Below are 144,179 nucleotides of genomic sequence, written 5' to 3' on the forward strand. Positions count from 1 at the left end.
AACTGTTTACTGAGAACCTCTGTAAGATTCACAATAGAAGTGCAATTCTTTTCATTTTATAGATGGGGAAACTAAAACGAAAATTTAAGTAACTTTCCCAAGGTCTCTCCGCTATTTGATGGTGATTCTGCCCAATAACCTCACACAGCCTGATGCCTGAAGGTTATTTTCCTGGGATGTTTAATAAGAGTAGAGAGGAAGAAAGGAACATTTAAAAAAAGGACAAACAAAAAAAAAAACAGAGAAAAACTTTCAAAAAGAAAAGAAAATGTGAAGAAGAAGTTGCAAAATCTGAGGGACTCTCACACTCTGGTACATGGAAATGCGAGCAGATTTGTTTCAAGAAACCGGGAGTTGCTTATAGTGTGGCCATCTCAGCTAATGGTGCCAGACAAGGAGGACAGGTAAGGACATACTTGAGTTCTGACACCCATAAACACACACACACACACACACACACACACACACACACACACACACACTGCTGAGCTGAGGATTCCAGTCACCTGTGACCACGTTCCCATCCTCAGAGTAGAATATGAAGTCAATATGTGGTTCAGCTCAAAAATACTTGTCTACACACATGCAAATCATAAGTAACACACTAAGTGAGACAAACACAACACACAATGATGGGACACTCACCCACAAAAATACTAACACACCTGACTTATGGACTCATCTTGTAACACTCAACTCACCACATATACATAACTCAAGCACTATACACACATCACCGAAAGTACACAAGACCACAAACAATTAGAAAATCTTACAAGAGCCCGGCTGGTGTTGCTCAGTGGTTGAGTATTGACCTATCAAGCAGAAGGTCACAGTTTGATTCTGATCAGGGTGCATGTCTGGTCTGTGGGTTCAATCCCTAGTGGGGGGTGTGCAGGAGGCAGCTGATCAATGATTCTGTCTCATCAAACATAGAGACATATGTCTATGTCTCTCTTCTCTCCCTTCCTCTCTGAAATCAATAAAAAATATTTTTGTAAAAAATCTCACAAGGAACACACGCCACAGGCACATATGCACACCCAGCCACACAGTCACTACAACAAGTAGCACACACCCTGCTATTACTGAGAGGTAGGCTTCCACCCTTCTGACCATCCCCTTCCAGGGGATGGGTGTCTACTTGGTGCAGTTAAGCCTATTCAGTCACAGGCAGTCATTAAACCAGCAGCAACATCCCATGCACCTGGTCACATACACATGATAACATGCACACAGAGAAAATCAAACAACACCCCTTCCAGCTCTCACACACAAGTGTGTCACCCACAGCACAGCTCCCATGTGCACCAGGACATGCTGCTGAGTAGAGGTCTGAGCTCTCTCTGAGCTGACCTTGGTTCCTGGTGAGTTTGGGCATCTTCTTGTCCAGAAGCAGAGACCGCAGTCTCACTCCTGATGCTCAGCTGTGATGCCAGTGTTTATGATGACAGGCATGAATCAGAAGTCCTTGCCACACACCAAGAAGTGATAACTTGTTCTACATGCATTAACACAGGACTTTGAGTCAGATACATAGCGCACACAGACACACATACTTACACATGCAACTATTAAATACCAGGTACACAAGCATATACAATACATGCAGACACACACACAGATTCATGGACACAGAGTCTCACACATGAACCCACTAGCGCACAGGCAGATCCATCGCCAAGTGCAGATTTCCAGCTCCTCTCACCAGGGCTCGTCATTGGCGAGTTCAGACACCTTCTGCTCCAGACTGTTGTCCATTTCCTTCGATTTTCTTCAGGAGACCTATTACCCAGACACATAGAAGAAATATATGGAGACTTGGCACTTCTACAGACTTTCCTTTTTCTTAACCAGCTCTAGAGAAATGAGTCCAATGATAACAATTATTAATTATTAAACATAACATTTCCTTTACTAAAATTTCAACTCATTTTATTTGACATCCATTGGTGATTCTTATATTAGAAAATTATTGCAAATGTTGTTGCCAAATTGTGATATTATAATTCCACTAGTGGCCCAGTGCATGAAATAAGTGCACTGCTAGGAACCCTAGCAGCTGCCGGCTGCTGGCTGCTGGCTGGGGCCTTCCTCCCTTTACCCAGCTCCCTGCTGGGGCCTCCATCCCTTCCCCTGGTCACCTGGCCATAGCCACTGGCCAGGGCCTCCTCCCTTCCCCTGGCCGGCCCTGCCCCTTGGCTGAACTCCCAGACAAACTCTCAGTTGAGGGGACAATTTGCATACTACGCTTTTATTATATAGGATTATTTCTTCTAGATTTATTACCTCTATTCACTTATAAGAAGAAAATTACTCTTTTTCCCTCTCATTAATTTTTTATTTATTCATTTATGTCATTACTAGAGGCCCGGTGCACGAAATTCATGCACGGAGGAGGGGGCCTCAGCCTGACCTGCACCCTCTCCAGGCCTCAGCTCGGCCTGCACCTTCTCCTGCCTCGGGGAGGTCCAACCGCCTCTCGCAATCCAGGACCGTTGGCTCCTACCATTCTTCTGCCTGCCTGCCTAATCACCCCTAACCCCTCTGCCTGCCTGCCTATTCGCCCCTAACTGCTCCCCTACTGGACTGATCACCCCTAACTGCTCCCCTGCTGGCCTAATCACCCCTAACCACCTCTGCCTCGCTCCGCACCCAGGACCCAGGATTCCTTCCTCTGGCTGGTTTCAGGCACCTGGGACCTGGGCTTCCCTCCCTCTCGCCGGCCGCAGGCACCCAGGACCCAGGCTGGCTGCACCACAGCTGCAGGGGATTGTGGGCAGGCAGCTTTGCCCAGGCCACAACCACTGGCACCCGGGACCGCAGGGTGAGGGCTTGTCCCTCTCCCGGTCCATAGCCTGGCTGGTCCTCATTCCTCTCTCATGAGCTCATTTTTGCCTGGCTGGTCCCCATTCCTCTCCTGCAGTGTTGAGTGTCTTAGTCGTTAGGTGTGATGGCATGAGGGCATAATGACCATTTGCATATTAGCTCTTTATTATATAGGATGGACTCATAGATTCTTATTCTCTGAGTTATAATCTTTTATCATTTATTATTCATTTTGAAACTTTAGTTGTGCTTATTGTCTACGAGGATTCTAAATGATCTCAGGGAAGCCAATTGGGAAATATATATAGAAGAAACACAAGAAGCAGAAACTAGAAACTGAGAAGTTAAAGGAATGTTTACCCACAGCAGGTGGGTCAGGAGTGGGACAGGAAGAATGGGAGATGGAAACAGCATAGATGTTGATATATGACCTATAAATTGCAATCTATTTATACATTTTAAAGCCCCTGATTTATAATTGATATCTCCAATTCTAGATTGACACCATATAGTTCTTTCCACCCTCTCCTTTTCCTTGTACATAGCTTGAGAGAGAGAGAGAGAGAGAGAGAGAGAGAGAGAGAGAGAGAGAGAGAGGAGAGAGAGAGACTCCCTTTTCCTCAATGTTTACTTATTTTCTGAGTCTTTGGATACATGGTGAGTTGTTTCAGAATCTTGACACACACCACTGTCAGTGACACACTAAGTACAGCTTAAAACGTTGTTGGCAGGTTTATTTTTTACTGTGAGAGGATGTAGTCAGAATTCTGGGTTCAGGAATTACTTAGGGTACTTACTTTATTTTCCTCTTTGGTGTAATTACAGAGTATAATAGGATTATAATAGGTTCCATTATATTTTTATATCCTATTTTGCTTTATTCACCACCTCTTCTATTTATTTTAGTGGCAAAAGACAACATAGTCAAAAGGGTACAAATAATTCTAACCCCTCCCCTCTGACAGCAGTCAGTCTGCTCTAGATTGCAATGCCATTTATTGACATTATTTAATAAAACCATACAGATGTCAAGTGTACAGCTAAATAAAACATATGCATACTGCATTGTGTACTTACCACCCAAAGTTATCTCTCTTTTCCTCTCCTTTGATCCTCCCTTTGTTCACTTCCATCTCCTCCCCAAAACTGCTTTTCCTCTGGCACTCACCATACTGTTTTCCATGTCTATATGTGATATATATTTTTTCTTGCTTTATTCCTTCACCATTTTTTCGCCCAGCCCTCCTTAACCCCTCCCTTCTGACAGCTGTCAGTCTACTCTATGTATCTATGCTTCTATTTCTATTTTGTTTTTTCATGATTGACCATTAGAATACACACATAGTGAGATCTTATGGTATTTGTCTCTCTCTGACTAGCTTTTTTCACTTGGCATAATAACTTCCAGGTCCATCCATGCTGTCTCAAAAGGAAGATTTTCCTTTTTTTCAGCCAAGTAGTAGTCCATTGTGTAAATGTACCATGGGTTTATTTATTCACTCATCTACTGATGGGCACTTGGGCTGTTTCCAGATCTTAACTACTTCCTCTGTTTCTTTATATTTAAATGGGCATATATATGAATATTTTACTTCCCCTTCATTTTTGCATGACATGTAGCATGCTATAAATGCTCTTTTACACATTGCTTTTTAAAATTTAACAATATGTCCTATGCCTCAATATTGATTCATAAATATCTCTGTTCTTACATTTTCCCAGTTGCAAAATACTAAATTTCATTGATGTTCTATAGAGTTTTCTTTACTGGTCCTAGTATGAGATATTGGTGTTGAGTGTCCTAAATACCACCCAACTGTATATCTCCAATGGCTAACATGATAAATTTTATGGTTTGTACGTTAAAGTATAATTAAAAATTAAAGAGTAGGTAAGAGGTAATCTTTATGTACTGGTATAGCACATAAAAGAATTACAATATAGTAATAATAATAATAATTAGTGATCAATATGTAAATATGGGGGAATGGAATAAAAATATATATTTGATTAATCAAAAGGGAGGAAGGTAAAAGACAATAAATGTGAGCAGGTGTATCAAATAAAAATCAGTAATATGCAAAATACAAATTTAGATATGTTATGATTATATTAGACAAGAGGCCCGGTGCATGAAATTAATGCATGGGTTGGGGATCCCTCAGCCCTGCCTGCTCCCTCTCCTAGTCTGGACCCCTCAGGAGATGTCTGCCTGCCAGCTTAGGCCCAATCCCCCCAGGTAGGCCTGATCCTCCCAGGTATTGGGTATAAGCCAGAAGTCAGACATCCCTCTCGCAATCCTGGCTCTCACAGTCCAGGACCCCTCACTCCTTACTGCCTGCCTGCAGCAAAGGCAGGAGAGACTCCTTCCACTGCTGCTGCACTCACCAGCCATGAGCTTGGCTTCTGGCTGAGCAGTGCTCGCCATGTGGGAGCGCACTGACCACCAGGGGGCAGCTCCTGGGTTGAGCATCAGGCCCCTGCTGGTCAGTGCGCGTTATAGGGACTTGGTTCTGCAGGTTTTTCCACTATTCGATCGATTTGCATAGGATATCAATAGATAAAATTCTCCACAAATATAATTGTTGCTTTACATAAAAAGAGCAAATCAAACTTTACACTGTTAGTGATGGACACCTCACAGATATAAAGACGTAGCAAACCTTAAAGTGATAGAAATAATACCATGTAAACATTAACCACGAGTAAGGGGCATCTTTACTACCACTGCTGTACTAGTATCTATATATCTACCTGTATCTTCATCTATAAATGTATATGTATCTGTATCTATAGATTTATTTATAATATATCTGTACTAATATCAGCAGTAGACAAGGTGTTAAGGTAGGACCCATTGGTAGATGTGTGCTGTTAAATTCATTTTAAAAATGCATTTATAAAGTCTTGCTTTGTAGCACATGCTAATTTTCATCGTGTAATTTTTCTTATTATGGGTGATTGAAGTCTACCAACATGATGTCATTGAATGAGACTTGGGAGAGATGTGCCACAATCAGTTTGAAGCCAATGTGAGACAGCAAACAATACAGTTTTTTAAAAAAGTTCATCAGGAATGAATCATGATGGTGAATCAGTGAGTCCTCAATAACATAGTCTATAAACACAAACTCACAATTATAATTGTGTAACATATTTTACAAAAAAAATTGCAAATGTCTTATAAGAGATTATGAACAAGGGAATAAAGAATTATTAAGAACCCAAGTAGCAAATTTGACCAAGTTGAATATTAACAGCACTTGTACATAACAAGAGAATGCACATTCTAAGATTGTATGGTGATGTGGACCGTATAATAATTATAAAAGATCTGTCTCATTGTGCTCCTGATTGCAACAAGAGGATTTGGTGATTACCAGTTAAAGAACTTAACCCTATTGACACACATCTCTAAGGCCTGTTTTATATCTCTGTTCCTCAGGCTGTAGATGAAGGGGTTCAGCATGGGGGTAACTACCGTATACATGACTGAAGCGATTATGTCTTTGGAACCCCATGATGAGGAGAAAAAGTAAACACCTGCAGCTGTCCCGTAGTATAAAAACACCACAGAGAGATGGGAGCCACAGGTCGAAAAGGCTTTAGAGAGTCTCTTAGTGGAGGGCACCCTCAGGAAGATGGTCCCTATACGGATATAGGAGCCCAAAATTACACAAAAAGGCAGGAAGAAAAGCATTCCTCCCTCAGTGAATATGACCAGCTCATTGAAGGAGGTGTCTGAGCAGCTCAGCTTCAGGAGTACAGTTAGGTCACAGAAGAAGTGGGTGATGATATTATCGGCACTGAAGGACAGTCGGACCAATAGGAGAGTGTGCAACAAATCATGGACACAGGAGAGAATCCAGGAGCCAGCCACCAGCAGTACACACAGCCCCTCCCTCATGATGGTGGTGTAGTGCAGAGGCTGACAGATGGCTACATACCTGTCATATGCCATCACAGCCAGAAGAAAATTGTCAAGACCAACAAAAAGTATGAAGAAATACACCTGAGAAATGCATCCCACATAGGAGATGGTTTGTTGCTGGTTCTGCATGTTCATGAGCATCCTTGGGACAATAGCAGATGAAAGAGAAATGTCAGAGAAGGCCAAGTGGCTGAGGAAGAAGTACATGGGTGTGTGCAGGCGAGAGTCCAGCCTGATGAGCAGGATGATGAGCAGGTTGCCCAGCACCGTGGTCAGGTACATGCCCAGGAACAGGGTGAAGAACACGCTCTGCTGCCCTGGTGGGATGGGGAGCCCCAGGAGGAGGAACTGGGACACACTGCTCTGGTTCTCAGGCCTCATGCTGCTCTGTCTGCTGGGGATGAAGAAGGTGTGGGAATCTCAGGAACCTAGAAAGAACGACCAGAACTATCATATCTCATACTGTCATTCTCTGGGAAAGCCATTCATTTTTAAAAACTTTCATATTAATTTCTCACACCTGTGGATGTATGCATCTTCCCTCTCTCCCAATCTGTCTCCAGGAAAACATTGAGCCCCAAAATGGTCAACAAGACCTCATCACACAGTAGCAAGAAATGGTTTTCTCTTTTATTCAACCATTACTTTGAACATCACGTTTGTGTCGGGACCTCTTCTAAGGACTGAGATAAATTCTGTATTAAGCCAGAGCCAAACCCTAATAATTCACTGTGGTAGAAACAGAAGATGAGCCCCATAAACTGGTGTCAGTTGTTAATGTCTTAAAATAACGTGAGACTCCCGGGCTGAGTTGGCTTTTTGGAGCATTTTCACACTCCTCCTGTGAATCTGCCGGGTTTCACTGACCCTCAGCTGTAAACTCAGGGACCCTCTCAAATGGGTGGACATTTAAAACCACTTGATGCCAGAACACCTTCAAAACCTAAATAGTACACAAACTATCTTTCATACTATGGTTAAACATTTAGTGCAACATTTGCATATTGGCCTAAGGATCTACCTACATTTCCTAATTAAATCCACACATCAAACTTACATTCCAGATTTTAAAAACTTGTCACAGCTGCTTTAAGAATTTGTGTTCTGTCATGTTTTTTAGTTTTTAGAAATAGAAACATAAATGATACAAATTCTCTAGGCACACAGCAATGCAGTAGGGAATAGAAGGACACACACACGTGTGTTTGTCTGTATGTATAATGTATGTAATATGTAATGTATAAAACTTGTATAATCATATATATAAAAAGCTAAGTGACCATCCAACCATCCGAACGGCCGGTATATATGATGCATACAGATGACCAGGGGGCAGACGCTCTATGCAGGAGCTGCTGAGCTGCAGTGACTTGGCAGCAGCAGTTGTGGGTGATGCACCCCAGAACCAGAGAGGAGGGAGCCCGATTACTCATGGGGCCGCGTGATTCCACCTTTGGCCATGGGTGCACAATCTGTGCACCAGGCTACTAGTTTTTATATAATAAAAATCACCAAGTATTAACTACTTCATGGGGTTCAGTCTAATATATATTTGTGATCAAAACCTGTTCTCTTAACCATTAAAGAGGGAAACTTTCTTTTTCTTGTTTAGGGGAGCAAAGCACTATGTATTATATTAGAGCTGTGAGGACTCAAAGTTGTCCAAAATTCTGAAACCTCTTACTAGATAATTTCATTCCTTTATATTTATATACCTTCCAACTGACAATAAATTCTCAAATATATTAACTTCATTTTGCACAGTAACTGTTTACTGAGAGCCTCTGTAAGATTCACAATAGAAGTGTAATTCTTATCATTTTATAGATGGGGAAACTAAAACCAAAATTTAAGTAACTTTCCCAAGGTCTTTCCGCTATTTGATGGTGATTCTACCCAATAACCTTACACAGCCTGATGCCTGAAGGTTATTTTCCTGGGATGTTTAATAAAAGTACAGAGGAGGAATGGAAAATTAAAAATATAACCAAAAAATCCCAGAGAAAATCATTTAAAAAAGAAAAGAAAATGTGAAGAAGAAGTTGCAAAATCTGAGGGACTCTCACACTCTGGTACATGGAAATGCGAGCAGATTTGTTTCAAGAAACTAGGAGTTGCTTATAGTGTGGCCATCTCAGCTAATGGTGCCAGAGAAGGAGGACAGGTAAGGACATACTTGAGTTCTGACACCCATAAACACACACACACACATACACACACACACACACACACACACACACACACACACTGCTGAGCTGAGGATTCCAGTCACCTGTGACCACGTTCTTGTTCTCAGGGAAGAATAGCCAATATGTGGTTCAGCTCAAAAACACTTCTCTACACACATACAAATCATAAGTAACACACTAAGTGAGACATACACAACACACAATGATGGAACACTCACCCACAAAAATACTAACACATCTGACTTGTGGACTCATCTGATAATACTCAACTCACCACATATACATAACTCAAGTGCTGTACACACATCACCAAAAGCACACAAGACCACAAACAATTAGAAAATCTTACAAGAGACCAGCTGGTGTTGCTCAGTGGTTAAGTGTCGACCTATCAACCAGAAGTTCACAGTTTGATTCTGATCAGGGTACATGACTGGTCTGTGGGTTCAATCCCTAGTGGGGGGTGTGCAGGAGGCAGCTGATCAATGATTCTGTCTCATCAAAAATAGAGACATATGTCTATGTCTCTCTTCTCTCCCTTCCTCTCTGAAATCAATAAATATTTTTGTAAAAAAATCTCACAAGGAACACACACCACAACTCATATACACACCCAGCCATACACTCACTACAACAAGTAACACACACCCTGCTATTTCTGAGAGGCAGGCTTCCACCCTTCTGACCATTCCCTTCCAGGGGATGGGTGTCTACTTGGTGCAGTTAAGCCTATTCAGTCACAGGCAGTCATTAAACCAGCAACAACATGCAATGCACCTGGTCACATACACATGATAACATGCACACAGAGAAAATCAAACAACACCCCTTCCAGCTCTCACAGACAAGTGTGTCACCCACAGCACAGCTCCCATGTGCACCAGTACACGCTGCTGAGCAGAGGTCTGAGCTCTCTCTGAGCTGACCTTGGTTCCTGGTGAGGTCCAGAACCTTCTTGTCCAGAAGCAGAGACAACAGTCTCACTGCCGATGCTCAGCTGTGATGCCAGTGTTTATGACGACAGGCATGAATCAGGAGTCCCTCACCACACGCCAAGAAGTGATAACTTGTTCTACATGAATGAAAAGAGGACTTTGAGTCAGATACATAACGCATACAGACACACACACACACACACATGCAACTATTAAATACCATGTACACAAGTACACAAGCATGCACAATACATGTGAACACAGAATCATGGGCACCGAATCTCACGCATGAACCCACTAGCACACAGCAGATCCATCGCCAAGTGCAGATTTCCAGCTCCTCTCACCTGAGCTCGTCATTGGTGAGTTCAGAGACCAGACTGTTGCCCAGCTCATCAGGTTTTCTTCAGGAGACCTAACATCCAGACACACAGAAGCAATATGTGGGGCCTTGGCACTTCTACAAACCTTTTTTCTTTAACCAACTCCAGAGAAATGAATCCAATGATAACACTTAACTGCTAATGAGAGACTGCAACCAAGCTTCTGGTTAATTTCTGATTGCCCTTCGGGGAGCCGTGTGTCCAAGAGCCAGAGGGACTGGAGTCCTAGGGGACATGGTCCCTGATTTCCGTCATGCCCTGATGCCTTTCTTCTTGGGCATTATTTCAGCTGGGAAAAAGGATTTTCACCCTAACATTATAAATTATTTTAAACATAGAGAAAAACTGTAAAATGCCATATATGGTTGGAAAAAAGCACGCTTCCAGTTGTGAGTACACAAAACACAGAGTTTATTCACATATTATTATTTATTATTATTGTATTACTAGGGGCCCAGTGCACAAATTTGTGCACCTTGAAAGGAACTGTGGGCCACGAGGCTGTGGTGGGCACAGGGGCGGGTCTCGGCCCATCCTCTGTGCCCCTGCTCAGCCCCGCCTGCCGTGGCCCAGGGTACCCTCTGTGCCTGCTCCAGGTGCTGACTGCACTGAGCAATTGGGGCCAGGTGCAAACAGGGTCAGCGCCGTCAGGGGTGCAAGTGGTGGCTCTTGCCCCAACCACCCCTCTGGAGCAGGGAGAGGTGGAGGAGCACTCAGGGAGGATCAGGGCTGGCAGCTGCCACTCGCACCCACTGATGGCTCCAAGTGATTGGGGCCGGCGCCGGGTGCTGGCAGCAGGTGTGAGCGGCTGTTCCGGTGCTGGCAGTGGGTGTAAGAGGGGCCGGCACCAGCAGCAGGTGCAAGTGCTGGGCAGGACCGTAGTGTACAGGAGCAAAGAATTTTCAGTAACCACCAGAGGCTCGCCCCAATGACAGCGACCAGCGCCCTGCCTTGGTCTGGCGCCCCCACTCATCTGCTCCACCATCCTGCCACAGCCTGCCAGCCATGTTCTGCGTTCTGCCACCTGTTGCCGATGCCCGCCATGTTTCGCGTGTGCCCACTGGTGGTCAGTGCATGTCATAGCGACCGGTTGTTCAATTGTTAGGTTGCTCCACCTTTTGGTCTATTTGCATATTAGGGTTTTACATATATAGATTTTTCATGATAACATATGCCCAGAGAAAACCAAACAACACACTTTCCAGCTTTCTAAGCATACTTTCGCCCTAACCTATAATTGGCTAATGTAGTGTCTGCCAGGTTATTTACTGGAAAGTTACTATTTTTTTAAGTTACTATTCTAACCTTGTAATTAATAGATATCATTTGGGTAGATATTTTGATACTATACAAGCATAACATTTTCTTTACTAAAATTTCAACTCACTATATTTGATATCCATTGGTGATTCATATATGAGAAATTTATTGCAAATGTTGTTGCCAAATTGTGATATTTATAATTCCATTATTCTAGATTTATTACTTGTATTGTCTTATAAGAAGAAAATTATTCTTTCCCCCTCTCATTCGTTTTTTATTTATTCATTTATGTCATTATGGACTCATACATTCTTATTCTCTGAGTTATAATCTTTTATCATTATTATTCATTTTGAAACTTTAGTTGTTCTTATTACCTACGAGGATTCTAAATTATCTCAGACAAGCTTACTGGGGAAATATATATAAAAGAAACACAACAAGCAGAAACTAGAAACTGAGAAGCTAAAGGAATGTTTGCCCAGAGTAGGTGGGTCAGGAGTGAGACAGGAAGAATGGGAGATGGAAACAGCATGGATATTGATATATGACCTATAAATTACAATCTATTTATACATTTTAAAGCCCCTGATTTCTAACTTATATCTCCAATTCTAGTTTGACACCAGAGAGTTCTTTCCAGCCTTTCCTTTTCCGTGTACATAGCTCCCTAGAGAGAGGGACCCCCTTTTCCTCAATGTTTACTTATTTGCTGAGTCTTTGGATACATGGTGAGTTGTTTCAGAATCTTGACTCACACCACTGTCAGTGACACACTAAGTACAGCTTAAAACTTTGTTTCCAGGGGTTTTTTTTTGTGTGTTTTTTAATTGATTTCAGAAAGGAAGGGAGAGGGAGAGAGAGAATCATTGTTTGGCTGCCTCCTGCATACCCCACATTGGGGGTGGGTCCCACAACCTGGGCATGTGCCCTGATGGGGAATCAAACATATGACCTCCTGGTTCATAGTTCAACACTCAACCACTGAGTTACGCCAGCTGGGCACAGGTTTTTTGTTTGTTTGTTTTTTATTGTGAGACTATATAGTCAAATTCTAGGTTCAAGTATTACTTAAGGTACTTATTTTATTTTCCTCTTTGGTATAATTACAGTGTGTATTAGGATTATAAAACAACACCTGCATACTGCATCGTGCACTTACCACCCAAAGTCATATCTCTATCCCTCTCCTTTGATCCCCCCTTTGTTCACTTCCACCTCTTCCCAACCCTTTTCCTCTGGCACTCACCATACTGTTGTTTTGTGTCTATATGTGATATATATTTTATCTTGCTTTATTCTTTAATCATTTTTTCCATCAGCCCTCCTTAACCCCTCCCACTCACAGCTGTCAGTCTACTCTATGTATCTATGCTTTTGTTCCTATTTTGTGTGTGTTTTTATTACTTTGAACATTAGATTACACACATAAGTGAGATCATATGGTATTTGTCTTTCTCTGACTAGCTTATTTCACTTAGCATAATAGTTTCCAGGTCCATCCATGATGTCATAAAATATTTTCTTTTTTTTTTTCTGCCGAGTAGTATTCCATAATGTAAATCTATTATGGGTTTTTTATACACTCATCTACTGATGGGCACTTGAGCTGTTTTCAGGTCTTAACTACTTCCTGTGTTTCTCTATGTTTAAAAAGGCAGATATATGAATATGTTACTTCTATTTCATTTTTACATAACATGTTAGTGTGCTATAAATGCTCTCTTACACATTGCTTTTTAAAATTTAACAATATAACCTATTTATCCATATTGATTTATAAATATCTCTGTTCTTATATTTCTCCCTGTTGCAAAATACTATATAGCATTGATGTCCTATAGAGGTTTCTTTACTGGTCCTAGTATGAGATATTGGTGTGGAGTGTCCTAAATACCACCTAATTGTATACCTCGGATGACTAATATGATACCTTTTATGTTTTGTATATTAAACTACAATTAAAAATTAAAGAGAAAGTAAGAGGTAATCTTTACGTACAGCACATAAAAGAATTATAACATAATGATAATAATAATATATGACCAATAAGTAAATAAAGAGGAATGAAATAAGAATATATATTTAATTAATCAGAAGGGAAGAAGATAAGAGACAATACAGAAACACCAATCAGAAAGGGTATATGCATCCCTATGTTCATAGCAGCACAATTTACAATAGCTAAGGTTTGGAAACAGCCTAAGTGCCCATCAGCAGATGAGTTGATTAGAAAACTGTGGTACATCTACACAATGGAATACTATGCTGCTATAAAAAAGAAGGAATTCTTACTATTTGCAACAGCATGGATGGAATTGGAGAGCATTATGCTAAGTGAAATAAGCCAGTCAGAGAAAGATACATATCACATGGTCTCACTCATTTGTGGAATATAATGATCAACATTAACTGATGAACAAAAATAGAACCAGAGTCGTAGAAGCATCAAACAGACTGTCCAACCTATGAGGGAAGGCAGGGGGGTGGGGTGGGGGTAAGAGATCAACCAAAGGACTTGTATGCATGCATATGAGCATAACCAATGGACACAGACGGGGGAGTGGGGAGGTGAGGGCATGTGCTGGGGAGTGGGGGCAGTCAAGGAGAGGTCAATGTGGAATAAAGGAGACTTACGTAATACTTTAAACCATAAAGAATTTAAATAAAAACAAAAACAAATAAATAAATGTGAAGCAGGTGTCTCAAATAAAAATCAGTAATATGAAAAATATAAATTTAGATATATTATTATTAAACTAGCGGCCCGGTGCACAAAATTTGTGCATGGAGGGGAGGGTTCCCCCAGCCCAGCCTGCACCCTCTCCAATCGGGGACCCCTTGGGGGATGTCTGACTTCTGGTTTAGGCCGTGGGATCGGGCCTAAACCAGCAGTCAGACATCCTTCTCACAATCTGGGACCACTGGCTCCTAACTGCTCACCTGCCTGCCTGCCTGATCACCCCTAAATGCCTCTGCCTGCCTGTCTCATCGCCCCTAACTGCCTCTGCCTCCATGATCACCTCTAACTGCCCTCCCCTGCTGGTTTGATCTCGCCTTCAACTGCCGTCCCCTGCTGGCCTGATCTCGCCCCCAATGGCCCTCCTCTGCCAGCCTGGTTGACCCCAACTGTCCTCCCCTGCCGGCCTGATCTAGCCCCCAACGGCCCTCCCCTGCTAGCCTGGTTGCCCCCCAACTGCCCTCCCCTGCCTACCTGATCACTCCTAACTGCCTCTGCCTCGGCCCCCACCACCATGGCTTTGTCCAGAAAGAAGTTGGACGTCTTGAAGATGGCCGGTCTAATTAGCATATTACCATTTTATTAGTATAGATTATATAGGATAGGATTGCTTAAATGGGGGGGAAAGCCTTTTTCTGCAGGAGGAGATGCTCTTGGCAGACAAAAATACATAACCCCTCCTCAGCCCCCACCTTAGGTTCTGCCTTCGCAGTTCACCCAGATTAGGTTCTGATTGGTCAGTTTCTATGCCATTCAGCATCAAAAGCTCCGCCTCCTAGGCAGCCATTGGCTCCTCGCAGTTCACCCAGATTTGGTTCTAATTGGTTGGTTTCTATGCCAGTCAGCATCTCCAGGCCTATCTCTGGGCCTGATCAGAGAGGTGGGGCTGATCAGTAGCCCCCGCAGCTGCTGAAGAAGCCCAGAGAGAAAGAGAGGCGTGGCTGCTGACGAGGCTTGGAGAGAAAGAGAGAGGCAAGGGCTGATCAACAGCTGCCATGGAGGCTGCAGATCAGACCCTGCTTCTCTCTCCAGGCCTGATCTGCAGCCACCTCAGCAGTCAGTTCTGGGTCGCCGTGGTGCCTGCAGCCTTGGTGACCCAGCACTGATTGCAGGACTGACTTCTGGTGTTTGGTCGAGCCTTCGGTCGTTTTGGACGTTACGGACCCTGGCTCTTTATATATATAGATTAGATATCAATAGGTAAAATTCTCCACAAATATCATAATTGTTGCTTTACATAAAAAGAGCTAATCCAACTTTACACTGTTAGTCATGGATACCTCACAGATATAAAGACATAGCAAAGTTTAGAGTGATTGAAATATTACCATGTAAACACTAACCACGAGTAAGGGGCATCTTTACTACCAATGCTATACTAGTATCTATATCTCTACCTGTATCTTTATCTATACTTAGGTATCTACTAGAGACCCAGTACATGAAATTTGTGCACAGCGTGTGTGTGGGGGGGTGGGGGGGCGGAGTCCCCTCAGCCCAGCCTGCACCCTCTCCAATCCAGGGTCTAAACCGGCAGTCGGATGTCCCTCTCACAATCCCGGACTGCTGGCTCCTAATCGCTCACCTGCCTGCCTGCCTGATTGCCCCTAACTGCCCCCCTGCCGGCCTGATTGCCCCCAACTGCCCCCCTCTGCTGGCCTGGTCACCCCTAACTGCCCTCCCCTGCAGGCCTGGTCACCCCTAACTGCTCCCCCCACCATCCTAGTCACCCCTCACTCCCCCCCACCAGCCTAGTCACCCCTCACCATCCCCCCTGTTGGCCTGGTTGCCCCCAACTGCCCCCCCCCCCCGCGCTGTCCTGGTCATCCCCAACTGCCCCCTCCCCGCCAGCCTGGTCGCCCCTAACTGCCCTCTCTGCCAGCCTGGTTGCCCCTAACTGCCCCCCCCCCCCGCTGGCCTGGTCACCCCCAACTGCCCCCCTGCTGGCCTGGTTGCCCCCAACTGCACCCCCCACCCCACTGGCCTGGTTGTCCCCAACTGCCTTCCCCACCAGTCTGGTCGCCGCCCAACTGCCCCCCCTGCTGGCCTGGTTGCCCCCAACTGCCTTCCCCACTGGCCTGGTCACCCCATGCAGCCTGCTTGTTCAGTTGTTTGGTCATCCTTCACTAACCCCCCTGCTGGCCTGGTCTCCCTACACAGACTTCTTGTTCAGTCGTTTGGTTGTCCCTCACTAACCCCCCTGCCGGCCTGGTCACCCTACACAGCCTGTTTGTACAATCATTTGGTCATCCCTCACTAACCCCTTTGGCGGCCTGGTTGTAGGCAGCCATCTTGTGAGGGCATGATGGTTAATTTGCATATTACCTTTTATTATATAGGATATCTGTATATGTATCTATATGTATAGATTTAGCTATAATATACCTATACTAATATCAGAAGTAGACGAGGTGTTAAGGACCCATTGTTAGTTGTTTGCTATTAAATTCATCCTTTTTTAATTTAAGTTCTTTATTGTTGAATATATATATATATCTCCTTTTTTCCCCCACTTACATCTCCCCGGCGACTTCCACCCCCCAGCACATGCCCTCACTCCCCTACTGTCTGTGTCCATTGGGCATGCTTATATACTACTACATGCATACAATTCCTTTGGTTGATCTCTTACGCTACCCCCTCCCCTACCTTCCCTCTGAGGTTGGACAGTCTGTTTGATGCTTCTATGTCTCTGGATCTATTTTTGTTCATCAGTTTATGTTGATCATTATATTCCACAAATGAGTGAGATCATGTGATATGTATCTTTCTCTGACTGGCTTATTTCACTTAGAATAATGCTCTCCAATTCCATCCATGCTGTTGCAAATGGTAAGAGTTCCTTCTTTTGTATAGCAGCATAGTATTCCATTGTGTAGATTTACCACGGGTTTTTTTTTAATACACTCATCTGCTGGATGGACACTTAGGCTGTTTCCAAATCTTAGCTATTGTAAGTGTGCTCCTATGAAGATAGGGGTGCATATATCCTTTCTAATTGGTGTTTCTGATTTCTTGGGATATATTCCTAGAAGTGGGACTACTGAGTCAAATGGGAATTCCATTTTTAATTTTTTGAGGAAACACCATACTGTTTTCCACAGTGGCTGCACTAGTCTGCATTCCCTCCAGCAGTGCACAAGGGTTCCTTTTTCTCCGCATCCTCATCAGCACTTGTCATTTGTTGATTTGTTGATGATTGCCATTCTGACAGGTGTGAGATAGTACCTCATTGTTGTTTTGATTTGCATCCCTTGGATGATTAGTGACTTTGAGCATGCTTTCATATATCTCTTGGCCTTCTGTATGCCCACTCTCACAAAGTGTCTATTTAGGTTCTTTGACCATTTTTTTTTATTGGATTGTTTATCTTCCTTTTAAGTTGTATGAGTTCCCTATAAATTTTGGAGGTTAAATCCTTATTGGATATAACATTGGCAAATATGTTCTCCCATGCAGTGGGTTCTCTTCTTGTTTTGTTGATCCTTTCTTTTGCTGTGCAGAAGCTTTTTATTTTGATGTAGTCCCATTTGTTTATTTTCTCCTTAGCTTCTATTGGCCTAGGACAGTGGTCGGCAAACTCATTAGTCAACAGAGCCAAATATCAACAGTACAAAAATTGAAATTTCTTTTGAGAGCCAAATTTTTTAAACTTAAACTTCTTCTAATGCCACTTCTTCAAAATAGACTTGCCCAGGCCGTGGTATTTTGTGGAAGAGCCACACTCAAGGGGCCAAAGAGCCGCATGTGGCTCGCGAGCCGCAGTTTGCCAACCACTGTCCTAGGAGATGTGTCGGTAAACATATTGCTATGAGATATGACTGATATTTTGCTGCCTATGGATTCTTCTAAGATTTTTATCGTTATCATCTTATATTTAAGTCTTTTATCAATTTTGCATTTATTTTTTTGTGTATGGCGTAAGTTGGTGGTCTAGTTTCTTTTTTTGCATGTGTCTGTCCAATTTTCCCAACACCATTTATTGAAGAGACTGTCTTGACTCCACTGTATGCTATTGTCAAATATTAATAGAGCATAATCGGTTGGGTCTATTTCTGGGTTCTCTGTTCTGTTCCATTGGTCTAAATGTCTGTTCTTGTGCCAGTACTAGGCTGTTTTGAGAATAGTGACTTTGAAATATAGCTTGATATCTGGCATTTAAATGCATTTTAGAAATATTTCCAAGTTCTTCTTTGTAGCACATGCTAATTTTCATAGTGTAATTATTCTTATCATGGGTGATTGGAGTCTACCAACATGATGTCATTGAATGTAAGTTGGAAGAGATGTGTACAATCAGCTTGAAGCCAATGTGAGCCAGCAAACAATAATCAGTTTAAACAGAAAAAACAAAAAGTTCACCAGGAATGGATCATGATGGTAAATCAGTGAACCCTCAATAACATAGTATAAAAACACAAACTCACAATTATAATTGTGTAACATGTTTTACAAAAGATTTTGCATAGATCTTATAAGAGACTATGAATAAGGGAATAAACAATTATTAACAACCTAATAGCAAATTCGACCAAGTTGAATATTAACAGCACTTGTACATGACAACAGAATGCATATTCTATTAAGGTTATATGGAGATGTCAACCGTACAATAATTTTAGGAGATCTATCTCCCTATGCTCCTGACTGCAACAGGAGGATTTAGTGATTACCAGTTAAAGAACTTAACCCTATTGACACACATCTCTAAGGCCTGTTTCATATCTCTGTTCCTCAGGCTGTAGATGAAGGGGTTCAGCATGGGGGTAACTACCGTATACATGACCGAAGCAATTATGTCTTTGGAACCCCATGATGAGGAAAGAAAGTAAACACCTGCAGCTGTCCCGTAGTATAAAAACACCACAGAGAGATGGGAGCCACAGGTCGAAAAGGCTTTAAAGAGTCTCTTAGTGGAGGGCACCCTCAGCATGAGGGTCCCTATATGGATATAGGAGCCCAAAATAACACCAAAACACAAAAAGAAAATCATTCCTCCCTCAGTGAATATGACCAGCTCATTGAGGGAGATGTCTGAACAGCTCAGCTTCAGGAGCGCAGCGAGGTCACAGAAGAAGTGGGTGATGGTATTGTTGGCACAGAAAGATAATCTTACCAAGAGGAGGGTGTGCAGCAGGGCACTGCCACAGGAAATCATCCAGGAGCCACCCACCAGCAGCGCGCACAGCCCCTCCCTCATAATGGTGGTGTAGTACAGAGGTTGACAGATGGCCACATACCTGTCACATGCCATCACAGCCAGAAGAAAATTGTCAAAACCACCAAAAAGTATAAAAACATACAACTGAGAAATGCATCCCACATAGGTGATGGATTGTTGCTGATTCTGCATGTTCATGAGCATCTTAGGCACAGTGACAGATGAAAGAGAAATGTCAGAGAAGGCCAAGTGTCTGAGGAAGAAGTACATGGGCGTGTGCAGGCGAGAGTCCAGCCTGATGAGCAGGATGATGAGCAGGTTGCCCAGCACCGTGGTCAGGTACATGCCCAGGAACAGGGTGAAGAACACGCCCTGCTGCCCTGGTGGGATGGGGAGCCCCAGGAGGAGGAACTGGGACACGCTGCTCTGGTTCTCAGGCCTCATGCTCCTCTGTCTGCTGGGGATGAAGAAGGGTTGTGAATCTCAGGAACCTAGAAAGGATGACCAGAACCATCACATCTCATACTGTCATTCTCTAGGAAACCCATTCATTTTTAAATAGTTTTATATTTCCCACACCTATGGATGTATACATCTTCCCTCTCTCCCAGTCTGGATCCAGGAAAACATTGAGCCTTAAAGTAGTCCACAAGACCTCATCATACAGTAGCAAGAAGGGGTTCTCTGTTTTATTCAACCATTACTTTTAACATCACGTCTGTGTTAGGATCTCTACTAAAAACTGAGATGCAGCAGTGAACAAGAAAAGCAAGGTCCCACTTCTATGAGATTAGATCCTGATGAGCATGGAGGGATAATTTCTACACCAGCCCAGAGCCAAACTATAATAATTCACTGTGGCAGAAACAGAAAATGAGCCCCAGAAACTGGTATCAATTGTTGATGCATTGAAGTAATGTGAGACTCCAAGGGTGAGTTGGAGTTCTCAAAGCATTTTCACACTCCTCCTGTCAACCCCCCGGAGGGTCCCTTTGGCTTACAGCTGTAAACTCAGACACTCTCACATGGGTGGCCATTTCAAACCAATTGGTGCCCGAATAGCTCTGAAACCAAAATAGTCCACAAACTAACTTTCATAATGTGGTTGAACATTAAGGAGAACATTTGGGTACTGGCCTAAGGACCTCACCTGCGTTTCCTAATTAAATCCACACATCAACCTGACATTCCCAGATTTTAAAACCTCCTCACAGCTGCACTAAGAAAAGGTGTTCTTTCACCTATTTTAGTTTTTAAGAAATAAAAACATTTTGTAGGCCCATATCAATGTGTCGGGAATAGAAGGGCAGATGTGTATGTATCTATATGTATAATGTATGTAATATGTACGTATATAACTTGCTATATATATTATCATTTTCTATATAATAAAAATCACCAAGTATTAGCTACTTCATAGGGTTCAGTATAATATGTCTGTGTGATCAGAACCTATGCTTTTAACCATTACACATGGAAACTTCCCTTCTCTTGCTTAGGGGAACCATGCACAATGTATTACTTTGGCGCTCTGAAGACTCAAAGTTGTCCAAAATTCTGAAACCTCTTACTAAATAATTTTATTCCTTTAAATTTATATACCTTCCAACTGACAATAAATCCTCAAATATATTAACTTTATATACACACAATAACTTTTACTGAGAACCTCAGTACCATTCACAAAACAAGTGAAATTTTTTCCATTTTATAAATGTGGAAACTAAGACCAAAAGTTTAAGTAACTTTCCCAAGGTCTCTCTGCTATTTGATGGTGATTCTGTCCAATAACTTCATACAACATGATGTCCTGACATATTTTTTTTTTCCTGGGATATTTCATAAAAGTAAAGAAGAGGTTGCAAAAACTCAGGGACTCAGTCTCACTCAAATACATGGAAATAAGAACAGATTTGTTTCAAGAAACCAGGAGTTGCTTAGAGTGGGGCTATCTCAGCTAATGGTGCCCCAGAAGGAGGACAGGTAAGGACATACATGATTTCTGACACCCATAAGCACATGTGTGCACGCGCACACATACACACACACACACACACACACACACACACTGCTGATGTGAGGATTCTAGTCACCTCTGGCCACGTTCCCATCCTAAGGGAAGAATAACCAATATGTGGTTCAGCTCAAAAACACTTGTCTACATACATACAAATCATAACTAACACACTCAGTGAGACATATATAACACACAATGGATCACTCACTCAAAACCATACTAACACAACCTGACTCAGGACTCATCTCATAAACACTCAACTCACTGCATATACATAACTTAAGCACGGTACACACATCACCAAAAGCATACAAGACCACAACAATTAGAAAATGTCACAAGAGTTTGGCCAGTATAGCTCAGTGATTGAGCATTGACCTATGAACCAGAAGGTCACGGCTCTATTCTCAGTCAGGGCACATGCTAAGGTTGTTGGCTCGATACCCAGTGAGGGGTGTTCAGGAGACAGCTGATGAATGATTCTCTCTCATCATTTGTTTCTACCGTATGTCTCTCTCCCTTTCCCTTCTTCTCTGAAATCAATAAAAAATATATATGTATTTTTTAAATCTCACCAGAAACACTCACCACAACACATATGCACACCCAGCCACACACTCACTACTACAAGTAGCACACACCCTCCTATTACTAAGAGGCAGGCTTCCACCCTTCTGGCCATCCCCTTCCAGGGGCCAGGTGTCTACTTGGTGCAGTTATGCCTGTTCAATCAGAGGCAGTCATTAAACCAGCAACAACATCCCATGCACCTGGTCACATACACATGGTCACATACACACAGAGAAAACCAAACAATATACCTTCCAGCCCTCACACATGAATGTGTCACCCACAGACACAGCTCCCATGTGTACCAGCACACACTGCTGCTGAGCAGAGGTCTGAGCTCTCTCTGAGCTGACCTGGGTTCCTGGTGAGGTCGGGCATCTTCTTGTCCTGCAGCAGAAACAACAGTCTCACTCTTGATGCTTGGCTGTGATGCGAGTGTTTTTGATGACAGGCATTAATCAGGAGTCCCTAATCAAACACCAGGAGACTGATAACTTGTTCTACATGCATTAAAACCAGGCTGTGAGTCAGTTATATAGCACACTCATACACACACACACACATGCAACTATTAAATAGCATGTACACAACCATATACAATACATGCATACATACACAGTCGTGGACATAAGAGTCTCACACATGAACCCACTAGCACACAGGCAGATCCATCGCCAAATGCAGATTTCCAGCTCCTCTCACCTGGGCTCGTCAATGGCGAGTTCAGACACCTTCTGCTCCAGACTGTTGTCCATCTCCTCAGGTTTTCTTCAGGAGACCTAACATCCAGACACACAGAAGCAATATCTGGGGCCTTGGCACTTCTACAGACTTTCCTTTTCCTTAACCAGCTCCAGAGAAATGAGTCCAAAGATAACACTTAACTGCTAATGAGAGACTGCAAGCAAGTCCCCAAGCTTGGGGCTAATTTCTGACTGCCCTTTGGGAGCTGTGTGTCCAAGAGCCAGAGGACTGGAGTCCTAGGGGACAGTGTCCCTGATTCCATTCATGCCCTGGTCTTCTTTGTCATTGGGCATTGCTCCGACTAGGAAAAACTTTTTTCAACTTTTTATTTTGAAATGATTTCAAAGATATGCAAAAGTTGTGAAAATGATATCAAGAATTCCTGGATAGGCTTCTTCCAGATTCCCTAATGGTTTACATTTTTCACACACACACACACACACACACACACACTGAGTGGCCAGATTATTATGATCTCTGAATGTATAATAATCTGGCCACTCAGTGTATATCCTATATAATAAAAGGCTAATATGCAAATTGTCCCCTTGACCAGGAGTTCAAACAGCAGGCAGGCCGGCCAACCGCCCATGTCCCCTTCCCCTGGCCAGGCTGGCCGGACCCCACCCATGCATGAATTCATGCACCAGGCCTCTAATATATACAGTATATATACACACTGAGTGGCCAGATTATTATGCATTCAGAGATCATAATAATCTGGCCACTCTGTGTGTGTGTATGTGTGAATGTATGTGTGTGTGTGTGTATATATATATATATATATATATATATATATATCTCAGAGAAATATATATATATAAATATATATATATTTCTCTGAATTATAATCCATTACTAATATATATATATATATATATATATATATATATATATATATATAGTGTTTTGGGCTTTGATTTTCAGCATATATACCACAGTGCATATTATTAGAAGGCTTATGATATTAATTTTTCTAATTACTAGTGTTTTTATCCTTGATCAATTGGCTAAGGTGGTATCTGCCAGGTTCTGTACTATATATTACCATTTTTTAAAGATACTCTTTTAAGTTTGTAATTAACAGGTACCATTTGGTAATTGTTTTGATACTATAAACATAACATTTTTCTTATTAAAATCTCACCCACTATATTTCACATCTACTCCTGATGCTTATATGACAAATATGGTGGCATATTGGTGATTTTTCTAATTCTATAATTTTTTCTTTATTAGTTGTATTCTTTTCTTTTTATGAAAAAAAATTAATGTTGACATTATTGCAGATTCCTCCTTGTCTCCCTCTTTGTCCACCTCTACTATCCTCTCCTCCCCTCTTTTTTGCCTTCATTACACTATTGTACATGTCCATGAGGTATGTAAATGTGTTCTTTAGCTAATACTTCTTTATCTAGTCACCCCAAGCCTTCTCCCCTCTGGTTTCTGCCTTTCTATTCTATGTATCCATGCTTCTGATTCCATTTTGTTCATCAGTTTATTTCTTCATTAGATTCCACATATTAGTGAGATCATGTGATATTCATCTTTCTCTGACTTGCTTATTTTGTTTAGCATAATACTCTCCAGGTCCATCTATGCTGTTGCAAAGGGTAAGAGTTCCTCCTTTTATACAGCCATGTAGTATTCCATTGTGTAAATGTACCACAGCTTTTTTATCCACTCTTCTGCTGATGGGCACGTGGGCTGTTTTCAGTTCTTAACAAATATAAGTGGTGTTGTCTTGAACATAGGGGTGCATATATTCTTACTGATTGGTGTTTTGGGATTCTTAGTATATACTTCCAGAAGAGGGATCACGGGGTCGAAAGGCAGTTCCATTTTTAATTTTTTGAGGAAATTCCACACTGTTGTCCATAGTAGCTGCACCAGTCTTCATTCCCAGCAGCAGTGCACGAGGGTTCCTTGTCTCCACATCCTTGCCAGCAGTTGTTTTTTGTTGAGTTATTGATATGAATCATTCTGACAGGTGTATGTCGATATTCATTTATAAGAAGGAACTAATACTTATTTCATACTCATTTCCTTATTTTTTATTTATTTTTTTATTAAGGTATTATATGTGTACATATCTTACCATTGCCCCCCCCACCCCACTCCCATACATGCCCTCACTCCCCAATGTTTTGCATCCGTTGGATACTCTTATATGCATTCATATAAGTCCTTCAGTTAATCTCTAATTTCCCCCACCTCTCGCTAACCTTCCCGCTGTAATATGACAGTCTGTTTGATGCTTTACTGCCTCTGTATCTATCTTTTGGTTCATCAGTTTATAATGTTTTTCATTATCCACAAATGAGTGAGATCATGTGGTATTTTTCTTTCATTGACTGGCTTATTTCACTTAGCATAATGTTCTCTAATTCCATCCAGGTGCCTACAAATGGTAGTAATTCCTTCTTTTTTATGGCAGCATAGTATTCCATTGTATAGATGTACCATAGTTTTCTGATCCAGTCATCTGCTGACGGGCACTTAGGCTGTTTCCAAATCTTAGCTATGGTAAATTGTGCTGCTATGAACATAGGGGTGCATATATCCTTTCTGATTGGTGTTTCTAGTTTCTTAGGATATATTCCTAGGAGTGGGATTACTGGGTCAAATGGGAGTTCCATTTTCAGTTTTTTGAGGAAACTCCATACTGTTCTCCACAGTGGCTGCACCAGTCTGCATTCCCACCAGCAGTGCACGAGGGTTCCTTTTTCTCCGCATCCTCGCCAACACTTGTCATTTGTTGATTTGTTGATGATAGCCATTCTGACAGGTGTGAGATGGTATTGCATTGTCGTTTTGATTTGCATCTCTCGGATAATAAGTGACTTTGAGCATGTTTTCATGTGTCTCTTGGCCTTCCTTCTGTCTTCTTTTGAAAAGATTCTATTTAGGTCCATTGCCCATTTTTTTATTGGATCATTTATCTTCCTTTTACTAAGTTGTATAAGCTGCCTGAAGATGTTGGAGATTAAACCTTTATCAGTGATAACATTTGCAAATATGTTCTCCCATACAGTGGGGTTTCTTGTTGTTTTGTTGATGGTTTCTTTTGCTGTGCAAAAGCTTTTTATTTTGATGTAGTCCCATTTGTTTATTTTCTCATTGGCTTCCATTGCCCTAGGGGCAGTATCAGTGAAAAAGTTCTTTCGGCCGAAACCGGATTGGCTCAATGGATAGTGTGTCAGCCTGCGGACTGAAAGGTCCCAGGTTCGATTCCGGTCAAGGGCATGTACCTTGGTTGCGGGCATGTCCCCAGCAGGGGGTGAGCAGGAGGCAGCTGATCGATGTTTCTCTCTCATCGATGTTTCTAACTCTCTATCCCTCTCCCGTGCTCTCTGCAAAAAATCAATAAAATATATTAAAAAAAAAGAAAAAGTTCTTTCGGCATATGTCTGAGATTTTGCTGCCTGTGGATTCCTCTAGTATTTTTATGGTTTCCCGTCTTATATTTAAGTCCTGTATCCATTTTGAGTTTATTTTTGTGTATGGTGTAAGTTGGTGATCTAGTTTCATTTTTTTGCATGTATCTGTCCAATTTTTCCAACACCATTTATTAAAGAGACTGTCTTGACTCCATTGTATGTTCATGCCTCCTTTGTCAAATATTGATTGTGCACAGTGGTTTGGGTCGATATCTGGATTCTCTATTCTATTCCATTGATCTATATGTCTGTTCTTGTGCCAGTGCCAGGCTGTTTTGAAGACAGTGGCTTTGTAATACAGCTTGAAATCTGGTATTGAGATCTCTCCTACTTTATTCTTCTTTCTCAGGATTGCTGTGGCTATTCGGGGTCTTTTTTTATTCCAGATGAATTTTTGGAGAGTTCTTTCTAGGTCTGTGAAATATGCAGTTGGTATTTTAATGGGGAGTGCATTGAATCTATAGATTGCTTTGGGTAGTATGGACATTTTAATGATGTTGATTCTACTAATCCATGAACATGGTATGTTCTTCCATCTGTTTACATCTTCCTCTATCTCTTTTTTCAGTGTCCTGTAGTTTTCCGCATATAGGTCTTTTACCTCCTTGGTTAGGTTTATTCCTAAGTATCTTAATTTTTTTTGTGCAATGGAAAATGGGATTGCTTTTTTAGTCTCTCTTTCTGTAAGTTCACTGTTGGTGTATAGAAATGCCATAGATTTCTTGGTGTTAATTTTGTATCCTGCTACATTGCCGAATTCATTTATTAAGTCTGTTAGTTTTTTGATGGAGTCTTTCGGGTTTTTTATGTACAATATCATGTCATCTGCAAATAAGGACAGCTTTACTTCTTCTTTTCCAATTTGGATGCCTTTTATTTCGTCTTCTTGTCTAATTGCAGTGGCTAATACTTCCAGTACTATGTCAAACAGGAGTGGTGAGAGTGGGCATCCCTGTCTTGTTCCTGTTCTTAGAGGAAATGGTTTTAGTTTTTGCCCATTGAGTATGATGTTAGCTGTGGGTTTATCATATATAGCTTTTATTATGTTGAGGTATGATCCTTCTATTCCCACCCTGTTGAGAGTTTTTATCAAGAAAGGGTGTTGGATTTTGTCAAATGCTTTTGCTGCATCAATTGATATGACTATGTGATTTTTATCTCTCAATTTGTTTATGTGATGTATCACATTTATTGATTTGCGGATATTGTACCATCCTTGCATTCCTGGGATAAACCCTACTTGGTCATGGTGTATGATCTTTCTGATGTACTGCCGGATCTGATTTGCTAGAATTCTGTTGAAGATTTTGGCATCTACATTCATGAGGGATATTGGCCTGTAATTCTCCTTCATTGTGTTGTCTTTATCTGGTTTTGGTATTAGGGTGATGCTGGCTTCATAGAAGGAGCTTGGAAGTGTTCCTTCCTCTTGAATTTTTTTGAATAGTCTGAGGAGGATAGGTTTTAGTTCTTCCTTGAATGTTTGGTAAACCTCTCCTGTGAAGCCGTCTGGCCCCGGGCTTTTGTTTACCGGAAGCTTTTGATGACTGCTTCAATTTCTTCCATAGTTACTGGCATATTGAGCTGTTTAGATTCTTCCTGATTGAGTTTTGGAAGGTTATATTTTTCTAGGAATATGTCCATTTCTTCCAGGTTGTCTAGTTTGTTAGAATAGAGTTGTTCGTAGTATTTTTTAACAATTCTTTGTGTTTTGGTGGGGTCTGTTGTTATTTCACCTCTTTCATTTCTGATTTTATTTGGGTCCTCTCTCTTTGCTTCTTGGTGAGCCTGGCTAGAGGTTCATCAATCTTGTTTATCCTTTCAAAGAACCAGCTCTTGGTTTTGTTGATCTTTTGTATTGTTTCTTTGGTCTCTATGTCGTTTATCTCTGCCCTGATCTTTATCATTTCCTTCCTTCTGCTTACACTGGGCTTTTCTTCTTGCTCTCTTTCTAACTCTTTGAGTTGTAGGTTTAGGTAATTTATTACCATTGTTTCTTGTTTTTTGCAGTAGGCTTGTAGAGCTATGAACTTCCCTCTCAAGACTGCTTTCGCTGTGTCCCATAGATTTTGGATTGTTGTGTTTTCATTGTCATTTGTTGCCATGATGTTTTTTATTTCTTCCTTGATCTCTCTGGTAACCCAGTCATTGTTTAATAGCATGCTGTTTAGTCTCCATGTGTTTGATTTCTTTGGGTTGTTTTTATTGTAGTTTATTTCTAGTTTTATGCCACTGTGGTCTGAGAAGATGCTTGATATGATTTCTATCTTCTTGAATTTGAAGAGACTTTGCCTATGTTCCAACATATGGTCTATCTTTGAAAAAGACCCATGTGCACTTGAGAAGAATGTATATTCTGTGGCTTTGGGGTGAAATGTTCTGAAGATGTCAATTAATTCCATCTGGTCTAGTGAGTCATTTAGGATTGCTGTTTCTTTGCTGATTTTTTGTTTAGAGGATTTGTCCAATGGTGATAGTGGGGTATTAAAGTCTCCTACTATGATTGTATGGCTGTCAATCTCTCCCTTGATATCCTCCAGGAGTTTTTTTATGTATTTGGGTGCTCCTGTATTGGGTGCATATATGTTTACCAGAGTTATTTCTTCTTGTTGGATTGCTTCCTTTAGTATTATGAAGTGGCCTTCCTTATCTCTTGTTATGTCCTTCACTTTGAGATCTAATTTGTCAGATATAAGTATTGCTACCCCAGCTTTTTTTTCAGTTCCATTTGCCTCGAAAACCTTTTTCCATCCCTTCACCCTCAGTCTGTGTGCATCTTTTTTTCTGAGGTGGGTTTCTTGTAGATAGCAGATATATGGGACTTGTTTTCTTATTCAATCCATTACCCTATGTCTTTTGATTGGGGCATTTAATCCATGTACATTTAAAGTTATTATTGAAAGGTACTTATTTGTCCCCATTTTTATTCTTTACCCCTGTGTTCCTGCTTCGCTTCCTATTTCTTTTTTTTTTTTTTACAGCAGACCCTTTAGCATTACTTGCATTGCTGGTTTGGTGGTAATAAATTCCCTCAGTCCTTTTTTGTCTGTGAAGTTCCTGATTTCACCTTCAATTTTGATTGATAACCTTGCTAGGTACAGTATTCTTGGATTCAGACCCTTCCTTTGCATGACTTTGTATATTTCATTCCATTCCCTTCTGGCCTGATGAGTTTCTGTTGAGAAATCAGTTGCTAGTCTGATGGGGGTTCCTTTGTATGTAACTTTCTGTCTCTCTCTTGCCACTTTTAAGATTCTTACTTTGTCGTTGGTGTTTGCCAGTTTAATTATAATGTGCCTTGGCGTCGGTCTTTTGGGGTTCATTTTGCTTGGGACTCTGTGAGCTTCTTGGATTTGTGTGGGGTTTTTCTTCCCTATATCAGGGAAATTTTCTGTCATTATTTCTTCAAACAGGTTTTCTATTCCTTCCTCAGCTTCCTTTCCTTCTGGAACCCCTATTATGCGGATGTTGTTTTGTTTCGTGTTGTCCCAAAGTTCCCTTAGGCTCTCCTCCTGCCTTTTAATTTTTTTTTCTAGAAGTTGCTCTACTTGGGTATTTTTTCCCATGTTGTCTTCTAGCTCACTGATGTGGTCCTCTGCTTCTTCTAGTCTACTCTTGATGCTTTCTATTGAGTTCTTTACAGCAACGATGTCATTTTTCATTTCTTCTTGGTTCTTCTTCATTTCCTCTTGGTTCTTGCTCATATTGTCAAATTTGTCTTCCATTCTTTTCAGCCACCTTATGACCATTTCTCTGAATTCTTTCTCTGGAAGGTTGCTTGCCTCCATTTCGTTTACTTCCTTTTCTGGTGATGCCTGCTTTTCTTTCATATGCGGGCTGTGTCTTTGTCTCCCCATGGTCTCTCTTCTCTGGATGTCTGGTTATGTAGTTCTCTCTCTCCTGCGTTGATTTAAAGGCACAAAATACAGCACTACCAGGTACAACACACAAGGCACTGAACAGAAATGTATTCACAATATTAATTACCTCCAATAAAGGTGACCACCCGAGAAAGGCAAATTAGGGGATAGGAGAGAAAGAGCAAGAGGACAAAGAAAGAAAGGAAAAAAAAAAAAGGAGTGTCAAAATGAAATTGGGAAAAGGAAAAAAAAGTAAGAGAGACAAGAAAGAGACTAAGAGAGAAAGGGGAACAAACTATATATATGGGGATAAAACTCCAATAGAACAATCACTAATCCCAGCAAAAGCCAGCAACAAGTACCTCGGCATTAATACAAACTACAACACCAACTAATATTGAGTGAGGCAAGGGAAAACAGAAGCACAAAACAAACAAATAAACAAACAAAAGAAGAATAAGCAAAACAATCTCACAAAAAAAGCATAAAATTTCAATATAATCAACATTCAAGTGAACAGCAACAAAAGGACAGAGAGAAAAACAATTTTTTGGATAGTTAAGACAGCGAAGAGAGAGGTGTGTATGGACTTGGAGCAGGGGATTGGAGATTAGATATGTAAGTAGGGTGAAATTTTAACAGGGGGTAAACAGAAAGAATAGGGAAAATCTAAAGCAGGAAAGGGGTAAGATAAATAGGACACCGAAAAGGGGAAGGTTAGGAAGAGAGTGATGGCATAAAGGTAGAGTTGAGATAGAGTAAAATGATGCTAAAGGAAAGATGAAAATAGAATGTAGAACACTAATCCCAAAATAAAATGAAGAGAAAATAAAATGACACTTAAAAAAAAAAAGATCAAATAGCAGTATTAATAATACAGATTGAAAATAAAAATGTAATGATTAAAAAGGTAAAATCAAGTGAGGAAAAAAGGAAAAAAAATAGTTTCTTGAGTAAAAGATGCAAAAAATGAAAATACAAAAATAAAAAATAAAAATAAAATGTGGAGTAGTGAAGGTCATTCACTTCCTCTGTTGTTCTGTTTGGCACGCCTGTTTCTCAGTCCTGACATTATTGCAGTTCCATGTGTTCCACTGCTCTTCAGTGTTGTAATCCAGTCCTGATTTTAAGCAGGCAGTGTGTCTTAATTTCTTGTATTCCTTTATTTTTGATTACACAAGAGTCAATTTGTGATTCAGCCCCTGGGTGGCAGTGTTTCTGGATTGACTTCTGGGTCTATATATGGCCTCTCTAGGCAGTGTTAGAGCCTTCTTTCCCTGTGGCACTCACTACCGGTTTGTGGGAGTGGGCTGCCTCAGAACTGGCTCTCCGATGGTCACTCCCCGCTCCGATCCCCAGGATCCAGAAAAACAACTTTCCCCTGCAGTCTCCCAGGGTGTCCCCAACTGGGTGATCCTATGTATTGGGCTTAGTAATCAGAAGCAAGGATTTGAAGAGGAAAAAGCCCAAGTGTGCGAACTCTGGGGCTGCACGCAATTCTAGGCAGTCGGCACACCTTTGAAATTCTTAGGGTGTCCCTGCACCTCAGATCAAAATGGGTTGCTTTTTAGAGAGCCCTTCTGTTAGCAGCTCTGAGGACCCCCTTCCACATTCACGGATCACGCCAGCCCCAACAACCACGGATTTTTCTAGGCACAGACTTCCCTGGTCCTCCAGCTCCCGCAAAATGCGCGTTCCTCTCTCCCGCCGGGACCAGAGACCTCACCTTATCCCAGGCGAAATCTGACCTTTCCATGGTGGAGTGTAGCGCTCCTCTGAATCCGTGTGTTTGCACCAATTGGGGACTGGTTCTGGGGCTCGCAGCTGTTCCGTGGGTGCTGCAGTTGTGGATTCTCAGGCTTCTGATAAGCTCCACTTTACCGTTCAAGATGGCGCAGTCTCCACGTCCGAGTCCGTAGCTCCGGGAGAGGACCCAGCCACAGTGGGGGCTGCCAGGTCAGGGGAACCCTGTCTAGCAGTCCCCCACCTCCTTCTGGAGTTTAGCTGTCCCTTAACTTGCCAACAAACACTCCTCGTGCGACCCTCAGCTGTTCTTTCTTTCTGCTCCGGGACAAGGCTTGGAACACATCTGTCTATTTTGCCGCCATTTTTCCTCCTATCCTCATTTCCTTATTTATTCATTTATATCATTACAGATACATGGATTATTACTCTCTGAGTTATAATCCATTACTAATCTTATTTATTTTGAAGCTTTCGGTATCTTCATTGCTTACAAGGATTCTAAATGATGTCAGAGATGCCAACTAGAAAATATGTATAAAAGCAACACCAGGAAAAAACCTAGAAACTAAGAAACTAAAGAAAAGTTTACCCACAGGAGGTGGGTCAGGAGTGGGGCCGAAAGAATGGGGAAAGGGAACAGTATAGGTGTTCATATATAATCTATGCATTGCAATCTATATATACATTTTAAAACCCGTGAGTTCGAATTGGTATCTCCAATTCTAGTTTGACACCATAGAGACCTTTCCAGCCTCTCCTTTTCCATGTACAGAGCTCCTTTCCCTGAGAGTGAGAGCCACTCCCTTTTCCTCCGTGTTTATTTACTTGTTGAGTCTTTGGATATATGGTGAGCTGTTTCAGAATCTTGAACACATACCACAGTTAATGGCATTCTACAGCTTAAAACTTTGTTTAGAGGTGTGTATTTTTAGTTATGAGACTAAATTCTGAGAAAATATAGACAAAATTTTGGTTTTAAGAATTGCTTAGGTTACTTATTTTATTTTTCCCTTAGGAGTAATTATGATGTTAATTCAAAATATAATTTAGATTCATTTGTATTGTTTTAATATATTTTGCTTTATTCACCACCTCTCCTATTTATTTTTTTTAGTGGCAAAATACAGCATAGTCAAAACTATACATATAATTCTACTCATCTCCCCGTTTCTTCTATCCTACCTCCTGTAGGTAAACAAAGATTCTAAATTATTTCAGAGAAGCCACCTGGAGAATACATATCAGTTTCTGATTAATTCTTCCTGTGCTTCTTTCTGTTCAGATGGGCAGACACATGTATATTCCATTTCCCTTCATCTTATATAATAAAAGAGTAATATGCAAATTAACCATCACTCCACTACACCCACAAGCCTCGCCCATCAGCCAGTCAGGAGCAAATATGCAAATAAACCCAACCAAGATGGCTACGGCCACAGAGAGCAGGAGAGAGGCTTGGGTTTCCCCGGCAATGGAGGAAGCCAAGCTTTCCACCTGCCCTGGCCTGTGTTGGCCTCCGCTTAAGGCTACAAAGTTTCAATGATAGAACATACATAAACCCAAATGGAAATGGCGGCAGCCACGGAGCTGGAAAGAGCAGGAGGCTAGAGTTGCCCGTGGCGATGGAGGAAGCCAAGCTTTCCGCACACCCTGGCCGGCCCAGGCCTCTGCTTAAGGCTATAAAGTTTCAATTATAGAAGATACATACGTCCCAACAGAAATGGCTGCCGCCAGGAAGCAAGTAGAAGGCTTGGCTCTGCTCCAGGCTACAAAGTTTCAATTGTAGAAGATAAAAAAAACCCAGATTCCCCTGTTCAGGGCCTCCGCTTGGGTTGCCAGGGGGCGTGGCCGGCCTGCAAACCACCACAGGCCCCTTGCCCAGGCCGCCCCATGCCCCAAGGCAACCCCCACCCTGATCCAGGACACCCTTCAGGGCAAACCAGCTGGCCCCCACCCATGCACCAGGCCTCTATCCTATCTAATAAAAGAGTAATATGCAAACTGAACATCACTCCAACACACAAGGTGGCTGCCCCAATGTGGTCAAAGATCCTGCCCCCATGTGGACACAAGATGGCCACCACAAGATGGCCAGCAAGGGAGGGCAGTTGGGAGGGACCAGGCCTGCAAGGGAGGGCAGTTGTGGGCAATCAGGACAGCAGGGGAGGGCAGTTGGGAGGAACCAAGCCTGCAAGGGAGGGCAGTTAGGGGTGACCAAGACAGCAGAGGAGGGAAGTTGGGGGTGACTGGGTCTGCAGGGAAGGGCAGTTGGGGGGGGGAGGACTCAGGCCTGCAGGGGAGAGCAGTTGGGGGGTACCAGGCCTGCAGGGGAGGGCAGTTAGGGGTGACCAAGCCTGCAGGGGAGGGCAGTTAGGGGTGACCAGGCCTGCAGGAGAAGGCAGTTAGGGGAAAACAGGCTGGCAGGGGAGCAGTTAGGTATCAATCAGGCTGGCAGGGGAGTGGTTAGGGGATGATCAGGCTGGCAGGCAGAAGCGGTTAGGGGCAATCAGGAAGGCAGGCAGGCGAGCAGTTGGGAGCCAGCAGTCCTGGATTGTGAGAGGGATGTCCGACTGCCCATTTAGGCCCGATCCCGGTGGGCAGTCGCACATCCCTCGAGGGGTCCCAGATTGGAGAGGGTGCAGGCTGGGCTGAAGGACACATACCCCTGTTCAAGAATTCCGTGCACTGGACCTGTAGTTTTTACATAAAAAGAAGCATGCTATAAATGTTCTTTTATACATTGCTTTTTTTCATTTAGCAATGTATTCTAATATTTCTCCATGTTGGTTCATAGATATCTTTGTTCTTATTTTTCTCACAGTTGAAAAATATTTAGTTGATGTTTTGTAGAGTGTTTTTTCGAGTCATAAAATGAGATTGATGATATGTGTCCTAAATGCCACTGAATTGCATACCTCAAATGGCTAAAAAGAAAGTAAGAAGCGATCTCTGCATATAGCACAGAAAAGAATAATAATAAAACAATAATAATAATGTATGATTAATAAGGTAATGGAGGGATAATTGAATTTTAAAATATGTATTTAATTGAAGTGGGAAATGACAAGAGAGAATATATGTAAAACAGATGTATCAAATAAAAAACAGTAATATGGAAAATATAAATTCAAATGTATTATGATTACATTAGATGAAAATAGACAAAATTCTCCAGAAATATAATTGTTGCTTTGCATAAAATGAATAAAAGCCAGCATTATATTTTTAACAATACACACCTCTCAAAAGAACAAATAAAAGTTTAAAATGATAGAAAAGAAATACAATTTAGGGGGAGAAAAATGGCGGCGGAATAGACAGACGTGTTCCGAGCCTTGTCCCGGAGCAGAAAGAAAGAACAGCTGAGGGTCGCACTAGGAGTGTTTGTTGGCAAGTTGGGGGACAGCTGAACTCCAGAAGAAGGTGGGAGACTGCTAGACGGGGTTCCCTTGACCTGGCAGCTCCCACTGCGGCTGGGTCCCCTCCCGGAGCTGCGGGCTTGGACGCGGAGTCGCCGCCATCTGGAACCGGAAAGTGGAGCTTATCAGAAGCCTGAGAATCCACAACTGCAGCACCCACGGAACAGCTGCGAGCCCCAGAACAACGCTCCCCAATTGGCGCAAACACACGGGTTCAGAGGAGCTCTACACTCCACCACGGAAAGGTCAGATTTCGCCTGGGATAAGGTGAGGTCTCTGGTCCCAGCGCGAGAGAGGAACGCGCATTTTGCGGGAGCTGGAGGACCAGGGAAGTCTGTGCTAGAAAAATCGGTGGCTGCTGGGGCTGGCGTGATCTGTGAATGTGGAAGGGGGTCCTCAGAGCTGCTAACAGAAGGGCTCTCTAAAAAGCAACCCATTTTGATCTGAGGTGCAGGGACACCCTAAGAATTTCAGGGGTGTGCTAGACTTACGCGCAGCCAAGGAGTGCGCACACTTGGGCTTTTTCCTCTTGAAATTCTTGCTTCTGATTACTAAGCCCAATTCATAGGTTCACCCAGTTGGGGACACCCTGGGAGACTGCAGGGGAAAGTTGTTTTTCTGTAACCTGGGGATCAGAGCGGGGAGTGACCATCCGAGAGCCAGCTCTGAGGCAGCCCACTCCCACAAACCGGTAGTGAGTGCCACAGGGAAAGAAGGCTCTAACACTCCCTAGAGAGGCCATAGATAAACCCGAAAGTCAATCCAGAAACACTGCCACCCAGGGGCTGAATCACAAATTGACTCTTGTGTAATCAAAAATAAAGGAATACGAATTAAGACACACCGCCTGCTTAAAATCAGGACTGGCTTACATCACTGAAGAGCAGTGGAATGCAGGGAACTGCAATACTGTCCGGACTGAGAAACAGGCATGCCAAACAGAACAACAGAGGAAGTGAATGACCTTCACTACTCCACATTTTATTTTTATTTTTTATTTTTTTTATTTTCATTTTTTGCATCTTTTACTCAAGAAACTAATTTTTTTCCTCACTTGATTTTGCCTTTTTAATTATTACATTTTTATTTTCAATCCGTATTATTACTACTGCTATTTTATCTTTTTTTTTTTAAGTGTCATTTTATTTTCTCTTCATTTTGTTTTGGGATTAATGTTCTACATTCTATTTTTATCTTTCCTTTAGCATCATTTTACTCTATCTCAAATCTACCTTTATGCCATCACTCTCTTCCTCACTTTTCCCTTTTCAGTGTCCTGTTTATCTTACCCCTTTCCTGCTTTAGATTTTCCCTATTCTTTCTGTTTACCCCCTTTTAAAATTTCACCCTACTTATATATCTAATCTCCAATCCCCTGCTCCAAGTCCATACACACCTCTCTCTTCGCTGTCTTAACTATCCAAAAAATTGTTCTTCTCTCTGTCCTTTTGTTGTTGTTCGTTTGAATGTAGATTATATCGAATTTTTATGCTTTGTTGTGAGATTGTTTTGCTTATTCTTCTTTTGTTTATTTTTTTGTTTGTTTAGTGCTTCTGTTTTTCCTTGCCTCACTCAATATTAGTTGGTGTTGTAGTTTGTATTAATCCCCAGGTACTTGTTGCTGGCATTTGCTGGGATAAGTGATTGTTCTATTGGAGTTTTATCCCCAATATATATAGTCTGTTTCCCTTTCTCTCTTAGTCTCTTTCTTGTCTCTCTTACTTTTTTTTCTGCTTTTTTTCCCTTTTCCCAATTTCATTTTGACACCCCCATTTTTTTTTCTTCTTCTTTCTTTCTTTTTCCTCTTCTTCTTTCTCTACTATCCCCTGATTTGCCTTTCTCTGGTGGTCACCTTTATTGGAGGTTGTTAATATCGTGAATACATTTCTGTTCAGTGCCTTGTGTGTTGTACCTGGTAGTGCTGTATTTTGTGCCTTTATATCGACGCAGGAGAGAGAGAACTACATAACCAGACACCCAGAGAAGAGAGACCATGGGGAGACAAAGACACAGCCCGCATATGAAAGAAAAGCAGGCATCACCAGAAAAGGAAGTAAACGAAATGGAAGCAAGCAACCTTCCAGAAAAAGAATTCAGAGAAATGGTCATAAGGTGGCTGAAAAGAATGGAAGACAAATTCGACAATATGACCAAGAACCAAGAGGAAATGAAGAAGAACCAAGAAGAAATGAAAAATGACATCGCTGCTGTAAAGAACTCAATAGAAAGCATCAAGAGTAGACTAGAAGAAGCAGAGGACCGCATCAGTGAGCTAGAAGACAACATGGGAAAAAATACCCAAGTAGAGCAACTTCTAGAAAAAAAAATTAAAAGGCAGGAGGAGAGCCTAAGGGAACTTTGGGACAACACGAAACAAAACAACATCCGCATAATAGGGGTTCCAGAAGGAAAGGAAGCTGAGCAAAGAATAGAAAACCTATTTGAAGAAATAAGGACAGAAAATTTCCCTGATATAGGAAAGAAAAAACCCACACAAATCCAAGAAGCTCACAGAGTCCCAAGCAAAATGAACCCCAAAAGAACGACGCCAAGGCACATTATAATTAAATTGGCAAACACCAACAACAAAGTAAGAATCTTAAAAGCGGCCAGAGAGAGACAGAAAGTTACATACAAAGGAACCCCCATCAGACTAGCAACTGATTTCTCAACAGAAACTCATCAGGCCAGAAGGGAATGGAATGAAATATACAAAGTCATGCAAAGGAAGGGTCTGAATCCAAGAATACTGTACCCAGCAAGGCTGTCAATCAAAATTGAAGGTGAAATCAGGAGCTTCACAGACAAAAAAGGACTGAGGGAATTTATTACCACCAAACCAGCAATGCAAGAAATGCTAAAGGGTCTGCTGTAAAAAAAAAAAAAAAGAAAAGAAATAGGAAGCGAAGAAGGAACACAGGTGTAAAGAATAGGAATGGCGACAAATAAGTACCTATCAATAATAACCTTAAATGTAAACGGATTAAATGCCCCAATCAAAAGACATAGGGTAATGGATTGGATAAGAAAACATGACCCATATATCTGCTGTCTACAAGAAAACCACCTCAGAAAAAAAGACGCACACAGACTGAGGGTGAAGGGATGGAAAAAGGTTTTCCAGGCAAATGGAACTGAAAAAAAAGCTGGGGTAGCAATACTTATATCTGACAAATTAGATCTCAAAGTGAAGGACATAACAAGAGATAAGGAAGGCCACTTCATAATACTAAAGGGAGCAATCCAACAAGAAGAAATAACTCTGGTAAACGTATATGCACCCAATACAGGAGCACCCAAATACATAAAAAAACTCCTGGAGGATATCAAGGGAGAGATTGACAGCCATACAATCATAGTAGGAGACTTTAATACCCCACTATCACCATTGGACAAATCCTCTAAACAAAAAATCAGCAAAGAAACAGCAATCCTAAATGACTCACTAGACCAGATGGAATTAATTGACATCTTCAGAACATTTCACCCCAAAGCCACAGAATATACATTCTTCTCAAGTGCACATGGGTCATTTTCAAAGATAGACCATATGTTGGGACATAGGCAAAGTCTCTTCAAATTCAAGAAGATAGAAATCATATCAAGCATCTTCTCAGACCACAGTGGCATAAAACTGGAAATCAACTACAATAAAAACAACCCAAAGAAATCAAACACATGGAGACTAAACAGCATGCTATTAAACCATGACTGGGTTACCAGAGAGATCAAAGAAGAAATAAAAAACATCATGACAACAAATGACAATGAAAACACTACAATCCAAAATCTATGGGACACAGCGAAAGCAGTCTTGAGAGGGAAGTTCATAGCTCTACAAGCCTACTGCAAAAAACAAGAAACAGGGGTAATAAATTACCTAACCCAACAACTCAAAGAGTTAGAAAAAGAGCAACAAGAAAAACCCAGTGTAAGCAGAAGGAAGGAAATGATAAAGATCAGAGCACAGATAAACGACATAGAGACCAAAGAAACAATACAAAAGATCAACAAAACCAAGAGCTGGTTCTTTGAAAGGATAAACAAGATTGATGAACCTCTAGCCAGGCTCACCAAGAAGCAAAGAGAGAGGACCCAAATAAACAAAATCAGAAATGAAAGAGGTGAAATAACAACAGATCCCGCCGAAATACAAAGGATTGTTAAAAAAATACTACGAACAACTCTATTCCAACAAACTGGACAACCTGGAGGAAATGGACATATTCCTAGAAAAATATAACCTTCCAAAACTCAATCAGGAAGAATCTAAACAGCTCAATATGCCAGTAACTATGGAAGAAATTGAAGCAGTCATCAAAGAGCTTCCGGCAAACAAAAGCCCGGGGCCAGACGGCTTCACAGGAGAGTTTTACCAAACATTCAAGGAAGAACTAAAACCTATCCTCCTCAGACTATTCAAAAAAATTCAAGAGGAAGGAACACTTCCAAGCTCCTTCTATGAAGCCAGCATCACCCTAATACCAAAACCAGATAAAGACAACACAATGAAAGAGAATTACAGGCCAATATCCCTCATGAATGTAGATGCCAAAATCCTCAACAAAATTCTAGCAAATCGGATCCAGCAGTACATCAGAAAGATCATACACCATGACCAAGTAGGGTTTATCCCAGGAATGCAAGGATGGTTCAATATCTGAAAATCAATAAATGTGATACATCACATAAACAAATTGAGAGATAAAAATCACATAGTCATATCAATTGATGCAGAAAAAGCATTTGACAAAATCCAACACCCTTTCTTGATAAAAACTCTCAACAAGGTGGGAATAGAAGGATCATACCTCAACATAATAAAAGCTATATATGATAAACCCACAGCTAACATCATACTCAATGGGCAAAAACTAAAACCATTTCCCCTAAGAACAGGAACAAGACAAGGATGCCCACTCTCACCACTCCTGTTTGACATAATACTGGAAGTATTAGCCATTGCAATTAGACAAGAAGAAGAAATAAAAGGCATCCAAATTGGAAAAAAAGAAGTAAAGCTGTCCTTATTTGCAGATGACATGATATTGTACATAAAAAACCCGAAAGACTCTATCAAAAAACTAACAGACTTAATAAACGAATTCGGCAAGGTAGCAGGATACAAAATTAATGCCAAGAAATCTATGGCATTTCTATACACCAACAGTGAACTTACAGAAAGAGAGACTAAAAAAGCAATCCCATTTTCCATCGCACCAAAAAAATTAAGATACTTAGGAATAAACCTAACCAAGGAGGTAAAAGACCTATATGCGGAAAACTACAGGACACTGAAAAAAGAGATAGAGGAAGATGTAAACAGATGGAAGAACATACCATGTTCATGGATTGGTAGAATCAACATCATCAAAATGTCCATACTACCCAAAGCAATCTATAGATTCAATGCACTCCCCATTAAAATACCAACAGCATATTTCACTGACCTAGAAAGAACTCTCCAAAAATTCATCTGGAATAAAAAAAGACCCCGAATAGCCACAGCAATCCTGAGAAAGAAGAATAAAGTAGGAGGGATCTCAATACCAGATTTCAAGCTGTATTACAAAGCCACTGTCCTCAAAACAGCCTGGTACTGGCACAAGAACAGACATATAGATCAATGGAACAGAATAGAGAATCCAGATATCGACCCAAACCAATATGCGCAATTAATATTTGACAAAGGAGGCATGAGCATACAATGGAGTCAAGACAGTCTCTTCAATAAATGGTGTTGGGAAAATTGGACAGATACATGCAAAAAAATGAAACTAGATCACCAACTTACACCATACACAAAAATAAACTCAAAATGGATACAGGACTTAAATATAAGACGGGAAACCATAAAAATGCTAGAGGAATCCTCAGGCAGCAAAATCTCAGACATATGCCAAAAGAACTTTTTCAGTGATACTGCCCCTAGGGCAATGGAAGCCAAAGAGAAAATAAACAAATGGGACTACATCAAAATAAAAAGCTTTTGCACAGCAAAAGAAACCATCAACAAAACAACAAGAAACCCCACTGTATGGGAGAACATATTTGCAAATGGTATCACTGATAAAGGTTTAATTTCCAACATCTACAGGCAGCTTATACAACTTAATAAAAGGAAGATAAATGATCCAATAAAAAAATGGGCAACAGACCTAAATAGAATCTTTTCAAAAGAAGACAGAAGGAAGGCCAAGAGACACATGAAAACATGCTCAAAGTCACTTATTATCCGAGAGATGCAAATCAAAACAACAATGCGATACCATCTCACACCTGTCAGAATGGCTATCATCAACAAATCAACAAATGACAAGTGTTGGCGAGGATGCGGAGAAAAAGGAACCCTCGTGCACTGCTGGTGGGAATGCAGACTGGTGCAGCCACTGTGGAGAACAGTATGGAGTTTCCTCAAAAAACTGAAAATGGAACTCCCATTTGACCCAGTAATCCCACTCCTAGGAATATATCCTAAGAAACCAGAAACACCAATCAGAAAGGATATATGCACCCCTATGTTCATAGCAGCACAATTTACAATAGCTAAGATTTGGAAACAGCCTAGGTGCCCGTCAGCAGATGACTGGATCAGAAAACTATGGTACATCTACACAATGGAATACTATGCTGCCATAAAAAAGAAGGAATTACTACCATTTGTAGGCACCTGGATGGAATTAGAGAACATTATGCTAAGTGAAATAAGCCAGTCAATGAAAGAAAAATACCACATGATCTCACTCATTTGTGGATAATGAAAAACATTATAAACTGATGAACCAAAAGATAGTTACAGAGGCAGTAAAGCATCAAACAGAGTGTCTAATTACAGCGGTAAGGTTAGGGAGAGGTGGGGGAAATAAGAGATCAACTGAAGGACTTGTATGCATGCATATAAGAGTAACCAATGGATGCAAAACATTGGGGGGTGAGGGCAGGTATGGGAGTGGGGTGGGGGGGGCAATGGTAAGATATGCACACATATAATAACTTAATGAAAAATTTGAAAAAAACAAACAAACAAAAAAAAACTCACAGGACTGTACACTAAAATGGGCGAATCTCACTGTATGTAAATTATACCGTAATCTACAAAATTAAAAAATATATATTAACAGTAAAAAAAAAAAAAAAAAAAAAAAAGAAATACAATTTAATCACTCACCACGAGAAAGCTGCATCTTGACCAGCTATACTATACAGGAACCTATATCTCTACCCATATCTATATCTGTATATCTATCTATAGCTATAGATATAAAGTATCTATACTACTATCAGAAATAAATGAGGTATTAAGGTAGGACCTATTACTAGAAAAGTTTTCCTAATTATAAACGAAAGTGGTATGATCTTAAGTGCATTTTTTAAAAGTCTCTTTCTCTCTTTTTCTAACAGCCTGGCTTTGTAGCACATAACAATTTTCAGACTGTAATTATTCTTATCATGGCTGATTGCAGTCAGATAAAATGATGTCATTGATTGTGAGTTAAGAAGAGCTGCACAACAAGCAGCTTGAAGCCAACAAAAGCCAGCATAAAAAAAATCTGGTTATGCCCTAACTGGTTTGGTTCAGTAGATAGAGCATTGGCCTGTGGACTGAAGGGTCCCAGGTTCAATTCCGGTTAAGGGCATGTACCTTGATTGCGGGTACATCCCCAATGGGGGTGTGCAGGAGGCAGCTGATCAATGTTTCTAACTCTCTATCCCCCTCCCTTCCTCTATGTAAAAAAATCAATAAAATATACTTTTAAAAACTCAGGTTATAAAAAAGAAAGAGCACCAGGAGAAAATGATGATGCTAAATAAGTGGCTCTTCAATAACAAAATTTTTAAAATTGCAATAGCAAAAAAATGACATTACAAAACAGAAAGAGACAAAAGCACAATTATGATTGTGCAACATGTTTTGCAGAGCATTTTGTATCCCTATATAATAAAAGCCCAGGGACCGAATGGCAGAACGACCAGAACGACTGGTCGACCAGTTGCTATGACGCACACTGACCACCAGGGGGCAGACACTCAATGCAGGAGCTGCCTCCTGGTGGTCAGTGCACTGACCGGGATGAGCAGTGTTCCCACAGAAGGAGCAGCTGCTCAGAGGGCGGGTCCACAGCCGCTTGGCTGACCAGGATGAAAAGCACTCCCACAGCGACCGATCTCCACAGGCCACGCCCCCCACCAGTGCATGAATCTGTGCACGGGGCCTCTAGTCTCTATATAAAAGCCTAAGCAACCGTTATGACCAGATGACCAGCTGGTAGCTATGATGCTCACTGTAGAAGCTGCCACCTGGTGGTCAGTGCACTCACATAGCCTCCCATGGCTGGCCAACCTCCCACAGTCCCTCACCCTGGCCAGCCGGCCCCCATCAGGATTGGGCAAGATGGCCCCAATTGGCCCTGATTGCCGGTCAGGCTGAGGGGCCCCACCCGTGCATGAATTCGTGCACCGGGCCTCTAGTATATGATAAGAGATGATGTACAAGCAAAGACTATCAATTAGGAATAAAAAAATTACTAACAGTCCTAGAAGCAAATGTGACCTAGTGCACATATAACAACACTTATAAATGATAGAAATGGATATTCTGTGAAAGTTATATGGAGGTGTCAACCATACAGTAATTTTAGGAGATATATCTCCCTGTGCTCCTGATTGCAGCAGGAGAATTTAGTGATTGCTGCTTAAAGAACTTAACCCTATTGACACACATCTCTAAGGCCTGTTTTATATCTCTGTTCCTCAGGCTGTAGATGAAGGGGTTCAGCATGGGGGTAACTACCGTATACATGACTGAAGCAATTATGTCTTTGGAATCCCATGTTGAGGAGGAAAAGTAAATACCTGCCACTGTCCCGTAGTATAAAAACACCACAGAGAGATGGGAGCCACAGGTAGAAAAGGCTTTAAAGAGTCCCTTAGTGGAGGGCACCCTCAGGATGATGGTCCCTATTTGGATATATGAGCCCACAATAATACCAAAAGGCAGAAAGAAAAGCATTCCACCTTCAGTGAATATGACTAGCTTATTGAGGGAGGTGTCTGGACAGCTCAGCTTCAGAAGTGCAGCGAGGTCACAGAAGAAGTGGGTGATGGTATGGTCTGCACAGAAGGACAGTTGGGCCAATAGGAAGGTGTGCAACAGGGCACTGCCACAGGAGAGAATCCAGGAGCCAGCCACCAGCAGTACACACAGTCCTTCCCTCATGATGGTGGTGTAGTGCAGAGGGTGACAGATGGCCACATACCTGTCATATGCCATCACAGCCAGAAGAAAATTGTCAATACCAGCAAAATGTATGAAAAAATACAACTGAGAAATGCACCCCATATAGGAGATGGATTGTTGCTGAGTCTGCATGTTCATGAGCATCTTTGGCACAGTGACAGATGAGAGAGAAATGTCAGAGAAGGCCAAGTGGCTGAGGAAGAAGTACATGGGCGTGTGCAGGCGGGAGTCCAGCCTGATGAGCAGGATGATGAGCAGGTTGCCCAGCACCGTGGTCAGGTACATGCCCAGGAACAGGGTGAAGAACATGCCCTGCTGCCCTGGAGGGATGGGGAGCCCCAGGAGGAGGAACTGAGACACTCTGCTCTGGTTCTGAGGCCTCATGCTGCTCTTCTGTCTGCTGGGGATGAAAGGACAATGAAAAACGATAAAATACTTCCAAAGTGTGATTATGGCCACCACTGTAGGGTCTTCTGCTTTCTCCTGGAGAAAAAGACTATCCTTGCATACACATAATCAGCTAGAGCTGCCATAGCAAGCAACACACCCTCAATGCCCAACATTGTTTTTTTCAAATGAAACTAGAACAAATTCATTCTTCTTAATTTTTTAATTAGACAGGTTACTGGCACTGTGCTACTAATTGGAAATGCATGAATTAATGGGACACATAGGACCTCTTCCCGCAGCCCCCTGACCCTCTGGGTACCCCTGACACAGGACTGAGTAAACGTGAAGCTCTGCAGCCAGATTCCTTGTGCTGCAAGTCTGGCTCCACCACTTTCTGGGTGGGTGAGTTGAGGGGGTGATCGTCTTTGCCTCATGTTGTGCCACTGTAGGTGGTGATACCAATGTCACACATTCCTAGAAGATTCCAATTCAAGACACATTAATAACTAAGAACTGTGTCTTGTATAAAATAAACCCAAAATTTTACCCATTATTTTTATCTGAGCCCTCACCCTCTCAAGAGGCATTTCGGAGCTCATATCCTGTCATTGGGTAAATCTTCTGGTGAGACAAGTCTAAATGCACATCCATCTTTTTGCCAAGAAATAAACTTACCTCAGTGCATCTATCTCTATCTGCCAAGCTGTCTCAGAAATGAGGATCCATAGGCAGGAAACACCTGAGATCTGAGATCTGGCATGTGAGAACTGGGGACCCTGAAGGATGGGAAGTATCTTTTAGGATTCACAGTTACCTGATTGGCCATCACTGTTTCTAGTACTGATCTTCACATTTATAATAATTGACATTTAGTGAACACTCGGTCAAACCAGTACATTTTTGCATTATTGCCTCATTAAATTTTAAATAGTCCCAAAAGGTAGCTGTTGTAAAACTTCATCATATACGTACTCAGAAGGAGTGAGAACTATCATGATCACACAGTTCGTAACTGCTGTAGTCTCAATTCTCTCATGTTTCTTAGATTTATTGGAATCTCTGCTCCTATAACCCTGCTGTTTATCCCTCTCTTTAATTAGACAAAAGAGCCAGGACCTTAAGAAATATAGTCTCAGGACTTGAGGGAGTCCTTCTGCTCAGACAGCAGTCATATTCCTATAGCTCAGTAATTTGCAAATGATTTTCATGTACTTCCAGCTTCATTCCATCCACCAATGTTTGTTCTGTGTCTGGGAAGTAGGGAAGACAGTGATTTTTGTTCCATTACTTACTAATAGGAGTAGTGAGATGCCTTACACAATTTCACATAGATACTGCCCAGCAGGGCCTGGTCTCAAAGGTAGATTTTCTGATCATCTATTCACTGGGAAGAGAATTCACCCATTTCTTCCTGCGGGAGGTAGAAAGGTTAAGCTAAAGTTGAATGTCAAAATGCCAATAATTTTGGGAGAGGAACTTGGCATTTAACATTGTTGTGTGGGTATCTGACCAGGTAAGTAATCCCAGTAAGTAACTAGGATCTCAAACATCCCCTGGAACATTTCCATTTCAAGGAAAGGGAACAATATAGAAATGGTGCCTTGATTCTGTCAGCACCATGAGTGAAAGGGGTGGCTGGGAGACACTCATTAATAGAGAGGAGAAGCGGCTGCCTGGAGGTCAGGAGGAGTCTTTGGTTGGACTAATTTTCCTGTCAGTGTACCAGGTATTGTCCTCTAGCATTCAGGAAATGGAGAGTCAGGTGTCATGGCCTCTACAAGATACAAATTACTAAGTGCTTACAATGTGCTAGAAGTTAAGCACCTTACAGACCAGATTCCACAGTGATTGTCATTATTCCCATTTGACAGTGGAGGCTGCTGAGCATGTATGACCACAAAGCTATTAGGTGGGAAAAAGACAAAGAATTGAGTGTAGACATATGTGACCTCAGATATGAGCATTTAGTTTCTAAACTATGTAACAAAGTTGACGAAGAAGTTCAAAAACATTGGGCTTCCAGGGATGCTCCTGTATTATTCAAATCACTAAAAAATGGCCCCCAACAGATCTTCAAAATGGGCTTTTTTTTTTTTAAGCTGCCTGTGTGGGTTCTGGTCTGTAGCTATGGTGAGTCCAAATGTATGAAAGTAGGATGGGTTTTTTTTTGTTGTTTGTTTGTTTTGGCCTTTTTCAGTATCTTGGTTTTAAGTCTCCATCCTACATATCTTCTGTGTGAAGGAAGTCAAGGTGTGAGTTTGTTACACACAAGAGCACTCACACACTATCACAGCCACAGCCCTGCCAAAGGGAGACTTACAGACTTCCCTGGCTTACACTCAAGCTAAGTAAATACAGCCAGAGTGTGAGTCAAGTCACACAAATCTATGCAAAACTCACACAAAATACACTCACAGGTGTGCAACACAGTTGCACACACATAACCACCAAGCATCCTCCACCACACACATTGCAGTCACACATTCAAATCACAAGTGATGCACAAGGTCTTCCATACAGCACACAGGCAGCAAAACACAGGTAAAATAAGGTACACATCGCTGAGGAAACTTTCCGCCTTCTCTGACTTATACATGTCCTTGGTGGAGGCATTCAGTGTGTGAGTCAGTGACACACACACACACACACACACACACACACACACACACACACACAAAGTCATACAACACAACACACACACACGACTATGCAGATTTCTGGGTCCCTTCTAATACCAGGGCTATGAGTTCTGATACCTTGTGCTTTGTGCTGTTTCCCGAATCCTCAGTTTCTGTGCAGGAGACCCAGGATTAAAGGAAAGGGAACAAACCTTTGTGGCTCTAGGACCTTTACAAACTCTTATGTCTGTTCAGCAGCTTCAAAACAACAGGCAGAATCTCCCTTGTTAGTAGCAGAAAGAGACCTCAGAGGGAGACAGCCCCAAGTCCCTGAGAAGAGCAGCAGTCAATTGGGATAACTGCCCAACTTCCTCCAGGCAGGCCCCTTGAGAAGGAACATGTTTAGGGGCCAGAGGAGCTGAGCTGTATGTACCTGGAGTCCCAGGAGAAAGTGTTCCTAATGTCAGTGATACCTCGGGCCTCTGGTCAAGTCTCTGGATGGGAAGCAGGAGGTTCCCAGTTGCCCATAGCCTCTGCATCACAATTTCAGCTTCTCCGCACAGCAATGTATGGCCCAGGCAGTGTACGGGCTTCAGCAAGCTGGCAAAACACTACACAGACCTCTATTCCAACACAAAGCCCCTTCAAATGTACTGGTCTCCCCATCCCCTGTGGGGTCCATAGGGAAGGGTCTGTGCCTTGTTCAGGGGCAATGGGATTGTGTCTAAAGGCTCTGGGGAAAAGACTCTGGGCTCTGTTCCATTACTAAGAGAGCATGCCTGATTTATCAAAGATCTCTGAGACCTGGGTCCTTCAAAGTAGGAATAATACTACTACTCTTCAGGTGACTTTGAGGGATGATTAAATGAGCACATAATGGAAGGTTAATAAATGTTTAGAATTACTGTCAAAGTCTGTATCAGCTATGGCTGAAATGGGCACTTGGTAATGTTGAATGATTCATTTGTTCATTCATTGAAACATTCTCTTAAATAATTACTAAGGTTCTCACAAAAGTAAATATACTCTGGAGACAGCAGTGAATAAAACAAACAGAAATTCCTCTTGGAGAGCACACATTCAAGCAGGGGGGGGGGCAGAAAACAAATTTTAATTAAAAATATGGTCGGTAAATGGCACAAAGTGCTGGGGTACAACAAAAATCAGGGTTGCAACTAGGAACAATCTCAAATGTCCATCAACAGATGAATGGGCAAAAAAGCTGTGGTACATCTAAACAATGGAATACTACTTGCCAAAAAAAAGCATGATCTAATGAGCTCAAAGAATGTACCATGTATTGATACATATTAAACATAGATGAACCTCAAAATGCTTATGCTGAGTGAAAGAAGGCAGCAATGAAAGAATATATTCTGTATGACCCCATTTAGATAAACTTCTAGGAGGTGCTAACCAGTTGATGTGATAGAAACAGATCAGCGGTTCCCCTGGGGGACAGAGGTGAGGAGCAAAGAGGGAGCAGGAGGTAGGCTTGGGGAAACTTCCTGGTCCTGACAGCCTGTAGTGATAGCTTAATGGGTGTATACATATGTCAAAACTATCCAAATTGTATACTTTAAATGTATTAAGTTTATTATGTCACTTAAACCTCAAAAAATCTTGGTGTTTTTATTTTTATTTTTTAAGTGTATTTTTATTTAGTTGAAAGCATTACAGATGTCCCCTTTGTATTTTTTTACATTGACCTCCATCCCACAAACCCCCTTCCAGGCCTTCACCACACTATTGTCTGTGTCCATGGGCTATGCATATATGCATATAAGGTCCCTGGTTAATCACTTCCAACCCCCGCTCTCCAGCCTTCCCTCTAAGATTCGTCAGTCTGTTCCATGCTTCTATGTCTCTGGATCTATTTTGTTCATCAGTTTATCTTGTTAGATTCCACATATGAGTAAGATCATGTGATACTTCTTTTTCTAATTTTTTAAATTAAAAAATTAAATTATAGTTTACATACAATATTATTTTGTATTAGTTTCACATGTACAGCATAGTGGTTAGACAATCATGTACTTTCCAAAGTGTTCATCCTGATATTTCCAGTACCTAATGGGCAACACACAGTTATTACAATATTATTGACTATATTCCTTATGCTGTAATTTATATCTTCATGACTATTTTGTAACTTCTTTTTATTTTTTTAAATTTATCTTTTAAAAACATTTATCTTTATTGTTGAAAGTATTACAGATGTTCCCTTTTTCCCCATTGCCCCCCCTCGACCCTCTCCCCATGCCTTCACTGCACTATTGTCTGTGTCCATGGTTATGCATATATGCATATTAGTTCTTTGGTAAATCTCTCCCTGCCCCGCCTTCCCTCTGAAATACATCAGTCCGTTGCATGCTTCAATGTCTCTGGGTCCTTTTGTTCGTCACTTTATTTTGTTCATTAGATTCCACGTATAAGTGAGATCATGTGTTACTCGTCTTTTTCTGACTGACATAACACTCTCCAAGTCCCACCATACTGTCTCAAAGGTTGATACCCTTCTTTTTACAGCTGTATAGTATTCCATTCTGCAAATGCGCCACTGTATTTTTTATCAATTTACATACTGATGGCCATTTCAGTTGTTTCCAGATCTTAGCTATTGTAAATAATGCTGCTCTGACCATGGGGATGCATATATTGTTTCTGCTTGGTGTTTCAGGCTTCTTAGGATATATTCTGAAAAGTGGGATCATGGGGTCAAATGACAGTTCCATTTTTTATTTTTTGAGGAAACTTAACACTCTTTTCCATAGTGGTTGTACCAGTCTACATTCCCACTAACAGTGTACTAGGGTTCCTTTTTCTCCACATCCTTTCCAGCACTTGCTGTTCATTGATTTATTGATTTATTGATGATATCATGCTGGCAGGTGTGAGGTGACATCTCATAGTGGTTTTAATTTGCATATCTCAGATGATTAGAGATATTGAGCATTTTTTCATATGTCTATTGGCCATCTGTGTGTCCTCTTTGGAGCAGTGTCTATTTAGGTCCTTTGCCCATTTTTTAATTCGATTGTTTATCTTCCTTTTGTTAAATTGTATGAGTTCCCTATAATTCTGCAGATTAACCCCTTATCAGATGTATCATTGGCAAATATGTTCTCCCATGCAATGGGTTCTCTTGTTATTTTGTTGATGGTTTCTTTTGCTGTGCAGAAACTTTTTATTTTGATGTAGTCCAATTTGTTTATTTCTCCTTAGATTCCGTTATCCTAGGAGATGTATCAGTAAACACATTGCTATGAGGGATATCTGAAATTTTGCTGCCTATTGTTTCTTCTAAGATTTTTATTGTTTCACATCTTACATTTAAGTCTTTTATCCATTTTGAGTTTATTTTTTTGTGTATGGTGTAAGTTGATGGTCTAATTTTTTTATTTTGCATGTATCTGTCCAATTTTCCCAAAACCATTTATTGAAGAGACTGTCTGGACTCCATTGTATGCTCTTGCCTCCTTTGTCAGATATTAATTGAGCATAATAGGTTGGGTCGATTTCTGGATTCTCTATTCTGTTCCGTTGGTCTATATGTCTGTTCTTGGGCCAGTAGCAAGCTCTTTTGAGTACAGTGGCTTTGTAGTATAACTTGATATCTAGTATTTTTCTAAGAATATGTTTATTTTATCAAGGTTGCCCAGTTTGTTGGAATAGAATTGTTCACAGTATTTTTTTTTTTTTACAATCCTTTATATTTCTGTGGGGTCAGTTGTTACTTCACCTGTTTCATTTCTGATTTTGTTTATTTGAGTCCTCTCTCTTTGTTTCTTGGTGAGTCTGGGTAAAGGTTTATCAATCTTGTTTATCCTATCAAAGAACTAGCTCTTGTTTTATCGATCTTTTGTATTGTTTGTTTTTGTGTTGTTGTGTGTGTGTGTTTTTTGTTGCTGTGTCATTTATTTCTACTCTGTTGTTTACTATTTCCTTCCTTCTACTTATTCTGGGCTTTTCTTGTTGCTCTCTTTTTAATTCTTTAAGTTGAGAATCCTTTAAACCTTTGTTTGAGCTCTATATCTGATAAATTGCTTGCCTCCATTTCATTTAGCTCTTTTTCTTTAAATTCCCCCTGTGTGTGTGTGTTTTTGTTTGTTTATTTGTTTGTTTTTGTTTTTTCATTTGGGTCCTATTTCTTTGTCTCCTTTTTTTTGGTTGCTTATTTGTACTTGTTTCTGTGTATTAGATAGAACTGTGATGATGCCCTCTTCATGGTGTGGCCTTATGTAGTAGGTGTTTCTTGGGACCCAGTGGTGCAATTGCTTGATTTCCTGAGCTGAGTGCTCTAAGAAATGTCTCTTGTGGGTTATGTGCACACCCTGTTGTAGGTGGGGCTTGTTTTCTGTTGGTTAGTACAGTTAACCCTTCAGGCTCAGTGACTATAAGGATTAACCTCCATCACCTTGTATGAGACACTGTGCAGGGGCTAACTCCAGAGGTGGTGTGTTCCCAGCAGGGTCTGTTGCATTGGGATCCTGTTTTGGGTGTGCAGCTTGTATTGCTAGTAGGGTTGAGCTTCTGTGTGGTCTGAGGCCCACCACTGGTTGTGTTAGTTCTGGGTCCACTTGGGAGCCATTCAGGTGCAGATCACTATCAGACATTGTGTGTAGCAAGTCTCGGGCTAATGTTCTGTAGTTACCAAACTGATCACTGTTTGTGTCTGCATATACTGGACCTGTGTGTAAAGGGTGAGCTTCTTCCTGGTTAGAGCTAGGGACCATTCTGTGATAGGAGCAAGGCTCCCTATGGTCTGCCTCCACCTGTCAGCTACTCCACCTACCCCCTGAGGTTGCCTGGTCTTCCTCCAGAGCCTTTTCAAGAGAGACTATAGGGTATACTCAGGCTAGCCAAGATAGGACTTGTGTGAACCCTACTTTGGGATCATGCATGTGAGGGGAAAGTACTGTATTCTCTACTTCAAAGCCAAACCCAGAGTCTCCAACTCTAGCTCCCTAGCGGGACTCAATGTAGGTTCAGGTTTACATACAGACAGCCATCCCCTCTACAGGAGCTTAGCCATCAAACCTAAGCTCAGGGGGATTGATCAAGAGTCTCTTCTTGAGGATGATGCTGGCCCAGCCCACAGGAGGAGGCTAAGCACTTTCTCCCCATTCAAGACAGTAGTCTCCAAGGGTCTCAGACTTTGAATGTCCTCACTGTGAACCAGTCCCCCCTCTCTCTCCCCTCCCAGTGGGTACGTCTGTGACTGGGCAGGGGTGATCCAAACAATGTCCTGTTGGGAATGGTGCCTGCAACCTTTAGGAGGGTGATGGGCACTCCTCCTTCTCAGGAAAAAGCAGGCTAAACTTGCAGGGGAGCTTGGATTTGCCTGCCCACAATGTAGCCACAGAACCCAGCATTTGCTTGTCTGTCTCCCAAACAGAAGCCTCCCCAAGAGACACAGGTGAAAATTCCAGATCTGAACATATCCCTGGCACCACCATGCTGCCCAACCAATCAGGACAAAGCTGAAAAGAAGCCCTGTGTGGCTGTCTGATCTTTCCACATTGCTGGTCTCAGCTCCATTTAGGCTCCAAACCCTGCAAATCAGGCTAAAATCCAGCTCCACTGAGCTTCAAACCTAGCAGGACAAGATGAAAATTCCAGGGGGCCACTCCTCTGTCCTGCTGAATACAGTAAGATAAGGCAGGCCAATCAGCTCAACAGGTGGACGGAGGGGCATAGACTGTGTGCTGGAGGTAGAGGCGCCTGTTCCTCTTTCCCATGCCACAGTTTAGTCACTGCCAGGGTCTTCACCCAAAGGCTTTCAAGAAAATAAATGGCCCCTTAGTCGTCTGGGTGTAGCCAGCAGACCCCTCTACATGACCTGAGTATGGCTGTGTGGCCTCTCTAGCAGTCAGAATTTGGTGTGAACTCCCATCTGATAACAATAAGAGTGCAATTTCCCTGGAGTGATATGGTCCAAATCTCCCAGGTGGACAGAATCCCCACCACCAGATGCTACTCAAGCTCCTCTTCCTGACTCTGTTGCCCGGGGTTGGGGATCTCTGTGTGGGGTTGAGACCCCTCACTCCTAGAGGGAGTGAGCTTCATAACTGCCATATCCCTCAGCTTTTCAGCTGCAGTCCCACCTGTGTGAGGGGTTCTCTCTTTCGAGGTCTTTACCCTTCTTACAAGTCTCTATGTGGCCTCTTCTATACTCCTTAGTTATAATTTTTCACATCAAGTTTTCTTCAGTTGGTCTTTCAAGTTGATTTCCTTACAATTTAGCTGCAAATCTGGTTGGGGGCTGGTAGCAAGTGGGCACAGATTCCAACTTCTCAGCAGCCATCATGAAATCTCTAGTGTTTTTACCGTTGATCGGTGAGCTAAGGTGGTCTGCCAGGTTCTCTATAGGAAATCCTCCCTGTTAACCTTGTAATTAAGAGTTATCATTTGTAAATAATTTGGTATTATATGAAGATAACTTTTTTCTTTTATATACATATATATATATACATATATATATACATATATTATTGATTTCAGAGAGGAAGTGAGAGTGAGAGAGAGATAGAAATATCAATGATGAGAGAGAATCATTGACCAGCTGCCTCCTGCAAACCCCCACTGGGGATTGAACCTGCAACTCAGGTATATTCCCTGACTGGGAATTAAATTTTGACTTCCAGGTTCATAGGTCAATGCTCAACCACTGAGCCACACACTCACCAGGCTTCGTATTTTATTTTTAATTGAGATATATAGACAAAATACTGGGTTCAATACTTACTTCGGGTACCTACTTTATTTTCCACTTAAGCAAATTTTGGAGTTAATTTGAAAATTAGTTAGGCTCATTTGATTTGTTTTATTCAATTTTCCTTTATTAACCACTTTTAATATTTATGTTTTACTTGCAAAAGACAACATAGACAAAACTACACAAATAGTTCTACTCATCTTCTCATCTCTTCTGCCCCACCTCCTGTAGGTTAACAATTTTATTAGTTTCTTTATTTTTTTCTTATTTATTTATTTATTTTAAAGCAAATAATACAATTTTTTATTTTGCTTTAAGAAGTTATATGGTTTTTAAGGAACTTCAGAAAGGAAAAATGAAATTGTGTAAGAGTAGAAATATAAGTATTTGTATATACACACACGTATAATTACATACACACCACATATTCCTATACCTATATCTTCACATATTTAGTGTTTTATATTCCTTCCTCTGGATTTGAATTACCTCTTGGCTTAATTTTAGAGAGAAAGGGAGAGAAGGAGAGAGAGATAGAAACATCAATGATGAGAGGGAATCATTGATTGGCTGCCTCCTACACGCCTCCTCTGGGATTCGAGCCCCCAACCCAGGCATGTGCTCTTGACCAGAATCGAACCTGGGACCCTTCAGTCTGCAGGATGATGCTCTATCCACTGAGCCAAACCAGCTAGGGCTTCTAATTTATTTATTCCTGTGCTTCTTTCTGCTCAAATGGAAGACACATGTATATTTTATTCCCCTTCATTTTTACATAAGTAGCATGTTATAAATACTCTTACACATTGCTTTTTTTCACTTAGCAATATCTATATATATAAAAGCCTAAGCGACTATTATGACCGGAACGACCTGAGCAAGTCAACCAGTCGCTATGATGCGCACTGAACACCAGGGGGCAGACTCTCAATGCAGGAGCTGCCCCCTGGTGGTCAGTGGGCTCTCATAGCCCACTTCCCATGGCCGGCCAACCTCTGGCGGTCCTGGCTGGCCAACATCCCATGGTCCCTCCCCCAAGATAGCCAGCCCTGATCAGCCCCAATTGGGATGGCCCACCAACCTCCCATGGTCCCTCTCCCCTGCCCCCACTGTCCCTGATCTGGACTGGGCGAGAGAGCCCCTATGGGCCCCGATAGCAGGTCAGACCGAGGGACCCCATCTGTGCATGAATTTGTGCATCGGGCCTCTAGTATTCTAATATTTCTCCACTGGGCCTCTAGTATTCTAATATTTATCCACATTGATTCATAGATATCTTTGTTTAGTTTTCCAATTGAAAAATACTCAGTTGATGTTTTATAGAGTTTTCTTTAATGGTCATAAAATGAGATATTGGTGATATGTGTCCTAAATGCCACTAAATTGTATACTTCAAATGGCTAAATAGAAAGTAAGAAGTGATCCCTACATACAGCTGATAAAAGAATTATAAAATAATAATAATGTATGATTAATAAGTTCATAGACAGAAAATGGAATTGAATGTATATATTTACTTAAAACAGAGGAAGACAAGAGGAATATATGGGAAACAGGTGAGTCAAATAGCAAATATAAGGAAACAATTAATTCAAATGTATTATGATTAAATTAGATGTCCATAGACAATATTATCCAGAAATATAATTATTACTTCACATAAATGAACAATATCCAGCATTACATTTTAAACAATGCACACCTGACAGACATAATGACAAAGAAAAGTTTAAAGTGATGGAAAAGAAATACCATTTAAACACTAACCACAAGAAAGCTGCATCTTAACTATACTGTACTATACCATACTATACTATACTAGTATCTATATCTCTACCTTATCTATATCTATATATGTATCTATACCTATCTCTATAATAAAGAGCCAGGTGTAACCACTGATCATGACCAAAGGCTGAACAACCTGAAGTCAGCGCTGGGTTGCCATGGCTGCCCAGCACTGACTACTGTAGCTGCAGGCCCGGTGACCAAGCAGTGACTACTGAGGGGGCTTTGGCCCGGAAAGAGACCTGAAGAGAGAAGCAGGGGCTGATCTGTAGCGTCTGAGGCAGCTTTTGACAAGCACTTGCCTCTCTCTTTCCCTCAGACCCTGGCCAGCAGCCCTGCGTCCATTTCTCTCCAGGCCTCCACCAGGGCTGCTGATCAGCCCCGCCTGTCTGATCAGGCCCTGTTGATAGGCCCAGAGACGCTGACTGGCATAGAAACTGGCTAATCAGAACACCAATCTGGAAGTCAGTCCTGCAGTCAGAGCTGGGTTGCCAGGGGACCCACCACTGACTACTGTGGCTGCAGGCCCAGTGACCCAGCAGTGACTGCTGAGGGGGCTGTGAATCAGGCTCGAAAAGAGACCTGAAGAGAGAAGCAGGGGCTGATCTGTAGTGTATGTGGAAGCTTTGGACCAGCACTTGCCTCTCTCTTTCCCTCCGAGCCTGGCCAGCAGCCCTGTGTCCATTTCTCTCCAGGCCTCCACCAGGGCTGCTGATCAGCCCTGCCTTTCTGATCAGGCCCTGTTAATAGGCCCAGAGACACTGACTGGCATAGAAACCAGCCAATCAGAACCAAATCTGGGTCAACTGTGAGAAGCCAATAGCTGCCTAGGAGGTGGAGCTTTGACACTGGCAAAGAAAATGACCAATTAGAACCAAATTGGCTAGCAGAGGAGAGTAGTTGGGGGCGAGATCAGGCCGGCAGGGGAGGGCAGTTGGGGGCAAGATCACACCAGCAGGGGAGGGACGTTGGGGGCAAGATCACACCAGCAGGGGAGGGACGTTGGGGGCAAGATCAGGTCGGCAGGGGAAGGCCATTGGGGGCAACCATGCTGGCAGGGGAGGGCAGTTGGGGGTGAGATCAGGCTGGCAGGAGAGGTCAGTTGAGGGTGAGATCAGGCGGCAAGGGAGGGCAGTTAGGGGTGATCAGGCAGGCAGAGGCAGTTAGGGGCAATCAGACAGGCAGGCAGGTGAGCGGTTAGGAGCCAGTGGTCCCAGATTGTGAGAGGGATGTCTGACTGCCGGTTTAGGCCCGATCCTGATTGGGCCTAAACTGACAGTCGGACATCCCCCAAGGGGTCCCTGATTGGAGAGGGTGCAGGCTGGGCTAAGGAAACTGCCCCCTCTGTGCACAAATTTCGTGCACCAGGCCACTAGTCTATATATATAAAAGGCTAATATGTAAAGTGTCCCCTTGGAAGTTCGATCAGGAGACCAGGAGTTCGATTGCTCACTATGATGTGCGCTGACCACTAAGGGGTGGAGCAGAATGAAGGAAGGCCCCGGCTGTCAGCCCGATCAGCCCTGATTGCTGGCCAGCCATAGGGACCTTACCCGTGCACAAATTTCATACACCAGGCCAGTAGTATCGATATAAATTATTTATATTAATAGCAGAAGTAAATGAGATGTTAAGGTAGGGACCCATCACAATAAACTCTTCCTAATTATAAAACTAGTGGTATGCTCTTAAATGAATTCCTAAAAAGTCTCTTTTTCTAACAACCTTGCTTTGTAGCACATACCAATTTTTGTAGTGTAATTATTCTTATCATGGCTGATTGCAGTCAGCCAACATAATCAGCCAGAAGCCAACAAAAGCCAGCATAAAAAAATCAGTTCAAAAAAAAGAAAGATCACCAGAAACAGATCATGATGCTAAATGAATGAGTGTTCTATAACATAAAAATGTTAAAAATGAGTGGGAGTGAAACCAATGCCTGGCTCGGAGTAGCAGCAGCACTGCAGCTGCCTCGGGTTTCTCTGGCCAGTGTCTCTCCCTCCAGTCTACAGTGTGAGGAGTATCTTTGCGAACCTCTTCAAGGGCCTTTTTGGCAAAAAGGAAATGTGCATTCTCATGGTGGGCCTGGACGCTGCGGGGAAGACCACCATCCTGTACAAACTGAAACTGGGTGAGATCATGACCACTATCCCCACCGTAGATTTCAACGTGGAGACTGTGAAGTATAAGAACATCAGCTTCACTGTTTGGGATGTGGGTGGCCAGGACAAGATCCAGCCTCAGTGGCGCCATTACCTCCAGAACACACAAGGGCTCATCTTTGTGGTTGACAGCAATGACTGAGAGCATGTGAATGAGGCTCGAGAGGAGCTTATGCGGATGCTGGCGGAGGATGAGCTCAGGGATGCTGTCCTGCTCATGTTTGCAAACAAGAAGGACCTTCCCAATGCCATGAATGCAGCTGAGATCACAGACAAGCTGGGCCTTCACTCTCTGTGCCACAGGAACTGGTACATTGATGCTACCTGTGCCACCAGTAGGGACGGGCTCTATGAAAGACTGGACTGGCTGTTCATTCAGCTCCAGAACCAGAAGTGAGCCGAACTCCTCTCTTCCCCCTCACTCCCTCCTTCACCCTTGCTTTCCTCTCATGTGGCAGATGTGCCCCTGTGGTGTGAGTGCCAGAAGCTGTCTCCATGGTCGGTCCTAGTGTGCTTCATCATGCTGTACATGTGCAGATGCAGCCTGCAAATGGGTTTTTATTTGATGTAAATAGTTCTTGTTTCCAATGAGGCAGTTTCTGGTACTCCTATACAATATTACTCAGCTTTTCTTATTGTAAACAAACAAACAAACAAACAAACAAAAGAAAACAGAATCAACCCACTGTTTAGTACTGAGAAAGGATTTTAGGCACCCGGGGCGGGGCCTCTGGGAGTTGCTGTGAGAGATTACCTCAATGCTCCTCCTCTGGGCTTTAAATCTGTGTTGAAATCCATTTTGGTGGTTGGTTTTTAACCCAAACTCAGTACATTTTTTATAATATAAATACAAGGTAAGGATACATTTTAACACAGAGAAGGGAGAAATGTGCCAGTGTAGGTTCTGCAGTAACAGCTTGAGTCCAGTCTGCCTGTGGTCTGTCTCCCATCTGGAGCGTGCAGTGGGCAGAACCAGCCACAATACATTCTGCATGTCACTTACGGTCCCTGATTGGCTTTGTCTCACTGGGTCGTCTGCATCCCATAGCATTCGTGCTTGTACCTGTGCTTACACCACTGCCTATAGGGGTGGGCTGGGGGCTGCGGCCACCACTCAGACTCCTTGAAGGAACCCCAGCCTTCCCTTTGGTCAGTGTGGGTCAGCATAGGTGCTTTGGTGGGACCACTCTGGACAAAATAGGAGACTCCCATGGTCCCTACACACACTCACTTGCTCTAGGTTGTCTGGGTATCACCAATAGGAATGCAGACAGGTGACCAGTCATCTTAGAGCCTAGCTCCTCAGAGCCCCCGACCACATGTGCTTTCACTCCCTCAGCCTGCAAGGGTCAGATTGACATAAAAAACAACCACCTGTAGTTTTTTCTTTTGTATTTTGATAAAACACTGAAGAAACTAGAGCTGTTAAAATTTATCTTGGGAAAAATCTCAGAACTGGTTTATCTGGTGTCGTGGAACCTCTTACTGCTTTCAATACACGATTAGTAATAAAAAATGTTAAAAATGTATAAGCAAAAAAATGACATATCTCAAAACAAAAAGAGACAAACCCGCAATTATGATTGTGTAACTTGTTTTGCATAGGATTTTGCATTATCTTATAAGAGATGTTGAACAAGCAAAAATTATCAATTGGGAATAAAAAATTATTAACGCAAGAAGCAAACATGAGCTAGTGCACATATAATAATGCTTATACCAGACAAGAGAATGCATATTCTAGGAAAGTTATATGGAGGTGTCGACTATACAATAATTTTAGGAGATCTATCTCATTGTGCTCCTGACTGGAGCAGGAGGATTTAGTGATTGCTGCTTAAAGAACTTAATCCTATTGACACACATCTCTAAGGCCTGTTTTATATCTCTGTTCCTCAGGCTGTAGATGAAGGGGTTCAGCATGGGGGTAACTACCGTATACATGACCGAAGCAATTATGTCTTTGGAACCCCATGATGAGGAGGAAAAGTAAACACCTGCAGATGTACCGTAGTATAACAACACCACAGAGAGATGGGAGCCACAGGTAGAAAAGGTTTTAAAGAGTCTCTTAGTGGAGGGCACCTTCAGCATGATAGTCCCTATATGGATATAGGAGCCCAAAATAATACCAAGACACAAAAAGAAAAGCATTCCTGCCTCGGTGAAAATCATCAGCTTATTGAGGGAGACATCAGAGCAGCTCAGCTTCAGGAGCGCAGCAAGGTCACAGTAGAAGTGAGGGATGGTATTGTTGGCAGAGAAGGACAGTCGACCCAAGAGGAGGGTGTTCAACATGGAATTGCCACAAGCAGTAATCCAAGAGCCCATCACCAGTAGCATGCATAGCCCCTCCCTCATGATGGCGGTGTAGTGCAGGGGGTGACAGATGGCCACGTACCTGTCATATGCCATCACAGCCAGAAGAAAATTGTCAAGACCAGCAAAAAGTATGAAAAAATACAACTGAGTAATGCATCCCTCATAGGAGATGGATTGTTGCTGAGTCTGCATGTTCATGAGCATCTTAGGGACAATAACAGATGAAAGAGAAATGTCAGAGAAGGCCAAGTGGCTGAGGAAGAAGTACATGGGTGTGTGCAGGCGGGAGTCCAGCCTGATGAGCAGGATGATGAGCAGGTTGCCCAGCACCGTGGTCAGGTACATGCTCAGGAACAGGGTGAAGAACATGCCCTGCTGCCCTGGTGGGATGGGGAGCCCCAGGAGGAGGAACTGGGACACACTGCTCTGGTTCTCGGGCCTCATGCTGCTCTTCGGTCTGCTGGGGATGAAGAAAGTGTGGGAATCTCAGGAAATTAAACATGATGACCAGAACCATCACATCTCATACTGTCATTCTCTGAGAAAACCATTTTTAAATACGTTCATTTTAATTTTTCATATCTGTGAAGATATACAACTTCCCTCCATTCTAGTCTGGCTCCAGGAAAACATTGAACCCCAAAGTAGTAAACAGACATCATCACACAGAGGCCAGAGGGGATTCATTGTTTTATTCAAACACTAGATGCCCGGTGCATGAATTCGTGCATGGGTAGGGTCCCTTGGGGTGGCCTGCGGGGATCGGGCCCCAGCATCGCAGCCCTACTATCACACATGGCACCCTGCCATGGCCTGGTGCCACCCCCTCTCCTGTTCCACCATTCCGCCTGTGGGTAGATGGATCGGGGACAGGCCCCCCACCTAGCTCGCTCAGCGCCTGGGAGCCGGGCAGTGACCCTGCCCCCACCACTGATCAGCCCCCCACTGCTGCCGCTGGTCACCATCTGCCGGGTGATTGATCGCACCTGCCATGACCAGGTGCCACCCGCTAACCTGCTCTATCCTGCTGCAGTCCTGCTCTTGTTGGGACCCATCTGGCCGGCAGCGCCTCCACTGCCACCCACTGCCAGCATCGTGTCACCGATGCCTGCCATGTTCCATGCCTCCCCCTGGTGGTCAGTGCACATCATAGTGAGCAGTCGAACTCCTGGTCGAACTCCCAGACAAACAATTTGCATATTAGGCTTTTATTATGTAGGATTACTTTTAACATCTCTACTAAGGACAGAGATGCAGCAGTGAACAAGGAAAGCAAGATCCTCACTTCTATGAGTTTACATCTTGATAAGCATGGAGGATTCATTTCTACACTAGGCCAGAGCCAAACCATAATAATTCACTGTGGCAGGAATAGAAGATGAGCCCCTACAAACCGGTGAAAGTTCTTTCTGCCTGAAAGTAATATGACACTCCAGTGCTGAGTGGGTGTTGTTGGAGCACTGTCACAATCCTCCTGTGAACCTGTTGGGTCCCATTGACCTTCAGCTGTAAACTCAGAGACACTCTAGAAATGGGTGGCCTTTGAAACCCACTTGATACCAGAAAATCCCCAGAACAGAATATTCCAAAAACTATCTTGCATAATAATGCTGAGCATTTTGGGGACATAAACACTGTGCTTAACACGATGTTAAGGGCTTTATTGAACTTTCCTAATTAAATCCAACATCAGCCTTACATTCCCAGACTAAATATCTTCCCAGCGGCACTAAGAATGAATGTTCTTTTTCCTATTTCAGTTGTTAGGAAGTAGAAATATAAGAGATATAAATTCCATATACATATATAAACTATAGGTATTTCCATATTCTGTAGGTTAAAAGTATCACATACTCTTTAATAGAGTCAATAGTATTGTAATAACCTTGTACGTGACTGACTGTTACTAGTCTTATTGTGGTGATAGGTATATAAGTGTTGAATCACCACATTGTACACACAAGAATCTAATGTAATACTGTATGTCTACTTTAATTAACAATAAATGTAAAGGAGAAAAATGATCAAATATTGACTATGTCATGCAGTTCAGTCTAATATGTCTGCATGATCAAAGCTCATGCTCGTACCTACTCCCCACGGAAACTTCCCCCTTCCTTGGGAACACCCTTTGCCAGTACTTCAGATTTTTCTTAGATCCCTACCTAGAGAACTCTCATCAATTATGTTGATGTTTCTCAATTGACAAATGACCCTTACATTCATTATTATTTGCTTACAAATACATGTTAGTTGAGAGCCTGTGTTTTGAGGCAAGTGTCATTCCTTCTACTTTGTACATTGAAAACAGAGGCCACCAAGTTAAGTGACTGTCTCAAGGTTGCCACCATTTGGTAGCAGTCCTGCACTCTGACTTCATGCACCATGACACCTAATGTTTCTTTGCCTGAAAGTGTTAAAAATCTCTGAGTGATGCAGTCACACTCAGGTATGTGAGAAGCTCAGCAGATCTGTGTCAGAATCAAGGGTTCTTTGAATTTTATCTCAGCCAATGGTGCCCCAGGAGAAGGGCTCTGAAAGAAATATTTGAGGTCATGGGGGCAAGTTGGAAGCCCCAGACACACATACAAGTCACACACACACACACACACACACACACACACACACACACACACACACACAGCTGATTTGAGGATTCCAGTCACCTGTGACCACTTTCCCATCCTAATGGAAGGATGGTCAATGTGGGGTTCAGCTAATAGATACTCATATAAATCCAACTCACAAGTAAAACACAAAGTGAGACATACAACACACAATGATGCACCCCTCACCCACAAACACACTCTCAATGCACATCAACACAGGTGACTCATGACACACCTAGAAAACACTCAACTCACTACATATACATACCTCTGTACTATACACCTGCATCACCAAAACTCACAAGGCCACAAACAATTCAAAATCTCACAAGAAACATACACTGACAACACACATGCACATACAGCCACACCAAGTACAACAAGCAGCACACATCCTCCTTCCTGGGGAAGCAGTCAGCATGAGGCAGTTAAGCCTATTCAGTCATAGGCACATCATTAACCCAGCAACAACACCCCATGCACGTGGTCACACACATGATAACAGACAGAGAAAACCCAACAACACACCTTCCTGTTCTCACACACGAGTGTGTCCCCTACAAACAGAGCTCGCACATGCACCAGCCCATGCTGCTGAGCAGAGGTGTGAGCCCTCTCAGAGATGACCTTGGTTCCTTGTGAAGTTGGGCATCTTCCTGTCCAGCAGCAGAGTCAACAGTCTCACTCCCGGTGATGCCAGTCTTTACAATCACAGACATGAATCAGCAGTCCCTAACCACAAGCCAGGAGGTAACTTGTCTGCACACCCTAAAACAAGAATGTGGGTCAGATACCTAGCAAACACAGAAATGCATGCGCGCGCACACACACACACACACACACACACACACAACTATAAAACAACACGTACACAAGCATATACAACATATGCACACACACAGAGTCATGGACGCAGAGTCTCAGACAAGATCCCACTAGCACACAGGCAGATCCATCGGCAAGGGCAGATTTCCAGCTCCTCTCACCTGGGCTCATTGGTGAGTTCAGACACCTTCTGCTCCAGATTAACGCCCATCTCCTCAGGTTTTCCTCAGGAGACTTAACATCCAGACACAAAGAAGCAATATCAGGGGCCTTGGCACTTATATAGACTTTCCTTTTCCTTAACCAGCTCCAGAGTAATGAGTCCACAGATGACACTTAACTACTAAGGAGAGACTGCAACAAAGTCCCCAAGCTGTGGCTAATTTCTAACTGCCCTTTGGGGAGCTGAGTGTCCAAGAGCCAGAGGGACTGGAGTCTTAGAGGACAGTGTCCCTGATTCCAGTCATACCCTAGATTTCTTTGTCCTTGGGCATTGCTCCAGCTGGGAAAAAGGTTTTTCAACTTTTTATTTTGAAATTATTTCAAAGATATGTAAAAGTTGTGAAAATGGTATCAAGAATTGCTGAACAGGCTTTAGCCAGATTCCCTAATGATTAACATTTTATTATGTTTACCTTTTATGTGTGTATACATATATACATACTAGAGGCCCAGTGCACAAAATTTGTGCATGGGTGTAGGGGGTGTATGTCTCCAATCTGGGACCCCTTGAGGGATGTCCAACTGCCTGTTTACCCAGAACCCAGTGGGATTGGGCCTAAACAAGCAGTCAGACATCCCTCTCACAATCCAGGACTGCTGGCTCCCAACCGCTCGCCTGCCTGTCTGCCTGATGGCCCCTAACCGCTTCTGCCTGCCAGCATGATCACCCCCTAACCACTCCCCTGCCAGCCTGATCGATGCCTAACTGCTCCCCTGCCAGCCCAATTGCCCCTAACTCCCCTCCCCTGCTGGCCTGGTCACCCCTAACTGCCCTCCCCTGCAGGCCTGGTACCCCCCCAACTGCCCTCCCCTGCAGGCCTGGTCCCCCTGCAACTGCCCTCCTCTGCCAGCCCAGTCACCCCTAACTGCTGTCCCCTGCAGGCCTGGTCCCTACCAAATGCCCTCCCCTGCAGGCCTGGGTTCCTCCTAACTGCCCTCCCCTGCTGGCCATCTTGTGGCGGCCATCTTTGACCACATGGGGGTGACCATCTTGAGTGCTGGAGTGATGGTCAAATTGCATATTACCCTTTTATTAGATAAGATATGTTTCAGGCTTTGTTTTCAGCATTTGTTTTCAGCATATATACCACAGTGCATATAATTAGGCTTGTGATATTAATTTTTCCAGTTACTAGAGTTTTTATCCTTGATCAATTGGTTAAGGTGGTCTCTGTACTATAATATTACCATTTTTTTAGAAGTTACTCTTTTAAATTTGTAATTAATTGGTATCATTTGGGTAGTTATTTTGATACCATAACATTAACATTTTTCTTACTAAAATCTCACCCACTATGTTTCACATCCATTGCTGATGCCTACATGGCCAATATGGTGGTCTAATGGTGAGTTTTCTAATTGTATAATTTCTTCTTCTTTTTTAGTTGTATTCTTTTTATGAAAAAAATTTTAATGTTGACATTATTGCAGACTTGCCCCTTGTTACCTTCACTACCCTCCCCCCCCACTTCTTTGGCCTTCATTACACTATTGTACATGTCCATGAGGTATGCAAATATGTTCTTTAGCTAATGCTTTCAACTTCTTTATCTAGTCACCCCAAGCCTTCTCCCCTCTGGTTTCTGCCTTTCTGTTCTATGTATCCATGCTTCTGATTCCATCTTGTTCATCAGTTTATTTGTTCATTAGACTCCACTTATGGTATTTGTCTTTCTCTGACTTGCTTATTTTGCTTTGCATAATACTCTCCAGGTCCATCTCTGCTGTTGCAAAGGGTAAGAGTTCCTTCTTTTATACAGCCATGTAGTATTCCATTGTGTAAATGTACCACAGCTTTTTTATCCACTCTTCTGCGGATGGGCAGGTGAGCTGTCTTCAGATCTTAAGAAACGTGAATAGTGTTGCTATGAACATAGGGGTGCATATATTCTTTCTGATTGGTGTTTTGGGATTCTTAGGATATATTTCCAGAAAAGGGATCAGTAGGTCGAAAGGCAGTTCCATTTTTAATTTTTTGAGGAAACTCCTTGCCAACAGTTGTTCGTTGATTTATTGATAGTAACCATTCTGGCAGGTGTAAGTTGATATTCCTTTATAAGAAGGAACTTATTCTTATTCTGCACTCATTTCTTTATTTATTCATTTATATCATTATTGATTCATGGATTATTATTCTCTGAGTTACATTACCAGTGTTATTTATTTTGAAACTTTCAGTGTCTTCAATACTTACAAGGATTCTAAATGATCACAGAGAAGCCAACTGGAAAATATGTATAAAAGAGACACCAGAAGGAAAAATCAGAAATTAAGAAACTAAAGGAAGTTTTTACCACAGGAGATGGGTCAGGAGTGGCACAGAAAGAATGGGGAAAGGGAACAGTATAGATGTTCATATAGTAAACTTAGAAATTGCAATCTATTTATACATTTTAAAACCCATGATTTCTGATTGATATCTCTCCATTTCTAGTTTGACGGCATAGAGTCCTTCCCAGCCTCTCCTTTTCCGTGTACAGAGCTCCTTTTCCCGAGAGTGAGAGTGAAACCCTTTTCCTCCGTGTTTATTTAGTTGCTGAGTCTTTGGATATATGGTGACTTGTTTCAGAATCTTGAACTCACACACTGTTAATGATACTCAACAGCTTATAACTTTGTTTAGACTTTTTAATTATGGGAGTATATAGACAAAACTCTGGGTTCAAGAATTGCTTAGGTTATTTATTTTATTTTCCCCTTTAATCTAATTTTGGAGTTAATTTGAAATATAATTTAAATTTATTTATATTGTTTTAATCTATTTTGCTTTATTCACCACCTCTCCTATTTATTTTTTAGTGGCAAAATACAGCACAGTCAAAACTACATTAAAAATCTGACTCATCTCTCCATCTCTTCTGCCCACCTCCTGTGGGTAAACAATCTCAGTTTCTGATTTAGTCTTCCTGTGCTTCTTTCTGATCAAATGGGCAGACACATGTGTATTTTATTCCCCTTCATTGTTACATAAAGAGGAACATGCTATAGTGCTCTTTTACACATGGCTGTTTTTTATTTAGCAATATATCTGTATATTTCTCCACATTGCTTCATAGGTATCTTTGCTTTTATTTTATTCACAGTTGCAAAATACTCATTTGATGTTCTATAGAGTGTTCTTTAGTGGTCATAAAATAAGATATTGGTGATGAGTGCCCAAATGCCACAGAGCACAGAAAATAATTATAAAACAATAAAAATAATAATGTATGATTAATAAGGGAAAATTGAATTTTAAAGTGTGTATTTAATTAAAATGGAGGAATATGAGAGAGGATATATGTGAAACAGGTAAATCAAATAAAAAACAGTAATATGAAAAATATAAATTCAAATATATTATGATTAGATGTTTATAGACAATATTCTCCAGAAATATAATAATTGTTGCCTTACATAAAATAATCAAAAACCAGCATTACATTTTTAACAATGCACACCTGACAGACATAAGGACAAAGAAAAATTTAAAGTGGTGAAAGAGAAATACCATTTAAACACTAACCATGAGAAAGCTGCATCTTGGCCAGCTATACTATACTGGTATCTCTATTTCTATCTGTATCTATATCTATGGATATGAAGTATATATACAGTTATCAGAAGTAGATGAGGTGTTAAGGTGGGACCCATTACTAGAAAATTTTCCTGATTATAAACTAAGTGGTTTGATCTTAAATGCATTTTTTAAAAGTCTATTCCTCTCTTTTTCTAACAACCAGGCTTTGCAAAACATAATTTTCATAGTGTAATTTTTCTTACCATGGCTGATTGCAGTCAGACAACATGATGTCATTGATTGCGAATTAGGAAGAGATGTGCACAATCAGCTTTAAGCCAGCATAAAAAAAAATCAGTTCAAAAAAAGAAAAAAAAGAAAAAGAGCACCAGGAGCAGATCATGATGCTGAATAAGTGAGTCTTCTATAGCATAAAAATTTAAAAACTGCATAAGCAAAAAATCAGATATCTCAAAACAGAATGAGACAAACCACAATTATGATTGTGTAACAGGTGTACATGGGATTTTGCATATCTATACTAATAAAAGGGTAATATGGTAATTAGACCGGATCAGCTGGACATTTTCCGGACATCCGACTTCTTTCCGGACAAAGCCACAGTGGCAAGGGCAGAGTCAGAGGCATTTAGGGACGATCAGGCCAGCAGGGGAGCAAGCAGTTAGGGGTGAGATCAGGTCAGCAAGGGGGAGAAAGCAGTTAGGGGTGAGATCAGGTCAGCAACAAGGAGCAAGCAGTTAGGGGAGATATCAGGCCTGCGCGCGGGAGCAAGCAGTTAGGGGCGAGATCAGGCCAGCATAGGGAAGCAAGCAGTTAGGGGCGATATCAGGCCTTCGCGAGGGAGCAAGCAATAAGGGGCGAGATCAGGTGAGCATGGGGAGCAAGCAGTTAGGGGCGAGATCAGGCTGGCGTAGGGGAGCAAGCAGTTAAGGGGCAATCTGGCCGGCAGGGGAGGGCAATTAGGGGGTGATCAGGCCAGCAGGGGAGTGGTTAGGGATCGATCAGGCCGGCAGGCAGAGGCACTTAGGGGTGATCAGGCAGGCAGGCAGAGGCGGTTAGGGGTGATCAGGCTGGCAGGCAGGCGAGCGGTTAAGAGCCAGTGGTCCTGGATTGTGAGATGGATGTCCGACTGCCAGCAGTCGGACATCCCCTGAGGGGTCCCAGATTGCAGAGGGTGCAGGCCGGGCTGAGGGACACACCCCCCCGTGCATGAATTTCGTGCACCAGACCTCTAGTATATTATACGAAATGATGAACAAGCAAAAACTATCAATTATGAATAAAAATTATTAAGAGTCCTAGAAGCAAATGTGACCATATAACAACACTTATACAAGACAAGATGATGGATATACTGTGAAATTACCAGTAATATAGAGATGTGGACCATAAAATAATTTTAGGAGAACTATCTCATTATGCTTCTGATTGAAACATGAGGATTTAGTGATTGATGCTTAAAGAACTTAACCCTATTGACACACATCTCTAAGGCCTGTTTTATATCTCTGTTCCTCAGGCTGTAGATGAAGGGGTTCAGCATGGGGGTAACTACCGTATACATGACCAAAGCAATTATGTCTTTGGAACCCCATGATGAGGAGAAAAAGTAAACACCTGCAGCTGTCCCGTAGTATAAAAACACCACAGAGAGATGGGAGCCACAGGTAGAAAAGGCTTTAGAGAGTCTCTTAGTTGAGGGCACCCTCAGGATGATGGTTCCTATACGGATATAGGAGCCCAAAATAACACCAAGACACAAAAAGAAAATCACTCCTCCCTCGGTGAATATGACCAGCTCATTCAGGGAGGTGTCCGAAAAGCTCAGCTTCAGGAGTGCAGCGAGGTCACAGAAGTAGTGGATGATGGTATTGTCAGCACAAAAAGACAGTTAGACCAAGAGGAGGGTGTGCAACAAATCATGGACATAGGAGAGAATCCAGGAGCCAGCCACCAGCAGCATACATAGCCCCTCCCTCATGATGGTGGTGTAGTGCAGAGGGTGGCAGATAGCCACAAACCTGTCATATGCCATCACAGCCAGAAGAAAATTGTCAAGACCAGCAAAAAGTATGAAAAAATAAAACTGAGTAATGCATCCCTCATAGGAGATGGATTGTCCCTGAGTCTGCATGTTCGTTAGCATTTTTGGGACAGTGACAGAGGAAAGAGAAATGTCAGAGAAGGCCAAGTGGCTGAGGAAGAAGTACATGGGCGTGTGCAGGTGAGAGTCCAGCCTGATGAGCAGGATGATGAGCAGGTTGCCCAGCACTGTGGTCAGGTACATGCCCAGGAACAGGGTGAAGAACACGCCCTGCAGCCCTGGTGGGATGGGGAGCCCCAGGAGGAGGAACTGGGACACGCTGCTCTGGTTCTGAGGCCTCATGCCGGTCTTCTGTCTGCTGGGGATGAAGAAGGGTTGGGAGTCTCAGGGACCTAGAAACGATGAACAGGATATCATCTCACACAGTCATTATTGGGAAAACCATTCATTTTTAAATACTTAAATATTAATTTCTCACACCTGTGGATGTGTGCCTCTTCCCTCTCTCCCAGTCTGGCTGCAGGAAAACATTGAACTTCCAAAGTAGTCACAAGACCTCATCACACAGAAGTAAGAGGGGTTCACTATTTATTCAAATATTACTTTTAACATCATGTCTGGGTCGGAACCTCTACTAAGGACTGAAATGCAGCAGTGAACAAGGAAAGCAAAGTGCCCACTTCTATGAGTTTACATCTTGATGAGCATGGAGGGATAGTTTATACACCAGGCCAGAGCCAAACCATAATAATTCACTGTGGCAGGAATAGAACGTGAGCCCCTGTAAAGTGGTGTTGGTTGCTTCTGTCTGAAAGTAATGTGAGACTCCAGTGCTGAGTGGGTGTTGTTGCACCTGCCAGCTCCCATTGACCCTCAGCTGTAAACTCAGGGACACTCTGGAAACGGGTGGCCATTGAAACCCACTTGATGCCAGAATATCTCCAAAACCAGAATAGTCCACAAAATATCTTTCATAATAATGCTGAACACTTAGATGAACATTTGGGTACCAGGCTAAGGACTTTACCTACATATTCTAATTAAATCCACTCATCAGCCTTACATTCCCAGATTTTAAAACCTCTTCACACCCCTACCCGGTTTGGCTCAGTGAATAGAGCACCGGCCCGCGGAATAAGGGGTCCCGGGTTCGATTCCGGTCGGGGGCATGTGCCTTGGTTGTGGGCACATCCCCAGTAGGGGGTGTGCAGGAGGCAGCTGATCGATGTTTCTCTCTCATCAATCTTTCTGTCTCTCTGTCTCTCTCCCTTCCTCTCTGTAAAAAGAATCAATTAAGTATATTTTGAAAAAAAAAAAACACACCTCCTCACAGCTGCTCTAAGGATTTGTTTTCTTTGTCCTATTTTAGTTTTTAAGAAATAGGAACATAAATGACACAAATTCTGTAGGCACACAGCAGTATAGCAAGGACAGAATGGTGCACAAATATATGTGTGTATATTAGTATCTAATACATATGTGCTATGTAATGTTTATAACTTGGTATTTATATATTACCATTTTCTATAAATTAAAAATCACCAAGTGTTAGCTACTTCATAGGGTTCAGTCTAATATGTCTGTGTGATCAGAAACTTCTCTTTTCTTGCTTAGGAGCCAAGCACAATATATTATTTAGAGCTGTGAGGACCCAGAGTTGTCCAAAATTTTTTTATTCCCTTTACTAGATAATTTATTCCTTCATATTTATTTACTTTCCAACTGACAAAAAGTTCTCAAATACATTAAGGTCTATTTATGCAATAACTATTTACTGAGGGCCTTGCAAGATTCACAAAACTAGTGTAATTATTTCCATTTTATAGATGTGGATGTGAGACCAATGTTTTATATAACTTCCTCAAGGTCTCATCACTATTTAATGGTAATTCTGCCCAGTACCTTCACACATCATGATGCCTGGAGTTTATGGTGAATTTGTTTGTTTCCCTGGGATGTTCAGTAAAAATAAAGAAAAGGTTGGGAAAATACTGAGCAACTCAGTCACATTCAGGTACATAAAAATTATAGCAGATCTATTTCAAGAAACAAGGTGTTGATTACAATTTGAGTATCTTAGGTAATGGTGCCCCAGAAGGAGGACATTTTAGGAAACACTTGAGTCATGGATACAGATCACACACACACACACACACACACACACACACACACACACACACACTGCTGCTTTGAGAATGTAAGTCACCCCTGACCAAATTTCCATCCTAAAGGAAGAATAGCCAATATGTGGTTCATCTCATAAACACTTGTATGCATACATACAAGTCATAATTAACACAAAGTTGGACATACACAACTTACAATAATACACCCCTCAACTCAAAACACACTCACAATGCACATCAACACCTGATTCATGATGTACCTGGTGAACACTCAACTCACCACATATACATAAACAGTATACACAAACAGTATATACTCTCCTATAAATGAGAGTATATTAATGAGCTTTCCTCCTTCAGACCTTCCCTTGCTGGGGGAGGGCAGTCAGCATGCATCAGTTAAGTCTATTCAGTCACAGGCACAGTCATTAAACCACCACCAACACCCATGCATATGGTCACATACACATGTCACCTACACATAGAGAAAATCCGATAACATAACTTCCAGCTCTCATACACGAGAGTGTCACCCACAGGCACAGCTCACATGTGCACAACACACTGCTGAGCAGAGGTTTGAGCTCCCTCTGAGCTGACCTTGGTTCCTTATGAGGTCAGCATCTTCTTGTCCAGCAGCAGAGACAACAGTCCCACTCCCGGTGCTCAGCTGTGATGCCAGTTTACGTTCACAGACATGAATCTGGAGTCCCTAATCACATGCCAGGAGGCTGATAACTTGGTCTACATACACTAAAACGAGACTGTGAGTCAGATTCATAGCACATACACACACAGCTATCAACACATATACAAGTATGTACAATGCATGCACACACACAGTCATGGACACAGTCTCACACATGAACGCCCTAGTGGTCGGCAAACTGCGGCTCGCGAACCACATGCGGCTCTTTGGCCCCTTGAGTTTTTAGCAAAGGCCAGCTTAGGAGTACCCTAATTAAGTTAATAACAATGTACCTACCTATATAGTTTAAGTTTAAAAATTTTGGCTCTCAAAAGAAATTTCAATCGTTGTACTGTTGATATTTGGCTCTGTTTTCTAATGAGTTTGCCCACCACTACCCTAGCACACAGGCAGATCTATCAGCAAGAGCATATTTCTAGCTCCTCTCACCTGGGCTCATTTGTTGAGTTCAGACACATTCATCTCCTCAGGTTTTCTTCAGGAGACCTAACATCCAGACACACAGAAGCAATATCTGGGGACTTGACACTTCTACAGACTTTCCTTTTCCTTAACCAGCTCCAGAGAAATGAGTCCAATGATAACAAATACTACTAATGAGAGACTGCAACCAAGTCCCCAAGCTTGTGGCTAATTTCTGACTGGCCTTTGGGGAGCACAGTGTCCAAGAGTAAAAGGGACTGGAGTCCTAGGGGACAGTGTCCCTGATTCTAGTCATGCCCTGGACTGCTTTGTTCTTGGGCATTGCTCCAGCTGGGAAGAAAGATTTTTCAACTTTCTCTTTTGAAATGTTTTTAAAGATATAGAAAAGTTGTAATAATGATATTAAGAATTCCTGGACAACCTTCAGCCAATTCCCCAATGGTTAACATTCTACTATGTTTACCTTCTCTGTGTGTATATGTATATATGTATGTATGTCTGTGTGTATATTTCAGGCTTAGATGTATAGCTGATATACCAGTGCATATGAGAATGTTTCCAGTAGCTAGTGTTTTTATCCTTTTTTAACAAGTTTTCAAAAATAATTTATTGTTGGAAGTATTACATATATCCCTTTTTCCCCCACATTAACCCTTGTAGCCTGCCCCCAGTCCCTACCCCAGACCTTCACCATACTATTATCTGGATCCATTGATTATGCATACATGCATACAAGTTCTTTGGTGGATCTCTTCCCACCCACCCACCCATGCCTGCCTTCCCTCTGAGATTCGACAGTATGTACCATGCTTCTGTGTCGCTGGATCTATTTTGTTCATCAGTTTATTTTGTTCATTAGATTCCACATTTAAGTAAGATCATGTGATATTTGTCTTTCTTTGACTGGTTTTTTGCTTAGTATAATACTATGCAGGTCCCTTCATGCTGTCTCAAAGGGTAAAGATCCTTTTTTACAGCTGCATAGTATTCCATGGTGTAAATATACCACGGCTTTTTTAATCCACTCATCTACTGGTGGGCACTTGGGCTGTTTCTGGATCTTAGCTATTGTGAATTGTACTGCTATGAACATAGGGGTGCATATATTCTTTCTGATTGGTGTTTTGGGTTTCTTAGGATATATTCCTAGAAGAGGAATTTTGGGGTCAAATGGCAGTTCCATATTTAACTTTTAAAAAAACTCCACACTGTTTTCCATTACGGCTGCACCAATCTGCATTCCCACCAGCAGTGTATTAGGGTTCCCTATTCGCTACATCCTCGCCAGCACTTGTCATTTGTTGATATGTTGATGGTAGCCATTCTGATAGGTATAAGGTGATACCTCGTTGTAGTTTGAATTTGCATCTCATCTCTCTGATTTTCAGTGACTTGGAGCATTTTTCTTATGTCTCTTGGCTATCTGTGTGTTCTCTTTGGAAAAGTGTCTATTTAGGTCCTTTGTCCATTGTTAATTGGATTGTTTGTCTCTCTTTTGTTTAATTGTATGACTTCCTTATATTTTTTGGATATTAATCCTTTATCAGCTGTATCATTGGCAAATATGTTCTCCCATAAGTAGGTTCCCTTTTCTTTATGTTTATGGTTTCTTTTGCTGTATAGAAGCTTTTATTTTGATGTAGTCCAATTTATATATTTTCTCTTTTGTTTCTCTTGCTCTAGGAGATGTCTCTACAAACATAATGTTACAAGAGATGTCTGAGATTTTGCTGTCTATGGTTTCTTCTAGGATTTTTATGGTTTCACAACTTATGTTTAAGTATTCTATCCATTTTGAGTTTACTCTTGTGTATGATGTAAGTTGGTGGTTCTTTCTTTTTTGTGTTTTATTTTGCATGTATGTCCAATTTTCCCAGCACCATTTATGGAAAAGACTGTCTTTACTCCATTGTATGCTCTTGCCTCCTTTTGTTACTTCCTCCTTTCCAAGTTGGATGCCTTTTATTTTTTCTTCTTGTCTGATTGCTGTGGCTATTACAATTCCAATACTTTGTTGAATAAGAGTGGTGAAAGTGGACATCCCTGTCTTGTTCCTGTTCTTGGGGAAATTGTTTTAGTTTTTGCCTATGGAGTATAATTTTGGTGATAAGTTCATCATATATGGCCTTTAATATATTGAGGTATGATCCCTCTATCACACTTTGCTGAGAGTTTTTGTCAAAAATCGGTGTTGGATTTTGTCGAGTGCTTTTTCTGCCGCTATTGATATGCTCATGTGATTTTTGTCTTTCAGTTTGTTTATGTGATGTATCAGTTTTACTAATTTGCAAATACTGTACCGTCTTGCATCCCTGGGATAAATCCCATTTGGTCATGGTTTTATGGTCTTTCTAATATATTGCTGGATCTGATTTGCTAATATTTTATTGTAATTTTTAGCATCTATGTTCACCAGGAATACTGGCCTGTAATTTTCTTTCTTTGTAGTGTCTTTATCTGGTTTTGAGATAATGCTGGCTTCATAAAAAGAGCTCTAAGTGTTCCTTCCTCTTGGATTTTTTTGGAGTAGTTTTAAGACAAAGTGTTAGTTCTTCTTGGAATGTTTGGTAAAACTTCCCTGTGAAGTCATCATTGGTGATTCTTATATGAGAAAATTATTGCAAATGTGAAGGCCAAATGGTGATTTTTCAAATTCTATAATTTCTTCTTTATTAGTTGTGCTATCCTAAAAGAAGGAAATTATTCTTATCTAACACCTGTTAGTTTTTTATTTATTCATTTATATTAAGTATACATGGATTCTTATTTTCTAAGTTATAACCCATTACTATTATTCATTTTAAAGCTATGGATGAGTTCATTGCTTTCAAGGATTCTAAATGGTCTCAGAGAAGCCAACTGGGAAATATATAAAAGAAACACAGGAAGGAAAAACGAGAAACTAAGAAACTAAAAGCATGTTTGCTCATAGGAGGTGGGTCAGGAGCAGGACAGAAAGAATGAGGATGGGAACAGTATAGACGTTGATATATAACATGTAAATTGCAATCTGCTTATACATTTAAAACCCAGGACTTTGAATTGATAGCTCCAATTCTAGTTTGACACCATAGAGTTCTTTCCAGCCTCTCCTTTCCCATGTACAGAGCTCCTTTCCCTGAGAGTGAGGGTCACTTTCTTTTCCTCAATGGTCGCTTATGTACTGAATCGTTGGATACATGGTGACTTGTTGCAGAACCTTGAACTGTTAATGCCATACAATGTACAACTTAAGACATTGTTTTCAGTGTTTTATTTTTAACTAGAAGCCCAGTGCATGAAAATTCATGCACTGGAGGGGGGATCCGTCAGCCCAGCCTTCCCCGTATTACCGTCCGGGATCCCTCAGAGGCAGGTGTCAACCGGCAATCAGGGAAAGGCCACACCCCATCACATCCCTGCTGTTGCCACTGCCAGCAGCACAATCCATGGGTAGCCCCGGTTACCTGAGCCTCGGGCAGCTCTGGGCAGGTGGGCAGCCTCCATCCAAGGCTTGCCTAGGCCTCGGGCTGGCCCTTGGTGGCTGGGGGGCTGAGGGGACTGGGGGACTCTGGAGGCAGTTGCGCACAGCGGCAGGGCCCGCCTTGGGCAGGCCCCATCTTGCGGTGCGCCTGCCACCCCAGTGGGGCTAAGGGGACTGGGCACTGCCATCTTGTGTCTGTGGGCACTGCCATGTTTGAGGGTGGGGCAGTCAATTAGCATATTCCCTCCTTATTGACTGTGGGTACTGCCATCTTTGCGACTGCGTGTGGGTCAATTAGCATATTCCCTCTTCATTAGATAGGATTGAGAGATAAATATAAATTCTGGATTCAACAATATCTTAGGGCACTTACTTAATTTTCACCTTTACTCTTATTTTGGAGTTTGAAATATAGTTAAGTACATTTGATTTGTTTTATTCTACTTTGCTTTATTAACCTCCTTTAATATTTATGTTTTACTTGCAAAAGACAGCCTAGTCAAAACTACACAAATAATTCTCCTCATCTGCTCATCTCTTCTGCCCCAACTCCTGTTGGTAAACAATTTCATTAGTTTCTAATTTATTCTTCCTGTGCTTCTTTCTGCTCAAATTGGCGGACACATGTATATTTTATTCCCCTTTGTTTTTACATAAAAAGTAGCATGCAATAAATACTCTTTAATGCATTGCTTTTTCTATTCGGCGATATCTATACTAAAAAAAGGGTAATATGCTTATTAGGGCGATGTCTTCCAGACCTCCATCCTGACGTCCATCAGGACCAAGCCACAGTGGCTACGAGGCCCTGGACTCAGGCAGCCATGGGCTCAGGTGGCCACGAGTCCCTGCGAGGCATGGCATTCATGGCAGCCATGGGCTCAGGCAGCTGTGAAGCCCGGGCTCAGACCTCACAGCTGCAGCGGCTGGCAGTGGCAGCAGCAGCAGGGTGATGGGGGCGGCGCCTTCTCCTGATCAGCCTGGTCGCCTCCCGAAGAGGAGCCTTCAGTAGGACATCCCCTGAGGGCTCTGGGACTGTGAGAGGGGGAAGGCCAGGCTGAGGGACCCCCCTTCAGTGCACGAATTTTTGTGCATCAGGCCTCTAGTATTCTAATATTTCTCCACATTGATTTATAGACATCTTTGTTCTATTTTCCTCACAGTTGAAAAATATGCAGTTGATGTTTTATAGAGTTTTCTTTAATGGTCATGAAATGAGATATTGGTGATATGTGTCCTAAATGCCACTGCATTGTATACCTCAAATAGCTAAGTAGAAAGTAAAACATGATGCCTGCCTACGGCACATAAAAGAATTGTAAAACAATAATAATGATATCTGATTAATACGTTAATAGAGGGAAAATGGAACTGAATATATACATTTACTTAAAACAGAGGAAGACAAGAGGAATATATGTGAAACAGATGAATCAAACGGCAAATATAGTAATAAGGAAAATATAAATTCAAATGTATTATAATTATATTAGATGTCCAAAGACAGTATATCCAGATATATAATAATTTTTCTTTTACATAAAATGAACACTCTCCAGCATTACATGTTGAGCAATGCACACCTCACAGATATAAGGACAAAGAAATGTTTAAAATGATGGAAAAGAAATACCATTTAAACACCAACCAGGAGAAAGCTGCATCCTGACTATACTATACCATACTTACTATACTATACTACACTACACTACGCTATGCTGTGCTATGCTAACCTATGCCATACCAAAACATATCATGCCATGCCATGTGATGCCATGCTACACTACAATACATACACTACACTACACTACATTACACTACGCTACACTATGCTATGCTATGCCATGCCATGCCATACTTAACTATACTATGCTATAGTAGTATCTATATATCTATAGATAGAATGTATTTATATTAATATCAGAAGTAGATGAGGTATTCAGGTAGGACCGATTACTAGAAGTAGATGAGGTATTCAGGTAGGACCGATTAGAAGTGTGCTCTTAAATGCATTCCTCAAAAGTCTCTCTCTCTAACATCCTTGCTTTGTAGCACATACCAATTTTTACTGTGTAATTATTCTTTTAAAAAGAATTGCAGTCAGCCAACATTAGGAAGAGATGTGCACAATCAGCCAGAAGCCAACAAAAAGCAGCATAAAAACATCAGGTAATAAAAAGGAAAGACTACCAGTAGCAGATCATGATGCTTAATAAGTGGCTATTCGATAACATAAAATTCTTAAAAATGCATAAGCAAAAAATGACATATCTCAAAACAGAAAGAGACAAAACCACTGTTATAATAATGCAACATGTTTTGCATAAGATTATGCATATACTGTATATTATAAGAGATGATGGACATGTGAAAAATATTAATAGGGAATAAATAATTATTAATAATCCAAGTAGCAAACTTAATACAAATGACAGATTAACAACACTGTACATATGAAAGAAAGTATATTCTATGAAAGGTATATGGAGTTGTCAACCATACAATAATCTTAGGAGATCTATCTGACTGTGCTCCTGACTGCAAAGGAGGATTTAGTGATGCTGCTTAAAGAACTTAACCCTATTGACACACATCTCTAAGGCCTGTTTTATATCTCTGTTCCTCAGGCTGTAGATGAAGGGGTTCAGCATGGGGGTAACTACCGTATACATGACCAAAGCAATTATGTCTTTGGAACCCCATGATGAGGAGAAAAAGTAAACACCTACAGCTGTCCCGTAGTATAAAAACACCACAGAGAGATGGGAGCCACAGGTAGAAAAGGCTTTAAAGAGTCTCTTGGTGGAGGGGACCCTCAGGATGATGGTTCCTATTTGGATATAGGAGCCCAAAATAACACCAAAACACAAAAGGAAAATCATTCCTCCCTCAGTTAATATGACCAGCTCATTGAAGGAGGTGTCTGAACAGCTCAGCTTCAGGAGTGCAGCGAGGTCACAGTAGAAGTGGGGGATGGTATTGTCAGCACAGAAAGACAGTTGGACCAAGAGGAGGGTGTGCAACAAATCATGGACACAGGAGAGAGAATCCAGGAGCCAGCCACTAGCAGCACACACAGCCCCTCCCTCCTGATGGTGGTGTAGTGCAGGGGGTGACAGATGGCCACGTACCTGTCATATGCCATCACAGCCAGAAGAAAATTGTCAAGACCAGCAAAAAGTATGAAAAAATACAACTGAGTAATGCACCCCATATAGGAGATGGATTGTTGATGAATCTGCATGTTCATGAGCATCTTAGGGACAGTGACAGAGGAAAGAGAAATGTCAGAGAAGGCCAAGTGGCTGAGGAAGAAGTACATGGGCGTGTGCAGGCGAGAGTCCAGCCTGATGAGCAGGATGATGAGCAGGTTGCCCAGCACCGTGGTCAGGTACATGCCCAGGAACAGGGTGAAGAACACGCCCTGCTGCCCTGGTGGGATGGGGAGCCCCAGGAGGAGGAACTGGGACACGCTGCTCTGGTTCTGAGGCCTCATGCTGCTCTTCTGTCTGCTGGGGATGAAGAAGGGTTGGGAGTCTCAGGGACCTAGAAACGATGAACAGGACATATCATCTCACACTGTCATTTTTGGGAAAACCATTCATTTTTAAATACTTAAATATTAATTTCTCACACCTGTGGATGTGTGCCTCTTCCCTCTCTCCCAGTCTGGCTGCAGGAAAACATTGAACCCCAAAGTAGTCACAAGACCTCATCACACAATAGTAAGAGGGGTTCACATTTTATTCAAATATTACTTTTAACATCATGTCTGGGTCGGAACCTCTACTAAGGACTGAAATGCAGCAGTGAACAAGGAAAGCAAAGTGCCCACTTCTATGAGTTTACATCTTGATGAGCATGGAGGGATAGTTTATACACCAGGCCAGAGCCAAACCATAATAATTCACTGTGGCAGGAATAGAACGTGAGCCCCTACAAAGTGGTGTTGGTTGCTTCTGTCTGGAAGTAATGTGAGACTCCAGTGCTGAGTGGGTGTTGTTGCACCTGCCAGCTCCCATGACCCTCAGCTGTAAACTCAGGGACACTCTGGAAATGGGTGGCCATTGAAACCCACTTGATGCCAGAATATCTCCAAAACCAGAATAGTCCACAAAATATCTTTCATAATAATGCTGAACATTTAGATGAACATTTGGGTACCAGGCTAAGGACTTTACCTACATATTCTAATTAAATCCACTCATCAGCCTTACATTCCCAGATTTTAAAACCTCTTCACACCCCTACCCAGTTTGGCTCAGTGAATAGAGCGCCGGCCTGCGGAATAAAGGGTCCCGGGTTCGATTCCGGTCGGGGGCATGTGCCTTGGTTGTGGGCACATCCCCAGTAGGGGGTGTGCAGTTGGCAGCTGATCGATGTTTCTGTCTCTCTGTCTCTCTCCCTTCCTCTCTGTAAAAAGAATCAATTAAGTATATTTTGAGAAAAAAAAACCACCTCTACACAGCTGCTCTAAGGATTTGTTTTCTTTGTCCTATTTTAGTTTTTAAGAAATAGAAACATAAATGACACAAATTCTGTAGGCACACAGCAGTATAGCAAGGACAGAATGGTGCACAAATATATGTGTGTATATTAGTATCTAATACATACGTGCTATGTAATGTTTATAACTTGGTATTTATATATTACCATTTTCTATAAATTAAAAATCACCAAGTGTTAGCTACTTCATAGGGTTCAGTCTAATATGTCTGTGTGATCAGAAACTTCTCTTTTCTTGCTTAGGAGCCAAGCACAATATACTATTTTAGAGCTGTGAGGACCCAGAGTTGTCCAAAATGTTTTTATTTCCTTTACTAGATAATTTTATTCCTTCATATTTATTTACTTTCCAACTGACAAAAAGTTCTCAAATACATTAAGATCTATTTATGCAATAACTATTTACTGAGGGCCTTGCAAGATTCACAAAACTAGTGTAATTATTTCCATTTTATAGACGTGAATGTGAGACCAATGTTTTATATAACTTCCCCAAGGTCTCATCACTATTTAATGGTAATTCTGCCCAATACCTTCACACATCATGATGCCTGGAGTTTATGGTGAATTTGTTTGTTTCCCTGGGATGTTTAGTAAAAATAAAGAAAAGGTTGGGAAAATACTGAGCAACTCAGTCACATTCAGGTACATAAAAATTATAGCAGATCTATTTCAAGAAACAAGGTGTTGATTACAATTTGAGTATCTTAGGTAATGGTGCCCCAGAAGGAGGACATTTTAGGAAACACTTGAGTCATGGATACAGATCTCACACACACACACACACACACACACACACACACACACACACACTGCTGCTTTGAGAATGTAAGTCACCCCTGACCAAATTTCCATCCTAAAGGAAGAATAGCCAATATGTGGTTCACCTCATAAACACTTGTATGCATACATACAAGTCATAATTAACACAAAGTTGGACATACACAACTTACAATAATACACCCCTCAACTCAAAACACACTCACAATGCACATCAACACCTGATTCATGATGTACCTGGTGAACACTCAACTCACCACATATACATAAACAGTATACACAAACAGTATATACTCTCCTATAAATGAGAGTATATTAATGAGCTTCCCTCCATCTGACCTTCCCCTTGCTGGGGGAGGGCAGTCAGCATGCATCAGTTAAGTCTATTCAGTCACAGGCACAGTCATTAAACCACCACCAACACCCATGCATATGGTCACACACACATGGTCACATACACACAGAGAAAATCCAATAACATAACTTCCAGCTCTCATACACGAGAGTGTCACCCACAGGCACAACTCACATGTGCATAACACACTGCTGAGCAGAGATCTGAGCTCCCTCTGAGCTGACCTTGGTTCCTTATGAGGTCGGCATCTTCTTGTCCAGCAGCAGAGACAACAGTCCCACTCCCGGTGCTCAGCTGTGATGCCAGTTTACGTTCACAGACATGAATCTGGAGTCCCTAATCACATGCCAGGAGGCTGATAACTTGGTCTACATACACTAAAACGAGACTGTGAGTCAGATTCATAGCACATACACACACAACTATCAACACATATACAAGCATGTACAATGCATGCACACACACAGTCATGGACACAGAGTCTCACACATGAAACCCCTAGTGGTCGGCAAACTGCGGCTCGCGAACCACATGCGGCTCTTTGGCCCCTTGAGTTTTTAGCAAAGGCCAGCTTAGGAGTACCCTAATTAAGTTAATAACAATGTACCTACCTATATAGTTTAAGTTTAAAAATTTTGGCTCTCAAAAGAAATTTCAATCGTTGTACTGTTGATATTTGGCTCTGTTTTCTAATGAGTTTGCCGACCACTACCCTAGCACACAGGCAGATCTATCAGCAAGAGCATATTTCTAGCTCCTCTCACTTGGGCTCATTTGTTGAGTTCAGACACATTCATCTCCTCAGGTTTTCTTCAGGAGACCTAACATCCAGACACACAGAAGCAATATCTGGGGCCTTGGCACTTCTACAGACTTTCCTTTTCCTTAACCAGCTCCAGAGAAATGAGTCCAATGATAACAAATACTACTAATGAGAGACTGCAACCAAGTCCCCAAGCTTGTGGCTAATTTCTGACTGGCCTTTGGGGAGCACAGTGTCCAAGAGTAAAAGGGACTGGAGTCCTAGGGGACAGTGTTCCTGATTCCAGTCATGCCCTGAACTGCTTTGTTCTTGGGCATTGCTCCAGCTGGGAAGAAAGATTTTTCAACTTTCTCTTTTGAAATGATTTTAAAGATATAGAAAAGTTGTAATAATGATATTAACAATTCCTGGACAATCTTCAGCCAATTCCCCAATCGTTAACATTCTACTATGTTTACCTTCTCTGTGTGTATATGTATATATGTATGTATGTTTGTGTGTATATTTCAGGCTTAGATGTATAGCTGATACACCAATGCATATTATCAGAAGGCATATGAGAATGTTTCCAGTAGCTAGTGTTTTATCCTTTTTTAACAAGTCTTCAAAAATAATTTATTGTTGGAACTATTACATATATCCCTTTCCCCACCCCCATTAACCCTTCTAGCCTGCCCCCAGTCCCTACCCCAGTCCTTCACCATACTATTATCTGGATCCATTGATTATGCATACATGCATACAAGTTCTTTGGTGGATCTCTTCCCACCCACCCACCCATGCCTGCCTTCCCTCTGAGATTCGACAGTATGTACCATGCTTCTGTGTCGCTGGATCTATTTTGTTCATCAGTTTATTTTGTTCATTAGATTCCACATTTAAGTGAGATCATGTGATATTGGTCTTTCTTTGACTGGCTTTTTGCTTAGTATAATACTATGCAGGTCCCTTCATGCTGTCTCAAAGGGTAAAGATCCTTTTTTACAGCTGCATAGTATTCCATGGTGTAAATATACCATGGCTTTTTTAATCCACTCATCTACTGGTGGGCACTTGGGCTGTTTCTGGATCTTAGCTATTGTGAATTGTGCTGCTATGAACATAGGGGTGCATATATTCTTTCTGATTGGTGTTTTGGGTTTCTTAGGATATAGTCCTAAAAGAGCAATTGCGGGGTCAAATGGCAGTTCCATATTTAACTTTTAAAAAAACTCCACACTGTTTTCCATTACGGCTGCACCAATCTGCATTCCCACCAGCAGTGTATTAGGGTTCCCTATTCGCTACATCCTCGCCAGCACTTGTCATTTGTTGATATGTTGATGGTAGCCATTCTGATAGGTATAAGGTGATACCTCATTGTAGATTGAATTTGCATCTCATCTCTATGATGATCAGTGACTTTGAGCATTTTTTCTTATGTCTCTTGGCTATCTGTGTGTCCTCTTTGGAAAAGTGTCTATTTAGGTCCTTTGTCCATTATTAATTGGATTGTTTGTCTCTCTTTTGTTTAATTGTATGACTTCCTTATATTTTTTGGATATTAATCCTTTATCAGATGTATCATTGGCAAATATGTTCTCCCATAAGTAGGTTCCCTTTTCTTTATGTTTATGGTTTCTTTTGCTGTATAGAAGCTTTTATTTTGATGTAGTCCAATTTATATATTTTCTCTTTTGTTTCTCTTGCTCTAGGAGATGTCTCTACAAACATAATGTTACAAGAGATGTCTGAGATTTTGCTGTCTATGGTTTCTTCTAGGATTTTTATGGTTACACAACTTATGTTTAAGTATTCTATCCATTTTGAGTTTACTCTTGTGTATGATGTAAGTTGGTGGTTCTTTCTTTTTTGTGTTTTATTTTGCATGTATGTCCAATTTTCCCAGCACCATTTATGGAAAAGACTGTCTTTACTCCATTGTATGCTCTTGCCTCCTTTTGTTACTTCCTCCTTTCCAAGTTGGATGCCTTTTATTTTTTCTTCTTGTCTGATTGCTGTGGCTATTACAATTGCAATACTATGTTGAATAAGAGTGGTGAAAGTGGACATCCCTGTCTTGTTCCTATTCTTGGGGAAATTGTTTTAGTTTTTGCCCATAGAGTATAATTTTGGCTATAAGTTGATCATATATGGCCTTTATTATATTGAGGTATGATCCCTCTATCACACTTTGCTGAGAGTTTTTGTCAAAAATCGGTGTTGGATTTTGTCGAGTGCTTTTTCTGCCGCTATTGATATGCTCATGTGATTTTTATCTTTCAGTTTGTTTATGTGATTTTTCAGTTTTACTAATTTGCAAATACTATACCAGCCTTGCATCCCTGGGATAAATCCCATTTGATCATGGTTTTATGGTCTTTCTAATATATTGCTGGATCCGATTTGCTAATATTTTATCGTGAATTTTAGTATCTATGTTCACCAGGAATACTGGCCTGTAATTTTTTTTCTTTTTAGTGTCTTTATCTGGTTTTGGGATAATGCTGGCCTCATAAAAAGAGCTCTAAGTGTTCCTTCCTCTGGATTTTTTTGGAGTGGTTTTAAGACAAAGTGTTATTTCTTCTTGGAATGTTTGGTAAAACTCCCTTGTGAAGCCATCATTGGTGATTCTTATATGAGAAAATTATTGCAAATGTGAAGGACAAATGGTGATTTTTAAAATTCTATAATTTCTTCTTTATTAGTTGTACTATCCTAAATGAAGGAAATTATTCTTATCCAACACCTGTTAGTTTTTTATTTATTCATTTATATTAAGTATACATGGATTCTTATTTTCTAAGTTATAACCCATTACTATTATTCATTTTAAAGCTATGGATGAGTTCATTGCTTTCAAGGATTCTAAATGGTCTCAGAGAAGCCAACTGGGAAATATATAAAAGAAACACAGGAAGGAAAAACGAGAAACTAAGAAACTAAAAGCATGTTTGCTCATAGGAGGTGGGTCAGGAGCAGGACAGAAAGAATGGGGATGGGAACAGTATAGACGTTGATATATAACATGTAAATTGCAATCTGTTTATACATTTAAAACCCAGGACTTTGAATTGATAGCTCCAATTCTAGTTTGACACCATAGAGTTCTTTCCAGCCTCTCCTTTCCCATGTACAGAGCTCCTTTCCCTGAGAGTGAGGGTCACTTTCTTTTCCTCAATGGTCGCTTATGTACTGAATCGTTGGATACATGGTGACTTGTTGCAGAACCTTGAACTGTTAATGCCATACAATGTACAACTTAAGACATTGTTTTCAGTGTTTTATTTTTAACTAGAAGCCCAGTACATGAAAATTCATGCACTTGAGTGGGGGGTCTGTCAGCCCGGCCTTCCCCCTCTTACCATCTGGGATCACTCAGGGTGGCGACCGGCAATCAGGGGAAGGCAACACCCCATCACACCTCTGCTGCTGCCACTGCCAGCAGCACAATCCATGGGCGGCCCCGGTTACCTGAGCCTCGGGCAGCTCTGGGCAGGTGGGCAGCCTCCATCCAAGGCTTGCCTAGGCCTCGGGCTGGCCCCTGGTGGCTGGGGGGCTGAAGGACCTGGGGGACTCCGGAGGCAGTCGCACACAGGAGCCAGGCCCGCCTCGGGGCGGGCCCCATCTTGCCGGGCACCTGCCACCCCAGTGGGGCTAAGGGGACTGGGCACCACCATCCTGTGGCTGTGGGCACTGCCATGTTTGAGGGCGGGGCAGTCAATTAGCATATTCCCTCCTTATTGGCTGTGGGCACTTCCATCTTTGTGACTGCGTGTGGGTCAATTAGCATATTCCCTCTTCATTAGATAGGATTGAGAGATAAATATAAATTCTGGGTTCAACAATATCTTAGGGCACTTACTTAATTTTCACCTTTACTCTTATTTTGGAGTTTGAAATATAGTTAAGTACATTTGATTTGTTTTATTCTACTTTGCTTTATTAACTTCCTTTAATATTTATGTTTTACTTGCAAAAGACAGCCTAGTCAAAACTACACAAATAATTCTCCTCATCTGCTCATCTCTTCTGCCCCAACTCCTGTTGATAAACAATTTCATTAGTTTCTAATTTATTCTTCCTGTGCTTCTTTCTGCTCAAATGGGCAGTCACATGTAAATTTTATTCCCCTTGTTTTTACATAAGAACTAGCATGCTATAAATACTCTTTAACACATTGCTTTTTCCACTCAGCGATATCTATACTAAAAAAGGGTAACATGCTTATTAGGGTGATGTCTTCCAGACCTCCATCCTGACATCCATCAGGACCAAGCCACAGAGGCTACGAGGCCCTGGACTCAGGCAGCCATGGGCTCAGGCGGCCACGAGCGCCTGCCAGGCGTGGCATTCATGGCAGCCATGGGCTCAGGCAGCTGTGAAGCCCGGGCTCAGGCCTCACAGCTGCAGCGGCTGGCAGTGGCAGCAGCAGCAGGGTGATGGGGGCGGCGCCTTCTCCTGATCAGCCTGGTCGCCTCCCGAAGAGGAGCCGTCAGTAGGACATCCCCTGAGGGCTCTGGGACTGTGAGAGGGGGAAGGCCAGGCTGAGGGACTCCCCTTCAGTGCACGAATTTTCGTGCATCAGACCTCTAGTATTCTAATATTTCTCCACATTGATTTATAAATATATTTGTTCTATTTTCCTCACAGTTGAAAAATATGCAGTTGATGTTTTATAGAGTTTTCTTTAATGGTCATGAAATGAGATATTGGTGATATGTGTCCTAAATGCCACTGCATTGTATACCTCAGATAACTAAGTAGAAAGTAAAACATGATGCCTGCCTACGGCACATAAAAGAATTATAAAACAATAATAATGATGTATGATTAATACGTTAATAGAGGGAAAATGGAACTGAATATATACATTTACTTAAAACAGAGGAAGACAAGAGGAATATATGTGAAACAGATGAATCAAATGGCAAATATAATAATAAGGAAAATATAAATTCAAATGTATTATAATTATATTAGATGTCCAAAGACAGTATATCCAGATATATAATAATTTTTCTTTTACATAAAATGAACACTCTCCAGCATTACATATTGAGCAATGCACACCTCACAGTTATAAGGACAAAGAAATGTTTAAAATGATGGAAAAGAAATACCATTTAAACACCAACCAGTAGAAAGCTGCATCCTGACTATACTATACCATACTTACTATACTATACTACACTACACTACGCTATGCTGTAATATGCTAAGCTATGCCATACCAAACCATATCATGGCATGCCATGCGATGCCATGCTATGCTACATGACACTCAATACACTATACTATACTATGCTATGCCATACCATACCATACCATACCATACCATACCATACCATACCATACTATACTATGCTATGCTATAGTAGTATCTATATATCTAGCTGTATCTCTATCTGTATATGTATCTATAACTATATAGATAGAATGTATTTATATTAATATCAGAAGTAGATGAGGTATTCAGGTAGGACCGATTACTAGAAACTTTTCCTAATTATAAAATTAGTAGTGTGCTCTTAAATGCATTCCTCAAAAGTCTCTCTCTCTAACATCCTTGCTTTGTAGCACATACCAATTTTTTTTCAAAGTAGCAAAAACTTAATTTATTAAATCTCAACTTTTGAGTACATGTCTTCTTAACATTCTGTGTGGCAAAAGAAGATGTACATTTCTGCTAATTATGATAGTTATCTCAGGAGAAAACATTTGTGCAATTGTTTGAGTTGCAAGCTGAACGAGCTGCTCTTTTCATGAAACACCATTTTTGTTTGAAAGAATGGCTGACAGATAAACTATAGTTATTCAGACTTGGATATTTGGCAGGCATCTTCTTGAAAATGAACAAACTGAGCTTGTCACATCAAGAAAAATAACTGAGCCGAAACCGGTTTGGCTCAGTGGATAGAGCGTCGGCCTGCGGACTCAAGGGTCCCAGGTTCGATTCCGGTCAAGGGCATGTACTGTGGTTGCGGGCACATCCCCAGTGGGGAGTGTGCAGGAGGCAGCTGATCGATGTTTCTCTCTCATCGATGTGTCTAGCTCTCTATCCCTCTCCCTTCCTCTCTGTAAAATATCAATAAAATATATTTTTTAAAAAAAGAAAAATAACTGATAATTATTACTAATGATAAAAATCTAAGCTTTAGGCAAAAATTAGAGTTTAGGAAAACTTGTATGAGTTACCATGAGCTGGATAGGTCCCCAACATTTAAATACTTTTCTGATTTAAAGATATCAGTGGTGATATTAGCTACTGTGATATTTTGATATTGTATAATGAAATGTGTCAACAAGCACATACCAATTTTTACTGTGTAATTATTCTTATCATGCCTGATTGCAGTCAGCCAACATTAGGAAGAGATGTGCACAATCAGCCAGAAGCCAACAAAAGGCAGCATAAAAACATCAAGTAATAAAAAGGAAAGACTACCAGTAGCAGATCATGATGCTTAATAAGTGGCTATTCGATAACATAAAATTCTTAAAAATGCATAAGCAAAAAATGACATATCTCAAAACAGAAAGAGACAAAACCACTGTTAAAATAGTGCAATATGTTTTGCTTAAGATTATGCATATATATTATAAGAGATGATGGACATGTGAAAAATATTAATTGGGAATAAATAATTATTAATAATCCAAGTAGCAAACTTAACACAAATGACAGATTAACAACACTGTACATATGAAAGAAAGTATATTCTATGAAAGGTATATGGAGATGTCAACCATACAATAATCTTAGGAGATCTATCTGACTGTGCTCCTGACTGCAACAGGAGGATTTAGTGATTGCTGCTTAAAGAACTTAACCCTACTGACACACATCTCTAAGGCCTGTTTTATATCTCTGTTCCTCAGGCTGTAGATGAAGGGGTTCAGCATGGGGGTAACTACCATGTACATGACTGAAGCAATTATGTCTTTGGAACCCCATGATGAGGAGAAAAAGTAAACACCTACAGCTGTCCCATAGTATAAAAACACCACAGAGAGATGGGAGCCACAGGTCGAAAAGGCTTTAGAGAGTCTCTTAGTGGAGGGGACCCTCAGGATGATGGTTCCTATACGGATATAGGAGCCTAAAATAACACCAAAACACAAAAAGAAAATCATTCCTCCCTCAGTGAATATGACCAGCTCATTGAGGGAGATGTCTGAACAGCTCAGCTTCAGGAGTGCAGCGAGGTCACAGTAGAAGTGGGGGATGGTATTGTCAGCACAAAAAGACAGTTGGACCAAGAGGAGGGTGTGCAACAAATCATGGACACAGGAGAGAATCCAGGAGCCAGCCACCAGCAGCACACACAGCCCCTCCCTCATGCTGGTAGTGTAGTGCAGAGGGTGACAGATGGCTACATACCTGTCATATGCCATCACAGCCAGAAGAAAACTGTCAAGACTAACAAAAAGCATAAAGAAATACAACTGAATCATGCATTCCACATACGAGATGGATTGTACCTGAGTCTTCATGTTCCTGAGCATCTTTGGGACAGTGACAGAGGAAAGAGAAACGTCAGAGAAGGCCAAGTGGCTGAGGAAGAAGTACATGGGCGTGTGCAGGCGAGAGTCCAGCCTGATGAGCAGGATGATGAGCAGGTTGCCCAGCACCGTGGTCAGGTACATGCCCAGGAACAGGGTGAAGAACACACCCTGCTGCTCTGGTGGGATGGGGAGCCCCAAGAGGAGGAACTGGGACACGCTACTCTGGTTCTGAGGCCTCATGCTGGTCTTCTCTCTGCTGGGGATGAAGAAGGGTTGGGAGTCTCAGGGACCTAGAAAAGAAGACCAGGACATCTCATCTCATACTGTCATTATTGAAAAACCATTCATTTTTAAATACTTTCATATTAATTTCTCACACCTGTGGATGTGTGCCTCTTCCCTCTCTCCCAGTCTGGCTGCAGGAAAACATTGAACTTCCAAAGTAGTCGCAAGACCTCATCACAGAGAAGGAAGAAGGGTTCGCTGTTTATTCAAATATTACTTTTAACATCACATCTATGTCAGAACCTCTACTAAGGACTTAAATGCATTAGTGAACAAGGAAAGCAAGGTGCCCACTTCTATGAGTTTACATCTTGATGAGCATGGAGGGATAATTTCTACACCAGGCCAGAGCCAAACCATAATAATTCACTGTGGCAGAAACAGAAGATGAGCCCCTGCAAAGTGGTGTCTGTTGTTTCTGCCTGAAAGTAATGTGAGACTCCAGTGCTGAGTGGGTGTTGTTGGAGCATTGTCAGACTTCCTGTGAACCTGCCTGCTCCCATTGACCCTCAGCTGTAAACTCAGGGACACTCTGGAAATGGGTGGCCATTGAAACCCACTTGATGCCAGAATATCTCCAAAACCACTTTAGTCCACAAAGTATCTTTCATAATAATGCTGAACATTTAGATGAACATTTGGGTACCAGGATATGAACTTTACCTACATATTCTAATTAAATCCACACATAGTCTTACATTCCCAGATTTTAAAACCTCTTCACAGCTGCTCTAAGATTTGTATTCTTTGACCTATTTTCGTTTTTAAGAATAGAAACATAAATGACACAAATTCTGTAGGCACACAGCAGTACAGCAATGACAGAAATGCTACAAATACACGTGTGTATATTAGCATCTATTACATATGAGATAAGAAATGTTTATAACTTGATATATATATATATATATATATATATATATATATATATATATATATATATACATATATATATATTACCATTTTCTATAAAATAAAATACACCAAGTGTTAGCTACTTCATGGGGTTTAGTCTAATATGTCTGTGTGATCAGAAACCATGCTCTTAACTGTTACACATGGAAACTTCACTTGTTCAGGAGTGAAGCACAATATATTATTTTAGAGCTGTGAGGACCCAGAGTTGTCCAAAATTTTTTTATTCCCTTTACTAGATAATTTTATTCCTTCATATTTATTTACTTTCCAACTGACAAAAAGTTCTCAAATACATTAAGATCTATTTATGCAATAAGTATTTACTGAGGGCCTCTGCAAGATTTATAAAACTTGTGTCATTCTTTCCATTTTATAGACGTGAAAGTGAGACCAATGTTTTATATAACTTCCCCAAGGTCTCATCACTATTTAATGGTAATTCTGCCCAATACCTTCACACATCATGATGCCTGGAGTTTATGGTTTGTTTGTTTCCCTGGGATGTTTAGTAAAATAAAGAAAGGTTGGAAAATTCTGAGCATCTCAGTCACACTCAGGTACATAAAAATGATAGCAGATCCATTTCAAGAAAACAGGGTGTTGCTAAGAATTTGAGTATCTTAGGTAATGGTGCCCCAGAAGGAGGACACTTTAGGAAACACTTGAGTCATGGATACAGATCACACACACACACACACACACTGCTGATTTGAGAATGTAACTCACCTGACCAAATTTTCATCTTAAAGGAAGACTAGCCAATATGTGGTTCACCTCATAAACACTCATATGCACACATGCAAGTCAGAATTAACACAAAGTGGACATACACAACCTACAATAATACACCTCTCACCACAAAACACACTCACAATGCACATCAACACACCTGCTTCAAGACGCACCTGGTGAGCACTCAACTCACCACATATACATAATTCAAACACTGCACAGACTCACCAAATTCACACAATACCACAAATAATTCAAAAATCTTACAAGACATACACAACACGACCCATATTCACACCCGGCCACAGTCGCTATGACAAACAGTATACACTCTTCTATTAATGAGGGTGTATTAATGAGCTTCCCTCCATCTGACCTTCCCCTTGCTGGAGGAGGGCAGTTAGCATGGGGCAGTTAAGCATATTCAGTCACAGGCACAGTCATTACACCACCAACAACATCCATGCATATGGTTACACATACATGATCACATACACACAGAGAAAATCCAATAACATAACTTCCAGCTCTCATACATGAGAGTGTCACCCACAGGCACAGCTCACATGTGCACCACACACTGCTGAGCAGTGGTCTGAGCTCCCTCTGAGCTGACCTTGGTTCCATAGGAGGTCAGGCATCTTCTTGTCCAGCAGCAGAGACAACAGTCTCCCTCCCAATGCTCAGCTGTGATGCCAGTGTTTATGATGACAGACATGAATCAGCAGTTCCTAATCAAGGGCCAGGAGGCTGATAATTTGGTCCACATACGCTGAAACGAGACTGTGAGTCAGATCCATAGCCCATACACTCAACTATAAAACAGCACATATACAAACATACACAATACATGCACACACAAAAGGTCATGGACACAGAGTCTCACACATGAACCCACTAGCACACAGGCAGGTCCATCACCAAGTGCAGATTTCCAGCTCCTCTCACCTGGGCTCATCATTGTTGAGTTCAGACACCTTCTGCTCCAGATTGTTGCCCATCTCATTATGTTTTCTTTAAAAGAACTAATATCCAGACACACAGAAGCAATATCAGGGGCCTTGGCACTTCTACAGACTTCCATTTTCCTTAACCAGCTCCAGAGAAATGAGTCCACAGATGACACTTAACTGCTAATGAGAGACTGCAAGCAAGTCCCCAAGCTTGTGGCTAATTTCTGACTGCCCTTTGGGAGTTCTGTGTCCAAGAGTAAGAGGGACTGGAGTCCTAGGGGACAGTGTCCCTGATTCTAGTCATGCCTTGGACTTCTTTGTTCTTGGGCATTGCTCCAGCTGGGAGGAAGGATTTTTCAACATTCTATTTTGAAATGATTTTAAAGATATAGAAAAGTTGTAATAACGATATTAACAATTCCTGGACAATCTTCAGCCAATTCCCTAATGGTTCACCATTCTACTTACGTTTACCTTCTCTGTGTGTATATGTATATATGTATGTATGTTTGTATGTATATTATAGGCTTAGATGTATAGCTGATATACCAGTGCATATTATGAGAAGGCATATGAGAATGTTTCCAGTAGCTAGTGTTTTTATCCTTTTTTAACAAATTTTCCAAAAAAATTTATTGTTGGAGAAACCAAGATGGCGGCATAGGTAAACACCTAAACTGCTGCCTTGCACAACATTTTCAAAACTACTGCTAAAAGACAAAACGTCTATCACCCAGAACCACGGGAAAGCTGGCTGAGTGGAAGTTCTACAACTAGAAGGAAAGAGAAAAGAGCATTGAGACATGCAAAAGCACTGAAAAGCTGAGGTACGGAGGTGCGCGAATCGGGCTGGCGGCGGGCAACTGGGAGCACTGCTTTTTTCAACCCGAAGGGAGACAAGCTCCCTATTACTCTGAACTCCAGTTTCTGGGAAAAGACTGGGGACCCAAACTCCTACGGGGAGAAGCTGGACTGTCTGCCATAGGGTCGGAAAGTGAGGGTGACTTTCTTGCAGAGGTGCGCCCAGCAATCATTGTTTACTGCGCTGGGGCACGGGACACGGGGACTTGGAAACACGGAGATGCAGAGGCGGCTGACTGGCAGCCATCGCTCTTTGCCACGCCCTAGCCTAGTGACTCCCTGAGACCCTGCCCTGCACAATCTACAAACCCACCCAAGCTCCACGCAGCAGCTTTTGCATATAAATGGCCTGCACTATTGCAGCTTAACCTAACAAACTGCATCTCTGGTCAGACAGCTCCAAAACCTCCAAACCCCAAGCAAAGAGGAGAAAACTGTAGTTCTCACTGTAGCTCCTGTTGGGTGGCCTCAGACAGTAGCTGACCTGCACCCCATTGGAGATCCAGAAGCCAGTGTATCTAGTGGTCAGTGTGAGATGACACCAGATTTCAACTACTCACATCCATAAGTGACACATTCAAGAGGCAGACTCAGTGAGCACCAAAGTCCCACTGAAGCAAGTCCTGCCCCATAAGCGTGTCTCCAGTGCAGCAGTTCTTCCATTATAGACACATAAGGTCCTCACAGCCAATTGGCCTGGAGGTCAATTCCTCCCAGTGACACCAACAACAATCAAGACTTAACTACAACAAGGCTGTACACACAGTCCACAAAGGGGTGCATCCAGAGTGTCCACCTCAGGTAAATGGGAGGCCGACCCACTGGCCCATATAGGACACCTAGCACACAAAGCCACCCTACCAACTCGGAAGCAGCGAAAATGCGGAGACAAAGAAACAGATCACAAACGAAAGAAATGGAGGAAAACAAACGACTGGATATAGAGTTCAAAACCACGGTTGTAAGGTTTTTCAAGAATTTCCTAGAAAAGGCCGATAAATTCAACAAGACCCTCAAGGATATGAAAAAGGACCAATTAGAAATTAAACATACAATTACTGAAATAAAAAATATTATACAGAGACCCAACAGCAGACTAGAGGCCCGCGAGAATCAAGTCAAAGATTTGAAATACAAATAAGCAAAAAACACTCAACCGGGAAAGCAAAAAGAAAAAAGAATCCAAAAATTTGAAGATAGTGTAAGAAGCCTCTGGGACAACTTCAAGAATACCAACATCAGAATTATGGGGGTGCCAGAAGAACAGAGAAGAGAGCAAGATACTGAAAACATATTTGAAGAAATAATGACAGAAAACTTCCCCCACCTGCTGAAAGAAATAGACTTACAAGTCCAGGAAGTGCACAGAACCCCAAACAAAAGGAATCCAAAGAGGACCACACCAAGACACATCATAATTAAAATACCAAGGGCAAAAGACAAAGAGAGAATATTGAAAGCAGCAAGAGAAAAACAGTTAATTACCTACAAAGGAGCACCCATACGATTGTCAGCTGATTTCTCAACAGAAACTATGCAGGCCAGACAGGAGTGGCAAGAAATATTCAAAGTGATGAATAGCAAGAACCTACAATCAAGATTACTCTACCCAGCAAAGCTATCATTCAGAATTGAAGGTCAGATAAAGAGCTTCACAGACAAGAAAAAGCTAAAGGAGTTCATCCCCACCAAACCAGTATTATATGAAATGCTGAAAGGTATTCTTTAAGAAGAGGAAGAAGAAGAAAAAATTAAAGATAAAAATTATGAACAACAAATACATATCTATCAACAAGTTAATCTAAAAATCAAGTGAATTAAAAATCTGAGGAACAGAGTAAACTGGTGAATAAATAGAATCAGGGGCATAGAAAGGGAGTGGATTGATAATTCTCAGAAGGAAAGGGGTGTGGGAGGTGCGGGAAGAGACTGGACAAAAATCGTACACCTATGGATCAGGACAGTGGCGGGAGGTAAGGGCAGAGGGTGGGGTGGGAACTGGGTGGAGGGGAGCTATGGGAGGAAAAAGGAGAAACTATTGTAATAATCTGAACAATAAAGATTTATTAAATTTAAAAAATTTTAAAAAATTAAAAAATTAAAAAAATTATTGTTGAAAGTATTACATATGTCCCCTTTTCCCCCCAATGAACCCTTCTAGCCTGCCTCTACTCCCTACCCCAGACCTTCACCATACTATTATCTGGATCCATTGATTATGCATGCATGCATACAAGTTCTTTGGTTGATCTCTTCCCACCCACCCATGCCTTTCTTCCCTCTGAGATTAGACAGTATGTTCCATGCTTTTATGTCGCTGGATCTATTTTGTTCATCAGTTCATTTTGTTCACTAGATTCCACGTTGAATTGAGATCATGTGATATTTGCCTTTCTCTGACTGGATTTTTGCTTAGTATACTACTCTGCAGGTCCCTTCATGCTATCTCAAAGGGTAAAAGATCCTTCCTTTTTACAGCTGCATAGTATTCCATGGTGTAAATGTACCACAGCTTTTTTATTCACTCATCTACAGGTGGGCTGTTTCCAGATCTTAGTTATTATGAATTCCACTGCTATGAGCATAGGGGTGCATATATTCTTTCTGATTGGTGTTTTGGGTTCTAAGGATATATTCCTAGAAGTGGAATTGTGGGGTCAAATGGCAGTTCCATATTTAATTTTTAAAAAAACTCCATACTGTTTTCCATAACAGCTGTTCCAAACTGCATTCCCACCAGCAGTTTATTAGGGTTCCTTAATCGCCACATCCTCACCAGCACTTCTTATTTGTTGATATGTTGATGGTAGCCATTCTGATAGGTATAAAGTGATACCTCATTGTAGATTGAATTTGCATCTCATCTCTCTGATGATTAGTGACTTTGAGCATTTTTTCATATGTCTCTTGGCTATCTGTGTGTCTTCTTTGGAAAAGTGTCTATTTAGGTCCTTTGTCCATTATTAATTGAATTGTTTGTCTTCCTTTTGTTTAATTGTATGAGTTCCTTATATTTTTTGGATATTAATCCTTTATCAGATGTATCATTGGCAAATACGTTCTCCCATACAGTAGGCTCCCTTTTCATTATGTTTATGGTTTCTTTTTCTATTTAGAATTCCAATTTATTTATGTCCTCTTTTGTTTCTTTTGCCCCAGTAGATGTCTCTACAAACATAATGCTACAAGAGATATCTGAGATTTTGCTGCCTGTGGTTTCTTCAGGATTTTTATGGTTTCACAACTTGTATTTAAGTATTCTATCCATTTTGAGTTTACTCTTGTGTGTGGTGTAAGTTGGTGGTTCTTTCTTTTTTGTGTTTTATTTTGCATGTATGTCTAATTTTCCCAGCACCATTTATGGAAAAGACTGTCTTTACTCCATTGTATGCTCTTGCCTCCTTCTGTTACTTCCTCCTTTCCAAGTTAGATGCCTTTTATTTATTCTTCTTCTCTGATTGCTGTGGCTATTATAATTCCAATACTATGTTGAATAAGAGAGGTGAAAGTGGACACCTCTGTCTTGTTCCTTTTCTTAGGAGAAATGGTTTTAGTTTTTGCCCATGGAGTATAATTTTGGCTATAAGTTGATCATATATGGCCTTTATTATGTTGAGGTATGATCAGTCTATTCTCACTTTGCTGAGTTGTTGTTTTTTAATCTTTATTGTTGAAAGTATTATTTATATCCCCTTTTTTCCCTAAGGACCCCTTCTAGCCTGTCGCCCCTTCCGGCCCAGGCCTTCACCATGCTGAGTTTTTATTAAAAAACTTGAGACCCAATGCACGAATTTGTGCACCATGCAGTCCCTCGGCCTGGCCTGCGTGATGGGGCCAAAGCCAGCTCTCCAACATCCCCCAAGGTGTCCCGGATGGCAAGAGGGCACAGGCCCACTGAGGGACCCCACTGGTGCACAATCGGGGTTGGGAAAGATGGGGCAGATTGGCCAGCCCAGGAGGGACTGTGGGAGTGCTCCAGGGTGTGTCTGCCCATCTCAGTCCCAATCAGTTAGAACCCAGCAGCAAGGTAACCTACCGGTCAGAGCATCTGCCCCCTGGTGGTCAGTGCACATCATAGTGACTGGTCGACTGTCTGCCCCCTGGTGGTCAGTGCTCATCATAGCGAACAGTTGAGCTACCTTAGCATATCATTAGCATATTAGGCTTTTATTATATAAGAAGGGTGTTGGATTTTGTCAGATGCTTTTTCTGCATCTATTGATATGATCATGTGATTTTTGTTTTTCAATTTGTTTATGTGCTGACATTTACTGATTTGCGAATATACCAGCCTTGCATCCCTGGAAAAAATCTCACTTGGTCATGGTGTATAATCTTTTTAATATGTTGCTGGATCCAATTTGCTAGTATTTTGTTGAGGGTTTTAGCATCTATGTTCACCAGGGATATTGGCCTATAATTTTCTTTTTTTGTTGTGTCTTTATCTGGTTTTGAAATTAGGATAATGCTGGCCTCATAAATAGTTATACTTGATCAGTTAGCTAAGGTAGTGTGTGCCAGGTTCTCTACTGTAAAGTTGCCATTTATCTTAGTTACTATTTTAATCTTATAATTAATAGGTATGAGTTAGGTACATATTTTGATACTATGTAACCATAACTTTTTGCTTATTAAAATTTCACCTACTATACTTAACATCCATTGGTGATTTTCATATGAGAAAATTATTACAAATAGTGATTCTTCCAATTCTACATTTGTTACATATTTATTAGCTGTATTCTCCTATAAGAAGGAACTTGCCCATATTCCACCCTCATTTATTTTAATTTATTTATTTATTTATTTATTTATTTATTCATATCATTACAAGAGGACCAGTGCACGAAAATCGTTCACAGGGGTTGCTCCCTCAGCCCGGCCTGCACCCTCTCCAATTCGGGACCCCTCAGGGGATGTCCAACTGCCGACAGTAAGACATCCCTCAGGCAATTCAGGACCGCTGGCTCCTAGCTGCTCACCTGCCTGCTGCCTGATCACCCCTAACACCTCTGCCTGACTACCCGATCGCCCCTAACTACTCTCCCCTGCCAGCTGGATTGCCCCTAACTGCCCTCCCCTGCTGGCCTGATCGCCTTTAACTGCTCTCCTCTGCTGGCCTGATCACCTTCAACTGCTCTCCCCTGCTGGCTGGATCTCCCCTAACTACTCTCCCCTGCCAGCCTGATCGCCCATATCTGCTCTCCCCTGCAGGCCTGATCGCCCCTAACTGCTCTCCCCTGCTGGCCTGATCGCCCCTAACTGCTCTCCCCTGCAGGCCTGATCGCCCCTAACTGCTCTCCCCTGCAGGCCTGATCACCCCTAACTGCTCTCCCCTGCTGGTCTGATCGTCCCTAACCGCCTCTGCCTCGGCCCCGCCACCGTGGCTTTGTCCGGAAGGACATCCAAAGGGATGTCTGGAAGACATCCGGTCTAATTAGCATATTACCCTTCTATTACTAAAGATAGATGGACTTGTGTATTCTTATTCCCTAAGTTCAAATCCATTACTGTAGTTATTCATTTTGAAGTCTTAGGTGTGTTTATTGCCTGCAAGGATTCTAAATTATCTCAGAGAAGCCAACTGGAAATATATATAAAAGAAATACAAGGAATAAAAATTAGAAACTAAGAAAGTAAAGGAAAGTTAACTCACAGGAGGTGGGTCTGGAGTGGTACAGAAAGAATGGGGAATGGGAACAGTGTAGATGTTGACATATAAGCTATAAGTTGCAATCTGTTTATACATTTTAAAACCCATAAGTTCGAATTGATATCTCTAATTCTAGTTTGGCACCATAGAGTTCTTTGTAGCATCTCCTTTTCCATGTACATAGCTCCTTTCCCTCACGGTGAGAGGGACTCCTTTTTCCTCAGTGTTTACTTATTTGTTGAGTCTTTGGATACATGGTGAGTTGTTTCAGAATCTTGAACTCATACCACTGTCAGTGACACTAAATACAGCTTAAAACTTTATTTCAAGTGTTGTAGTTTTTTTACTTGTGAGAATATATAGATAAAATTTGGGGTTTAAAAATTAATTTAGTTACTTATTTCATTTCCCCCTTTAGTGTAATTATGGTATTCATTTGAAGTATAGTTAGGTTCATTTGTTTCGTTTTATTCTTTGTTTCTGTTTTATTTTATTCTTTGTTTTTGTTTTGTTAAAACTTACCTGAAGATATTTTTCATAGATTTTTAGAGAAATATAGTTCAGTTCATTTGTTTTGTTTTATTTTTTGTTTTTTATTTTGTTAATCCTCACCCAAAGATATGTTTCCATTTATTTTTAGAGAGAGTGGAAGGGAGGGAGAGAGAGAGACAGAGAAAAACATCAATATGACAGTGACTCATCAATTGGTTGCCTCCTGCATGTGCCCCAACCAGGGCTGGGGATCAAGCCTGCAACTGAAGTACATGACCTTGACTGGAATTGAACCTGGGATCCTTCAGTCTGCAGGCTGACTCTCCCCACTAAGCCAAACTGGCTATGGCTGTTTTGTTTTCTTCTATTTTGCTTTATTCACCACCTCTTCTGTTTATTTCTCAATGGCAAAAGACAGCATAGTGAAAAGTATACAAATAACTGTACTCATCTTCCCATCTCTTCTGCCTCACCTCCAATAGGTGAACAATTTCATTAATTTCTGTTTTATTGAATTTATTGGGGTGACATTGGTTAGTAAAACCATACAGGTTTCAAGTGTACAATTCAGTAAAACATCATCTGCATACTGCATGGTGAGTTCACCACCCGAAGTCATGTCTCATTTCATCCCCATTTATCCCCCTTTGATCACTTCCACCTTCTACCACCCCTTTCCCCCTATCACATATTGTTGTTTGTCTGTGTCTATCTGTCATATATATCCCTTCACCTGCCCATCCAGCCCCAGTAACCAAGTACCCTCTGATAGCTGTCAGACTATTCTGTGTATCTATGCTTCTATTTCTATTTTTTGAAAAATATTATTTGTCCATTAGATTTCACATATAAGTGCGATCATATTGTGTTTGCCTTTCTCTGACAGGCTCATTTCACTTAGCATAATAATTTTCAAATCTATCCATGCTGTTGCAAAAGATAAGATTTTCTTCCTTTTTACAGCCAAGTGGTATTCCATTGTATAAATGTACCACAGTTTTTTTATTCACTTATCTATTGATTGGCACTTGGGCTGTTTCCAGATCTTAACTACTGTTTTATTCTTCCTATGTTTCTTTTTACTCAAATAGGCCGACATGTGTGTGTTCTATATCCCCTTTATTTTCACTTAAAAGTGGCATCCTGTAAATGCTCTTTTGCACATTGCTATTTTCCCATTTATCCTGATATTTCTTCATACTGATTCATAGATATCTTTGTGCTAATTTTTTTCATAATTGCCAACACTTGATTGCATTGATATTCTATAGAGTGTTTTTAGGTGTCCCAGAATGAGATGTAGGTGATGAGTGTTCTAAATGCCACTGAACTGTACATCTACAAAAGCTAACATAATAAATTTCATATTTTGTATTTAAATTATAATTAAAATTAAAGTGAAAGTAAAAATAATTTCTATATACAACACATAAAATAATTATAACATAGTAATAATAATATATGAACAAGATGTAAATAGAGGGGGAATGATATAACAAAAATATATTTAATTAAAAAGGAGGAAGACAAGAGAGAATAAATGTGAAACAAATGTATCAAATAAAAAACATAGTAATATGGGGCATAGCCAATTTGGCTCAGTGAATAGAGCGTCGGCATGTGGACTGAAGGGTCCCAGGTTCAATTCCAATCAAGGGCACGTGCTTGGGTTGCGAGCTTGATCCCCAGTAGGGTGCGTGCAGGAAGCAGCTGGTCAATGATTCTCTCTCATCATTGATGTTTCTATCTCTCTCTTTCCCTTCCTCTTGAAATCAATAAAAATATATTTAAGAAATAAGGTACTTTAAAAAACACAATAAAAAACCTAGTAATATGGAAAATATAAATACAAAAAAAAGAAAATATAAATGTAAACATATTATGATTACATTAGATGTCAATAGATACACTTCTCCAGAAATATAATAATTGTTACTCTATATAAAAGAGCAAAATCTAACATTACACTGTTAACAATGGACACCTCATAGATATAAGGACAAAAAAGTTTGAAGTGATAGAAGAGAAATACCATGTAAACACTAACCATGAGAAAGCTGCATCATTACCATCTATACTACAGTAGCATCTATATCTCTATCTGCATCTGTACATATAGATAGAAAGTATCTGAAGTAGATGAGGTCTGAAGGTAGGACCCAGCACTAGAAATATCTTCTAATTATAAACACAATTGTGTGCTGTTAAATGCATTTTTAAAAGTCTCTCTCTTTTTACAAAGCTTTTTTTTTTCATAGTACCTGGGAATTTCCAAAGTGTAATTTTTCTTATTATGGCTGATTGCAATCTACCAACATGATGACATTGAATGTGAGTTGGAAAGAAATGCGCATCATCAGCTTGAAGCCAACAATAGCCAATATTAAAAAATCAGTAAAAATAAATTAATGGAAAGTTCACCAGAAGCAGACTGTGATGCTAAATCAGGGTGTCCTCATTAACACACTATAATCGATACATAAACAAAAACTGACATGACTCAAAGTAGAAAAACAAAAATCTGCAATTATAGTTGTGCAAAATGTTTTGCATGAGATTTTGCATACATCTTCTAAGAAATGATGAACAAGTAAAAAATACTAATTAGTTGTAAAGAATTATTAACAATCCAAGGGGCAAATGTGACCTAGTTAACATATTAACAACACATGTACATGATGACAGAACGCATATTCTATGAAAGGTATATGGAGGTTCAACCATACATAATTTTAGGAGATCTATCTCACTGTGCTCCTGACTGCAACAGGAGGATTTAGTGATTGCTGCTTAAAGAACATAACCCTATTGATACCCATCTCTAAGGCCTGTTTTATATCTCTGTTCCTCAGGCTGTAGATGAAGGGGTTCAGCATGGGGGTAACTACCGTATACATGACCGAAGCAATTATGTCCTTGGAACCCCATGATGAGGAGGAAAAGTAAACACCAGCAAGTGCCCCATAGTATAAAAACACCACAGAGAGATGTGAACCACAAGTAGAAAAGGCTTTAAAGAGTCTCTGGGTGGAGGGGACTCTAAGCATGATGATCCCTATATGGATATAGGAGCCCAGAATAATACCAAGACAAAGAAAGAAAATCACCCCTGTTTCAGTGAATATGACCAGCACATTGAGGAAGGTGTCTGAACAGCTCAGCTTCAGGAGTGCAGCGAGGTCACAGAAGAAGTGGGTGATGGTATTATCAGCACAGAAAGATAGTTGGACCAAGAGGAGGGTATGAATAAGAGAATGGACACAGGCAACTATCCAAGAACCAGCCAACAGCAATGCACACAGCCCCTCCCTCATGATGGTGGTGTAGTACAGGGGGTGACAGATGGCCACGTACCTGTCATATGCCATCACAGCCAAAAGGAAATTGTCAAGACCAGCAAAATGTATGAAAAAATACAACTGAGAAATACACCCCATATAGGAGATGGATTGATGCTGAGTCTGAATGTCCCTGAGCATCTTAGGCACAGTGACAGATGAGAGAGAAATGTCAGAGAAGGCCAAGTGGCTGAGGAAGAAGTACATGGGCGTGTGCAGGCGGGAGTCCAGCCTGATGAGCAGGATGATGAGCAGGTTGCCCAGCACCGTGGTCAGGTACATGCCCAGGAACAGGGTGAAGAACATGCCCTGCTGCCCTGGTAGGATGGGGAGCCCCAGGAGGAGGAACTGGGACACGCTGCTCTGGTTCTCAGGCCTCATGCTGCTCTTCTCTCTCCTGGGGATGAAAGGACAATGAAAAAGGCCAGAGACTTTGAAACGGTGATTATGGTCACCACTGTAGCGTTTCCTACTTTCTCCTGGAGAAAAATAACATCTCCTTGCATTCATATAATCTGCTAGAGTTTTCATTGCAAGCAACACACCTTCAATGCCCAATATAGGCTTCTTTCAAATGAAAGCAGAACACATTCATCTTTATTTTTTTAAATCACCCAGGTTCCTGGCACTGTGCTACTAATTAGAGATGCAAGAATAAATGGGACACACAGGACCTCTGCCCCCTGACCCTCTGGGCACACCTGACAGAGGACTGAGTGAAGGTAAGGCTCTGCATGTAGATTCCTTGAGCTGGGAGTCTGGTGGCATCGCTCTCTGGGCAGCTGACTTAAGGAGCTGAATCTATTGTGGCCACATGTTGTGCCTCAGTATGTGAAGATACCAATATCACACATTCCTAGAGTTAATAAGAGGGTTCTAATTCAAGACACGTGAATATCTAAGAACAATGCCTGTATAAAATAAACACAGAAAATTTTAATTAGTACTTTTATGATGTGCTAACTACCCAAATAAAGCCAAGATCAAATGTAGGAATTTAATCAAACAGCATCTTGAGAAGATCAGCGCAGAGGGCCAAGGAGCTGACCTAGCTCCTTGTGCTACCTTATCTGAGCCCTCACCATCTCAAGAGGCATTTCGGAGCTCATATCCTGTCATTGGGTAAGTCTTCTGGTGAGACATGTCTTAATGCACGTTCCTCTTGTTGCGAAGAAGTAAACTTACCTCAGTGCATCTATCTCCATCTGCATCTGGTGCTTCAAGATGGCTCCAAAATGAGGATCTACAGGCAGGAAATCCTGAGATCTGAGATCTGGCATGTGAGAACTGAGGACCCTGAAGGATGGGAAGTGTCTTTTAGGATTCACCATTACCTGATTGACAATCACTATTTCTAGTAGCCATCTTCACATTTATAATAATTGACATTTAGTAACACTCTGTCAAACCAATGCATTTTTGCATTTATTGCCACATTAAATTTCAATAGTCCTCGGAGGCAGGTGTTGTAAAACTTCATCATATACGTACTAAGAAGTTGTGAGAACTATCATGATCACATAGTTAGTAACTGCTGTAGTCTCAATTCTCTCATGTTCCTTAGATTTATTAGAATCTTTGCTCCTATGACCCTGTTTCGCCCTCTTTTTGATTAGACAAAAGAGTCAGGTTCTTAAGAAATATAGTCTCAGGGTTTGAGGAAGTCCTTTTGCTCAGACAGCGGTCACCACTCATAGTCCTACAGCCCAGTATTTTGCAAATGGCTTTCATGGACCTTCAATTTCACTCAGTCTACCATCGTTTATTCTGTATCTGGGAAGGAGAGAAGACGGTGATTTTTGTTCCTTCACTTACTAACAGTAGTGAGATGGCTTATACAATATCACATAGATATTGCCCAGCGCAACCTGGTCTCAAGGTAGATTTTCTGATCGTCTTTTCACTGGGAAGAGAATTCATCCATTTCTTCCTGTGGGAGGTAGAAAGGTTAAGCTAAAGTTGAATGTCAAAATACCCATAAGCTTGGGAGAGGAACTTGGCATTGATATTGCTGTGTGGGAATCTGACCAGGTAAGTAATCCCAGTAAGTAACTAGGATCTCAAACACATCCTAGAGGAGACCCATTTTGAGGGAAGGGAACAATACAGAAATGGTGCCTTGATTCTGTCAGCACCATGAGTGAAAGTGGTGGCTGGGAGACACTCAGTAATAGAGAGGAGAAGCGGCTGCCTGGAGGTCAGGAGGAGTCTTTGGTTGGACTAATTTTCCTGTCAGTGTACCAGGTATTGTCCTCTAGCATTCAGGAAATGGAGAGTCAGGTGTCATGGCCCCTACAGGATACAAATTTCTAAGTGCTTACAATGTGCTAGAAGTTAAGCACCTTACAGACCAGATTCCACAGTGATTGTCATTATTCCCATTTGACAGTGGAGGCTGCTGAGCATGTATGACCACAAAGCTATTAGGTGGGAAAAAGACAAAGAATTGAGTGTAGGCATATGTGACCTCAGATATGAGCATTTAGTTTCTAAACTATGTAACAAAGTTGACGAAGAAGTTCAAAAACATTGGGCTTCCGGGGATGCTCCTGTATTATTCAAATCACTGAAAAATGTCCCCCAACGGATCTTCAAAATGGGCTTTTTTTGGAGCTGCCTGTGTGGGTTCTGGTCTGTAGCTATGGTGAATCCAGCCATATGAAAGCACGATATTTTTTGACCTTTTTCAGTATCTTGGTTTTAAGTCTCCATCCTACATATCTTCTGTGTGAAGGAAGTCAAGGTGTGAGTTTGTTACACACAAGAGCACTCACACACTATCACAGCCACAGCCCTGCCAAAGGGAGTCTTACAGACTTCCCTGGCTTACACTCAAGCTAGGTAAATACAGCCAGAGTGTGAGTCAACGTCACACAAATCTATGAAAAACTCACACAAAATACACTCACACGTGTGCAACACAGTTGCACACACATAACTATCAAGCATCCTCCACCACACACATCGCAGTCACACATTCAAATCTCAAGTGATTCACAAGGTCTTCTATGCAGCACGCAGGCAACAAAACACAGGTAAAATAAGGCACACATCACTGTGGAAACGCCAGGCTTCCCTGATTTATACTTATTCTCAGTGGGTGTATTCAGTATGTGAGTCAGTGACACACACACAAAGTCATACAACACACACACACACACACACACACACACACACACACACACAACTATGCAGATTTCTGGGTCCCTTCTAATCTATACCAGATCTATGAGTTTTGATACCTTGTTCTTTGTGGTGTTTCCCAAATCTTCAGTTTCTGTGCAGGAGACCCAGGTTTAAAGGAAAGGGAACAAACCTTCACGGTCTGAGGACTTTTATAGATTCTTACGTCTGTTCACCAGTTTCAAAACAGTGGGCAGGTGATCTCCTTTTAGCTTCAGAAAGAGACCCCAGAGGGAGACAGCGCCAAGACTCCGATTAGAGCAGCAGTCTTTGGAATAATTGCCCAACTTCCTACAGGCCCCTTGGGAAGGAACATGGTTAGGGGCCAGAGAGACAGAACTGCAACTGGAGTCCCAGCAGACAGTTTCCGTAATGTCACTGATACCTAGGGCCTCTGGCCAAGTCTCCAAATGGCAAGCAGAAGGTTCCCAGTTGCCTGTGGCCTCTGCCTCACAATTTCAATGTACATCATTCAGCAGGCTCCCAAAAAACAATACAGACCTCTGTTAGAACACAAAGCCCCTTCAACAGGAGAGTGAACAAAAAAGCTGTAGTGTATCTGTACAGTGGAATAGGACTTGCCAATAAAAAGAATCATCTAAAGAGCAAAAAGAATATAAAAATGCCTTGATACGTATTCATCGTTAAACCTAAATGAATCTCAAAATGTTTATGCTGAGTGAGAGAAGGCAGCAATGAAAGAATATATTTTGTATGATCCCATTTAAATAAACTTCTAGAAGGTGCAAACTAGTTGATGTGATAGAAACAGATCAGCGGTTCCCCTGGGGGACAGAGGTGAGGAGCAAAGAGGGAGCAGGAGGTAGGCTTGGGGAAACTTCCTGGTCCTGACAGCCTGTAGTGATAGCTTAATGGGTGTATACATATGTCAAAACTATCCAAACTGTATACTTTAAATATATGAAGTTTTTTGTATTCACTTAAACCTCAAAAAATCTGTCTTTATTTTTTTAATGTATCCTTATATTTTAAAGTAGTACAGTTGTCACCTTCTCCCCCCCCCCCCACATTGACCCCTCCACTCCACACCCGCCCCTCCCAGGCCTTCACCACACTATTGTCTGTTCCATGGGCTATGTATATGTATATATATAAAATCCTAAGTAAACATTATGACTGCTCAACTGGTCAGCTGGTCACCATGACATGCACTGACCACCAGGGGGCAGACACTCAATGCAGGGGCTGCCCCCTGCTTCAGCCAGATGCTGGGCTCACAGGTGGAGAGTGCAGCTGTAGCTGGGGGAGCCTCTCCCACCTCCACAGCAGCGCTACCAAGAATGCGGCAGCAGCAGGTGTGGGGGGCCGGATTGAGGGGAGCAGTGCGGCACTATCCCAGGCTTGGGCTTCTCCCCAGCTTCCTGCCGCTTCACGCTCTACTATATCCCTGTGGGGAATCGGGCTGAAACCAGCAGTCCAACATCCCCCATGGGTCCCCTATTGCAAGAGGGCACAGGCCAGGCTGGGGGGCCCCACTGGTGCACGAATCTGTGCACTGGGCCTCTAGTATGCATATAAGGTCCCTGGTTCATAACTCCCACCTGCCCCACCCCCACCTTCCCTCTAAGATACATCAGTCTATTCCATGCTTCTATGTCTCAGGATCTATTTTGTTCATTACATTATCTTGTTAATCAGATACCACATATGAGTGAGATCATGTGATGCCTATCTTTATTTTACTCATTTTTAATTAAAATTTTAAATTACAGTTTATATTCAATATTATTTACTATTAGTTTCACATGTACAGCGTAGTGGTTAGACAATCATGTACTTTATAATGTGTTCATCCTTATATTTCCAGTACTCAACGGTCTACACACAGTTAATCACAATATTATTGACTATATTCCCTATGCTGTAATTTGTATCTTCATGACTATTTTGTAACTTCTTTTATTTTATTTTATTATTTTTTTAAATTTATCTTTATTGTTGAAAGTATTACAGATGTTCCCTTTTTCCCCATTGCCCCTCCTCCACCCCACTGCCACCCCCTCCCCATGCCTTCACTGCACTATTGTCTGTGTCCATGGTTTGCATATATGCATATTAGTTCTTTGGCTAATCTCTCCCTGTCCCCCATTCCCTCTGAAATACATCAGTCTGCTGCATGCTTCAATGTCTATGGGTCTTTTACTAGTCAGTTTATTGTGTTCATTAGATTCCACATATAAGTTAGATCATGTATTAGTTATCTTTCTTTGACTGGCTTATTTTACTTAGCATTATACTCTCCAGGTATCTCCATACTGTCTCAAAGGTTAAGAGATCCTTCTTTTTTACAGCTACATAGTATTCCATTGTGAAATATGCCACTGTTGTTTTTTTAAAATCCGTTCATCTACTGATGGGCACTTTGGCTGTTTCCAGATCTTAGCTATTATAACTAATGCTGCTATTTATTTTTATTAATAAATTCTTACCTTTTACTTGCAAAGTTAAATGAGATTGTTTTTTAGTTTCTCTTTCTGATAGATCATTAGTGGTGTATAAAAATGCCATGGATTTCTGAGTGTTAATTTTTTATCCTGCTACATTGCCAAATTAATTTATTAAAGCCAGTAGTTTTTTGGTGGAGTGTTTATGGTTTTCTATGTACAGTATTGTGTCATCTGTGAATAATGAGAATTTTACTTCCTCCTTTTCAATTTGGAAGACTTTTATATTTTCTTCTTGTTTGATCACTGTCCTAGCTCTTCCAGTACTATCTATAATAATAAAAATGTAATATGCTAATTAGACCAGACATCCTTCCAGACAAACTTCCAGACGAGGGAAGCCCGGGTCCCGGGTGCCAGAGGGAAGCTGGTGCCGGCAGCAGGGGGACAGAAGGCTACACTTGCATGAATTTCTTGCATTGGGCCTCTAGTGTTGAATAAGAGTGGTAAAGTGGAAATCCCCTCTTGCTCCTGTTCTTACTGGAAATAGTTTTAGTTTTTTCCATTGAGTACAATTGTGGCTGTAGATTGGTCCTTTATGGTCTTTATTATGTTCAGGTATGATTCCTCTATCACACTTTGCAGAGAGTTTTTGTCAAAAATCGGTGTTGGATTTTGTCGAGTGCTTTTTCTGCCGCTATTGATATGGTTGTGTGATTTTTGTCTTTCAGTTTGTTTATGTGAGGTATCAATTTTACTAATTTGCAAATACCGTACCAGCCTTGCATCCCTGGGATAAATCCCACTTGGTCACGGTGTATGATCTTTCTAATATATTGCTGGATCCTATTTGCTAATATTTTATTGTGAATTTTAGCATCTATGTTCTCCAGGAATACTGGCCTGTAAATTTCTTTCTTTGTTGTGTCTTTATCTAGTTCTGGAATTGGGATAATGCTGGCCTCATAAAAAGAGGTTGGAAGTGTTCCTTCCTCTTGGATTTTTTTGGAGTATTTTTAAGACAAAGTGTTAGTTCTTCTTGGAATGTTTGGTAAAACTACCCTGTGAAGCCATCATTGGTGATTCTTATATGAGAAAATTATTGCAAATGTGAAGGCCAAATGGTGATTTCTCAAATTCTATGATTTCTTCTTTATTATCCTAAAAGAAGGAAATTATTCTTATTCAACACCTATTAGTGTTATATTTTTTCATTTATATTATTAAGTATTCATGGATTCTTATTCTGTAAGTTATAATCCATTACTATTATTCATTTTAAAGCTTTGGGTAAGTTCATTGCTTTCAACTATTCTAAATGGTATCAGAGAAGCCAACTGGGAAATATATATTAAAAAAAAAAAAACAGGAAGGAAAATTTAGAAACTAAGAAACTAAAAGCATGTTTGCTCATAGGAGGTGGGTCAAGAGCAGGACATAAAGAATGGGGATGGGAACAGTATTGACATTGATATATAACATGTAAATTGCAATCTGTTTATACATTTAAAACCCAGGACTTTGAATTGATAGCTCCAATTCTAGTTTGACACCATAGAGTTCTTTCCAGCCTCTCCTTTCCCATGTACAGAGCTCCTTTCCCTGAGAGTGAGGGTCACTTTCTTTTCCTCAATGGTCACTTATGTACTGAATCATTGGATACATGGTGACTTGTTTCAGAACCTTGAACTGTTAATGCCATACAATGTACAACTTAAGACATTGTTTTCAGTGTTTTATTTTTAACTAGAAGTCTGGTGCATGAAAATTCATGCACTGGAGGGGGTGTTCCTCAGCCCAGCCTTCCCCGTATTACCGTCCGGGATCCCTCAGGGGTGGGAGGCGACCTGGCAATCAGGGGAAGGCAACACCCCATCACACCTCTGCTGCTGCCACTGCCAGCAGCACAATCCATGGGCGTCCCTGGTTACCTGAGCCTCAGGCAGCTGGGCAGCCGCCATCCGAGGTTTGCCTAGACCTTGGGCCGGCCCTGGGTGGCTGGGTGGCTGAGGGGACTGGGGGACTCCGGAGGCAGTCGCGCGGTACAGCCAAGCCTGCCTGAGTGTGGGCCCCATCTTGCCGCACGCCTGACACCCCAGCGGGACTGAGGGGACTGAGCACCACCATCTTGTGGCTGTGGGTGCCGCCATCTTTGAGGGTGGGCCAGTCAATTAGCATATTCCCTCCTTATTGACTGTGGGCACCACGATCTTTGAAGGCAGGGCAGTCAATTAGTATATTCCCTCCTTATCGGCTGTGGGCGCAACCATCTTTGTGACTGCATGTGGGTCAATTAGCATATTCCCTCTTTATTAGTTAGGATTGAGAGATAAATATAAATTCTGGGTTCAGCAATATCTTAAGGCACTGACTTAGTTTTCCCCTTTACTCTAATTTTGGAGTTAATATAAAATATAGTTAAGTACATGTGATTTGTTTTACTCTATTTTGCTTTATTAACCTCCTTTAATATTTATGTTTTACTTGCATAAGACAGCACATTCAAAACTACACAAATAATTCTACTCATCTCCTCATCTCTTCTGCTCCATCTCCTATTGATAACAATTTCATTAGTTTTTAATTTATTCTTCCTGTGCTTCTTTCTGCTCAAATGGGCAGACACATGTATATTTTATTCCCCTTTGTTTTTACATAAGAAGTAGCATGCTATAAATACTCTTTTACACATTGCTTTTTCCATTCAGCAATATCTATCCTAAAAAAGGGTAATATGCTTATAAGCGCGGATGTCTTCCAGACGTCCATCTGGACATCCATCCAACAAGCCACAGAAGCTGTGGGCTCACGGCAGCCATGAGCTCAGGCAGCTGCGAGGCCCGGGGCTCAGGCCTCGCAGCCACAGTGGCCGGCAGTGGCAGCAGCAGTGGGGTGATGGGAACAGCGCCTTCTCCTGATCAGCCCAGTCACAGCCCACAGGGGAGCCATCAGTAGGACATCCCCTGAGGGCTCTGGGACTGTGAGAGGGGGAAGGACAGGCTGAGGGACCCCCTCCAGTGCACGAATTTTTGTGCCCCAGGCCTCTAGTATTCTAATATTTTGCACATTGATTTATAGACATCTTTGTTCTATTTTCCTCACAGTTGAAAAATATGCAGTTGATGTTTTATAGTTTTCTTTAATGGTCATGAAATGAGATATTGGTGATATATGTCCTAAATGCCACTGCATTGTATACCTCAAATAGCTAAGTAGAAAGTAAAACATGATGCCTGCCTACGGCACATAAAAGAATTATAAAACAATAATAATGATATCTGATTAATACGTTAATAGAGGGAAAATGGAACTGAATATATACATTTACTTAAAACAGAGGAAGACAAGAGGAATATATGTGAAACAGATGAATCAAATGGCAAATATAGTAATAAGGAAAATATAAATTCAAATGTATTATAATTATATTAGATGTCCAAAGACAGTATATCCAGATATATAATAATTTTTCTTTTACATAAAATGAACACTCTCCAGCATTACATATTGAACAATGCACACCTCACAGATATAAGGACAAAGAAATGTTTAAATTGATGGAAAAGAAATACCATTTAAACACAACCACGAGAAAGCTGCATCCTGACTATACTATACCATACTTACTATACTATACTACACTACACTACGCTATGCTGTGCTATGCTAAGCTATGCCATACCAAACCATATCATGCCATGCCATGCGATGCCATGCTACACTACAATACACTACACTACGCTATGCTACGCTACGCTATGATATGCTATGCCATGCCATGCCATGCCATACTATACTATGCTATATTGTGCTATAGTAGTATCTATATATCTAGCTGTATCTCTATCCGTATATGTATCTATAACTATATAGATAGAATGTATTTATATTAATATCAGAAGTAGATGAGGTATTCAGGTAGGACCGATTACTAGAAACTTTTCCTAATTGTAAAATTAGTAGTGTGCTCTTAAATGCATTCCTCAAAAGTCTCTCTCTCTAACATCCTTGCTTTGTAGCACATACTAATTTTTACTGTGTAATTATTCTTATCACGCCTGATTGCAGTCAGCCAACATTAGGAAGAGATGTGCACAATCAGCCAGAAGCCAACAAAAGGCAGCATAAAAACATCAGGTAATAAAAAGGAAAGACTACCAGGAGCAGATCATGATGCTTAATAAGTGTCTATTCAATAACATAAAATTCTTAAAAATGCATAAGCAAAAAATGACATATCTCAAAACAGAAAGAGACAAAACCACTGTTATAATAATGCAACATGTTTTGCATAAGATTATGCATATACTGTATATTATAAGAGATGATGGACGTGTGAATAATATTAATTGGGAATAAATAATTATTAATAATCCAAGTAGCAAACTTAACACATATGACAGATTAACAACACTGTACATATGAAAGAAAGTATACTCTATGAAAGGTGTATGGAGATGTTGACCATACAATAATCTTAGGAGATCTATCTGACTGTGCTCCTGACTGCAACAGCAGGATTTAGTGATGCTGCTTAAAGAACTTAACCCTATTGACACACATCTCTAAGGCCTGTTTTATATCTCTGTTCCTCAGGCTGTAGATGAAGGGGTTCAGCATGGGGGTAACTACTGTATACATGACCGAAGCAATTATGTCTTTGGAACCCCATGATGAGGAAAGAAAGTAAACACCAACAAGTGTCCCGTAGTATAAAGACACCACAGAGAGATGGGACCCACAGGTAGAAAAGGCTTTAGAGAGTCTCTTAGTGGAGGGGACCCTCAGGATGATCATTCCTATACGGATATAGGAGCCCAAAATAACACCAAAACACAAAAAGAAAATCATTCCTCCCTCAGTGAATATGACCAGCTCATTGAAGGAGGTGTCTGAACAGCTCAGCTTCAGGAGTGCAACGAGGTCACAGTAGAAGTGGGGGATGGTATTGTCAGCACAGAAAGACAGTTGGACCAAGAGGAGGGTGTGCAACAAATCATGGACACAGGAAAGAATCCAGGAGCCAGCCACCAGCAGCACACACAGCCCCTCCCTCATAATGGTGGTATAGTTCAGGGGGTAACAGATGGCCATGTACCTGTCATATGCCATCACAGCCAGAAGAAAATTGTCAAGACCAGCAAAAAGTATGAATAAATACAACTGAGAAATGCATCCCTCATAGGAGATTGATTGTTGATGAATCTGCATGTTCATGAGCATCTTTGGGACAGTGACAGATGAGAGAGAAATGTCAGAGAAGGCCAAGTGGCTGAGGAAGAAGTACATGGGCGTGTGCAGGCGAGAGTCCAGCCTGATGAGCAGGATGATGAGCAGGTTGCCCAGCACCGTGGTCAGGTACATGCTAAGGAACAGGGTGAAGAACATGCCCTGCTGCCCTGGTGGGATGGGGAGCCCCAGGAAGAGGAACTGGGACACACTGCTCTGGTTCTCAGGCCTCATGCTGCTCCTCTGTCTGTTGGGGATGAAGAAGGGTTTGGAATCTCAGGGACCTAGAAAGGATGAACAGGACATCACATCTCATACTGTCATTATTGGGAAAACCATTTGTTTTTAAATACTTTCATATTAATTTCTCACACCTGTGGATGTGTGCCTCTTCCCTCTCTCCCAGTCTGGCTGCAGGAAAACATTGAACTTCCAAAGTAGTCACAAGACCTCATCACACAGAAGTAAGAGGGGTTCACTATTTATTCAAATATTATTTTTAACATCACATCTGTGTCAGAACCTCTACTAAGGACTTAAATGCATCAGTGAACAAGGAAAGCAAGGTGCCCACTTCTATGAAATTAGATCTTGATGAGCATGGAGGGATAATTTCTACACCAGGCCAGAGCCAAACCATAATAATTCACTGGGGCAGGAATAGAACGTGAGCCCCTGCAAAGTGGTGTCTGTTGTTTCTGCCTGAAAGTAATATTAGACTCCAGTGCTGAGTGGGCATTGTTGGAGCATTGTCAGACTTCCTGTGAACCTGCCTGCTCCCATTGACCCTCTGCTGTAAACTCAGGGACACTCTGGAAATGGATGGCCACTGAAACCCACTTGATGCCAGAATATGTCCAAAACCACAATAGTCCATAAAGTATCTTTCATAATAATGCTGAACATTTAGATGAACATTTGGGTACCAGGATATGAACTTTACCTACATATTCTAATTAAATCCACACATAGTCTTACATTCCCAGATTTTAAAACCTCTTCACAGCTGCTCTAAGATTTGTATTCTTTGACCTATTTTAGTTTTTAAGAAATAGAAACATAAATGACACAAATTCTGTAGGCACACAGCAGTACAGCAGGGACAGAATTGCTACAAATACACATGTGTATATTAGTATCTATTACATATGAGATAAGAAATGTTTATAACTTGATATATATATATATATATATATATATATATATATATATATATATATATATATATATTACCAATTTCTATAACATAAAACACACCAAGTGTTAGCTACTTCATGGGGTTTAGTCTAATATGTCTGTGTGATCAGAAACCATGCTCTTAACTGTTACACAGGGAAACTTCCCTTTTCTTGTTTAGGAGTGAAGCACAATATACTATTTTAGAGCTGTGAGGACCTAGAGTTGTCCAAAATTTTTTTATTCCCTTTACTAGATAATTTATTCCTTCATATTTATTTACTTTCCAACTGACAAAAAGTTCTCAAATACATTAAGATCTATTTATGCAATAAGTATTTATTGAGGGCCTCTGCAAGATTTATAAAACTTGTGTCATTCTTTCCATTTTATAGACGTGAAAGTGAGACCAATGTTTTATATGACTTCCCCAAGGTCTCATCACTATTTAATGGTAATTCTGCTCAGTACCTTCACACATCATGATGCCTGGAGTTTATGGTTTGTTTGTTTCCCTGGAATGTTTAGTGAAAATAAAGAAAGGTTGGAAAATTCTGAGCAACTCAGTCACACTCAGGTACATAAAAATGATAGCAAATCAATTTCAAGAAACAGGGTATTGATTAGAATTTGAGTATCTTAGGTAATGGTGCCCCAGAAGGAGGACACTTTAGGAAACACTTGAGTAATGGATACAGATCACACACACACACACACACACGCGCGCGCGCACACACACACACACACACACACACACACACTGCTTATTTGAGATTGTAACTCACCCTGACCAAATTTTCATCTTAAAGGAAGAATAGCCAATATGTGGTTCACCTCATAAACACTCATATGCATACATACAAGTCAGAATTAACACAAAGTGGACATACACAACCTACAATAATACACCTCTCACCACAAAACACACTCACAATGCACATCAACACACCTGCTTCAAGACGCACCTGGTGAGCACTCAACTCACCACATATACCTAATTCAAACACTACACAGACTTACCAAATTCACACAATACCACAAATAATTCAAAAATCTTACAACACACACACAACATGACCCATATGCACACCCGGCCACAGTCGCTATGACAAACAGTATATACTCTTCTATTAATGAGAGTGTATTAATGAGCTTCCCTCTGTCTGACCTTCCCCTTGCTGGAGGAGGGCAGTTAGCATGGGGCAGTTAAGCATATTCAGTCACAGGCACAGTCATTACACCACCAACAACATCCATGCATATGGTCACACATACATGATCACATACACACAGAGAAAATCCAATAACATAACTTCCAGTTCTCATACATGAGAGTGTCACCCACAGGCACAGCTCACATGTGCACCACACACTGCTGAGCAGTGGTCTGAGCTCCCTCTGAGCTGACCTTGGTTCCTTGGGAGGTCGGGCATCTTCTTGTCCAGCAGCAGAGACAACAGTCTCCCTCCCAATGCTCAGCTGTGATGCCAGTGTTTATGATGACAGACATGAATCAGCAGTTCCTAATCAAGGGCCAGGAGGCTGATAATTTGGTCCACATACGCTGAAATGAGACTATGAGTCAGATCCATAGCACATACACTCAACTATAAAACAGCACATATACAAGCATACACAATACATGCACACACAAAAGGTCATGGACACAGAGTCTCACACATGAACCCGCTAGCACACAGGCAGATCCATCACCAAGTGCAGATTTCCAGCTCCTCTCACCTGGGCTCATCATTGGTGAGTTCAGACACCTTCTGCTCCAGATGGTTGCCCATGTCATTATGTTTTCTTTAAAAGAACTAATATCCAGACACACAGAAGCAATATCTGGGGCCTTGGCACTTCTACAGACTTCCATTTTCCTTAACCAGCTCCAGAGAAATGAGTCCACGGATGACACTTAACTGCTAATGAGAGACTGCAAGCAAGTCCCCAAGCTTGTGGCTAATTTCTGACTGCCCTTTGGGAGTTCTGTGTCCAAGAGTAAGAGGGACTGGAGTCCTAGGGGACAGTGTCCCTGATTCTAGTCATGCCTTGGACTTCTTTGTTCTTGGGCATTGCTCCAGCTGGGAGGAAGGATTTTTCAACATTCTATTTTGAAATGATTTTAAAGATATAGAAAAGTTGTAATAACGATATTAACAATTCCTGGACAATCTTCAGCCAATTCCCCAATGGTGAACATTCTACTACTTATGTTTATCTTCTCTGTGTGTATATGTATATATGTATGTATGTATGTATGTATGTATATTTCAGGCTTAGATGTATAGCTGATATACCAGTGCATATTATCAGAAGGCATATGAGAATGTTTCCAGTAGCTAGTGTTTTTATCCTTTTTTAACAAATTTTCCAAAAAAATTTATTGTTGGAGAAACCAGGATGGCGGCATAAGTAAACACCTAAACTGCTGCCTCGCACAACATTTTCAAAAATACAACTAAAAGACAAAACGTCTATCACCCAAAACCACGGGAAAGCTGGCTGAGTGGAAGTTCTACAAGTAGAAGGAAGGAGAAAAGAGCATTGAGACGTGCAAAAGCACTGAAAAGCTGAGGTACGGAGGCGCGTGAATCGGGATGGCAGTGGGTGTCTGGGTGGGCTGCTTCTTTCAACCCGAAGGGAGACAAGCTCCCTATTACTCTGAACTCCAGTTTCTGGGGAGACGCTGAGGACCCAAACTCCTATGGGGAGAAGCTGGACTGTCTGCCATAGGATCGGAAAGTGAGGGTGACTTTCTTGCAGAGGTGCGCCCAGCAATCATTGTTTACTGCGCTGGGGCACGGGACATGGGTACTAGGAAACGCAGAGATGCAGAGGCGGCTGACTGGCAGCCATAGCTCTTTGCCAAGCCGTAGCCTAGTGACTCCCTGAGACCCCGCCCCGCACAATCTACAAACCCACCCAAACTTCAAGCAGCGGCTTTTGCATATAAATGGCCTGCACTATTGCAGCTTAACCTAACAAACTGCAGCTCTGGTCAGACAGCTCCAAACCTCCAAACCCAAAGCAAAGAGGAGAAAACTGTAGTTCTCACTGTAGCTCCTGTTGGGTGGCCTCAGACAGTAGCTGACCTGCACCCCATTGGAGATCCAGAAGCTAGTGTATCTAGTGGTCAGTGTGAGATGACACCAGACTTCAACTACTCACATCCATAAGTGACACATTCAAGAGGCAGACTCAGTGAGCACCAAAGCCCCACTGAAGCAAGTCCTGTCCCATAAGCGTGTATCCAGAGCAGCAGTTATTCCATTATGGACACTGCGGGTCCTCACAGCCAATTGGCCTGGAGGTCAATTCCTCCCAGTGACACCAACAACATCAAGACTTAACTACAACAAGGCTGTACACACAGTCCACAAAGGGGTGCACCAAGAGTGTCCACCTCAGGTAACTGGGAGGCTGACCCACTGGCCCATATAGGACACCTAGCACAGAAAGCCACCCTACCAACTCGGAAGCAGTGAAAATGCGGAGACAAAGGAACAGATCACAAACAAAAGAAATGGAGGAAAACAAACGACTGGATATAGAGTTCAAAACCACAGTTATAAGGTTTTTCAAGAATTTCCTAGAAAAGCCTGATAAATTCAATGAGACCCTCAAGGATATGAAAAAGGACCAATTAGAAATTAAACATACACTGACTGAAATAAAAAATATTATACAGAGACCCAACAGCAGACTAGAGGACCGCAAGAATCAAGTCAAAGATTTGAAATACAAAGAAGGAAAAAACACTCAACCGGGAAAACAAAAAGAAAAAAGAATCCAAAAATTTGAAGATAGTGTAAGAAGCCTCTGGGACAACTTCAAGCATACCAACATCAGAATTATGGGGGTGCCAGAAGAACAGAGAAGAGAGCAAGATACTGAAAACCTATTTGAAGAAATAATGACAGAAAACTTCCCACACCTGCTGAAAGAAATAGACTTTCAAGTCCAGGAAGTGCACAGAACCCCAAACAAAAGGAATCCAAAGAGGACCACACCAAGACACATCATAATTAAAATGCCAAGGGCAAAAGACAAAGAGAGAATATGAAAAGCAGCAAGAGGAAACAGTTAATTACCTACAAAGGAGCACCCAAAGATTGTCAGCTGATTTCTCAACAGAAACTATGCAGGCCAGACAGGAGTGGCAAGAAATATTCAAAGTGATGAATAGCAAGAACCTACAACCAAGATTACTCTACCCAGCAAAGTTATCATTCAGAATTGAAGGTCAGATAAAGAGCCTCACAGACAAGAAAAAGCTAAAGGAGTTCATCCCCACCAAACCAGTATTATATGAAATGCTGAAAGCTATTCTTTAAGAAGAGGAAGAAGAAAAAAGTAAAGATAAAAATTATGAACAACAAATACATATCTATCAACAAGTGAATCTAAAAATCAAGTGAATTAAAAATCTGAGGAACAGAGTAAACTGGTGAATATAATAGAATCAGGGGCATAGAAAGGGAGTGGATTAATAATTCTCAGGGGGAAAAGGGTGTGGGAGGTGCGGGAAGAGACTGGAAAAAAATCGTACACCTATGGATGAGGACAGTGTGGGGGAGGTAAGGGCAGAGGGTGTGGTAGAAACCAGGTGGAGGGGAGCTATGGGGGGAAAAAGGAGAAACAATTGTAATAATCTGAACAATATAGATTTATTAAATTTAAAAAAAATTTTAAAAAATTAAAAATAAAAAAATTTATTGTTGAAAGTATTACATATGTCCTTTTTTTTCTCCCATGAGCCCTTCTAGCCTTTCTCCACTCCCTACCCCAGACCTTCACCATACTATTATCTGGATCCATTGATTATGCATGCATGCATACAAGTTCTTTGGTGGATCTCTTCCCACCCACCCATGCCTTTCTTCCCTCTGAGATTAGACAGTATGTTCCATGCTTTTATGTCGCTGGATCTTTTTTGTTCATCAGTTCATTTTGTTCACTAGATTCCACATTGAATTGAGATCATGTGATATTTGCCTTTCTCTGACTGGATTTTTGCTTAGTATACTACTCTGCAGGTCCCTTCATGCTATCTCAAAGGGTAAAAGATCCTTCTTTTTTACAGCTGCATAGTATTCCATGGTGTAAATGTACCACAGCTTTTTTATTCACTCATCTACAGGTGGGCTGTTTCCAGATCTTAGTTATTATGAATTCCACTGCTATGAACATAGGGGTGCATATATTCTTTCTGATTGGTGTTTTGGGTTTCTAAGGATATATTCCTAGAAGTGGAATTGTGGGGTCAAATGGCAGTTCCATATTTAATTTTTAAAAAAACTCCATACTGTTTTCCATAACAGCTGTTCCAAACTGCATTCCCACCAGCAGTTTATTAGGGTTCCTTAATCGCCACATCCTCACCAGCACTTCTTATTTGTTGATATGTTGATGGTAGCCATTCTGATAGGTATAAGGTGATGCCTCATTGTAGATTGAATTTGCATCTCATCTCTCTGATGATTAGTGACTTTGAGCATTTTTTCATATGTCTCTTGGCTATCTGTGTGTCTTCTTTGGAAAAGTGTCTATTTAGGTCCTTTGTCCATTATTAATTGGATTGTTTGTCTTCCTTTTGTTTTATTGTATGAGTTCCTTATATTTTTTGGATATTAATCCTTTATCAGATGTATCATTGGCAAATACGTTCTCCCATACAGTAGGCTCCCTTTTCATTATGTTTATTGTAGAGGGCTGCTTGGGAAGGCACATGGGCATTTCTTTAAATTGTTGTCAGCTGAGCCCAAGGCGACTGACAGAGCTGTGTCTGGGTTACACCCTCCCCAAGAAGGTGGGGGGCGTTATCAGTACTGACTTTTTACCTTTGTCCAAGTGCCAGGGAGTGGGCTTTGATGTGTAAATCCAGGCAAGCACCAGGAATACTAGGGCCTACTCCAGAATGCAAATAAGCTCCTTTGATCCTAAGTTTTGGTGATACTTCCTGGTATTTGGGGGTATTAAATAAATGTGCTGTGGGCTCCGGGGTCCCTGCCTCTCCATCAGAGAGGATGGCATCCCACCTGGCTCCCAGCTTTGTTTCTATCTTTCTATCTGGTCTCTTTCTTTTATTTCTTAATCCCCAGCTCCTCCACTCAGGAACTGGACCTGTTCCTTTTCTGTGCTGGATGCGGAAAAGAGAGAACACCTCTACAGTTTATGGTTTCTTTTACTGTTTAGAAGTCCAATTTATTTATGTCCTCTTTTGTTTCTCTTGCCCTAGGAGATGTCTCTACAAACATAATGCTACAAGAGATCACTGAGATATTGCTGCCTATCGTTTCTTCTAGGATTTTTATGGTTTCACAACTTGTATTTAAGTATTCTATCCATTTTGAGTTTACTCTTGTGTGTGGTGTAAGTTGGTGGTTCTTTCTTTTTTTGTGTTTTATTTTGCATGTATGTTCAATTTTCCCAGCACCATTTATGGAAAAGACTGTCTTTACTCCATTGTATGCTCTTGCCTCCTTCTGTTACTTCCTCCTTTCCAAGTTGGATGCCTTTTATTTTTTCTTCTTGTCTGATTGCTGTGGCTATTGCATTCCAATACTATGTTGAATAAGAGGTGAAAGTGGACACCTCTGTCTTGTTCCTGCTCTTAGGAGAAATGGTTTTAGTTTTTGCCCATGAAGTATAATTTGGGCTATAAGTTGATCATATATGGCCTTTATTATGTTGAGGTATGATCAGTCTATTCTCACTTTGCTGAGGTTTTTTTTTTAATCTTTATTGTCAAAAGTATTGTTTATGTCCCCTTTTTTCCCTAAGGACCCCCTCTAGCCTGTCCCCCCTTCCAGCCCAGGCCTTCACCATGCTGAGTTTTTATTAAAAAACTTGAGACCCGATGCACGAATTTGTGCACCAGTGCAGTCCCTCGGCCTGGCCTGCGTGATTGGGCCAAAGCTGGCTCTCTAACATCCCCCAAGGTGTCCCGGATGGCAAGAGGGCATAGGCCCACTGAGGGCCCCCACTTGTGCACGATCGGGGTTGGGAAAGATGGGGCAGATTGGCCAGCCCAGGAGGGTCCGAGGGAGTGCTCCAGGGTGTGTCTGCCCATCTCAGTCCCAATCAGCTAGAACCCAGCAGCAAGGTAACCTACTGGTCAGAGCATCTGCCCCCTGGTGGTCAGTGCACATCATAGCGACTGGTCGACTGTCTGCCCCCTGGTGGTCAGTGCTCATCATAGCGAACAGTTGAGCTACCTTCGAATATCATTGTATATTAGGCTTTTATTATGTAGGAAGGGTGTTGGATTTTGTCAGATGCTTTTTCTGCATCTATTGATATGATGATGTGATTTTTGTTTTTCAATTTGTTTATGTGCTGACATTTACTGATTTGCGAATATTATGCCAGCCTTGCATCCCTGGAAAAAATCCCACTTGGTCATGGTGTATAATCTTTTTAATATGTTGCTGGATCCAATTTGCTAGTATTTTGTTGAGGGTTTTAGCATCTATGTTCACCAGGGATATTGGCCTATAATTTTCTTTTTTTGTTGTGTCTTTCTCAGGTTTTGAAATTAGGATAATGCTGGCCTCATAAATAGTTATACTTGATCAGTTAGCTAAGGTAGTGTGTGCCAGGTTCTCTACTGTAAAGTTGCCATTTATCTTAGTTACTATTTTAATCTTATAATTAATAGTTATATAATTAATAGGAGTTAGGTACATATTTTGATACTATGTAACCATAACTTTTTGCTTATTAAAATTTCACCTACTATACTTAACATCCATTGGTGATTTTCATATGAGAAAATTATTACAAATAGTGATTCTTCCAATTCTACATTTGTTATATATTTATTAGTTTTATTCTCCTATAAGAAGGAACTTGCCCATATTCCACCCTCATTTTTATTTATTTATTTATTTATTTATTTATTTATTTATGTATGTATGTATGTATGTATGTATGTATTTATTTATTTATTTATATCATTACAAGAGGCCAGTGCACAAAATTTGTTCACGGGGATTGCTCCCTCAGCCTGCCCTGCACCTTCTCCAATCTGGGACCCCTCAGGGGATGTCCAACTGCTGGCAGTCAGACATCCCTCGGGCAATTTGGGACCGCTGGCTCCTAACTGCTCACCTGCCTGCCTGCCTGATTGCCCCTAACACCTCTGCCTTACTACCTGATCGCCCCTAACTACTCTCCCCTGCCAGCTGGATTGCCCCTAACTGCTCTCCCCTGCTGGCCGGATCGCCTTTAACTGCTCTCCCCTGCTGGCCTGATCACCTTCAACTGCTCTCCCCTGCTGGCCGGATCTCCCCTAACTACTCTCGCCTGCCAGCCTGATCTCCCCTAACTGCTCTTCTCTGCTGGCCTGATCGCCCCTAACTGCTCTCTCCTGCTGGTCTGATCACTCCTAACTGCTTTCTCCTGCCAGCCTGATCTCCCCTAACTGCTCCTCCCCTGCTGGCCTGATCGCCCCTAACCACCTCTACCTCTGCCCCGCGACCATGGCTTTGTCTGGAAGGACATCCAAAAGGATGTCCGGAAGACATCAGTCTAATTAGCATATTACCCTTCTATTACTAAAGATAGATGGACTTGTGTATTCTTATTCCCTAAGTTCAAATCCATTACTATAGTTATTCATTTTGAAGTCTTAGGTGTGTTTATTGCCTGCAAGGATTCTAAATTATCTCAGAGAAGCCAACTGGAAATATATATAAAAGAAATACAAGGAATAAAAATTAGAAACTAAGAAAGTAAAGGAAAGTTAACTCACAGGAGGTGGGTGTGGAGTGCTACAGAAATCATGGGCAATGGGAATAGTGTAGATGTTGACATATAAGCTATAAGTTGCAATCTGTTTATACATTTTAAAACCCATTAGTTCAAATTGATATCTCTAACTCTAGTTTGGCACCATAGAGTTCTTTGTAGCATCTCCTTTTCCATGTACATAGCTCCTTTCCCTCAGAGAGAGAGGGACTCCTTTTTCCTCAATGTTTACTTATTTGTTGAGTCTTTGGATACATGGTGAGTTGTTTCACAATCTTGAACTCACACCACTGTCAGTGACACTAAATACAGCTTAAAACTTTATTTCAAGTGTTGTAGTTTTTTTACTTGTGAGAATATATAGATAAAATTTGGGGTTTAAAAATTAATTTAGTTACTTATTTCATTTCCCCCTTTAGTGTAATTATGGTATTCATTTGAAGTATAGTTAGGTTAATTTGTTTCGTTTTATTCTTTGTTTCTGTTTTATTTTATTCTTTGTTTTTGTTTTGTTAAAACTTACCTGAAGATATTTTTCATTGATTTTTAGAGAACTATAGTTCAGTTCATTTGTTTTGTTTTATTCTTTGTTTTTCTGTTTTGTTAATCCTCACCCAAAGATATGTTTCCATTTATTTTTAGAGAGCATGGAAGGGAGGGAGAGAGAGAGACAGAGAAAAACATCAATATGACAGTGACTCATCAATTGGTTGCCTCCTGCATGTGCCCCAACCAGGGCTGGGATCAAGCCTGCAACTGAAGTACATGACCTTGACTGGAATTGAACCTGGGATCCTTCAGTCTGAAGGCTGACACTCACCCCACTAAGCCACACTGGCTACGGCTGTTTTGTTTTCTTCTATTTTGCTTTATTCACCACCTCTTCTGTTTATTTCTCAATGGCAAAAGACAGCATAGTGAAAAGTTTACAAAAAAGTGTACTCATCTTCCCATCTCTTCTGGCTCACCTCCAATAGGTGAACAATTTCATTAATTTCTGTTTTATTGAACTTATTGGGGTGACGTTGGTTAGTAAAACCATACAGGTTGCAAATGTACAATTCAGTAAAACATCATCTGCATACTGCATGGTGAGTTCACCACCCGAAGTCATGTCTCATTTCATCCCCATTTATCCCCCTTTGATCACTTCCACCTTCTACCACCCCTTTCCCCCTATCACATATTGTTGTTTGTCTGTGTCTATCATATATATCCCTTCATCTGTTCATCCAGCCCCTGTAACCAAGTACCTTCTGATAGCTGTCAGTCTATTCTGTGTATCTATGCTTCTGTTTCTATTTTTTGAAAAATATTATTTGTCCATTAGATTCCACATATAAGTGCAATCATATTGTGCTTGCCATTGTGTGACTGGCTCATTTCATTTAGCATAATAATTTTCAAACCCATCCATGTTGTCACAAGAGATCAGATTTTCTTCCTTTTTACAGCCAAGTGGTATTCCATTGTATAAATGTGCCATAGTTTTTTAATACGCTTATCTATTGATGGGCACTTAGGCTGTTTCCAGACCTTAACTACTGTTTTTTCTTCCTATGTTTCATTTTTCTCAAACAGGCAGACATGTGTGTGTTCTATATCCCCTTTATTTTCACTTAAAAGTGGCATCCTGTAAATGGTCTTTTGCACATTGCTATTTTCCCATTTATCCTGATATTTCTTCATACTGATTCATAGATATCTTTGTGCTAATTTTTTTCATAATTGCCAACACTTGATTGCATTGATATTCTATAGAGTGTTTTTAGGTGTCCCAGAATGAGATGTAGGTGATGAGTGTTCTAAATGCCACTGAACTGTACATCTACAAAAGCTAATATAATAAATTTCATATTTTATTTAAATTATAATTAAAAATTAAGGAGAAAGTAAAAATAATTTCTATATACAATACATAAAATAATTATAACATAGTAATAATAATATATGAACAAGATGTAAATAGAGGGGGAATGATATAACAAAAATATATTTAATTAAAAAGGAGGAAGACAAGAGAGAATAAATGTGAAACAAATGTATCAAATAAAAAACATAGTAATATGGGGCATAGCCAATTTGGCTCAGTGAATAGAGCGTCGGCCTGTGGACTGAAGGGTCCCAGGTTCAATTCCAATCAAGGGCACGTGCTTGGGTTGCGAGCTTGATCCCCAGTAGGGTGCGTGCAGGAAGCAGCTGGTCAATGATTCTCTCTCATCATTGATGTTTCTATCTCTCTCTTTCCCTGCCTCTTGAAATCAATAAAAATATGTTTAAGAAATAAGGAACTTTAAAAAACACAATAAAAAACCTAGTAATATGGAAAATATAAATACAAAAAAAGAAAATATAAATGTAAACATATTATGATTACATTAGATGTCAATAGATACAATTCTCCAGAAATATAATAATTGTTACTCTATATAAAAGAGCAAAATCTAACATTACACTGTTAACAATGGACACCTCATAGATATAAGGACAAAAAAGTTTGAAGTGATAGAAGAGAAATACCATGTAAACACTAACCACGAGAAAGCTGCATCATTACCATCTATACTACAGTAGCATCTATATCTCTATCTGCATCTGTACATATAGATAGAAAGTATCTGAAGTAGATGAGGTCTGAAGGTAGGACCCAGCACTAGAAATATCTTCTAATTATACACACAATTGTGTGCTGTTAAATGCATTTTTAAAAGTCTCTCTTTTTTACAAAGCTTTTTTTTTCATAGTACCTGGGAATTTCCAAAGTGTAATTTTTCTTATTATGGCTGATTGCAATCTACCAACATGATGACATTGAATGTGAGTTGGAAAGAAATGCGCATCATCAGCTTGAAGCCAACAATAGCCAATATTAAAAATTCAGTAAAAATAAATTAATGGAAAGTTCACCAGAAGCAGACTATGATGCTAAATCAGGGTGTCCTCATTAACACACTATAATCAATACATAAAAAAAAACTGACATGCCTCAAAGTAGAAAAACAAAAATCTGCAATTATAGTTGTGCAAAATGTTTTGCATGAGATTTTGCATACATCTTCTAAGAAATGATGAACAAGTAAAAAATATTAATTAGTTGTAAAGAATTATTAACAATCCTAGGGGAAAATGTGACCTAGTTAACATATTAACAACACATGTACATGATGACAGAACGCATATTCTATGAAAAGTATATGGAGGTTCAACCATACATAATTTTAGGAGATCTATCTCACTGTGCTCCTGACTGCAACAGGAGGATTTAGTGATTGCTGCTTAAAGAACTTAACCCTATTGACACACATCTCTGAGGCCTGTTTTATATCTCTGTTCCTCAGGCTGTAGATGAAGGGGTTCAGCATGGGGGTAACTACTGTATACATGACCGAAGCAATTATGTCCTTGGAACCACATGATGAGGAGGAAAAGTAAACACCTACAGCTGTCCCGTAGTATAAAGACACCACAGAGAGATGGGAGCCACAGGTAGAAAAGGCTTTATAGAGTCTCTTAGTGGAGGGGACCCTCATGATGATGGTTCCTATACGGATATAGGAGCCTAAAATAACACCAAAACACGAAAAGGAAATCATTCCTCCCTCAGTGAATATGACCAGCTCATTGAGGGAGATGTCTGAACAGCTCAGCTTCAGGAGTGCAGCGAGGTCACAGAAGAAGTGGGTGATGGTATTGTCAGCACAGAAAGATAGTTGGACCAAGAGGAGGGTATGAATAAGAGAATGGACACAGGCAACTATCCAAGAACCAGCCACCAGCAATGCACACAGCCCCTCCCTCATGATGGTGGTATAGTACAGGGGGTGACAGATGGCCACGTACCTGTCATATGCCATCACAGCCAGAAGGAAATTGTCAAGACCAGCAAAATATATGAAAAAATACAACTGAGAAATACACCCCATATAGGAGATGGATTGATGCTGAGTCTGCATGTTCCTGAGCATCTTAGGCACAGTGACAGATGAGAGAGAAATGTCAGAGAAGGCCAAGTGGCTGAGGAAGAAGTACATGGGCGTGTGCAGGCGAGAGTCCAGCCTGATGAGCAGGATGATGAGCAGGTTGCCCAGCACCGTGGTCAGGTACATGCCCAGGAACAGGGTGAAGAACATGCCCTGCTGCCCTGGTGGGATGGGGAGCCCCAGGAGGAGGAACTGGGACACGCTGCTCTGGTTCTCAGGCCTCATGCTGCTCTTCTCTCTCCTGGGGATGAAAGGACAATGAAAAAGGCCAGAGACTTTGAAACGGTGATTATGGTCACCACTGTAGCGTTTCCTACTTTCTCCTGGAGAAAAATAACATCTCCTTGCATTCATATAATCTGCTAGAGTTTTCACTGCAAGCAACACACCTTCAATGCCCAATATAGGCTTCTTTCAAATGAAAGCAGAACACATTCATCCTTATTTTTTTAAATCACCCAGGTTCCTGGCACTGTGCTACTAATTAGAGATGCAAGAATAAATGGGACACACAGGACCTCTGCCCCCTGACCCTCTGGGCACACCTGACAGAGGACTGAGTGAAGGTAAGGCTCTGCAGGTAGATTCCTTGAGCTGGGAGTCTGGTGGCATCGCTCTCTGGGCAGCTGACTTAAGGAGCTGAATCTCTTGTGGCCACATGTTGTGCCTCAGTATGTGAAGATACCAATATCACACATTCCTAGAGTTAATAAGAGGGTTCTAATTCAAGACACGTGAATGTCTAAGAACAATGCCTGTATAAAATAAACACAGAAAATTTTAATTAGTACTTTTATGATGTGCTAACTACCCAAATAAAGCCAAGATCAAATGTAGGAATTTAATCAAACAGCATCTTGAGAAGATCAGCGCAGAGGGCCAAGGAGCTGACCTAGCTCCTTGTGCTACCTTATCTGAGCCCTCACCCTCTCAAGAGGCATTTCGGAGCTCATATCCTGTCATTGGGTAAGTCTTCTGGTGAGACATGTCTTAATGAACATTCATCTTGTTGCGAAGAAGTAAACTTACCTCAGTGCATCTATCTCCATCTGCATCTGGTGCTTCAAGATGGCTCCAAAATGAGGATCCACAGGCAGGAAATCCTGAGATCTGAGATCTGGCATGTGAGAACTGAGGACCCTGAAGGATGGGAAGTGTCTTTTAGGATTCACCGTTACCTGATTGACAATCACTATTTCTAGTAGCGATCTTCACATTTATAATAATTGACATTTAGTGAAATAATTGACATTCTGTCAAACCAATGCATTTTTGCATTTATTGCCACATTAAATTTCAATAGTCCTCGGAGGCAGGTGTTGTAAAACTTCATCATATACGTACTCAGAAGTTGTGAGAACTATCATGATCACATAGTTAGTAACTGCTGTAGTCTCAATTCTCTCATGTTCCTTAGATTTATTAGAATCTTTGCTCCTATGACCCTGTTTCGCCCTCTTTTTGATTAGACAAAAGAGTCAGGTTCTTAAGAAATATAGTCTCAGGGTTTGAGGAAGTCCTTTTGCTCAGACAGCGGTCACTCATAGTCCTACAGCCCAGTATTTTGCAAATGGCTTTCTGGACCTTCAATTTCACTCAGTCTACCATCGTTTATTCTGTATCTGGGAAGGAGAGAAGACGGTGATTTTTGTTCCTTCACTTACTAACAGTAGTGAGATGGCTTATACAATATCACATAGATATTGCCCAGCGCAACCTGGTCTCAAGGTAGATTTTCTGGTCGTCTTTTCACTGGGAAGAGAATTCATCCATTTCTTCCTGTGGGAGGTAGAAGGTTAAGCTAAAGTTGAATGTCAAAATACCCATAAGCTTGGGAGAGGAACTTGGCATTGATATTGCTGTGTGGGAATCTGACCAGGTAAATAATCCCAGTAAGTAACTAGGATCTCAAACACATCCTAGAGGAGACCCATTTTGAGGGAAGGGAACAATACAGAAATGGTACCTTGATTCTGTCAGCACCATGAGTGAAAGTGGTGGCTGGGAGACACTCAGTAATAGAGAGGAGAAGCGGCTGCCTGGAGGTCAGGAGGAGTCTTTGGTTGGACTAATTTTCCTGTCAGTGTACCAGGTATTGTCCTCTAGCATTCAGGAAATGGAGAGTCAGGTGTCATGGCCCCTACAGGATACAAATTACTAAGTGCTTACAATGTGCTAGAAGTTAAGCACCTTATAGACCAGATTCCACAGTGATTGTCATTATTCCCATTTGACAGTGGAGGCTGCTGAGCATGTATGACCACAAAGCTATTAGGTGGGAAAAAGACAAAGAATTGAGTGTAGGCATATGTGACCTCAGATATGAGCATTTAGTTTCTAAACTATGTAACAAAGTTGACGAAGAAGTTCAAAAACATTGGGCTTCCGGGGATGCTCCTGTATTATTCAAATCACTGAAAAATGTCCCCCAACGGATCTTCAAAATGGGCTTTATTTGGAGCTGCCTGCGTGGGTTCTGGTCTGTAGCTATGGTGAATCCAGCCATATGAAAGCACGATATTTTTTGGCCTTTTTCAGTATCTTGGTTTTAAGTCTCCATCCTACATATCTTCTGTGTGAAGGAAGTCAAGGTGTGCATTTGTTACACACAAGAGCACTCACACACTATCACAGCCACAGCCCTGCCAAAGGGAGTCTTACAGACTTCCCTGGCTTACACTCAAGCTAGGTAAATACAGCCAGAGTGTGAGTCAACGTCACACAAATCTATGCAAAACTCACACAAATACACTCACACGTGTGCAACACAGTTGCACACACATAACTATCAAGCATCCTCCACCACACACATCGCAGTCACAGGCAGTCACACATTCAAATCTCAAGTGATTCACAAGGTCTTCTATGCAGCACGCAGGCAACAAAACACAAGTAAAATAAGGCACACATCACTGTGGAAACGCAAGGCTTCCCTGATTTATACTTATTCTCAGTGGGTGTATTCAATATGTGAGTCAGTGACACACACACAAAGCCATACAACACAACACACACACACACACACACACACACACACACACACAAACACACGACTATGCAGATTTCTGGGTCCCTTCTAATCTATACCAGATCTATGAGTTTTGATACCTTGTTCTTTGTGGTGTTTCCCAAATCTTCAGTTTCTGTGCAGGAGACCCAGGTTTAAAGGAAGGGAACAAACCTTCATGGTCTGAGGACTTTTATAGATTCTTACGTCTGTTCACCAGTTTCAAAACAGTGGGCAGGTGATCTCCTTTTAGCTTCAGAAAGAGACCCCAGAGGGAGACAGCGCCAAGACTCCGATTAGAGCAGCAGTCTTTGGAATAATTGCCCAACTTCCTCCAGGCTCCTTGGGAAGGAACATGGTTAGGGGCCAGAGAGACAGAACTGCAACTGGAGTCCCAGCAGACAGTTTCCGTAATGTCACTGATACCTAGGGCCTCTGGCCAAGTCTCCAAATGGCAAGCAGAAGGTTCCCAGTTGCCTGTGGCCTCTGCCTCACAATTTCAATGTACATCATTCAGCAGGCTCCCAAAAAACAATACAGACCTCTGTTAGAACACAAAGCCCCTTCAACAGGAGAGTGAACAAAAAAGCTGTAGTGTATCTGTACAGTGGAATAGGACTTGCCAATAAAAAGAATCATCTAAAGAGCAAAAAGAATATAAAAATGCCTTGATACGTATTCATCTCAAAATGAATCTCAAAATGTTTATGCTGAGTGAGAGAAGGCAGCAATGAAAAAATATATTCTGTATGATCCCATTTAAATAAACTTCTAGAAGGTGCAAACTAGTTGATGTGATAGAAACAGATCAGCGGTTCCCCTGGGGGACAGAGGTGAGGAGCAAAGAGGGAGCAGGAGATAGGCTTGGGGAAACTTCCTGGTCCTGACAGCCTGTAGTGATAGCTTAATGGGTGTATACATATGTCAAAACTATCCAAATTGTATACTTTAAATATATGAAGTTTTTTGTATTCACTTAAACCTCAAAAAATCTGTCTTTATTTTTTTAATGTATCCTTATATTTTAAAGTAGTACAGTTGTCACCTTCTCCCCCCCCACCACATTGACCCCTCCACTCCACACCCGCCCCTCCCAGGCCTTCACCACACTATTGTCTGTTCCATGGGCTATGTATATGTATATATATAAAATCCTAAGTAAACATTATGACTGCTCAACTGGTCAGCTGGTCACCATGACATGCACTGACCACCAGGGGGCAGACACTCAATGCAGGGGCTGCCCCCTGCTTCAACCAGATGTTGGGCTCACAGGTGGAGAGTGCAGCTGTAGCTGGGGGAGCCTCTCCCACCTCCACAGCAGCGCTACCAAGAATGCGGCAGCAGCAGGTGTGGGGGGCCGGATTGAGGGGAGCAGTGCGGCACTATCCCAGGCTTGGGCTTCTCCCCAGCTTCCTGCCGCTTCACGCTCTACTATATCCCTGTGGGGAATCGGGCTGAAACCAGCAGTCCAACATCCCCCATGGGTCCCCTATTGCAAGAGGGCACAGGCCAGGCTGGGGGGCCCCACTGGTGCACGAATCTGTGCACTGGGCCTCTAGTATGCATATAAGGTCCCTGGTTCATAACTCCCACCTGCCCCACCCCCACCTTCCCTCTAAGATACATCAGTCTATTCCATGCTTCTATGTCTCAGGATCTATTTTGTTCATTACATTATCTTGTTAATCAGATACCACATATGAGTGAGATCATGTGATGCCTATCTTTATTTTACTCATTTTTAATTAAAATTTTAAATTACAGTTTATATTCAATATTATTTACTATTAGTTTCACATGTACAGCGTAGTGGTTAGACAATCATGTACTTTATAATGTGTTCATCCTTATATTTCCAGTACTCAACGGTCTACACACAGTTAATCACAATATTATTGACTATATTCCCTATGCTGTAATTTGTATCTTCATGACTATTTTGTAACTTCTTTTATTTTATTTTATTATTTTTTTAAATTTATCTTTATTGTTGAAAGTATTACAGATGTTCCCTTTTTCCCCATTGCCCCTCCTCCACCCCACTGCCACCCCCTCCCCATGCCTTCACTGCACTATTGTCTGTGTCCATGGTTTGCATATATGCATATTAGTTCTTTGGCTAATCTCTCCCTGTCCCCCATTCCCTCTGAAATACATCAGTCTGCTGCATGCTTCAATGTCTATGGGTCTTTTACCAGTCAGTTTATTGTGTTCATTAGATTCCACATATAAGTTAGATCATGTATTAGTTATCTTTCTTTGACTGGCTTATTTTACTTAGCATTATACTCTCCAGGTATCTCCATACTGTCTCAAAGGTTAAGAGATCCTTCTTTTTTACAGCTGCATAGTATTCCATTGTGAAATATGCCACTGTTGTTTTTTTAAAATCCGTTCATCTACTGATGGGCACTTTGGCTGTTTCCAGATCTTAGCTATTATAACTAATGCTGCTATTTATTTTTATTAATAAATTCTTACCTTTTACTTGCAAAGTTAAATGAGATTGTTTTTTAGTTTCTCTTTCTGATAGATCATTAGTGGTGTATAAAAATGCCATGGATTTCTGAGTGTTAATTTTTTATCCTGCTACATTGCCAAATTAATTTGTTAAAGCCAGTAGTTTTTTGGTGGAGTGTTTATGGTTTTCTATGTACAGTATTGTGTCATCTGTGAATAATGAGAATTTTACTTCCTCCTTTTCAATTTGGAAGACTTTTATATTTTCTTCTTGTTTGATCACTGTCCTAGCTCTTTCAGAACTATCTATAATAATAAAAATGTAATATGCTAATTAGACCAGACATCCTTCCAGACAAACTTCCAGACGAGGGAAGCCCGGGTCCCGGGTGCCAGAGGGAAGCTGGTGCCGGCAGCAGGGGGACGGAAGGCTACACTTGCATGAATTTCTTGCATTGGGCCTCTAGTGTTGAATAAGAGTGGTAAAGTGGAAATCCCCTCTTGCTCCTGTTCTTACTGGAAATAGTTTTAGTTTTTTCCATTGAGTACAATTGTGGCTGTAGATTGGTCCTTTATGGTCTTTATTATGTTCAGGTATGATTCCTCTATCACACTTTGCAGAGAGTTTTTGTCAAAAATCGGTGTTGGATTTTGTCGAGTGCTTTTTCTGCCGCTATTGATATGGTTGTGTGATTTTTGTCTTTCAGTTTGTTTATGTGATGTATCAATTTTATTAATTTGCAAATACCGTACCAGCCTTGCATCCCTGGGATAAATCCCACTTGGTCACGGTGTATGATCTTTCTAATATATTGCTGGATCCTATTTGCTAATATTTTATTGTGAATTTTAGCATCTATGTTCTCCAGGAATACTGGCCTGTAAATTTCTTTCTTTGTAGTGTCTTTATCTAGTTCTGGAATTGGGATAATGCTGGCCTCATAAAAAGAGGTTGGAAGTGTTCCTTCCTCTTGGATTTTTTTGGAGTATTTTTAAGACAAAGTGTTAGTTCTTCTTGGAATGTTTGGTAAAACTACCCTGTGAAGCCGTCATTGGTGATTCTTATATGAGAAAATTATTGCAAATGTGAAGGCCAAATGGTGATTTCTCAAATTCTATGATTTCTTCTTTATTATCCTAAAAGAAGGAAATTATTCTTATTCAACACCTGTTAGTTTTTTATTTTTTCATTTATATTGTTAAGTATTCATGGATTCCTATTCTGTAAGTTATAATCCATTACTATTATTCATTTTAAAGCTTTGGGTAAGTTCATTGCTTTCAACTATTCTAAATGGTATCAGAGAAGCCAACTGGGAAATATATATTAAAAAAAAAAAGGAAGGAAAATTTAGAAACTAAGATACTAAAAGCATGTTTGCTCCTAGGAGGTGGGTCAGGAGCAGGACAGAAAGAATGAGGATGGGAACAGTATAGACGTTGATATATAACATGTAAATTGCAATCTGTTTATACATTTAAAACCCAGGACTTTGAATTGATAGCTCCAATTCTAGTTTGACACCATAGAGTTCTTTCCAGCCTCTCCTTTCCCATGTACAGAGCTCCTTTCCCTGAGAGTGAGGGTCACTTTCTTTTCCTCAATGGTCGCTTATGTACTGAATCGTTGGATACATGGTGACTTGTTTCAGAACCTTGAACTGTTAATGCCATACAATGTACAACTTAAGACATTGTTTTCAGTGTTTTATTTTTAACTAGAAGTCTGGTGCATGAAAATTCATGCACTGGAGGGGGTGTTCCTCAGCCTAGCCTGCCCCCTCTCACCGTCCGGGATCCCTCAGGGGTGGGAGGCGACCTGGCAATCAGGGGAAGGCAACACCCCATCACACCTCTGCTGCTGCCACTGCCAGCAGCACAATCCATGGGCGTCCCTGGTTACCTGAGCCTCAGGCAGCTGGGCAGCCGCCATCCGAGGTTTGCCTAGACCTTGGGCCGGCCCTGGGTATCTGGGTGGCTGAGGGGACTGGGGGACTCCGGAGGCAGTCGCGCGGTACAGCCAAGCCTGCCTGGGAGCGGGCCCCATCTTGCCGCACGCCTGACACCCCAGCGGCGCTACAATACACTACACTATACTATGCTACGCTACGCTATGATATGCTATGCCATGTCATGCCATGCCAAGCCATACTATACTATACTATGCTATAGTAGTATCTATATATCTAGCTGTATCTCTATCTGTATATGTATCTATAACTATATAGATAGAATGTATTTATATTAATATCAGAAGTAGATGAGGTATTCAGGTAGGACCGATTACTAGAAACTTTTCCTAATTATAAAATTAGTAGTGTGCTCTTAAATGCATTCCTCAAAAGTCTCTCTCTCTAACATCCTTGCTTTGTTGCACATACCAATTTTTACTGTGTAATTATTGTTATCATGCCTGATTGCAGCCAGCCAACATTAGGAAGAGATGTGCACAATCAGCCAGAAGCCAACAAAAGGCAGCATAAAAACATCAGGTAATAAAAAGGAAAGACTACCAGGAGCAGATCATGATGCTTAATAAGTGGCTATTCGATAACATAAAATTCTTAAAAATGCATAAGCAAAAAATGACATATCTCAGAACAGAAAGAGACAAAACCACAGTTATAATAGTGCAACATGTTTTGCATAAGATTATGCATATACTGTATATTATAAGAGATGATGGACACGTGAATAATATTAATTGGGAATAAATAATTATTAATAATCCAAGTAGCAAATTTAACACATATGACAGATTAACAACACTGTACATATGAAAGAAAGTATATTCTATGAAAGGTGTATGGAGATGTTGACCATACAATGATCTTAGGAGATCTATCTGACTGTGCTCCTGACTGCAAAGGAGGATTTAGTGATGCTGCTTAAAGAACTTAACCCTATTGACACACATCTCTAGGGCCTGTTTTATATCTCTGTTCCTCAGGCTGTAGATGAAGGGGTTCAGCATGGGGGTAACTACCGTATACATGATCGAAGCAATTATGTCTTTGGAACCCCATGATGAGGAGAAAAAGTAAACACCTGCTGCTGTCCCGTAGTATAAAGACACCACAGAGAGATGGGAGCCACAGGTCGAAAAGGCTTTAGAGAGTCTCTTAGTGGAGGGCACCCTCAGGATGAGGGTCCCTATACGGATATAGGAGCCCAAAATTACACCAAGACACAAAAAGAAAATCATTCCTCCCTCGGTGAATAGGACCAGCTCATTGAGGGAGATGTCTGAGCAGCTCAGCTTCAGGAGTGCAGCGAGGTCACAGTAGAAGTGGGGGATGGTATTGTCAGCACAGAAAGACAGTTGGACCAAGAGGAGGGTGTGCAACAAATCATGGACACAGGAAAGAATCCAGGAGCCAGCCACCAGCAGGACACACAGCCCCTCCCTCATAATGGTGTTGTAGTGCAGGGGGTGACAGATGGCCATGTACCTGTCATATGCCATCACAGCCAGAAGAAAATTGTCAAGACCAGAAAAAAGTATGAATAAATACAACTGAGAAATGCATCCCTCATAGGAGATTGATTGTTGATGAATCTGCATGTTCATGAGCATCTTAGGGACAGTGACAGAGGAAAGAGAAATGTCAGAGAAGGCCAAGTGGCTGAGGAAGAAGTACATGGGCGTGTGCAGGCGAGAGTCCAGCCTGATGAGCAGGATGATGAGCAGGTTGCCCAGCACCGTGGTCAGGTACATGCCCAGGAACAGGGTGAAGAACATGCCCTGCTGCCCTGGTGGGATGGGGAGCCCCAGGAGGAGGAACTGGGACACACTGCTCTGGTTCTCAAGCTTCATCCTCCTCTGTCTGTTGGGGATGAAGAAGGGTTGGGAATCTCAGGGACCTAGAAAGGATGAACAGGACATCACATCTCATACTGTCATTATTGGGAAAACCATTTGTTTTTAAATACTTTCATATTAATTTCTCACACCTGTGGATGCGTGCCTCTTCCCTCTCTCCCAGTCTGGCTGCAGGAAAACATTGAACTTCCAAAGTAGTCACAAGACCTCATCACAGAGAAGGAAGAGGGGTTCACTATTTATTCAAATATTATTTTTAACATCACATCTGTGTCAGAACCTCTACTAAGGACTTAAATGCATCAGTGAACAAGGAAAGCAAGGTGCCCACTTCTATGAAATTAGATCTTGATGAGCATGGAGGGATAATTTCTACACCAGGCCAGAGCCAAACCATAATAATTCACTGTGGCAGGAATAGAACGTGAGCCCCTGCAAAGTGGTGTCAGTTGTTTCTGCCTGAAAGTAATGTGAGACTCCAGTGCTGAGTGTGTGTTGTTGGAGCATTATCAGACTTCCTGTGAACCTGCCTGCTCCCATTGACCCTCAGCTGTAAACTCAGGGACACTCTGGAAATGGATGGCCACTGAAACCCACTTGATGCCAGAATATGTCCAAAACCACAATAGTCCACAAAGTATCTTTCATAATAATGCTGAACATTTAGATGAACATTTGGGTACCAGGATATGAACTTTACCTACATATTCTAATTAAATCCACACATAATCTTACATTCCCAGATTTTAAAACCTCTTCACAGCTGCTCTAAGATTTGTATTCTTTGACCTATTTTAGTTTTTAAGAATAGAAACATAAATGACACAAATTCTGTAGGCACACAGCAGTACAGCAGGGACAGAATTGCTACAAATACACATGTGTATATTAGTATCTATTACATATGAGATAAGAAATGTTTATAACTTGAGATATATATATATATTACCAATTTCTATAAAATAAAACACACCAAGTGTTAGCTACTTCATGGGGTTTAGTCTAATATGTCTGTGTGATCAGAAACCATGCTCTTAACTGTTACACAGGGAAACTTCCCTTTTCTTGTTTAGGAGTGAAGCACAATATACTATTTTAAAGCTGTGAGGACCCAGAGTTGTCCAAAATTTTTTTATTCCCTTTACTAGATAATTTATTCCTTCATATTTATTTACTATCCAACTGACAAAAAGTTCTCAAATACATTAAGATCTATTTATGCAATAAGTATTTACTGAGGGCCTCTGCAAGATTTATAAAACTTGTGTCATTCTTTCCATTTTATAGACGTGAAAGTGAGACCAATGTTTTATATGACTTCCCCAAGGTCTCATCACTATTTAATGGTAATTCTGCCCAGTACCTTCACACATCATGATGCCTGGAGTTTATAGTTTGTTTGTTTCCCTGGAATGTTTAGTGAAAATAAAGAAAGGTTGGAAAATTCTGAGCAACTCAGTCACACTCAGGTACATAAAAATGATAGCAAATCAATTTCAAGAAACAGGGTGTTGATTAGAATTTGAGTATCTTAGGTAATGGTGCCCCAGAAGGAGGACACTTTAGGAAACACTTGAGTAATGGATACAGATCACACACACACACACACACACACGCACGCACGCACGCACGCACACACACACACACACACACACACACACACACACTGCTGATTTGAGAATGTAACTCACCCTGACCAAATTTTCATCTTAAAGGAAGAATAGCCAATATGTGGTTCACCTCATAAACACTCATATTCATACATACAAGTCAGAATTAACACAAAGTGGACATACACAACCTACAATAATACACCTCTCACCACAAAACACACTCACAATGCACATCAACACACCTGCATCAAGACGCACCTGGTGAGCACTCAACTCACCACATATACCTAATTCAAACACTACACAGACTCACCAAATTCACACAATACCACAAATAATTCAAAAATCTTACAACACACACACAACATGACCCATATGCACACCCAGCCACAGTCGCTATGACAAACAGTATATACTCTTCTATTAATGAGAGTGTATTAATGAGCTTCCCTCTGTCTGACCTTCCCCTTGCTGGAGGAGGGCAGTTAGCATGGGGCAGTTAAGCATATTCAGTCACAGGCACAGTCATTACAACACCACCAACATCCATGCATATGGTCACACATACATGATCACATACACACAGAGAAAATCCAATAACATAACTTCCAGCTCTCATACATGAGAGTGTCACCCACAGGCACAGCTCACATGTGCACCACACACTGCTGAGCAGAGGTCTGAGCTCCCTCTGAGCTGACCCTGGTTCCTTAGGAGGTCGGGCATCTTCTTGTCCAGCAGCAGAGACAACAGTCTCCCTCCCAATGCTCAGCTGTGATGCCAGTGTTTATGATGACAGACATGAATCAGCAGTTCCTAATCACAGGCCAGGAGGCTGATAACTTGGTCCACATACGCTGAAATGAGACTATGAGTCTGATCCATAGCACATACACTCAACTATAAAACAGCACATATACAAACATACACAATACATGCACACACAAAAGGTCATGGACACAGTGTCTCACACATGAACCCGCTAGCACACAGGCAGGTCCATCACCAAGTGCAGATTTCCAGCTCCTCTCACCTGGGCTCATCATTGGTGAGTTCAGACACCTTCTGCTCCAGATGGTTGCCCATGTCATTATGTTTTCTTTAAAAGAACTAATATCCAGACACACAGAAGCAATATCTGGGGCCTTGGCACTTCTACAGACTTCCATTTTCCTTAACCAGCTCCAGAGAAATGAGTCCACGGATGACACTTAACTGCTAATGAGAGACTGCAAGCAAGTCCCCAAGCTTGTGGCTAATTTCTGACTGCCCTTTGGGAGTTCTGTGTCCAAGAGTAAGAGGGACTGGAGTCCTAGGGGACAGTGTCCCTGATTCTAGTCATGCCTTGGACTTCTTTGTTCTTGGGCATTGCTCCAGCTGGGAGGAAGGATTTTTCAACATTCTATTTTGAAATGATTTTAAAGATATAGAAAAGTTGTAATAACGATATTAACAATTCCTGGACAATCTTCAGCCAATTCCCCAATGGTGAACATTCTACTACTTATGTTTATCTTCTCTGTGTGTATATGTATATATGTATGTATGTATGTATGTATGTATATTTCAGGCTTAGATGTATAGCTGATATACCAGTGCATATTATCAGAAGGCATATGAGAATGTTTCCAGTAGCTAGTGTTTTTATCCTTTTTAACAAATTTTCCAAAAAAATTTATTGTTGGAGAAACCAGGATGGCGGCATAAGTAAACACCTAAACTGCTGCCTCGCACGACATTTTCAAAAATACAACTAAAAGACAAAACGTCTATCACCCAAAACCATGGGAAAGCTGGCTGAGTGGAAGTTCTACAAGTAGAAGGAAGGAGAAAAGAGCATTGAGACGTGCAAAAGCACTGAAAAGCTGAGGTACGGAGGCGCGTGAATCGGGATGGCAGTGGGTGTCTGGGTGGGCTGCTTCTTTCAACCCGAAGGGAGACAAGCTCCCTATTACTCTGAACTCCAGTTTCTGGGGAGACGCTGGGGACCCAAACTCCTATGGGGAGAAGCTGGACTGTCTGCCATAGGGTCGGAAAGTGAGGGTGACTTTCTTGCAGAGGTGCTCCCAGCAATCATTGTTTACTGCGCTGGGGCGCGGGACATGGGGACTTGGAAACGCAGAGATGCAGAGGTGGCTGACTGGCAGCCATCGCTCTTTGCCACGCCCTAGCCTAGTGACTCCCTGAAACCCCGCCCCGCACAATCTACAAACCCACCCAAGCTCCATGCAGCGGCTTTTGCATATAAATGGCCTGCACTATCGCAGCTTAACCTAACAAACTGCAGCTCTGGTCAGACAGCTCCAAAACCTCCAAACCCCAAGCAAAGAGGAGAAAACTGTAGTTCTCACTGTAGCTCCTGTTGGGTGGCCTCAGACAGTAGCTGACCTGCACCCCATTGGAGATCCAGAAGCTAGTATATCTAGTGGTCAGTGTGAGATGACACCAGATTTCAACTACTCACATCCATAAGTGACACATTCAAGAGGCAGACTCAGTGAACACCAAAGCCCCACTGAAGCAAGTCCTGTCCCATACGCGTGTCTCCAGAGCAGCAGTTATTCCATTATGGACACAGCGGGTCCTCACAGCCAATTGGCCTGGAGGTCAATTCCTCCCAGTGACACCAACAACATCAAGACTTAACTACAACAAGGCTGTACACACAGTCCACAAAGAGGTGCACCAAGAGTGTCCACCTCAGGTAACTGGGAGGCTGACCCACTGGCCCATATAGGACACCTAGCACACAAAGCCACCCTACCAACTCGGAAGCAGTGAAAATGCGGAGACAAAGGAACAGATCGCAAACAAAAGAAATGGAGGAAAACAAACGACTGGATATAGAGTTCAAAACCACAGTTATAAGGTTTTTCAAGAATTTCCTAGAAAAGCCTGATAAATTCAATGAGACCCTCGAGGATATGGAAAAGGACCAATTAGAAATTAAACATACACTGACTGAAATAAAAAATATTATACAGAGACCCAACAGCAGACTAGAGGACCACAAGAATCAAGTCAAAGATTTGAAATACAAAGAAGCAAAAAACACTCAACAGGGAAAACAAAAAGAAAAAAAGAATCCAAAAATTTGAAGATAGTGTAAGAAGCCTCTGGTACAACTTCAAGCATACCAACATCAGAATTATGGGGGTGCCAGAAGAACAGAGAAGAGAGCAAGATACTGAAAACCTATTTGAAGAAATAATGACTGAAAACTTACCCTACCTGGTGAAAGAAATAGACTTACAAGTCCAGGAAGTGCACAGAACCCCAAACAAAAGGAATCCAAAGAGGACCACACCAAGACACATCATAATTAAAATGCCAAGGGCAAAAGACAAAGAGAGAATATTAAAAGCAGCAAGAGGAAACAGTTAATTACCTACAAAGGAGCACCCATAAGATTGTCAGCTGATTTCTCAACAGAAACTATGCAGGCCAGACAGGAGTGGCAAGAAATATTCAAAGTGATGAAAAGCAAGAACCTACAACCAAGATTACTCTACCCAGCAAAGTTATCATTCAGAATTGAAGGTCAGATAAAGAGCCTCACAGACAAGAAAAAGCTAAAGGAGTTCATCACCACCAAACCAGTATTATATGAAATGCTGAAAGCTATTCTTTAAGAAGAGGAAGAAGAAAAAAGTAAAGATAAAAATTATGAACAACAAATACATATCTATCAACAAGTGAATCTAAAAATCAAGTGAATTAAAAATCTGAGGAACAGAGTAAACTGGTGAATATAATAGAATCAGGGGCATAGAAAGGGAGTGGATTAATAATTCTCAGGGGGAAAGGGGTGTGGGAGGTGCAGGAAGAGACTGGACAAAAATCGTACACCTATGGATGAGGACAGTGTGGGGGAGGTAAGGGCAGAGGGTGTGGTAGAAACCAGGTGGAGGGGAGCTATGGGGGGAAAAAGGAGAAACAATTGTAATAATCTGAACAATAAAGATTTATTAAATTTAAAAAAAATTTAAAAATTAAAAATAAAAAAATTTTTTGTTGAAAGTATTACATATGTCCTTTTTTCCTCCCATGAGCCCTTCTAGCCTTTCTCCACTCCCTACCCCAGACCTTCACCATACTATTATCTGGATCCATTGATTATGCATGCATGCATACAAGTTCTTTGGTGGATCTCTTCCCACCCACCCATGCCTTTCTTCCCTCTGATATTAGACAGTATGTCCCATGGTTTTATGTCGCTGGATCTATTTTGTTCATCAGTTCATTTTGTTCACTAGATTCCACATTGAATTGAGATCATGTGATATTTGCCTTTCTCTGACTGGATTTTTGCTTAGTATACTACTCTGCAGGTCCCTTCATGCTATCTCAAAGGGTAAAAGATCCTTCTTTTTTACAGCTGCATAGTATTCCATGGTGTAAATGTACCACAGCTTTTTTATTCACTCATCTACAGGTGGGCTGTTTCCAGATCTTAGTTATTATGAATTCCACTGCTATGAACATAGGGGTGCATATATTCTTTCTGATTGGTGTTTTGGGTTTCTAAGGATATATTCCTAGAAGTGGAATTGTGGGGTCAAATGGCAGTTCCATATTTAATTTTTAAAACAACTCCATACTGTTTTCCATAACAGCTGTTCCAAACTGCATTCCCACCAGCAGTTTATTAGGGTTCCTTAATCACCACATCCTCACCAGCACTTCTTATTTGTTGATATGTTGATGGTAGCCATTCTGATAGGTATAAAGTGATACCTCATTGTAGATTGAATTTGCATCTCATCTCTCTGATGATTAGTGACTTTGAGCATTTTTTCATATGTCTCTTGGCTATCTGTGTGTCTTCTTTGGAAAAGTGTCTATTTAGGTCCTTTGTCCATTATTAATTGAATTGTTTGTCTTCCTTTTGTTTAATTGTATGAGTTCCTTATATTTTTTGGATATTAATCCTTTATCAGATGTATCATTGGCAAATACGTTCTCCCATACAGTAGGCTCCCTTTTCATTATGTTTATTGCAGAGGGCTGCTTGGGAA

General features: G+C 41.3%; 8 protein-coding genes and 3 pseudogenes across 11 annotated transcripts; 1 reads left to right on the forward strand and 10 right to left on the reverse strand.

The window, feature by feature from the left end:
- Window positions 1-6,205: 6,205 nt before the first annotated feature.
- On the reverse strand, window positions 6,206-7,141 carry LOC308247846 (olfactory receptor 1J4-like; the record flags this gene model as incomplete). The annotated part of the gene is made up of 1 exon (XM_080667575.1): window positions 6,206-7,141. One exon carries the CDS (start codon window positions 7,139-7,141, stop codon window positions 6,206-6,208), a length of 936 nt encoding a protein of 311 aa, XP_080523701.1.
- Window positions 7,142-18,939: 11,798 nt separating this feature from the next.
- LOC308248378 (uncharacterized protein) lies at window positions 18,940-44,849 on the reverse strand (the record flags this gene model as incomplete). The annotated part of the gene is made up of 2 exons (XM_080668332.1): window positions 18,940-19,885; window positions 43,879-44,849. 2 exons carry the CDS (start codon window positions 44,847-44,849, stop codon window positions 18,940-18,942), a joined length of 1,917 nt encoding a protein of 638 aa, XP_080524458.1.
- A 13,110-nt stretch (window positions 44,850-57,959) lies between these two features.
- Window positions 57,960-58,538, forward strand: LOC308247852 (ADP-ribosylation factor 1-like; annotated as a pseudogene). The gene has a single exon. The product of its transcript is annotated as an ADP-ribosylation factor 1-like (transcript).
- Window positions 58,539-59,929: 1,391 nt separating this feature from the next.
- On the reverse strand, window positions 59,930-60,907 carry LOC308248379 (olfactory receptor 1J4-like; the record flags this gene model as incomplete). Its single annotated transcript, XM_080668333.1, has 1 exon — window positions 59,930-60,907. The coding sequence occupies one exon, from the start codon at window positions 60,905-60,907 to the stop codon at window positions 59,930-59,932; it is 978 nt and encodes a 325-aa protein (XP_080524459.1).
- Window positions 60,908-69,047: 8,140 nt separating this feature from the next.
- LOC308248380 (olfactory receptor 1J4-like) lies at window positions 69,048-70,025 on the reverse strand (annotated as a pseudogene). Its single transcript has one exon. The product of its transcript is annotated as an olfactory receptor 1J4-like (transcript).
- Window positions 70,026-78,956: 8,931 nt separating this feature from the next.
- Window positions 78,957-79,900, reverse strand: LOC308248381 (olfactory receptor 1J4-like; annotated as a pseudogene). The gene has a single exon. The product of its transcript is annotated as an olfactory receptor 1J4-like (transcript).
- Window positions 79,901-89,558: 9,658 nt separating this feature from the next.
- Window positions 89,559-90,536, reverse strand: LOC308248902 (olfactory receptor 1J4-like; the record flags this gene model as incomplete). The annotated part of the gene is made up of 1 exon (XM_080669353.1): window positions 89,559-90,536. One exon carries the CDS (start codon window positions 90,534-90,536, stop codon window positions 89,559-89,561), a length of 978 nt encoding a protein of 325 aa, XP_080525479.1.
- Window positions 90,537-102,931: 12,395 nt separating this feature from the next.
- LOC308248918 (olfactory receptor 1J4-like) lies at window positions 102,932-103,909 on the reverse strand (the record flags this gene model as incomplete). The annotated part of the gene is made up of 1 exon (XM_080669393.1): window positions 102,932-103,909. One exon carries the CDS (start codon window positions 103,907-103,909, stop codon window positions 102,932-102,934), a length of 978 nt encoding a protein of 325 aa, XP_080525519.1.
- Window positions 103,910-113,637: 9,728 nt separating this feature from the next.
- LOC308249357 (olfactory receptor 1J4-like) lies at window positions 113,638-114,579 on the reverse strand (the record flags this gene model as incomplete). Its single annotated transcript, XM_080670705.1, has 1 exon — window positions 113,638-114,579. The coding sequence occupies one exon, from the start codon at window positions 114,577-114,579 to the stop codon at window positions 113,638-113,640; it is 942 nt and encodes a 313-aa protein (XP_080526831.1).
- A 12,923-nt stretch (window positions 114,580-127,502) lies between these two features.
- LOC308249356 (olfactory receptor 1J4-like) lies at window positions 127,503-128,480 on the reverse strand (the record flags this gene model as incomplete). The annotated part of the gene is made up of 1 exon (XM_080670704.1): window positions 127,503-128,480. One exon carries the CDS (start codon window positions 128,478-128,480, stop codon window positions 127,503-127,505), a length of 978 nt encoding a protein of 325 aa, XP_080526830.1.
- Window positions 128,481-136,600: 8,120 nt separating this feature from the next.
- LOC308249261 (olfactory receptor 1J4-like) lies at window positions 136,601-137,603 on the reverse strand (the record flags this gene model as incomplete). The annotated part of the gene is made up of 1 exon (XM_080670323.1): window positions 136,601-137,603. Exon 1 carries the CDS (start codon window positions 137,540-137,542, stop codon window positions 136,601-136,603), a length of 942 nt encoding a protein of 313 aa, XP_080526449.1. The 5' UTR covers window positions 137,543-137,603.
- Window positions 137,604-144,179: the final 6,576 nt, after the last annotated feature.

This window comes from Plecotus auritus (genome assembly GCF_963455305.1).
Source record: "Plecotus auritus genome assembly, chromosome: 5".
Taxonomy (NCBI): domain Eukaryota; kingdom Metazoa; phylum Chordata; class Mammalia; order Chiroptera; family Vespertilionidae; genus Plecotus; species Plecotus auritus.